The sequence below is a fragment of the Mesocricetus auratus genome, unplaced genomic scaffold, assembly GCF_017639785.1.
Source record: "Mesocricetus auratus isolate SY011 unplaced genomic scaffold, BCM_Maur_2.0 Super-Scaffold_100025, whole genome shotgun sequence".
Lineage (NCBI taxonomy): Eukaryota > Metazoa > Chordata > Mammalia > Rodentia > Cricetidae > Mesocricetus > Mesocricetus auratus.
In genome coordinates this window covers 25,634,536-25,761,073 of record NW_024429206.1, presented here as the reverse complement: position 1 = coordinate 25,761,073, position 126,538 = coordinate 25,634,536, and the positions used below count along the sequence as shown (strand labels likewise).

The window sequence follows — 126,538 nt, the reverse complement described above, 5'->3', positions numbered from 1 at the left end:
CCTGCCTTGGGCTCCTGAGTGCTAGGGCTACAGGTGTGGGGCCCCAGGCCTGGCCAAAGGAGCTTGAGAATGGGCTGGACAGGCCTTTGGTTTTTCTAGGCTGGAAGTCATGGGATCCTGAGTTCAGGTCAGTGTTTAGCTGCTTCGTGTGTGGCTTCCGGCTGCCTGTCTGCACCAGCGACTGTCCCATTTTCATCCTCTCACTGAGCATGCTGAACAGGAGACACTCAGCAACAGCCAGGAAGGGGTTCCAGAAGTCTCCGCAATGCAGGAGTGTTAACTGTTCCTGCGTCAGTCCCAGGAGTGGCTCCCCTTAGGTATCTCCTCAGGCAATGTTAGACAGGCCAGAACTATCTAGAAGGGACAGGACCTGAGTGAGGAGAGTCAGAACGTGAAATTTAAGAAGTTTTTGGAGGTCTGGAGAGATGGGTCAGCAGCAAAGAGCAGTGGACAGAGGTTCTGTGTCCAGGACCTACACGGTGGTCACAACCATCTGTAAACTCCAGTTCCAGAGGACCTGCCGCCCTCTTCTTTATATCTTTCTTTCCTTTCTCTTGTTAGGTGGGTTTTTTGTTTGGGTTTGTTTTTCAAGTGGAGTCAGAGCTCTGACTGGCCTGGAACTCACTATGTAGACTGGGCTGCAACCCACAGAGATCCGCCTGCCTCTGCCTCTTGAGTGCTGGGATTAAAGGTGTGCACTTCTTATACCAAGCCTGACTCCCATACCCTCTTCTAATCTCCATAGGCACCAGGCACACAGGTATACACGTGATGCACATACATACATGCAGGCATGACACACATACATACACACATGAGAGAGAGACAGAGAGAGAGAGACAGACAGACAGAGAGAGAGAGAGAGAGAGAGAGAGAGAGAGAGAGAGAGAGAGAGAGAGATGGAGGGGGAGGGAGGGAGGGAAATCGCTGTGGATTCCTGTGTCTTGTGAGCTTGTGAGTCTGGCATGTAGATCTGTAAGAAGATTCGGCCATCTGTGGCTGCCTGTCTGTGTGAGCCCTGCTCCCCACCCCTCCTCTGCCCCACAGGTTTCTTTGCCTGTGTCTTTGGTGCGTGCGTGCGTGCGTGCATGTGTGTGTGTGTGTGTGTGTGAGTGTGTGTGTGTGTCTAAGATCCTTACAGAACAAAGGTCGGGAGTGGGTAAAAGGGCAGGCTGCAGCTGCTACTGCCAGCTCTGCCACCCCAGAGTCCCAAGGGTGAGTCCTCAGCCTGTCTTCCACCTTCCTGCTGAATTAATATTTCATCCACTGGGGCTTTGGGCTGGCCAAGCACCAGTCAGACTGCTCTCTCCTTCCAGGGAGAGTCTGCCCTTCTGTCTGTCTGGGCTTACTAAGGCAGAGCAAGGGGGCAGCAGGAAATCAATGACTGGGAGAGCGCCCTCAAAGGCCTGCAGTCTCTCCCTGTTTGAGGAGCTGTAGCTGGGGGTGTGGGGAGGACCGGAGGAAGGTGCAGGGACACAGTGTCCTCCCGTCTCAGGGCAAGCATCACCCCTTAAACGAAGTCGGCGTTGTGAAACCTTGGTTTCTGACCAGCCCTGGTTTCTAGCCTTTTTTTGGAGCCTGAGACTGGGAACCCTGCCCTGGCTGAGCATCCACGCTCCTCCCTGTCGTTGTCTTTCTCTGCAGCTACTGCTTCCTTGGTGTTTTTTTTGGGGGGAGGGGGCCCTGCTTCAGGGGAACAGCAAAACTGGACACGCACTCAGTCTTCCCCAGCTACCTCAGAGCCCTTAGCCTGTCAAGGGTCGGGGAAGCCCTCTGAAGGCCATCTCCCCTTCCCTGGCAGTCTCTTTGTGTTGTGGCTTGAATCTGAACCGCCCTCCTCCTACAGCCTCAAACTTTCAAAGCCTGTTTCCCAGCTGATGACGATGTTGTAGAGGTTGTGAGGCTTGGAGAGGAAGCTCAGTAGGTTAAGGCCCTTCAATCCTAAAGACTCACATAGAGGAAGAAAACTAACCCCCAAATTTCTCTCTCTCTCTCTCTCTCTCTCTCTCTCTCTCTCTCTCTCTCTCTCTCTCTCTCTCTCTGTCTCTCTCTCACACACACACACAGTGTGTATACTAATTAATTTCTTTGTTCTAAAATTCTCAGTATTTGAAGCTGGGCGTTGGTGGCGCACACCTTTGATCCCAGCACTCGGGAGTCAGAGGCAGGAAGATCTCTGTGAGTTCAAGACCAGCCTGGTCTACAAGAGCTAGTTTCCAGGACAGCCTCCAAAACCACAGAGAAACCCTGTCTCGAAAAAGAAAATCTCACTATATGTCCCAGAGATGGAAGATTAGGCAACAGAGAGCAAAAAAGAGTCCAAACTGAGCTAGGTGTGGTGGTGCGTGCTTGTTATCTCAGGACTCAGGAGCCTGAGAGGCTGGGGCGGGGTTATGAGTTCAAGACCATCTTGAGCTACAGAGTGAGTTCTGAGGAATTCTGAGTAAGAGATCCTGAGTAAGAGAAAATAAAATAAAATCCGACAGTGGGCCAGTGAGATGATTCTATGGGTAAAGGCACTTGCAACCAAGCCTGAATTTGATCTCCAGAAGGTGGTGAAAAGAGAAAACTGACAAACTGACTTCTACAGGTGGTCCTTTGACCTCCACATGGGTGCAATGACATCACACACACACACACACACACATACACACACACACACACACACACACACACACACTAAAAGTAAAATAAAACAAAGGATCCGGGGAGGTGTCTCAGTGGGTAGAGTACTTGCTGAGCAATCATGAGGACCTGAGTTCAGATCCCCAGTGCCCAGGTACACAACTGGGTGTGGCAGTGCACACCTGTATCACCAGTGCTTAGGAGGGGGAGACAAGAGGCCAGACTAGCCAGTCAGTGAGCTCCGGGTTCATCGAGAGAGCCTGTCTCAGAAACTGTGGTGAAGAGAGATAAACCGATATCCATCTCTGGTCTCCACACTCATGCCCACCCCAACACACACACACACACACACACACACACACACACACACACGCAAAAAATATTAAAAGATAAAGTAGAAAAGAGCAGAGTGGGCAGCAGAGATTGCTGATCTTACTGAGGACCTGAGTTTGGCTTCTAACATGCATGCCAGGCAGCTCACAACTGCCTGTAACATCAGCCCTAGGGGATCTGTCACCCTCTTCTGGCCTTCTTGAGTACTGCACACAAACACACATACCTACACATAACTAACAATAAATATTTGAGAGAGAGAGACTAGAGCAAGATGGAAATGAGAGGGCAATGTGGGGCAAAGAAGAGTAAACACAGGGTGACCAACTGATTCATTCATTGCTGTTCCTGGCCACTTCTCTTCCTCCTCTGAAAGTCCCTATCAACCATCACCCACACTCCACACTCCCTGCACCCCATATCATGAACCTCCCATGTACACACACAGGTGCCTTCGTGGGGATGGCTCCACCGGGGAATATGCAGTGACCTCTCCCTTAAGGTCTGGAGTGCACACCCGGGTCCATGTGTTCCGTTGGGGACAGGGCTGGCAGTGGAGGGGGTTGGGGCTAGCAGCTGGAGCTGCCTGGAAGTGTGTGACCCAGTTTCATCTCCGGCATCTGTCTACTAGCCGAACAGATTTTAGTCACCTGAACTCACCGCACACTCCCACATACACGTGACAGACTCACAAGCATTGACACATGTCCCCCCACATACCACGTATGTGGATCTCATACACATGCCCCACCCAAGCTTCCAGGGTATACTCTTCTGGCATCCCGACTCCCCTTTCCTGTACCATGTCCACAGATACATTTAGATCATCTGCTCATGCCTAAAACTCGGGTCTCAGCCACACACCACATCCTTGCATCCCGCTGCATGCACAATACCCCAGTCCTACACGCCATGGGCACACACGCACACATGCACACACGCACATGTGCACACACGCACACACGCACACACGCACATGTGCACACACGCACACACGCACAGTGCCTGTCTTCACAGCAGGCTGCTGAGACATATCCTAAAGACACTCTGTTGGTTTTCTGTCCTGCAACTCGCTCTGTAGACCAGGCTGGCCTCGAACCCACAGAGATCTGCCTGCCTCTGCCTCCCGAGTGCTGGGATTAAAGGTGTGCACCACTACCGCCCAGCCTGTTTTCTTTTATTGCATTTATTTATTATCACTTATTTATTTGTGTGGAGGCCAGAGAACAACCTGTGGGATGGATTCTCTCCTTCCATCTTGTGGGCACTGGGATCAGATTCAAACCATCATGCTCAGTGGCAAGAAGAGCCTTCCCCTCCCCCCAGCCTAGCTCCTCCTATGAGTTCCTGAAGAACATTGTATACTTTGTTCACCTTGCACGGGTTACACCCATCTTCACGCTGCCAGTGCAGAGTTGAGGCTGGGCGGGGGAAAGGAATGCTATTAAAGCCCCACAGCAATGTAGGCGTGGCTGCTCACACGCTCACACCTGTGAGCACAGCACTCAGGAGACTGAGGCTGGAAGGTCGCCGTGAATCGGAGACCAGACTGGGCTATTTTCTCTCTGTGTGTTTCTCTGTCTGTCTCCATCTCTCACTCTCTCTATGTGTCTGTGTCTGCCTGTGTGTATGTGTGTGTGTGTGTGTGTGTGTGTGTGTGTGTCAGAGAGAGACAGAGACAGAGAGTGCAGATGGCTGAGGACCATTGGGCCCTTGGAGGATGGAGTCACAGGCAGTTGTGAGCTGTCTGGTGTGGGCTCCAGGAACCAAACTCCAGCCTCTGGGAGAGCCCCTGGCTGTGCCATCTTTCTCCCACTTTTTTTGAGGCAGGGTCTCTCGCTGAACTTGAGAGCTCACCCACGTCTAGACTGACTGGCCACAGAGCCCTGGGAATCATTTTGTCTTCAATTCCGCAATGCTAGGATTAGGTGAGTGTCACCCTGCCTTTTATGTGGACACTGAGATCTGAACTCAGGTCACCAAGCTTGGGCAGCAAGCTCTTTGCCAACTGAGCCGTCCCCTCAGCTCCCACCCTCACATTTCTTTCCGAGGGGTGAGTGACACTCCTCAGAGACCTCCCTCGACACTGGGGTAGCGGGTGGAGGAGCCAGACAAGGACTTTGTACAGTGCTGCTTCCAGAGTTTACTCAGGATGGGCGGCAGTCATGATGTGGGGATACTGTGATCCTCTACTTCTCCAGTGCGGGAATTACAGCCGTGGACCACCTTTTTTCTTTGTAAGTTAATTATCTCCGATATTTTGTTATAGTGCTAGAAATCTGCTCCCACACCTTGATACACAGCACAAACACACATGAAGGCTTCACATGCATACTTCATACCACGTACACGCGCACGCACGTGCGTGCACACACACACATACCATACCACATTATCTTACATACAGATACACATATATCACACACGTAGACACACAAGTATCACCCATCACACACAGACTCTCCCCCAAGCCTGTGAAAAGAGCATTGCCAAACCCCCCTGCCTGGCCCCAGCCAGGCGGCCTCCCTCTGGCTGGAGCTGGAGCAGAGTTAACCTAATTACCATCCTGGGTCTGCCTGGTGCACAGCTCAGCTCCCAGCCCGGCTGGGAGCATATTAAAACCAGCAGGAGCCAGGGAGGGAGAAAGCCAGAGGAGAGAGCTATTTTTAGGTAGCAGGTGGGCTTGTTGCGGGACTGGCGGGTGAGAGGGGAGGGGGCTGGCGGGTGAGAGGGGAGGGGGCTGAACAATGTGATGGGGGCTGAGGTCAGGGCACAGGCTAATCTGAAGGAGATCTGTTGGAACTAAATGGGGACCAGGCCAGCCATGGGCTCCCCAGGGAAATGGGGAGGGGCCAAGAGTTGGTCTGGTTCTAAGACAGAGCTGTGCCTGCTGGGGCCAGGGACCAAGGCAAACCACCCACAATAGTCCTAGGGCAGGGAAAAGTGTAAATGACCGCAAAATGGGTGGAAAACCTGAGCATGATCTGATAGCCCACTGTCTAATACACACACACACACACACACACACACACACACACACACACACAATGATCTGATAGCCCACTGTCTAATATCACACACACACACACACACAATGATCTGATAGCCCACTGTCTAATACACACACACACACACACAATGATCTGATAGCCCACTGTCTAATACACACACACACACACACACACACACACACAATGATCTGATAGCCCACTGTCTAATATCACACACACACACACAATGATCTGATAGCCCACTGTCTAATATCACAGACACACAGACACACCTCATCATACCACACACACACACACACACACACAATGATCTGAAGCCCACTGTCTAATATCACAGACACAGACACAGACACACGTCATCATAACACACACACACACACACACACAATGATCTGATAGCCCACTGTCTAATATCACAGACACACAGACACACCTCATCATACCACACACACAATGATCTGAAGCCCACTGTCTAATATCACAGACACACAGACACACACACACACACACAATGATCTGATAGCCCACTGTCTAATACACACACACACACACACACACACACACACACACAATGATCTGATAGCCCACTGTCTAATATCACACACACACACACACAATGATCTGATAGCCCACTGTCTAATATCACAGACACACAGACACACCTCATCATACCACACACACACACACACACACAATGATCTGAAGCCCACTGTCTAATATCACAGACACAGACACAGACACACCTCATCATAACACACACACACACACACACAATGATCTGATAGCCCACTGTCTAATATCACAGACACACAGACACACACACACACACCTCATCATATCACACACACACACACACAATGATCTGAAGCCCACTGTCTAATATCACAGACACACAGACACACACACACACACACAATGATCTGATAGCCCACTGTCTAATATCCACAGACACACAGACACAGACACACCTCATCATACCACACACACAATGATCTGATAGCCCACTGTCTAATATCCACAGACATACAGACACACCTCATCATACCACACACACACACACACACACTACACACACAATGATCTGATAGCCCACTGTCTAATATCCACAGACACACAGACACACCTCATCATACCACACACACACACACACACACACACACACACTACACACAATGATCTGAAGCCCACTGTCTAATATCCAGACACACAGACACACCTCATCATACCACACACACACACACACACTATACACACACACATATTATATACCACACAGACACACCTCATCATACCACACACACACACACACACACTACACACAATGATCTGAAGCCCACTGTCTAATATCCACAGACACACAGACACAGACACACCTCATCATACCATACACACAATGATCTGATAGCCCACTGTCTAATATCCACAGACACACAGACACACCTCATCATACCACACACACACACACACACACACAATGATCTGAAGCCCACTGTCTAATATCACAGACACAGACACAGACACACGTCATCATAACACACACACACACACACACAATGATCTGATAGCCCACTGTCTAATATCACAGACACACAGACACACCTCATCATACCACACACACAATGATCTGAAGCCCACTGTCTAATATCACAGACACACAGACACACACACACACACACAATGATCTGATAGCCCACTGTCTAATACACACACACACACACACACACACACAATGATCTGATAGCCCACTGTCTAATATCACACACACACACACACAATGATCTGATAGCCCACTGTCTAATATCACAGACACACAGACACACCTCATCATACCACACACACACACACACACACAATGATCTGAAGCCCACTGTCTAATATCACAGACACAGACACAGACACACCTCATCATAACACACACACACACACACACAATGATCTGATAGCCCACTGTCTAATATCACAGACACACAGACACACACACACACACCTCATCATATCACACACACACACACACAATGATCTGAAGCCCACTGTCTAATATCACAGACACACAGACACACACACACACACACAATGATCTGATAGCCCACTGTCTAATATCCACAGACACACAGACACAGACACACCTCATCATACCACACACACAATGATCTGATAGCCCACTGTCTAATATCCACAGACATACAGACACACCTCATCATACCACACACACACACACACACACTACACACACAATGATCTGATAGCCCACTGTCTAATATCCACAGACACACAGACACACCTCATCATACCACACACACACACACACACACACACACACACACTACACACAATGATCTGAAGCCCACTGTCTAATATCCAGACACACAGACACACCTCATCATACCACACACACACACACACACTATACACACACACATATTATATACCACACAGACACACCTCATCATACCACACACACACACACACACTACACACAATGATCTGAAGCCCACTGTCTAATATCACAGACACACACACACACCTCATCATATCACACACACACACAATGATCTGAAGCCCACTGTCTAATATCCACAGACACACAGACACAGACACACCTCATCATACCATACACACAATGATCTGATAGCCCACTGTCTAATATCCACAGACACACAGACACACCTCATCATACCACACACACACACACACACACACTACACACAATGATCTGATAGCCCACTGTCTAATATCCACAGACACACAGACACACCTCATCATACCACACACACACACACACACACACACACTACACACAATGATCTGAAGCCCACTGTCTAATATCCAGACACACAGACACACCTCATCATACCACACACATACACACACATACTATATACCATACGCACACTGCATATCACACACACACTACACAAGACACACACACATGCCACACACTATACACCACACACATTCTATACACCATATACATCCTACATATCACAATACCACATATCACACACTACACCACACACAATATATATATATGTATATATATACCACACACTACACACTACACACACACACACTATACACCATACACACACTACAACAGACACACACATACACACACACACACACACACACACACACGCATGCACACACACACCATACCACAAAACACGAGAACATGGTTGAACCAGCAACTTCAGAAATCTGAAGGTTTTGTGTTCAAGACCCCACTGGGCTCAGGGGGTGAGCTGTTGATGTCCTGAACAACTGGGAAGTTCCCAAGTTGCCTAGCACATGACCCTGAACTCCCCAAAGCTTCAGGGCACCTTGTTGAAGGGGGAAACCTCCACAAGCCAACTGCCCTGGGTTCAAATCTCACCTCCTCTCACCCGCTGTGTGACTCTGGACTCTGTGGAGGTGCTAACTGTGTCTACCTCAGACCACTGTGACGGGGGTTAAAGGAGCTCATCGGGGGCTGGAGAGATGGCTCAGCCATTAAGAGCGCTTGCTATTTTTCCAAGGGTCAGAATTTAGTTCCCAGCACCCACGTGGGGTAGCTCACAACTCCTGTAACTCCAGCTCCAAGGGATCTGGTGCCCCCTTCTGGCCTCAGGTGGCACAGCATGCACACAGACGTATACACACAAATTAAAAAAAACAAAACAAAACCTCGTTGCTTTGAAGGACTTTTCATTGAAATGGCAGTGTACATACATGTGTACAGGACACCAAGACTCACAGGCAGGCCTGGGAGCCCCAGCCACCCCTCAGCCCCTCAGCAGATCTGTTTGCAGACTGGGCTGCCTGGGCCGTAGCCTGCCAGCACGGGCAGTGTGACGAGAGGTGGTCTCTGCTGCCCTAAGAGCCGATGTAAAGTTTTTGTATATTTCATATTCCACCCACCAGATTCTTCCTCCATTTAATAAAGTCCTTTTTGTAAAAAAAAAAAAGAAAAGAAAAGAAAAGAAAAAAGAAAAGAAAAAGAAAGCTGAGGCTGTGCTGATGACACGCACCTTTAATCCCAGCACCTGGGAGGCAGAGGCAGGAGGCGCTCTGAGTTTGAGGCCGGCCTGGTCTACAGAGTGAGCTCCAGGACAGCCAGAGCTGTGTGAGTGAGAACCGGTGCCTCCCAACCCCCCACGCAAAAAGAAGCTCAGAGTGGCTCAGCGATTGAGTGCTCGTCTCGCATGTGTGAGGCCCTGGGTTCAGCCCTCAGGGCTAAAACAAACCAAAACCACAAATAAACGACATAACGATTCCAGAGTCACCAACCCAAAACCAAGGACTTAGCAAGGTTGGTTCTTTCTCAGAACTTCTAACCTTACTTTTGTTTTCTTCATGCATGTGCATGTGTCCCCATGTGTGTGCAGGTGTGTGCCTGAGCGGATACTGGGAGTCTCCTCAATACTTCCCACCTTATTTGTTGAGTCAGGGCTTCTCCACTGAACCCTGAGATGGCTCTTCTAACTAGCCGGCTTGCTCCACAGATACTGCCCCTTGGGTGCTGGGACTAGAGGAAGGCCACCATGCCTGCCTGGCATCTACATGGGTCCTGGGACTGGAACTCAAGTCCTCATGTTTGCCTGGCAACTGCTTTCCATTGAGTCGTCTCCCCAGCTTGCTTCTAACCGTTTCCAGCCCAGGGTTGCCTGCATTGCCTGCTTGTGGCCCTGGCCTCCATCTTCAGTGACAGCAGTGTAAGATTTTCACATTTCTCCATGGCCTGTATCACCCTACTAGGCCCAGCACCCACCTCCAGATGGCTCACAACCTTCTCAACTCTAGTTCCTGCAACTCTCCTGGACTCTGAGGGCCCCGGGCACACATATGGGGCACACACATACATGTAGGCATGCAAAATACACATAAAATAATAAGAATCGATAAACCATGTTTTTAGAGAGAGATAGTTTATTCTGAAGTCAAATATGAGCCAGCATGGCCCTAGTAACACAGACACTGGTTACTCCAAATCCCAGGTTCCAATGTGGTACCAGACCGAAGGGATTTCTTAGTGACAAACAAAGAAAGCAATAAATAAATCAAGGCACTTCCCTATACACTGATGGGAACATGTGGTGGGCAGGTCACAGTGCAGGGAAACTGCACTGTGGGTGTCATGAAGGAATTCTTCTTTTTTTCTTTCTTAAAACACTATTCGCCAGGCATTGCTGGCACATGCCTTTAATCCCGGCACTTGGGAGGCAGAGGCAGGCGGAGCTCTGTGAGTTCCAGGACAGCCTGGTCTACAGGCCGAGTGCTAGGATAGGCTCCAAAGCTACTGAGAAACCCTGTTTCGAAAAACCAAAAAGAAAAAAGAAAAAAAAAACCCACTGTTCACAGTGTATAAAATTTTTGAAATACTGTGGACATGAAATGAAATAATTTCAAAAATTACAAGTATTTTTATTTTAACTTTTTAAAAATTTAAATTAGAAACAATCTTATTTTACATATCAATCCCAGTTCCCTCTCCCTCCCATGCCCCCAATAACCCCCATCCCATCCCTCTTCTGCTCCCCAGGGAGGGTGAGGCCTTCTATGGGGGAATCATCAAAGTCTGTCACATCATTTGGGGCAGAGCCTAGGTTCTCCCCTGTGTGTCTAGGCTGAGAGACTATCCCTCCATGTGGAATGGGCTCCCAGAGTCCATTAGTACACTAGGGATAAATACTGGTCCACTACCAGAGGCCCCATAGACTGCATAGGCGTCTTAACTGACACCCACAGCCAGGGGGCCTGGTTCCATCCTATGCTGGTTTCCTAGCTGTCAGTCTGGGGTTCATGAGCTCCCCCTTGTTCATGTCAGCTGTTTCTGTGGATTTTCCCAGCCTGGTCTTGACCCCTTTGCTCATCACTCCTCCCTCTCTGCAGCTGGATTCCAGGAGTTTGGCTCAGTGCTTAGCTGTGGGTGTCTGCCTCTGCTTCATGAAGGCATTCTTAGCCTTTGAGTTGATGGAAACTAAGAGGTCTGTTTGTTCATTCCAAAGTACTTTCCTAATGGCCAAAAAGATGTTAGATCACATACAGATACGTATTGTAGAATTTTGTTGTTGTTGTTGTTTTGTTTTTCAAGACAGGACTTCTCTATATTGTTTTGGAGGCTGTCCTGGAACTCAGTAGACCAGGCTGGCCTCGAACTCACAGAGATCCGCCTGCCTCTGCTTCCTCCCAAATGCTGGGATTAAAGGGGTGAGCCACCAACACCCAGCTTGTGTTACATTTGTTTATGCTGCGGACTATTACTTTAACTGTGTAAAGATTGTGTTACATTTGTTTGTGCTGCATTTGTTTAATGTTGTAAGAATGTATGTTTAATTATGTAAAGATGTGTTGCATCTGTTTCACCTGGCCTGCCTAAGGCACCTGATTGGTCTAATAAATAATTGAACAGCCAGTGCTGGGCAGAAGAGGGATAGGCGGGGCTGGCAAGGAGAGAGAATAAATAGGAGGAGACGTCTAGGTTTGGGAGAGAAGAAGAATGAGGGAGAGAAAGGAGGACATACCCAGGGCCGGAGGTCAGAGAGCTGCCAGCGGGCCAGACACAAGAAGCAATGAAAAGTAAGTTACACAGAAAGAAAGGGAGGGAGAGAGAGAGGGACAGAGGGACAGAGAGACAACAGAGAGACAGAGAGACGAGAGAGAGAAAGAGAGAGAGAGAGAGAGAGAGAGAGAGAGAGAGAGAGAGAGAGAGAGAGAGAGAGAGAGAAGCCTGGAGGCAAAAGGAACAGGTTAACTTAAGTTGGAAGAGCTAGCCAGGAACATGCCTAAGCTAGGCCCAGCATCCATACTAAGAAAAAGTATCCACATCATGATTTGGAAGCTGGTTGGTGACCGAAAAGAAAAATCCTGGCACAGAGGTGGGTAATAAGGGGTTAAAGTTAGCCCAAGATGAGCCGGCTCTAGACTCATCCAAATGCTCTATGTCGCTGAGGTTCTGACCAGTGCAGTCCTTCCCGGGCCTCATTCACAAGTGCAGCTGACTTTGGGAAGGGGAAATTCTTCAGTTGTAAGATTTGGCCTTGGGTGTGGTTTAATTACTTTTCTTGTCACTATGACAAACGCGACTTAAGGGAGGAGGGGCTGATCTTGACGCACAGTGTGAGTGTATCTGGCAGGGAGGCAGGGCAGTGGGACCATGGGCGGCTGGCCTGGTTGCATTGCGCCCAAGGTCAGGAAGCAGAGAGAGATGGACGCTGGCACTCACCTGGTTTCTTCGTCTTACCCTTTCCAGGACTCCGGGCTGTGGAATGAAGCTGCTCCCACTTGGGGTGGGTCTGAAACAGTCATAGACACAGCCAGATACCAAGTTCCATCAAGCTGCAAATGGAGATTAACCACCACGGGGGATGGGAAAACAGGGTTGAATGAACTCACTAAAAGCAACTTCCAAATCCTGGATTTACGCCCCCCGCAGGAACTGAAGTATAGCTCACTGAGGTGAGCAACTGTGGGTGCTCTGGTGTGGGACAGATAACTTGTTCCCTGGACTCCCAAACATCAGTTTGTTCCTAGGAGATTTTTTTTTAAAGATTTATTTATTGATTACTTATACAGCATTCTGCCTACATACCAGAAGAGGGCACCAGATTGAATTGTAGATGGTTGTGTGCCACCATGTGGTTGCTGGGAATTGAACTCAGGACCTCTGGAAGAGCAGTCAGTGCTCTTAACCTCTGAGCCATCTCTCCAGCCCGTCCCTAGGAGATTTTTTTTTTTTTTTTGGTTTTTCGAGACAGGGTTTCTCTGTGGCTTTGGAGGCTGTCCTGGAACTAGCTCTTGTAGACCAGGCTGGCCTCGAACTCACAGAGATCCACCTGCCTCTGCCTCCCAAGTGCTGGGGTTAAAGGCGTGCACCACCAACGCCCGGCTCCTAGGAGATTTTAACAATGGCACTGTTAAAATATTCAACCAAAGGGCTGGAGAGATGGCTTAGCAGTTAAGAGCAGGGGCTGCTCTTACAGAGGACCCAGGTGCGGTTCCCAGCGCCCACGTGGCAGCTCACGATCACCTGTTTCTTCAATCCTAGGGGTTCAGTGCTCTCCCTTGCCTCTGTGGGCACTGCACACTCATGGTGTACACACACACACACACCACACACACACATACATACAGGCAAAGCACACATACACAAAAAATAAAAACAAGATCTTTTTAAGAATTCAATAAAGCTGGGAACAATGGCACACCCCGGAACTCAGGAGACTGAGGCAGAAGGATCATGGTTTTCAGGGTAGCCTGGGCTACAAAGTGACACCCTGCCTCAAAAATAAAGCCAAGGGAGGGAGGCTGGAGAGGTGGCTTAGTGTTTAAGAGCATTTACTAGTGCTTTTGCAGAGGACCTGAGTTCAGCTCCCAGCACTCAAATCAGGAAGCTGACAACCACCTCTAACTCTAGCTCCAGGGGATCTGACACCCTCTTCTGGACTCCATGGGTACCTGTATGCACGTGCACATCCCCATCCCCTGCAACGTACATATAATTAAAAAACAAAGTCGCTAATATTTTTAAATGGCAAAAAAAAATTGGAAAAAGAGTTTGGAGTCAGGGGAAGTGGGGAAGAGTAGCAGGGAAGGGAAATGAGTAAGAACAAAAGATAGTGACATATATGGAAAGTCAATAAAAATAAGCAATAGAAGTCCTATACTTAGAAAAAAATCATTTTAGATGGGTACCAGAAGCACTTGGGTACTGATCAGTAGACTTAGGGACCCTTACTAAGTGGGGTGCTGGGGAGATCTACAGGTAGTGGCCTCAGACAGAGCCACCACAGATGACAAGCAGGCTGTGGTATGACTGTGTCACCTGTGGGCCAGCTGTCCTGCTGTAACCATCTTCAAGAGTTCTCCACTTCTGATGCCTGGTGCTGCCTGCCCCATGATGACCCCTTTAGAAGCCATAGAACAGGATGAAGAGGATGAAGAGAGTGTATTCTAGTCAACTGGCTTTGGTTAGGTGTTTGCCCCCAAGCAAGGGTGTCTCCTGGTGCTAGGACACTGGCAGACAGAAAGGAGACAATAGCTTTAAAAATTCTAATTATTTTTTATGTAGAGGTGTGTGTGTGCCCATGTGAGTTCATGTCCATCACATGAGTGCAGAGGCCACAAGAGGGTGTCGGATCCCTTGGAACTAGAGCTCAGTCAGCGGTAATCTGCCCTACTCGGGTGCTGGAAACTGAACTCAGGTCCACTGGAAGAGCAGTAAATTGGTTGTCTTAACTGGCGAGTCATCCCTCCGGCCCTAACAACAGCCTTTTAAAGTGGGTTATGCCTGCAGAGGCTGCAGGTCAGGCCTGGGCTGTCCCCACCCCTCCCTCCTGTCCACTCCTACCCTGGGTTTGAATCTCAGCGCCGTCTCTCCTTTGGGTGTCAGCAGTGTTTTTGCCCAGTGTTGAGGGCATCAGAGACGGGAGGAACCCAGTTAGTCTGGGCTCCCCCTTCAAGCCTGCAATAAAGGCTCCGAGCTTCGCTTTCCATTTGAGAGCTTCTTCCATGGGCCTCCCTTTATTTGCTCCTACACTGCTGACTGTCCTCCCTCCCGCCTGGGTGAGCCAAGACCAGACAGCACCACGGCTAGCCTGATTTGGTCCTGGCATGCTAATCTCATTCCCGATGACCTAGCCTTGCCTGGAGGCTGTTCGCAGCCCACATCAGCTCTCTCTTCTGGCCACAGTGGGAACTGCGGAATCTTGGCCTAAAAGCCTGGGTTAGGTACTCTCTGCTTCCTCAGAGAACTCACTACCTCGCTTTCCTTTTAAATTTCCCAGCATCGCTGTGGCTCCTTCCCCAATCCATTTGACCTTCTCCGGGCTCCCCACTGCCTTGGAGTTGCTAAGGACTGGCTCTCTGCATGCATGTGCTCATTAACACCCTAATTTGCCACCCTTGTCTTTCTTTGCTGGTTGTAGGGGACAGTTGCTCAGGGAAGGGGGGGCAACTGGATGCTCTATGAGAACAGTATATATTTCTAGCTGTTGAGCCATCCCTCCAGTCCCTCCTGGTCTTCCATTGATCCCAGAGCTCCTCTATTGTTTAGTCTGGCTGACTAGCAAGTGCCAGGAATCCCTATCACCCCAGTCTTACTGTATCTACTGTGGTTTCAGGAGCATATTGCCACACCTGGCTTCTTACATGGTGTATACTTCGAACTCAAGTCTTCTATGTGCCTTTTTCGGGGGGGGGGGGGATTTTGAGACAGGGTTTCTCTGTATTGCTTTGGAACCTGTCCTCGCTCTGTAGACCAGGCTGGCCTGGAACTCACAGAGATCCGCCTGCCCCTGCCTCCCGAGTGCTGGGATTAAAGGCGAGCGCCACCACTGCCTGGCTCTATGTGCCTTCTTTTGTGATAGGCATTTCACCTGCCCAGCCATTTCCCCAGGACAGCTAACAGATTGTTAAGGGAGTGGAAATCGGGGTTGGAAGACGCACTCTCCCTTTCCATGATGGTCAATGCCACTCATGTTGGCCCTCAACCCTTCTTTTGTGTTCAAACTTGTAGCACGGAATGTGAGCCTTTGGCAGGGAGCCAAAGGCTCCCTGAACTTCCCAGGATGCAGCCGAGAGCCTGCCCCAGTCACACCTGGCATGCAAAGATGACCTTCATTGAGCTTGAGGAAGCTTCATTCTGGAAGCCTGTCACTGAACTGTCCAGCCCTGTTGCCATACATCTTCACTCTCTAGGATGAGGGCCCCATCCTTCAGCTGGGTATGCCCATCTCACCAAATGAACCTGCTTCTCTTGTCATGGGCCTGAGGCACCGACATATGTGCCCAGGACAGCTATGAATGTGGCCTAATACAAAATTGTGAAGTTACTTAAAACATGGTTTTTTCTTTACACCTTTTGTTAGGTTTGTATTTGTGTGCATGTGTGTATGCTCCTATGTGCACTTCTGTGTGGAGGACAACTTCAGATGTTCTTCACATCTTACCTGCTACCTTGTTTTGAAGCTTCCTTCACTGGCCACCATTCACTGATTCGGCCAGGCTGGCTAGCCAGGGAGTCCTGGGCTGGCGGGCCTGCAAGCTCTCAGGATCCCAGTCTTCACCCCAGACTAGGGTCTGGGATTGCAGATATGCACAGCCATGTCTGGCTTTCTGTATGGGTTTGCAGGAGGATTCAAACTCAGGTCCCCATGCTTACAGAATAAGCACTGCTACCTACTGAACCATTTCCCTCATTGTGAAACTTCTGAGCATGACCTTTGTAGCTGCTAAGGTCATGTCTCAGGGTCACAATTTTGAACACATTTGCTCCTTTGGCTGCTTGAAATGCCCCCCAGTCTGCAGACTGGCCCACTCTCCTCCGTGAGATGCCAGAGAAGACCCACAGGTTTTTGCTCCAGCCTTTCAGCCCTGGCTCTTCAGCTGCCTTCTTCCTAATTCTCCGACCAGAGTTGTCAGGCAAGTCCTCCAGACAGGAGCCAACATGGGCGCAGTGACATGACCTGTGGTCTCGGGGACTTTTGTCTGGTGGCGGGTAGTACATAGATTTGGTACTGAAGTGGCAGCATTTAACGGGGGTGACGCTTCTCCTCCCCTTCAGGTTGAGACAGGTCTCTCTATGCGCCCCTGGCTGTCATGGAACTCTGTTCCCAAGTGCTGGAATCAAGGCGTGTGTCACCACTGCCTGGCTACAATTTGTTTCTAATGCCAACCCTAACTGTACATAAGTTGTATGGACTTTGGGTCTGGTTAATTTTTGGTGTGATGTTTTTATTTACCTGTAAGATTTAAAAAATATATTTATACAAAAGACTAATGAAGATAGGGCAGATGGCTCAGTAGAGTGCCATGCAGTCATGAGAACCTGTGTGATCCCCAGTATCTCTCTCTCTGTCTCTGTCTCTCTCTCTCTCACACACACACACACACACACACACACACACACACACACACACACACACACACACACACACACACACACGTACGTATTTATGACTCAGTGGATAACAACAGTCTGCTTTTCCAGGGAACCCTCCTAGAATATGATGAGCAATGACTATCCACATCCAAGATGTCAATCACCGGACCGTCTCTTGACCCAGCCCATCAGGTGAATGCAAGGATCCTATCTGATAGCACATGTCCCCCAATAGGTTTGTAATGTCACATGCAGAATCACAAGTCCGAAAGGGCAGGCTGACCATGAATTCAAGGCAATCCTCAGAACTTTTTTTTTTTTACTATTTTTTAAAAAATTTCATTATTAAGTATACAGTGTTCTACCTGAAGGCCAGAAGAGGGCACCAGATATCGTCCCAGATGGTAGTGAGCCACCATGTGGTTGCTGGGAATTGAACTCAGGACCTCTGGAAGAACAGCGAGTGCTCTTAACCTCTGAGCCGTCTCTCTCCAGCCCCCCCTCAGAACTTTGTCATTTTGGTGGCGCTAGGAATTGAGCCTGTTCCGGTCTGCTTTCTGTTGCTGTGGCAAATGCTATGACCAAAACTATCCTAGGGAAGTAAAGGGACGTGGCTCACACTTCCAGGTCACAGCCCATCACCAAGGGAAACTAAGGCAGGAACTTGACAAGGAGCCGGGTCACTACCCCATACAGCATTACACAGCCAAGCAAGGGCAGAATTAGCTCACAGTCAGACATTCCTAAGATCATTGTCTTTCGAGACAGGGTTTCTCTGTATTGTCTTGGAGGCTGTCCTGGAACTAGCTCTTGTAGACCAGACTGGTCTCGAACTCACAGAGATCTGCCTGCCTCTGCTTCGACCCGGCAATTTTGTTGAGACAGGATCTCACTATGTAGCTGTCTGGCTTGGCACTAACCATGTACATGAGGTTGACCTGGAATTCAGAGACCCATCTGCCTCTCCCGAGTGCTGGGATTAAAGGTGTGTGCCACGACATCCAGCTATTGTACCTTTAAAGATGTGACTGTGTGGGTATTTATTTGTACCTGGGCCTTCGTCCACAGAAGCCGCAGGGATCGTAGGACCGCATGTGCTGGGAACCAAACTAGAAGGCTCTCATTAGTATTGGTCCTTACCGAGCCACCGCTCCAGCCCCTTGGTGAGCCTTCCTACACAGCCCAGACTACCTGCCCAGGGAATGCTGCTGCCCACAGTAGGCGGAGTTGCCCTTTACACCAATTTACAATGAAGACAACGGCCCACAGGCATCCTGCAGGTGCATCTAATCAGGGTAACCCAACTGAGCAGATCCCTTTTTAGGTGACTCTAGACTGTCAAACTGATGCCCAGAACCTAACCCGGGGTCATGCCAGCCACACCCCTGACCCTCACAGAGTGCTCAGGCCAGTGGTCCACTGCAGACCTCCACGCCCACTACTCTAGCATTCCGAGGCAGGGGGCCAGGCATTGCTGGTTCACTCTGGTGTGGGCAGGCTTTGAACTTCAGATCCTCTACAGTGGCTGGGACCACAGGCGCGCACTACCAGGCTTGGCTTACTTCCTTGAAGCCCCAGGTTTCTAACACAGATACTATTAAGATTAGTGGTATTATTTCTGGGACAGGGTCTCCCTGTGTAGCCTCAGGTGACTTGTAATTCAGTATGTAGACCAGTCTGGTCTTGAAATCAGAGATCTTCCTGTCCCTTCTTGAGTGCTGAGATTAAAGGTGTGCGTCACCAAGCCCAGCCAGACTGTTTCTGATTCAGTGTAGTGACCAGGCCCTCGAGTGAGCGGATGGAGACTGTGAAAAAGACAGCCTGCTTTATTGTCATAATCAATAGACCAGCCACCATTGGGAAGGGATGTTGATGTCGGTACAACACCCACCATCAAAGCAAATTGAAGACCCCGGTGGCTTCAGAGACATGATACTGAATAAGTTAGGTGATGCTGCCGCCTGGAGCTTCAACCTCTCACTTCATGTTCTTGACGAAGTCCTCGCCTTTCTTGATGGAGGCTTTCAGCTCAGGGATGGCCTCAGCAATCATTTTCTCCTCAAAAGGAGTGATTTTGCCAATGCCCAGGTTCTTCTCCAGGCCTTTTTTCTGGAAGAGAGGGGGAGATGGTGACACGTGAAACCAAGTTTCTAGCTTGGTTTGGTGGCACAGGCCTGAAATCCTAGCACCCAGGAGGCTGAGGAGGCACCAAGCCATGCCTCCAGCCCTCACTGGGGGATGATAAGCAGAGGCTGCTTGACTTAGCTGCATCCCAGCCTAGGAGGGACCAGTTTCTTTCAAAGGTGATCTGGCCTGGACAGCCATTCATAGTTGCCACATTCCCAAACCATAGTAGCACTTCCCTGAGATGGTCCCGGCTCTACACTCAGACACACGCTCTCCCTTCCCCAAAGCCAAGCAAGCACCAACCACAACCATGGCCATGCGGTATACATACCCCCAACAGCAAGGGTGTGGAGAAGTAAGTGCACTCTGTCTCTTTGGACTGAACAAAAGAACACTCAACCACACCTTCCTTCCCATTCATGGCGTCCACAAGGGAGAAGACAAAACGGGCTCCAGCATAAGCCATGGACAGAGTGGCGGAACCTAGGAGAGAATGGTGGGTCAGAACAGCCATCACCAGACCCCAGAAACCAGGGATTGTGCTCCCAGAGAAAGCACCCACACGCCACAGTTGATGGTGGAGAATCTGCTCTGCATGTCACGTCACCCTCACCCCACAGAAATCTGCGTCCCCCCCCAAAAACAGGGTTTCTCTGTATTTTGGAGGCTGTCCTGGAACTCGCTCGGTAGACCAGGCTGGCCTCAAACCTGAGCTAATTTCTAGAACCTTCTCTTCAGACAAAGGCAGATGCACCCTAGAGAGAAATGTCCATTGCCTACCCAGGGACAAGCGATTTCTGTTATGCTAACATTCCTGACCGCCAGTGTTAGTGTCCCCACCCCAGGAACTCCCGGGACTCCACCTGCTCCAGCCTTGGCCTTCACGACTTCGGTGCCAGCCTCCTGGATTCTCCCCGTGAGTGCGGTCAGCTGGTCTTGGGGAAAGTCAACCTTGGGGGTACACTGCAAAGCAAGTCAGGGGCTGTGTGAGCAACTTCCTGGTGCAAGGCCCCCCCCAGGCTTGGCCCAATCCCCCCCTCCATGGACTGCACTAGACACCAGGCCTCAATCGTGCCAGACTGGCCACCACTCAACCATAGAGACCCCAACATCATTTTCTACCGGCAAAACAAAGTCATTTTCTCAGGAGGCTTGGTTGAGTCCGCTCCATGTGCTGGGACTGCCACCATGCCCGGCCCCGTTTGTGTGTGTACATACACTCATTTCCAGGCCGACATTGATGTCGGGGTCTCCACCAATCACCCTCCAGCTTACGTCTATGCTTTGAGATGGTGTCTCTCACCACTCACCCAGGCTGACTGCCTAGCAAGCCTGAGGCCTTTCTATCGGCTCACCAGCACTAGGGTGCCGGCCTTGCAGCTGCTTCACATGGGAGCTGGGACCCCACCTCAGGTCCTGTCTGCATGCCGGCACTTTACTGACGGAGCCTCTCCCACCCTACTTTTCAAGGGTTTTGCATGCTGAGTAGCATGCTGAGTAGCACGCTCCACGGCTCCAACAGACGATCAAGCCCCAACCTGACCCTCACCTCCGTGTCTCCTCTGCTGCCCCACTTAGCAAGTTCTCCCACCTCTTGTGATACTTGCACCCACAAACGAGCCTGGAGAATCACTGCTTTAGATTTGTGTGTGTATGTGAAACCCCATGGAGGCCAGAAGAGACAGCAGGTCCCTGTAGTTGGAGTTGCAGGTGGTTGTAAATTGCCCGATGTGAGTGCTAGAAATGAACTCAGGTCCTCGGCAAGAATAAACATCAAGTGCTCTTAACCACCGAGGAGTCCCTCCATCTGAATCACCAGGGTGGGTGCCATGTCTCCTCTTCTTCACTTACACATTTTATCCTCAAGCTCACTACATAGCTGATAACCCCAACTCCTGACCTTTTTGCCTCCACCTCTCCACTTCCTAAGAGTGGGGTCATAGCTGTGCACCTGTGTGGACTTGGCCTCTATACACTGTCTGCTTTGAGCTCATAGGATGTCTCCCACAGTATGCTGGAGCCAGCTTCTTTGATCTCATTACGGATGGCTGTGAGCCATCAAGTAGTTGCTAGAATTGAACTCAGGACCTCTGGACACCCCTCCTCCCCCTGCCCCAGTCACTCACATACCTGAGAGATCAAAGGAATGATGGTCTTCCCAGCGTGGCCACCAATGACAGGCACGTTGACTCGAGCAGGATCCAAACCCTAGTCACAAGGCAGGAAGTCTGATTGTTAACAAGGTTTTTGAGCACAAAACAAGTGCAGCCACCCAAAGAGCAGACTGGAAAGCCAGGGTCTGACCCCAGCTGCGCTGTGCACCTGGGCCCTGTAATGCGCTCAGTCCCTGTGGGCAGGTGCAGGAAGGGACGGCTCCTCCATCACAAGGCAGACCGTGTTGCCCTCCCTTCTAGCTACCTGACATCACGGAACCAGAGGGCAGCAACGATCCTTCCTAGGGCTAACATCATTCTTGATGGAAATGCCAAACAAGTGCTCCCACACTCTGACCCAGAGAAAGAGATCTTCTCCCTCAACTGAGAAATTCACATCGCTACACACACTGGAGCTGGAGGGCACAACAGGATGACCAGGGCAGCTACAAGGGAAACGACAGCAGGCAGGCTGTGAATGGCATGAGAACAGACATGGCTGAGCAGCTCGGTGGCCATGAGTGCTGCTCTTGCAAGGGACCAGACTGTGGCTGCCAGCACCCACACAGTGGCTCACAACTGCCTGTACCTCCAGCTCCAGGAGGGACCAATGCCTTCTCTGGATACCTAGGGCACCACGCTCACACATGTACAATTCCACACAGACCCACATATATACATGTAATTACAAATAAGAAATCTATATCTACTCATGTCTACACATTAAAGAAATGAGCTGGGCACAGCCCTGGAGGCAATAAGCCAGTGGGATATGAACCTTTCAAGGTAAACTACTACAGGTAATCCAAGAAAAGGAAGCACAACCAGAGGCCCTGGATGACAGTCCAGACTTTAGGGTTTCTGGAACCATCCTAAGTCTTTATCACTATGTGTTAGCACTAGCAGATAAATCTAATTTTTCCAGGGCATGGTGAGTGGACAGGTGGCCACCATTCAGGAGTGGATTAGATAAAGTTGAACTCTGATGTATTAGGAGAGACCAAAGGCAGAGGGCATGCTAAGCCAGGCAGTAGCTGGCCAGTCTGAGCCTGTGGAGTTCACTGGCTGTTCCACAGAAAACACTGAAGCCAGCTGCAAGGATTGAAACCCCCAGGTCTAGATCCCCCAGCCATCTTCCATGCCTGCCCAGGAGCAAGGGTGGCTGAGCAGTTGAGAAACTGAGAGGAGCCCACCGGGCCCCTACCTTCAGCTCTGCCACGAACGTGTTAGCTCGGACGATGTCAAGGGTGGTCACACCGAAGATCTTGTTGGGGTTGTACACTCCATGCTTCTTAAAAACCTCAGCTGTGATGGGGATGGTGGAGTTAACCTGGGAAAACCGTGAGACAGATGTCAGCTCAGGGTGGAGACCAGCAACAGGCCCTGACAATAACTACAAGCCATCTGCAAGGCAAGGACACTTGCTCCTTGATAGCCCTTCAGCCATCAGCCTGGACACAGGAGGCTGCTCCCTCAGGGCTCCCCCTTGGGGGCTGGGCTGGCTACGAGGTGAACAAGCTGCCTGACTCCCTAGAGCGTGTAGTTTAGTGCGTGATGCCGTGGTTTGAGTGGAAGCCCTCCTAAGCTTCCATGCTTGAGTGGCTGGTCCCTGGTTAGTGGACTGCCTGGGAAAGATTAGGAGGCGGGTTACCAATGGTAGATTTACACTGGCCTCAGTCTCCCTGACTCAGCTACTGCAGCAGCACGATGCCTGCTTGCAAGCCACCACACTCCCCCATGGTGAGCACGGACCAGCCCTCTGAAACTCTAAGTCCCCAGTTAAATGCTTCCTTTCATAAGCGGCCTTGGTCATGTTGTTTCATTACAAGAACAGAACACAACTAAGACAAATGGAGACTATGACAACTACCTCATGAGGTGTGCAGGCTGAATGACCTAATACCACAAGGCAAGAGCCTACGAAATCAGATAGAATAAAATGGTAAGATTTGTGTTGTGCACTTAATGTTAAGGAGAGGGAGTCACTGGCTACCAGTCTTGGCTGAAAGAGTTACACAGGTGGAAGTTGGATGGTGGTGGCACACGCCTTTAATCCCAGCACTCAGGAGGCAGAGGCAGGCGGATCTCTGTGAGTTTGAGGACAGCTTGGTCTACAGAGCGAGTTCCAGGACAGCCTCCAAAGCCACAGACAAACCTTGGCTCGAAACACACACACACACACACACACACACACACACACACACACACACACACACACACAAAACAAAACAACAACAACAACAACAACAAAAAAAAAAACAAAAAGTCACACAGGTGGACAATTTGAGCAAAGCATGCTGGTGCACCTGTGACCCCTCCATGCCAGCACCTAGGAGGCAGAAGTGGGACTGAGTTGAGGGACAACTGAACTATATAGTGAGATCCTTCCTACCCCCCCATCAAAAGGAGGAGGAGGAGGAGGAAGAGCAGAGGGGAGGTGAGAGGAGAAAGAGAAAGACGGGTAGCCCAGGTGAGGGAGTAAGATACAGAGAGGGGAGGAGACCCGGCTGAAAGGAGCTGAAAGAACCAGGTTCAAACTCTCCACTGGTGACACAAGGCACTTTTAGGACACATCCAAAGACCTCTCAATACCTCCAAGGTGAGCATCCAGTCCTGCCCCCACTCACCGGGTTTGCAATGATGCAGATCATGGCTTCAGGGCAGTGCTGGGCACAGGCGGCCGTCAAGGTGGCCACAATGGTCGCGTTGGTGTTGAATAGATCATCTCGTGTCATTCCTGGGATGGTCCAGGGTGAGAGAGCCACAAAGAACATGATGAAATCGCAAAAACCATTTCATTAATTTTGTGTGTGCATACACGGCGCGCATGCGTGTGTGGTGTGTGTAAGGACTACGTGCAGCTGTTGGCAATGACCTTCCACTGTTAGGGCACTGAGTTTATTGTGCACCTGGAATTACTGAGTGTTGCCTGGAAACCTCTCCCCAACTGTACTGGGTTTTAAATACACTGACAATGAACAGCCTGGCCATAGACGCCCGTGAAGTCTGATCCAGGGTGACAGTTAATTTGCACTGAGTTTTCATTCTCATCTCTTTGCTTGGTTTGCTCCCGTCTGACACTTTCAGGAACCCTGACTGGAACCCATTGTGACGCACACAACCCTCGGAGAAGGTAGGAAAAGTTTTCTTTAAATAGAAATTAAGGTTTAGGGAAACTCAGTCCTGTCACTGAAAAGGGGTCGTGACTTAAAGCAAGAGTGGAACTAAATTTCCCAGTCCTGTGAGACAAAGCATTTTGTATAATTATCAAAATATTTGTTAAGATCCAAAGAAACAAAATATTCAGAGCTACAGCCATGCCATTTTATATGCATGGGAACTAAAGTAAAGAGAGCCCATGAAAAGGAGAATAATAAAGTCCCTGTCAAAGTGGGTCCCAGGGACTAAGCTTGAGCTGTCAGGCTTGGTGACAAGCACCTCTACCCACTAGCCATCTCTGAGGCCTATGTATAGTTGTGAAATAAATAGTACAGGTGTTAATTACTAAACACAGCAGACAGAACAGGGCTCCCACTTTGAGTAAATCTGTCTTACAAAGAAAGCACTCCGCTATGGCTAATAACAGCACAGGGAGGTCTCGGAGTGTGCAGATGGGTGTCAGTCGCTGAGGGCCATCAGCAGTTAGCAGGAGTCCTGAGGCGGAGGTGGGTGGAGGACAGGGTCCTCTAAGTGACTGACTTTTTAACTTCAAATTTTTTCACCAGAGGCAACAGACACCTGTAGGTTTAATCTGCCATGTGGACAAGTGACCTTTACCCCAGACGAGGAGGAAGTCTTTGGAGATCTTTGCAACGGAAGAGGAAGTAAATACACACACACAGCCCATAGCCCTTCTTGGCTGTGGGGGACACTCCAGGTGAGGCTTTAAAACTTTATTTAAAAAGATTTTATTGTATGTATGTATGTATGTATGTATGTATGTATGTATGTATGTAATGTGTGCCTACTAGGTTGTAAGTGGGTGTTGGGTCCCTTGGAACTGGAGTTACAAGCATTTGAGCTGCTAATGTGGGTGCTGGGATCTGAAACCAGGTTCTCTGAGACTGCCCCTAACAGCTGAGCCTTCTCTCCACACCCCCCCCACCCCAGGATGCTGCCCCACCCCACACACACCTGGCTTCCTGGGCACTCCGGCAGGAATCACCACCACATCACAACCTTTCAGGCAGTCTGGCAGCTGTTCAGGTCCGAGGTAGCCTGTGAAGAACACCCCATTAGAGCAGTGTCACCTTTAGGAGCCCGGGGAAGCCATCGCATCTGAGGGAGGGAACAGAGAGCTGGGGATCCCACGTGTAGACCAGGATGGCCTCGAACCCACAGATCCACCTGCCTCTGCCTCCTGAGTGCTGGGATTGAAGGCGTGCGCCACCACAGCCCGGCCAGATTTGCCTTTTTAAAATTATTTTTTAGTATACAGCCCAGGACACAACTGCCGGTCCTTCTGCCCCCAGCTTCCTGGAGACACAACCAAGAGCTTCTTGCATGCCAACTCAGCACTCTGCCACTATACCCAAGACCTTTCTACAAGGGCTCGATATGCAACCCAGGCTAACCTTGAACCCATGACCCTTCTGCCTTAAGCCTCCCAACGGAGACTCGCCACGCCCTGCTCTATACTCTAAAACCCATTACTTGTTATTATGGGGGTGTGTTCACAGCACCTCTGTGGAAGAAAGGAAGACAACCCTCAGGAGACTTGGTTCTCTCCTTCCACCTTTGTTGGTTCTGAGGAATGAAGGCAGGCCACCAGGCTCACAGCAAGGGCCCACCCACCCAATACCGAATCATCCTGCCAGCCTCCGCTTGCTTCTTCTCTGTGTAGCCCTGGCTGTCCTGGAACTCAGAGGTCTACCTGTTTCTGCCTCCTGCGTACTGGGATTAAAGGCGTGCGCCACCACTGGACACCAGTGCCATTTCAGCCTCAGCTTCCTAAAGGACACCACTGCGTAAGTATTCGCAGACCCAAGTTCAAAACAGTGCAGTCACCTGGTCACTTGTGTAATTGCTCTCTACAATGAGCCTCACTGTGACCATCCAAGTTCATTTATGGTCCTGTTCTGGAACTTGGACCCTGGCTTACTTCACGGAATATGGTGGAGTCTCCAGGGTAGCTACGCCCAGTACCTTTCACATTTGCTCTGGTCTCGATGTGACTCAGATCCGCTGCCACACCAGGCGTATGAGCGATATCATAGAGGGTCAGGCGGCTCACTAGGGGGCTGTTTTTCAGGAGGAGGGAAAGGGGCTGCCCAATTCCCCCAGAAGCTCCCAGCACGGCCACTTTAGCATTGTTCTAGAAAGAAGCAGAGAAACAGACACTTAGGATAGAACAGGGTTTCTTTAGATGACGAGATGCCAAAGAGCTAGCAGCCCTATCGACCAGCTTCACTGAGGTAGAACTCTGGACCTTCATTCCAAAGTCCAAGTCCAAGCAAAGAGAACACAAGCCCAGCGATGGCGGGATACCAGGGTCACACTCCAGATGTCTTTCTGTCATAGAGGCAGCTCCACCCAGGGAGCCAGCTGGACCGACAACAGCAGTCTTATCTTTCATCTGTAGAGGCACAAGCTCCAGAAGAGAAGTATCCACCTGTTGTCAGAGGGGCTTGTTTCCCACAGGGCCAAGGCCTTCCATATACCCGATAGCATGGAACATCAGTGACACACATTTCCTGTCTGTCCTTCCTTTCCCCTCCTGCCCCCTCCTCAATACTGCTTTTGAGGAACTAAGATCACTGTTCCTGTTAGGCAAGTGTTCTGCTACACCCCCATGCCCCTTCACCTGTACTCTAAACCATCTCAAGATTACCCGCGGGCTCGCAAGATGACTCAGCAAATAAAGGTGCTTGCTGGCAAGTCTGAAGACCTGAGTTTGATCCTCAGGACTCACAGAGTGGGAGAAGAGAGTCAATTCCAGAAAGCTGTTCTCTGACCTTCATGCATACCCATGTTAACAATATTTCAAAATAAAAAGATTAATTGTGCTGGGAGCTGGTGGCGCACAGGAGGCAGAGGCAGGAGGATCTCTGTGTGTTCAAGGTCAGCCTGGTATCCAGAGTGAGACCACAAAAGCTATAGAGAAACCCTGTCTCAAAAAACCAAAAACCAACCAAACAAAAAACTGGAAACACTTAATGCAATGTAGAAAGGCACATAATTGTGAAGACTAATGTTTAGGGAATAATGGCAGAAAAAGTTTGCACACGTTCAGTAGATTTTATATTCTTACTTACGCCTGTATGTTATGTAAATGTATCTGCATGAAGACATGCCACATATATCCAAGAAGACCAGAAGAGGGCATCAGATCCTCTGAAACTGTTACAGTTAAGAGTTACCCAGGGTGAGTGCTGGGAACTGAACTCAGTTCCTCTGCAAGAGCAGCAACTGCTCCTAGTCTTTAAGCCGTCTCTCCAGTCGCTTTGTCCCTTTTGAACATTTTCAGTCCAACGCTGGCTGGACCTATGGGTGGAGGCCACATGGACACGCAGCAGGAAATGTACACTGGACAGCAATTAATGCTGTAATAAGTAATAATGGGCTCCAGTTATCAAAAACCAAAGCCCAAGGTTAGGGAGTGGCTCAGTGACAGTGCTTGCCAAGCACATATTCTGAGAGGACCTGGGTTCCACCCCCAGTACTGGAAGCAAAAAGAAAAAAGGTGGGTGGGCGGGACGGGCACACCTGTAATCCCAGCGCTCAGGAAAGTGTTCTTCAGGAGGCAGAGGCGGAGAATCCTGAGATAGAGAGCAGCCTGGGCTACACAGGGAGCAGGAGGGGCTTGGCCTCCCCGTCTGCCCCAACCTGCTCCTGTCTCACTGTCTCCCACCGTCCACGCAGGCACCACCAAATTGCCTTCCCTTAGCACACCTCCATCATTTCACAGGACAGGGTGGAGCAGTTCATCAAGCCAAGTACAAGGCCATCCAAAATGGGGAAGGGAGGAAAAGCATTTGCATGATTTCTGTTTATTCTGTTAATCAACAGTTTAGCCCTCGGCAACTTTTCTGAAGATGGATAGATTGTAATATATTTCATTTACAACTTTTGCTTTCAAAATGTAAATCTGTGATTCTTTGTTTCAAAACCTACATTTGTGTTTCTACTACATGGATGTGCATATACATTAGAAATAGATACACAGGGGACACAATGAGGACCGTGGCTACATTTTATCATTGGGATAGAGTATCCAACTCCTAAGACCAAGCATGCTTGGTTCCAGTTGCCTTTGGACTTACTCCACTGTTGTCTCAAGAGCTAAATGGAGGCCAACAGGCATTTTCCTTTTATTTCTGAAATTTTTTTCTTAATCCAACCAAAGCTGAGCTACTGACCCTTCCTACTACCCTAAACTTTCTCCTAAAAGTCTTTACACTCTTACCACTGAGCCACACCCCAGCCCCTCACTGGGGGATCTAGGCAGGGGCTCTACCACTGAGCCACACCCCAGCCCCTCACTGGGGGATTCTAGGCAGGGGCTCTACCACTGAGCCACACCCCATCCCCTCACTGAGGGATTCTATGCAGGGGCTCTACCACTGAGCCACACCCCATCCCCTCACTAGAGGATTCTAAGCTCTTCCAGAACTCTTACTTATCTCAATAAAAACCAGTACCACAGCCCCAAACCTTGGCATCATCCATGACTCCATTCTCCCCTTTAGATCATCAGCAAATTCAGTTAGCTCCATTGATTTTCACCACAACCACAGCTGTCACCAGATTAGTACAGTGATTTCTGACTTTCTGAGTTGTCTCCTTCTCTCCTTCTGCTTACTAAGGAACTGCTATGTTCAAAAACAGTACTTGACTTTTGAGAAAATGTCCTAGTTGTACAGGGCTTGCTGGGTTTTTCTCTACCCTCCTCTTCTCAATCACTCCAGGCCTCCCTGCTCCACACACTGGACTCAGTTACTGTCCACCTGTCTGGAATCCTTTCTACATGTGATCTATGCTTTCTTCTGGCCTTTACTGAAATGTCACATTCCCCGATGCTGGGCCTGTGCCTGTGAGACTGCTCAGCCAGTAAAAGCACTTGCTTCGAAGGCCTGAGGACATGAGTTCAACCTCTAATCTTCCCCACAGGGTGGAAAGAGAAGACAGAGTCCAGCAATGTGTCCTCTGCCCTCCCCATGTGTGTGCCCCCCCCACACACACACACAGATACCCACACCACCCTCCCCCAATTAAAAATAAAATCTCGACTTCCTTCCTTGTCAACCCCTACTTTTCCATCTGGGGCTCAATACTAAAACCCTTCGTAACAAAGGAGAGACAACAACATATCTACTGTAGGACTCTGGGGCTGATGCGACGGCTCAGTGGGTAACGCAGATTGGCTTCCAAACTTGAGGAACTGAGCTCACTTCACAGGACCTACACGAGGAAGGTGAAAACCAAGTTGTCCTTACCTCCACATGCGCAACAAGGTACACACACACACACACACACACACACACACACACACACACACACACACACAGATTTTAAATCAAAACACAGAATTCTGTGCTTTGCTTGGTGCACAGACACAACCACCAAAATGGAAGCTGGGCATATTAGCCCACACTTTTAATCCCAGTACTCAGGAAGTACAGAGGCAGGTGGATCTCTAGTTTAAGACCAGCCAGGTTTACACAGAGAGGTCCAGGCCAGCCAAGGTTGCACTGTGAGACTCTTTCTACCACCCCCCGCAAATGAGCAATGAGCACAAACAGGCTGAACCTGGGCGTGTGTCTCAGTGGAACAGAAGCTGCTTAACGCGCACAAGGCCCTGAACCCAATCCTCAGGCCGCAACACCAGCACTCAGCCACATTCTTCCCGTCTCTGGTGAGCTAACCCTACTCTCCTCCTCAGCAACCATGGTCATTCCACCCACCAATTAACTTATTTCTCACCCATCCAGGCCACTCATTCACATTGGTTATCTCTGAGCACCCAGGGCCTTGTATATGCCTAGCAAGCGTCTATCACTGAATTATGTCCCTACAACTGTGTTTCATTTTGAGACAGAAGCCGAGCAAGTTACCCACACAGATCTCAAACTTTTAATCTTGCTGCCTCTGACTCTTGAATGGCTGGGATTACAAGCATGCACTGCCATACCCAGAGAGTAACTACTTGTTTTTGGTGTGTGAGTTCATGTGTAGGCACCCAAATAGGTCAGAAGATGACTTTCGCCCCTCTGGTCCTCTGCCAGATGAGGAGCACTTTTAGCTGCTGAGCATCTTTGCAGGCCCCTGTATCTTTATTCTTCAATAAACGGACTGAACAGGAAACAGAAGACAGGACCTAAATTCAAATTTGGAGTTCCCTCCAACTATCAGTTCCCTTTGGGGACATGGTAATTATTTCCTTAAGCCTGGGTTGTATCGATTTTGCTGGAGATCTGTAAATACACAGATCCTACCCTGTAGACCTGATCCTGAGACTCCTCTCTTTATTGATTGTGATATGCAGCACTAGTAAGAGAACCACCGTCCAAGTAGAAGATGACTAAAAATAGCTCAGCTCTAAGTGTTCAGGCCAAGTCTACCCAAAGCAGGGATGATCCTCCCAGAATAATTCCCAAGAGAAAAAGCTCTAGTGGAGGCAGTGGCTCAGTGACTAAGAGCCTACGTAAGGGCCCGGGTTCAAATCCCCCGTCTCCAGCCTGGCAGGGTCTGTCAAAGTCCTTATACAAAGAAAATAAGATCTAGAGCTGTGGTTCTCAACCTTCCCAGTGCTGCAATCCTCAAAAACAGTTCCTCATGTTGCGGTGACCCTGAATCGTATAATTATTTTCGCTTCTACTTCATAATTATAAATTTGCTGTCCTAAATCGTAATGCAAGTATCTGATGTGTGACCTCTGTGAGAGGGTCGTTTGATTCCCAGGTTGAGAACCGCTGGTTTAACGCTGGTGCAGTGTCCTTCTGTAGCCTCTGGGCACCTATGTGCGCCTACACCACACACACACAGAGAAATAATTTTTGAAAAAGGAGGCATGATAGCACACGCCTTTAATCCCAGCACTGGGGCGACAGAGGCGGATCTCTTTGAGTGCGAGGGCAGCCTGATAGAAATAGATGAATAAATAAATAGAGCGATCAGTTAGGCCATGGACAGTGGTCAGGAGCGTTGAATTTCCATCAATTCTGCCAAATTACTGCAACGTTGGCTCAGATCTCCACCCTCAGCGTGCCTGTACTGCACAAGTTAAAATGTTACATGCCATTTCTCCTCCTCGTGCGTGCGTAACTCATGTGGACGCTACAAGGAGAAAACGAGTTACGTGGAAGCGACGCCAGACTGCATACAATGCAGTCTGCCTCCGTCCGGACTGAGAGCCTCGCTCCTGTAACCTACAGGAAGCGCAGACTCCCGGGGGAAGCCTGGCCCGGGAGACCCTGACGTCCAGGATGAGTCCGGCGGATGAAGAGCCCGCGCGTCCCCGGGCTGCACGCGCCGCCCCGGGGCTCCCCGCCAGGCGGGCAGCCTCTCGTACCTGGGCCGAAGTGCTGAAGCTGCGGCGGAGAGCGGCGCCGGCGGGCCGGGCGAGGGCGGACAGCATGACTGGCGCGGGCGGGGGCGCGGAGCTCCGGGAGACCAAGCGGGCAGCGGACGAGTGACTCCAACGACCTCCACTCTGCGCAGCGTCCGCCCCGGCGCAGAGTCCCCTGATCTCGCGAGAGAGGCCCCTCCCCACCCAGCCTCCCGCCGAAGCTGGGTTCCGGCCACCAAACCTCGCGAGACAGACTCAGACATCTCGGAGATATCGCGGGGGGGGGAAAATATGACGTCACGTCGCCCGGTCAGCAAAAAAGACTCCCTCCCTGGGCCCCGCCCACTAACAAGATCTCGCGAGAGGGGCTCGGCTACGCCTTGTCTGGTCGCGGTCACCCTCCTCGCCTCGGGAGCGAGCGTTAGGCTTTGCCCGCTTTGAGGCTCTGCGGAAAGGGCGGTCGCGTGGGTTAGACGGAGCCACCCCGCCCCCGGGGTCGCCCTTGGTAACCCGGCGTTTGCGGGACTGTGGAGTTGGCCCCGGAGGGCCGAGGAGACAGGCGCTAGGCTAGAAGCGCCTCGCAGGAACCGTTTCCCGCCCGCTCGCCCGGAGTCGCGCAGCAGGTCAGGCGGCCGCTGAGCCCAGCCTCCCTGCCCCCGGAGCGAGGTGGAGAGGGTTCTGGGGAGCCGGAGCGGGGTGGGCAGCCTTTCCCCCCGCTGCACCCGGCAGAGCCGTCGTTCCCACAAGTTGCACCGAGTTTCCAGGCTTTGCACGCACCCCTGCTGGTATTAGCGAGAGCTAGCACTGACTTAGCAACAGGCGTTGTGCGGGACCCCGATCCCGTGGTGTGGAGGAGGAGGAGGAGGAGACACATACCCACCGAGACACACAAACATAAACGTAATTAAAGATGATAAAAATGTAGGGTTAAGGGTCAGTAGACAACACCTGAAGAATGACAGCTGAGGTTGACCACTACACATACATGTATATGCACACATGCCGCACTTGTAAAACGCTGCTCAGGATCATAGCCAGCTGTGATGGTTCAGCTCTGTAGTGCTAGCAGTCAGGAGGCTGCAGCAGGATTGACATGAGTTTGAGGCCAATATGAAGCCAAAACAACAACACAAAAAAGTTCAGGATCTGGGAATAGGGAAGGAACTGGATGGGAGGGCGTTGGGGTGGGCTTGATCAAAATGTATGTGAGACTCTCAAATGATAACATCCGAGTTCAGTATCCTAGCTCTGCTTGAGCAGGGCTGTGTTTGAGCCCTCTCCTGGCTCATACTCACACACATTCACACACACACACAGCAGTTCAGGTTTGAGAGAGAGACAGTTGTGCCATAGGCTGCTGCCTCAGTAGAGGACAATAAACCTATATTAGTGACTCAGTCTGGCCAGGGGCAGCGACAGAAAGAGTTGGGTAACAAGCCCCTTGAGAGCTGAAGAACATAGCCACACATAAGTGTTCACAAGGACTGTCTTACTCTCCCTTCCCCGGCCTCCACCTCTTGCTGGGTGATGAGGTGTCCTTCCAGCCCAGTCCTGGAGTTGGGTAGGCCTCCGCTGGTTCTTCTGCCCCTGGGGAGCTGAGTCTAGTGACATCGGGATAACAGTTGGAGAAGTGACGCAGTGCTACGGGAACCTGGGGAAATGGGTTTGAAGTGGAGGTCATGTTAAAGAACCTTCCGGAATCTGAGCCAACTAAAAGCTGAGACCTGCCAGAAGAATGGCGGGTCTTAATGGGACCCCTGGAGGAGGGAGGTGTCTCTTGTCTGGAAACTTGCCGGGAAATTAGTGGGCTGGTGAGGTGACTCAGTGGGCAGAGAAGCTTGCTTGCCCAGCCCGGCAGCCTGAGTTCAAACCAGGACCCACACGGTAGAACGAGAGAACCAGCCTGCTGTCGATTCTTCAGTAGTGGGAAGCGTGTAGGGAAGGGAAGGGAAGGGAGGAGGCAGGAGAATGTAGTCCTGTATTCAGAGACACATTCTTTCTGTCGGGGTGAAGGTGCTCAGACAAGCACTGCCCCGAAGCTCATCTCCCGAGTAGGTATGTGCTCTGGGAAGTCTTTCATTTTTATTTATTCTGGTTTTCAAGACAGGGTTTCTCTGAGTGTAGCCCTGGCTGTCCTGGAGCTAGCTCTGAAGACCAGGCTGGCCTCGAATTCACAGAGATCCCCCTGCCTCTGCCTCCTGAGTACTGGGATTAAAGGGGTGTGCCTCAGGCTGCCTTCAGACTTTCTGAGTAGCCAGGAATGGCCTTGAACTCCTGATGTTCTGCCTCTGACTCCAGAGTGTTGAGATTACAGACTTGCCCCACTATACCCCGTTTATACATACTGGTTGTGGAATCTAGGGCCTTGGGAACGGTAAGCAGACACTGACCCACAGAGCTCGTGTCTCTTTCCGTTTTTCTGACTGGAGACCGTTCTGAGAGTGGGCCTCAATGAATTTTGGCAGAGCCGAGTGAACTTAGAGGAGGTTGGAAACATCAGATGATTCAGGGTGCCTGAAAACTAGCCGAGCTACTTGGATCTTATTCCTTAGGATGTGTCCAGCAAGAGCTTTTGAGACTGTCCCAAGCATGTTGGGAGGAAACAAGGCTTGGTTTAAACGCACAGGATCCCAGGGCTGAGGGTAGGGGATTTGGGGTGAGGTAGTCACACAGTGATTGGTTGAGATGGGAAGGATGGGGGAAGCAGAGAAGTGCAGAGCGGGACCAGAGCAGCACAGGGCAGAGATGGGAGGCGTATGTGGTTAACCTGAGGCGTGAGTGGCCCGGGTGGGGCTGAAGGTGTACATCAGTTGGTAGAGAACTCCTAGCTTGCAAGAAGTCCCGGTTTGGATCCTTGGCACCTCATAAAATGGGTGTGTGTATGGTGGTGTCAGCATCTTTTCCTAGCACTTAGCGGGTATAGGCAGGAGGAGGCGAGGATCGGGAATTCAATCGTTGACTCCATAGAGAGTTTGAAGCCAGCCTGGGCTACATGAGACCCTGCGTCAAAACCAATGATAATAAACAGGGATGTGGGTGGGCTAAAAAGATGGCTCAGTGGCTAAGAGTTTGTACTGCTCTTGCAGAGGACCCGAGTTCAGTTCTCAGCAACCCCTTAACTGCCCATAACTCTAGCTCTTGGGACGACCAGTGCCTTCTCTGGACCTCCATTAACACCTGCATTCACTTACACACACACACACACACACACACACACACACACACACACACACACACAGTGTGTGTGCACGCATGAACACATAAAAACAAAACTAAATCCTTTCTTAAATGGCTGTGAATCAGGCATGCCAGGGCACGCCGTTTATCCCAGAACTCAGGAGGCAGAGGCAGATGGGTCTCTTGGAGTTCTAGGCCAGCCAGAGATGCATAGTGATAGCCAGTCTCAAGAAAACAAACGGATGGGGGGAATGTATATGGGCCGAAAGGGAGGTTGGGTTATGTGGACGGAGGGCTGGCTGGGAAAAGAGATTAAGGCTGAAAGAGTTTGCTGATGAGTTGCCAGAAGAGAGGGCAGGTGGTGTGCTGGGGACCTGCTACATAAAAGGCAGTATCAGAGACAGACGGACACCAGAGCCGAAGTCATTCCTATAGGAAGGAGAGTTGGGGCTAGGAACATGCTCATTTGTTAGAATGCTTGCCCAGCATGTATAACGCCCTGGGTTTCTTTTGTTGTTTTTTTGTTTGTTTGGTTGGTTTTTCAAGATAGGGCTTCTCTGCCTAGCCCTGGGCATCCTGAAACTTGCTCTGCAGACCAGGCTGGCCTCCAACTCAGATATCCACCTCCTTCTGGCTCCCCGAGTGCTGGGATTAAGGGCGTGTGACACCGCTGCCAGGTTGTTTTAGGGTTTCTATTGACGTGATGACTATAACCAAAAGCATATTGGGGAGAGAAGAGTTTATCCCATCATCTTCCCAAGAAGTCAGGGCAGGAACCTGGAGGGGGAGCTGAGACAGAAGCAGTGGGAGAGAGAGAGACAGACAGACACACACACACACACACACATACACACACACACACACACAGAGACAGAGAGAGACAGAAGATGCCACAGACAGGGTTCAAGCCCTTTTAAAAGGGAGCACAGTGAATCTGCTCAGGTGGTGCTCTTAGTGGCTGCATCCGAGGACATATCCTGTTAGAACTCCAACGACAGGCCAATACAGATGCCTGAATGCTAACACCCAGTACCACCATTTCAGAGGTGGCACCACTCACAGTGAGCTTGGACCCCCCCCATCAGTCAATCAACAAAATGCCCTATGGGCTCGCCCACAGACCAGTCTGGTGGGGACATTTTCTCAGTTGGGGTTGCATCTTCCAAAATGACCCTTGCTTGTTTCGAGCTGATATAAAGCCAGCCAGCACAACCACATAAGCAGAGGATGGTAGTATGAGCACCATTGTAGTCCCAGCACTCAGGAGGCCGGAGATGGTGCCAGGAGCAACAAGTTCAAGACTACCCTCTGCCTGCCTGTGTAAAGGGAAGACTCCTAGATTCTTGGGGTTTCTCCCGCACCTAGGCAGGCCCCCACCCCTGTATCCTTGCTGCACTTCTTGTCTAGTGAGGAGGAGGGGCTCACTGCCTCCTGTCTCCTCTACATAGCCCATCTGAAATGACTTGATAGTTGAAAACATTTCTGCAGCCCACCTCACTTCTGTAGGTGATTCCAGTTGTGCGTCAAGCTGTGGCTCCACGGGTGACATGGGGTGGCCTGCCCCAAGCATGACTCATGTTGAGTGAGCAGGGCCACCCCATGTCATCGCAGCACTTAGGAAGTCAAGGCAGGAGGATCTTGAGTTTGAGGAGCCATGGGACTACAGAGTGAGGCACTGCTTAAAAAAAAAAAAAAGAGGAAAATGCAACTGTAAAGTCAACTTGGGTTATTACTTTTTTTCTTTCTTTTTTTTTCTAGACAGGGTTTCTCTGTGTAGCTTTAGAGCCTATCCTGGCACTCGCTCTGTAGACCAGGCTGGTTTTGAACTCACAGAGATCCACCTGTGTCTGCCTCTTAAGTGCTGGGATTAAAGGTGTGGGAAGTTTTACATTTTTATTTATGTTGTGTGCATGAAGTCAGGGCATTAGCGTGTCATGATTCATGTGTGGAAGTCTGGGAATGTGAGAATGTTTCCTTCTGAGAAATATGGTTAAGATTTACCTTTACAAACCAAACTTGTACCCAAGTTAGTAGTGTGGTTTGTGTTGATTTATTTTTTAAGATTTATTTTATTTATCATGTATTAAACAGTCTACCTGCATGTATGCCTGCACACCAGTAGAGAGGATCAGACCTCATTACAGATGATTGTGAGCCACCATGTGGGTGCTGGGAATTGAACTCATGTCCTCTGGAAGAGCAGCCAGTGCTCTTAACCACTGAGCCATCTCTCCAGCCCCTTGAGATCGTTTATAACTACTCATTCCTCCTACACCCTTGTACCCAACCTGGTCAGAGCCAGCTGGCCCCTAAGGAAACATTGCAATCCATCCCACTCTGCTTTGGGCTTGTGATGCATTTCACTCCCACAAGTTGAGCTGAAGGCACAGCCTTGGGTGTACCACACTTCCTGTTTCTCCTCTGTGACTCTTTGATGCCCCTGACTCTGAACAGTATATATGCCTATGAGATGTGATGACCGTGTCCATGGCCATGCTCTAGAAGCCGTGAAAGCAATGTCCGCTCATCCCGCATAGTCATGTGTAGGAACATGCAGGTATAGAGTGATGTCTCTGGCCGTGTGCGTGCGTGTGTGCATGTGCATGTAATTGTGTGTGTGTGTGTGTGTGTGTGTGTGTATGCTCTTCTGTGTCAGCAAGGTCAGAGAAAAGTTCTCTCCCCGCTGTAAAAGAAGCTCCTTCCTTTCTGTTGCCATATCTGCTGTGTTGTTAATTATATAAAGAGGGTGTCTCTGTTCAGGACCAGTCCCTTAGACTTAGATCTGAACAGGAGAGGTTGACACTTCTGAATAGAGCAGGCCACGGCACCCATCTTTCTCCTTTTATGCAACATGACGGGGGGGGGAGTTGTTCTCATTCCACTATGCGAATCCTGGGAATCAAACTCAGATCATCAGGGTTGGCAGCAGGCATCTTTATCCACTGAACCATCTCATCATTCTTTAAATGATGCAGCATTTGGATTGTCCCTGGATACCAGATTTATTGCAACAGCCACCATCTGTTGACTGAGTTAATGAACTCTGGAGTTAACTCAATATTCAGACTCCATCACCATGCCCCTTGGGTCTTGTGTTTTCTATATAAGCACCTGCATTTAGGAACTGCTTCTTCCTCTTCCTCAGTTCTCTTCCCCACCCCCGGTGAACTGTGGCTTCTACCCGTTGTTGGTAGAGTGGGGTTAAACGTAGAGATGGGACAAGAACGTTCCCTCGGGAAATTTGGGCCGACTCGTTTCCCCACACAGTGCCTTTGTGAGTATTTCCTACGTGCAGTTCCCCGCTGAGCACGGCTGCATATCAGTCTGCTGTTTTCAAAGCCACAGCCATGGCTTCCCGACTTCCACCAGAGGCAGTCAGTCCATTGTCCCTTCAGGTAGCTTTTTTAGGGGAAAGGTGTGTGTGTGTGTGTGTGTGTGTGTGTGTGTGTGTGTGTGTGTGTGTGTGCATGTAGAGGTCAGGGGGCATCTCAGTTGTCATTCTCAGATGGTTTCCACTTTGGTTTCTTGAGACAGGGTCTTACTATGTAGCCCTGGAAGGCCTGGAATTCACTATGTAGACTAGAAAGCTCTACTTCCTAAAGGTTCCAAAACTTCCAGAAGCTGGGGACCAGGTATTCAAGTGTGTAGTCACAATAACAAGACAGGGAGAACAGGAAGCAAGAAGCCCTGCCAGGCAGCAATTAAACCAGCAACCCCTGACGATATTTTGTGCTCAGATGATAGCACTAGGGATGGATAGAGCTAGCCAGCTTGGACTCCATTAGGAGGTGGAGTTTATAGTGTGGGAGGAACAGCAGTGAGAATGGTGCTGTTTATGGCACCTGGGATGACTGAAGATGGCCAGGTATTAGAGGTGTGGCATATATGTGTGGCAGGTTGGGGAGATGGCTCCGTTGAGAACATGCTTGCCACCCAATTTTTAACACTCGTATAAGGTGATATATGAACACACACACACACACACACACACACACACACACTCATATCCTTAAAATCTAAGGAGAAAAAAAGCCAGGTGTCCATAATCCCAGTGCTAGAAAAGCAAAGACAGGAGGATTTCGGAGGCTAGTTGACCAGCTAGTCTAACTGAATTGATGAATTCCAGGTTCGGTGAGAGATGCTGTCTCAGAAAATAAGGTATAAAAACAACTGAAGGAGACACCTGCCATCAACTTCTGACCTACACACAACAAAACCACAAACACAAAAAAGGTTTTGGGCTGCTGAGTGTGATGGCTTATATTTGTAATCCCTGTACCTGGGAGGCAGAAGCAGGAGGATTTAGAGTTTGAGGCCAGCCTTGGCTTTGTAGCAAAACCCTGGCTCAAAACAACACTGTTGGGCCATGTTGTATTTGAGATATCCACCAGGCGTGTAAGCAGGCTCCGGAGTCTAACAGAGGTCAAGGCTGACAGCATGTGGGAGATGAGGGAATGTAAGTGACCACACCCACATTCAAGGGCCCAGCTCCATCCCTGAGGCTCCTACACTGGTGAATCCGAAGCTTAACTCAATGCGAGGGGTTTTTTGTTTTGTTTTTGTTGTTTTTTGTTTTGTTTTGTTCTTGAAGCCTCATGCAGCCCAGGTTGGTCTTGAACTTGCTTTGTAGCCGAGAATGACCTTGAACTTCTGGTTCCCCTCACTTTGGGACAGTGTTACTGCCACATTATGGAGGCAGAGACTGAGGCATGGAGAAGTTAATTGTGCCCCCCAGGACAATACAACCAAGGACAAGTGGCAGAGCCCAAGTTGAGACCTAAGAAAGCCCGACGTGGGAGGTGAGGAAGGGGAGGCAGTGAAAAGATGTCATACACAGACGAGGGACAGGGGATGGCCCAGCTGGAAAAGTGCCTACCTTGCAAGTGTCAGGACACGAGCCGGATAGCCTAGAGCCCAAGTGAAACGGCCAGGCACAGTGGCACAGGCCTGAAACCCCAGGGATGGTGACGTGGAGGGTGGAGACAGAAAGTTCCCTGGAGGCTCACTGGGCAAGTAGCCTACTTAGTGACTCTCCAGGTTAGTGAGAGAGCCTGTCTTGAAGGGGGAGGAGCCTGAAGAGTGGTACCTCCAGTTGTCCTCTGTCCTGCATGTGTGAGAAATACATGCATACACAGAGGACAGCAGGGGGTAGGGCAGAACGAGGGATCTCTCTATACATATAGAGAGAGAATAGAGAGAGAAAGGGGGCAGGAGGAGGTATAATGTTGTGACTGTTCACAGGAAGGGGCACGTTGGCAGGTGTGATGCTGGGTCTGGGCACCTGGCTCCCTGAAGTCTTTGATGAAGATACTGGCTTTTAAAACAGCCTTTTAGACATCTTGGATTTGTATGAGTGTTTTGCCTTCATGTATATATGTGTAGCACACATGTGCCTGGTGCCGGTGGGGTTGGAAGACATTGAATCCCCTGGAACTGCAGTCACTGTATGGGTGACTGAGCCACTTTATTGGTGCTGGAACCTGAACATATGTCATCTGTAAGAGCAACCAATGCTCTTAGCTGCTGAGCCACCTCTCCAGCCAAATAGTGGGCTTTCCTTTTCTGTCTGTCTGTTTTTTGAGACAGGGTTTCTCTGTGTAGCCTTGGTTGTCCTGAACTCACTCTGTGGACCAGGCTGGTCTCGAACTCTAGGGATCCGCCTGCCTCTGCCTCCTGAGTGTTGGGATTAAAGGCATGTGCCACCACTGGGCCTTATATTGGCTTTTTGTAGAGCTTTGTATCAGTGACGTAAGTGGAGACTGTTTTGAGCAAGGTTATTCCCCTTGTCTCAATTTCTCTTCTACCTTTCCCTCCTGATCTCCTTGACGAACCCTTCTAGAGGTAGCTTCCAGAAACTGTGTCAGGCAGAACTCTGTGTCCCAAAACAGCCTTCCCCACCCAAGCCAGAGCCAGCTCTGTACCCGCCAGTCGTTCCCCACCCGATGTCACACGCTTGCCACAGCCCTTAATGCTGTTGGGTAGCCTTGTGTTCCTCTCCAGCGGCACCCACATCGGGTCGCTCATGACTTCTCTGGACCTAGCCCACTCCTGCTCTCATGGGAACAGTGTTTTCTTCTCCTTCCCTCTTGCTCCTCCATCTTGTCCAGCCTCCTGCTTCAGCTTAGCAGCCGTATCTGTAGATAGCCTCTGACCAGGTCCCCAGCTAGGGAAGGAGTATTTAAAATCTGAGCCTGTGGCAAACATTTCGTATCCACACCGTAACATTAAAGCATTTAAGAGACTTGTTTCATTTTAAACTGTGTGTGTGCCTGTGCACCTGTGTGTGGGTATGTATGCACGTAAGTGCAGGGCCGGTGGAGACTGTAAGAGGGTGTCGGGTCCCCTGAAACGAGTCACAGGCAGTTGTGAGTCACCTGACTTGGGAATTAGGACATGAACTCAAATCTTCTGCAAGAACACTACACACTCTTGACCACAGATCCATATCTTTAGTCCCTAATTAAAAAAATATATTAGGGCTGAAGAGATGGCTTTAGTGGCTAAGAGCATTTGTTACTCTTGTAGAGGCTCCCAGCACCCACATGGCAGCTCACAACTGTTCCTAACTCCAATTCCAGGCGATCTGACACCCTCTTCAGGCCTCCATGAGCACAGGCATGCACATGGTACACATATAAAAAGCAGGGAGAACACACAAAATCTAAAAGATGAATGGGGAGGCAGGACATGACATGCACATGGAGATCACATGACAACTTCTGGGTGTCCATCCTCTCTTTCTACCATGGGTTCTGTTGTGTCTACGTCACAAGGATCCCCAAAGAGACCAGGGAGACAGACCATCGATGCAAATGTACAAGGTTTATTGATTGTTCTATCCTTCCATAGGAGGGACCCTGTCTAGCAAGCTGACACGGAGGGAGTGACGTTCTCTACTGCTAGGTTTTAAAGACAAAAGTTACAGGAAGGTACGGGTTAGAAACTTGTACATTTTTGTCCAGAGAGCCAGGTATAGATTGGACAGAGGTGCCTTTGGCCTGATGAAAAGCCCTTTAAGTTTATATTTAGATGACAACCAAAATAAATCTAAAACCTTAAGCTTGTGACTGACCAGTCTGTAGTCAGTGCTCTACCAACTTATCAGAACTTTATTAAATGAGCTATTAAGCTGATTATTGTCTGACCATTAATACTATCAGAGATCTGAGAAGGATAAATTTTATACAGTTTCTAAATCTATTAAAAATGATGCCGGGTGGTGGTGGCGCACGCCTTTAATCCCAGCACTCGGGAGGCAGAGGCAGGTGGATCTCTGTGAGTTCGAGGCCAGCCTGGTCTACAGAGCGAGTTCCAGGACAGCCTCCAAAACAATACAGAGAAACCCTGTCTCGAAAAAAACCAAAAAATAAAAAAATAAAAAATAAAATAAAATGACAGGGCCAAGTCCATGTACAGTTAGCCATACCCAAGTTTCAATTAGCAGGGAGAAGCATCAAAAAACAGCATCAATCTTTGCTAGACCTACAAGGTGAGGGTTTTTCTCTCTGCGGAAGAGGGACATGGAAAAGACTGACCTCATTTTGTCTAGGCAAAGGGGGTACAATCAATTCTCCAGTGTCCTGTTGCTTGTCCACGTCTGAGCCAGATCTTGGCAGCAGGTGTGTATGGGGCATCCTGCCCCCGGTCAGCGTTGTGTAGACATGGAGGTGTCTTGTAATCTTCTTTGGAGACTTTGGGTCACTGTCAGGATCTGGAATTCTCTGTCAAACAGACAGGACCTTTAAAGAGACAGAGTAACTTAAAACTGCCAGTGACAAGAATGTAGATCTGCTGCAGATGGAACAGGCAGGGTTTTTGCATGAAATGTGCACCCTACCGGGTCCTGGAAAGGCACGGCATTCTGCAGACAAGCCGTGTGGAACAGAGCCAGGGAAAGAAGAAAACTGTCAGTGGCCAAAATAAAAGGCAGAAAAGTGAATGAATTATGTCTGGCAGTAGCGTTTGTTGGCAGAAGCTGACTAGATTGTCCTGTCTAGGCTGAGGGAAGGGGTAACATAGAGTATAAACATAAAATATTTTTCATGTCTTTAAAACCATTATCACCTGGGTGACTGTTAAATTACAAAGTTTACATAACTTTTCTAGAACAGAAATCCCTGATTAACCGAGTAGATTTTATTGCTCCTTAAAAGAGGGGAAGGCACAAGCAGAAATAGGAGTCTCTTGCTCTACCGACCAGGTGCATTCCAAGTCCCGTACCTCTTTGTCAGTGATTGGCCGTGCATGAAGGGCTGGTGAAATGTACTGATTTTTTCCTGGTACACGTCATGTGAAAAAGCGTAAGCAACCGCACATCTGGTGGAGGACCTACCTAAAACTCAACAGTGGCAGGAGCAAATGATCCAAGTAGAAAATGGGCAAAAGATGAACAGACATTCTAGTAGATGGCAGATGACTAACACACAAAAGGATGGTTAATATCTTATTAGCCCATTAAAACCTGTACCTCAGCCATTCTGCTTGAGTTGGCTGCTAGCCGCCCAAGGGGAGGCACAGTATGGAAAACTGCATCCAGGCACCAGGACCCAGCAGGGGAGTACTGGCTCGCAGCCAGCAGCTGGGGCAATCATCTCTCCTGGGAGTCACTGTGCGCAGCCACCATAAATGACTACAACATACATACATACATACATACATACATACATACATGCATGCATGCATACATTCTGTGAAAGTAAAGATATAATGTATCTTATAGACTAGAAGGAAGGAAGTAGCATTGGTAAGCATAGAGTGTTGTTGGCTGCCAGTGTTACTGAAGGAAAAAAATTTTTCCCAACATTTTTAGTCACAATCCCAGATTCTGTTTCATGTCCTTTCAATGGGTCAGGCAGAGATCTAGAGAGGAGGAGTGTGTCTGTCCCATGCTAGGTTGCGTCCCAGTCAAATCTGTATTGTCCGTACCGTCAAGACAAGACAAACAGACAAACACAGTACTTAGGCAAAAGAAAGGGGCCATCTCAAAGACTTGTAAGTTTCAGATTCATGGTTGGGAGGCAAACTCCCCAGTAGCTACTCAGATTCAGATGGTGGGTTAATTAGCTGGATTTTTTACCCAAATTTAGATCAGATGATGGGCTCCCTGCCTAGACAAGAAACCAAGAAGCTGAGACGTCTCTCAGCTCCTCCAGATTGTGGCATGTCTGCCAAGGTCTTCTTGATCTGTTTCTTACAGTTTCAGATTGTCTGCCAATGAACCAAAAACAGAAACATAAAAATCACAAAAACGTAAAATCACAAACCTGCCACAGAACTCAGGACACAGGACTTGCCAGGCCAGCACAACAAATAACACAGAACTCACTGGACTAGATAGAGCCGAAGCAGGCACAGGACTGTGACAGGTACAGAAACCTGCCCGACTGGTCACCCAACTGGCTGGAGACAAAGCATAAGCCAAAGCTCCTGCAGCCAGAAACAGGAAGCAGAGCTACTTGCCTGGATAGAACAGAAACCCGACAAACACACAGAACATTTACTTGTCTGGCTGAAGACTTAAACCTTCAGGGATCTGGGGTCCTGGAGGGGGTGTCCTGGGGATCCCAGATGAGCCCCCAAATGTTGTGCTCAAGTTGCAAAGATCCTCAGAGACCACCAGGGAGACAGACCCACTGAACTGTAAAAGCAAGGTTTTATTTTTCATCCAACCATGGCAGGGACCCCATCTAGCCAGCAGATGCAGCAGCCTCCAGAAGGAGTAAAGTTCCCTGTCTACTGCTAGGTTTTAAAGACAAAAGTTATAAGATTATATTAGTAGGTACAGGTTGATTTCTGATTGGTTGACAACATTTTGGGGAACAATCAAGAAATTTTTCAAAGTCATGTTTTTGGCGTGTAATACCTGTGTACCCATTTTTCTCATAGGTTGGTGCTGGGAGGGAACATTCTGTGGTTTCTGTGGCTTGCAGGTGGCCTATTGTACCAATATTTTTCAGAACTAAATTTCCTGGAGACTACAGGGGAGTTTCTTTTGTGTTCCAACAGTCCCCAGGATCCAAGTATCTAGGAGGCTGGGGGTTGGAGTTCCTTTGTGTTCAGTTTTGACCCTAGGCTTGTTGCATACAACATAGTCTCCAGGAGCGAAGGCTCGGGGAAGGGTTGATCTGGAGTTTCGGCTCTTCAGGTTCCAGGCACCAAACTTGGGTCATCAGGCTTGCACAACAGTGATTTCACTTGCGAAACAACCCTGCCCACCCCATAGTAGTCTTTAATAGTGCACTTCCTTATAGTTTAGTCTGGCTATATCTGCATTCTCTCTGGACTGAAACCTCTATAAGATTGCCTTGCTTATCTTGGTTATTTCTAATGCTTGGTTTAATAGGTGCTCATTAATTGTTTGTTAGGAAAAAAAAAAAGCTGCTGACGTAGCACAGGGGCAGGGCATTTGTCTAACGTTCGGGGACCCTAAGCGCAATTTCCAGTACATGCAAGTGTGTGCACGTGCATACACACACACACACATACACACACACACACACACACAGAGAGAGAGAGAGAGAGAGAGAGCTCAAATGAACTAGTAACTATTTATAGTCTACTTGGTATTATATAGTTCCATATGTGATAGTATACATTTACATATATATGCATATTCATATATTACAATTTACACATGCTCGGCAAAAGCACTTTGTCAATTGAGCTACATCCCAGTCCCTTGCTTCCTTTTTTTTTTTTTTTCTCAAGACAGGATTTCTCTTTGTAACCTTCTGGCTGTCCTGGAACTCACTTTGTAGACCAGGCTGGCTTCGAACTCACAGAGATCCGCCTGCCTCTGCTTCCCAAGTGCTGGGATTAAAGGCGTGCACTACCACTGTTGCCCTACTCCATCGCTTCCAATTTTTGAAAAGTTTAATTCACCATCTCATTTTCTGGTCACGTGTCTTAAGTAGAAAGATAGGTGTTGAACTTGTGCACTGTTGATGCTTCCCAGTAGGATGGCTGAGCTGCGTTTCTGTGAGCCAACAGAGCTCTACAACATCTTGAACCAGACCTCAAAGGTGTCCAGACTGGCTGAGCCCAACTACCTCTGCTTACTGGGTAAGTAGAAATCAACAACACACCAACCCAAAGACACACACCAGCACCGACACAGAGACACACAGACACACGAGTATCAGCATGCAGTTAACCAGCGGATGTGTTGAGAACAGCGGCCGACAAATCTTCCTTTTGAAGGTTAGCGGAGTTTTGGGAGCAGGAAATGAATGACGTTAGAAAGTTATTTTGTTGTTTGATTCAAAATGCTGCCTGTGATTAGGCAGTGGATAAAATACTTGCCATGTAATCCTGAGCACCAGGATCCTGGTCTCCAGCATCATATAAAAGTCGGGATTTGGCAACTTGCCCGTAATCCCAGAACTCAGGAGGGGAAGATGGGATACGCTGGGCCAGCTGACTAAGTAGACTGGATGGAAATGTGGACTGTGAATTCAGTGTGACACCCAGCCTGAGGAATTAAGGTGGAGAGCAACTGAGGAAGACACAGGTGTGTGCACACACATGCACATGTGCCCTCACACACTCTTGTGTACATGCTTACACATGTACAGTACACACATACAAACAAAGGGAAACAAGCTGCTGTTGAATGCTACACTAACCCTTGAAAGATAATTCAAGGTGGGATCAAGGGAAGTTCCACACAGCATGGTGGCGCAGCACCAAGGCAGCACAATCAAGACTTCAGGCTCCCTGAGTTGCATGGTGAGACTCTGTCTCAAAGAAATACAGAGGTCACCTGGGTGGTAGTGGTGGCATAAGCCTTTTTGGGGGTGGTTCAAGACAGGGTTGCCTCTATGGCTTTGGAGCCTGTCCTGGCACTTACTCTGTAGACCAGGCTGGCCTCAAACTCATGGAGATCCACCTGCCTCTGTCTCCCGAGTAATGCAGTTAAAGGCGTGCATCACCACCGCTTGACAACATGCCTGGCACGCCTTTAAACCCAGCACTTGAGAGGCAGAGCCAGGCAGATCTCTGTGACTGAGAGACCAGCCTGGTCTACAGAGCGAGTTCCAGGACAGCCAGAGTTACACAGAGAAACAACTCTGTCTCACAAAACAAAACACCAAAGTGGGGGAAGGAGAAAGAAAGGAAAGGAAAAACGAGAGGAAGGGGTAGAGGCGGTGGAGTTTAACTTTTAAGACAGAGTCTAGGGGCTGGAGAGATTATTCTGTAGGTAAAGGTGTTTGCTGCCAAGGCTGATGGCACTGTCCCGTCCCTGGACCCCACATGGTGGAAACAGAGGCAGAAATTATTTATTTGAAGACAAGAGTCTTACTATGAAGTCCTGGCTGGCTTCAAACTCACAATCCTCCTGCCTCCATTGTGCCCCCTCCCCCCTGCACACACACTAAATGTTGAGATCACACCTGTGTCTTTAGTGGACAATTATTCACCTACCCACCAGTGTTCTTGTGTTCCTTTACAATTCCTGTTCAACTCTTTTCTTTCCCAGATGTTCGATGCAAAAGGCAATATGATGAGAGCCACGTGATCACTGCCCGAAGGGTGAAGAAGGTATGGGGCTGAGGCAGAGGCCAGCAGCCTGGGGACTTTGCAGGAGGGCAGGGGGGAGAGGAAGTTCTGTCCTGGGTCCAGAGAGGGGCATCAGCTGTGAGGACAGGTTGGCAGGGATGGTGCACGTCCCATGGACCCCTCCCACACCCCCAGGTCTTCCTGGCAGACACTTGCTGCTCCTGCCTTTAGTAAGTGGGCAGCATGTTTTGCAGTCGTGCTGGCTGTAATCTGGGAACAGGGGCCCATAGAGCCTGTGTACACACTAAAGTCCCCAAGGCTTAGCGAGCTTGGTGAATGGGTCTGCTTTGTCTAGTTGCTGGCATCTGGTAGGCCAGTCAGTACATATGTACCAGTGGCTAGAGAGAGGCCTTCCCTCTGCCCAGAAGACTTCCCAATCTTTGTTTACCGTTTTTTGTTTATGTCTGTGTTATGTGATTGTGCAAGTATATTATGTAATCGTGTATGTGTATTATGTGATCATATGATTGTATGTCTATGTGTGCCTGTGTATATATGTGTTTGATGTATGTGTGTGTATGTGTAGTGTGTGTCTGTACCTGTGCCTGTGTGCCTGTGTATTATGTAATTGGATGAGTGTGTTATATGTATATTATATGATCATGTGTGTATTATGTGATCATGTGATCATGCATGTTTATGTGTGGTGTGTGGTGTATGTGTATTATATGTGTGTGATGTGTGTGTATTATGGTTGTACAGATCTATTATATAATTGTGTGTTTATTGTGTGATCGTGTGTATATTATTATTATTTTTGTTTTTGTTTTTTCAAGACAGGGTTTCAGTGTGTAGCCCTAGCTGTCCTGGAACTCACTCTGTAGACCAGGCTGGCCTTGAACTCATAGAGATCTGCCTGCCTCTGCCTCCTGAGTGCAGGGATTAAAGGTGTGCGCCACCACAGCCTGTCGTGCGTATATTATGTGATCATGTGATAGTGTGTGTTTCTGTAAGCCAAAGGATGGTAGCCATCTTCTTCTATTACTTTCCACTTATTTTCTTAAAAATGTTACTACATTGTTAGTTTTTAAAAAGTGTGTGTGTGTGTGTCCCACCCTGTCTCTCTCTGGGGGGTGGGTATGTATATGGGCATGGCCAGTCCATGTCACATGTGTGGAGATCAGAAGATAACCTCTACATGTGGGTTCCAGTAATTGAACTCAAGTCCTCAGCTTGTTGGCAAGCACCTTTACCTGCTGAGTCATCTCTCTGGTCCTTATTCTTATTTGTTATTAGCCAGAGTCTTGGTATGTGGCCGAGGCTGCCCTAGATCTCAAGATCCTCCTACATCAGCTTCTTCATGCTGGGATGTCATGTGTGGACTCCACCATGCAACAGGCATCTTCCCGAACGTTCTCTTGAGCTTCTAGACCAATGAGATTTCTCCCCTTTGAGTTCCAGAGATCCTTGTTGGTCTGGACTTCTGTGGCCCTTAACTTCCTGCCTTGACAGGGTGTGTTTTAGCTCACAGAGGTAAGGGGGGTGTTTTAGCTCACAGAGGTAAGGGGGGTGTGTTTTAGCTTACAGAGGTAAGGGGGGTGTGTTTTAGCTCACAGAGGTAAGGGGGTGTGTTTTAGCTCACAGAGGTAAGGGGGTGTGTTTTAGCTCACAGAGGTAAGGGGGTGTGTTTTAGCTCACAGAGGTAAGGGGGTGTGTTTTAGCTTACAGAGGTAAGGGGGGTGTGTTTTAGCTCACAGAGGTAAGGGGGTGTGTTTTAGCTCACAGAGGTAAGGGGGTGTGTTTTAGCTCACAGAGGTAAGGGGGTGTGTTTTAGCTCACAGAGGTAAGGGGGTGTGTTTTAGCTCACAGAGGTAAGGGGGTGTGTTTTAGCTCACAGAGGTAAGGGGGTGTGTTTTAGCTCACAGAGGTAAGGGGGTGTGTTTTAGCTCACAGAGGTAAGGGGGTGTGTTTTAGCTCACAGAGGTAAGGGGGTGTGTTTTAGCTCACAGAGGTAAGGGGGTGTGTTTTAGCTCACAGAGGTAAGGGGGTGTTTTAGCTCACAGAGGTAAGGGGGTGTTTTAGCTCACAGAGGTAAGGGGTGTGTTTTAGCTCACAGAGGTAAGGGGGGTGTTTTAGCTCACAGAAGTAAGGGGGTGTGTTTTAGCTCACAGAGGTAAGGGGGGTGTTTTAGCTCACAGTTTGAGGGATGTGATGCCGTCTAGTGTGGAAGGCATGATGGCAGGCATGTAGGCCAGCAGGTCACATTTTATCCATAACCAGCAGGCAGTGAATGGACCAGAAATGAGACTGAATTATAAAACCTCAGCCCTATGGTGGTGGTGCACACCTTTAATCCCTGCACTCAGGAGGCAGAGGCAGGCGGATCTCTGTGTGTTCAAGGCCAGCCTGGTCTACAGAGACAGTCAAGGCTACACAGAAAAGCCCTGTCTCAGACCACCCCCTATGTGAAATTAAGAGAGAAAGCGAGCGCTGAGCACCAGCATCCATCTCTCTGTCTGCGTCTTGTGGCCCTGTGACCAGCTGCCTCACACCTCGCCCCCACAACTGACTGGACCCTCCTCCTGTTGCTGCTCTTGTGACGGATTCTGTCACAGCAGTGGGGACGCCAGTAAAACAATTAGAGACTGAACAGAAGACCCAAGTCCCTGACATCCATCAGCTGCATTTGATCTCATGCTTCTCCTGGTGACACTTGCTCACTTGGAACTTCTGCTCTGGGACCCAGGCCTCCTTATCATCTTCATGGGTGGCTTCGGGTTTGGGTCTACTGCCACCATCTCTTGTCCATTTGGTCACAGTGACTCTGAAGGCCTGTGAGTTTAGTATGGGCCATCTCCAGTCTATTCCCCCTCTGCTGACTTCAGTGGTGGGTAGGGGAGACCCCTCTGGAATTCAAGAGACTCTTCCATTAGGGTGTTTCTGGCTTGTGAGTCAGCAAGGGAAGAAGGACAGGAACCCCCAATCCCTGCCTCAAGCTCCTCCTCAAGGTGTTATTCATTAAGAGTGTGCCCAGATGAGCACCCCAGCAACACGTCTGTGTGGTTTCCTCAGAAGGAGAAACAATACCTCATCCCAGAGTCTGTGGATCTGGAGTGTGTGCGATACTGCATCGTGTATGACAGCAACACCAGTTCCCTGGAACTTCGAGTACGGAGGGATGATGATGAGGAGGAGGAGGAGGAAGAAAGAGGGGTCAAAGATGATGAAGAGAACAACGGTAATGACACCCCAAGAAAGTTCTTATCGTTTCGTTTTTTTTTTTTTTATGTTACTTGGTCTACAAGTTCCAGGCTGTCCTGGAACTTGTAGACCAGGCTGACCTCAAACCCACAGGATCTGCCTGCCTCTTCCTTCTTAGCGCTGGTCTTATAGACATGTGTAGTCATGCCTGGATCATGCAGTGCTGGGAATGCTAACCTCAAGCTTGCTAGGCAGGCATTTTACCAAGGGAGCCAATCCCCAGCCTTCCCGGTGTGTGTGTGTGTGTGTGTGTGTGTGTGTGTGTGTGTGTGTGTGTTTTACAACCACAAGAACAATAGTAGACAGTGACTATATTCCTTATTTTTATGTGGCTCTGACCACATTTCCTGAGGGAAACAATGGAGGAAGGAATGATTTCTGTGTTACTTCTTTGTGTGCATGACTGTGTGTGTGTGCACAAGCCTGTAGAGACCAGGGGTCAGCCTCAAGGATCAATCTGTCAAGTGCCATCCACCTTGTTTTTCGAAACTGTCTCTGCCAGCCTGTGGATTGCCAAGAAGGTTAGGCTGCTGGTCAGTGAGTCCCAGGGATCCGCCTGTCCCTGCCCTCCTGGTGCTGGGATTGCAAAAGCACCGCTGTGCCTGGCTTTTTACACAGGCTCTGGGGGGTTGAACTCAGGCCCTCAATTTGCAAGGCTACCACTTTACCAACTAAGCCATCTACTGCACACACACATGTGCACCTCCACACATGCGCAGACATGCACACACACGTGCACATCACATACATACACAGGAAAGGCTGTGGAGGCAGGAGGAACAGCAGCTCAACCCTGTTACCAGCCTCGTAGCAAGTTCAAGGTCAGGCTGGGGTCCACGTGTAAGGCCCAAGTCCAATCCTCACTACTATGCAAAAAGGAGCCAGGAGGTTGGCTCAGCAGACCCCACATCGTGGAAGGAGAGAATTCCTCCTACAGGTTGTCCTCTGACCTCCTCCTGTGCTTGTGATACACCCGCACATGCACACACAGAGATGAGTACATGAAGCCATAGAAAAGCACATGCAGTCAGTTCCAAGATACTTAATTACCAATTTGAAGCCCTGTGCTGATGGATTGAGAATGGTCATTGACACTCCCTGCCACTGGGTGGCACCAAGGCTCTGCCTTTAACAACACCTGCCATTGAGCCTTCCCAAGTGGCCTTTGGCTTGGAAATTTCTTCTTCCATGTGTGAGTTCCTTTGGGTTACAGTTTGTAGGTATTTGCTAGTTTTGAATCAGAGTCTCTTGTAGCCCAGGTTAGACTCAACCTCATTATATAGCTGAGGAGGGTCTTGAACTTCTGAACTGAGTGCTGGGATTGCAGGCATATGCCATCATGTCCTGTGCAGTGCTGGGGATGGACCCGAGCCTTGGACATGGCAGCTGGGCAAGCTCTCTACCAACTGAGCTATGCCCCAAATCCTTTTGTTTGCACATTTTGGACTGGAGAGATGGCTCTGCAGTTTAATAGCAGGCAGTGCTCTTGCCGAGGCCCTTCCCAGAGTTTACATAGGTGACTCACAACTACCTGTAACTACAGCTTCAGGGCGTCTGACCCCTCTGTGTAAGAGGGCACATGATTCATGGGTACATCCCTATCCCAGACACACATAGTGAAAACTCTCTGAAAATCATGTTTTATATATGTAGTGTGTGTGTGTGTGTGTGTGTTCTGGAATTGCTGGCGTGTACTAACATGCCCAGCTTCTATTCTTGATGAAACAGTAAGCCTGATAGCTCCTGAAGCTGCTTGGTGAGGTAGTCGGGACTTACGGGAGTCCCAGTTGTCGCTAATGCTGACCTTGTAGCTGTGGACTACCATTCTCTAGCAGAGGAGAGGTGGGTATCTAGGCTAAAGGTAACAGTCTCAGTGTGGTCTGGGACTTCTATTCCAACTCCCCTGTGGCCTCTGACCCACTAGTCTCTTGCTCAAGACAGACATGGCTAGTGCCCTGTAACCTGCTGCCTAGACTCAGGGACCCCCATGGGGAAGGGGGTGACTTCCTCCTGGACACCTGCAAGTTCTGTCCCGCCGTGGTTTACACACACAGGTTCATCCTCCAGACAGGTCCCTGTTACTTTATGTCCCGAGCAGTCACTTCTGGAAATGTCCTTGCCTTCAAGAACAGAGTTCAGTTTATTTCATCAGATCAATTTTTTTTTTTGGTTTTTTGAGACAGGGTTTCTCTGTAGCTTTGGAGGCTGTCCTGGAACTCACTTTGGAGACCAGGCTGGCCTCGAACTCACAGAGATCTGCCTGCCTCTGCCTCCCGAGTGCTGGGATTAAAGGCGTGCGCCACTAACGCCCGGCCTATTTTTCTTTCCCTAATTGATTTTACTTTGTACCCATGGAGGCTGGAGGATAGCCTTAGGGGTTGATCCTCAGGTGCTATTCTCTCTCTAAAAAGTTTTGTAAATTATGTTTTTTTTGGGTGTGGGTATCAGAAAGCTTCTGTGGGAGTCAGTGGGATTCAGTTCCCCCTTCCACCATACAGGTCCTGGGATGGAACTCTAGTCATTTGAGTTGGTGACAGGTACCTCTACACACTGAACCATCTTCTGGGTCCCACCTTATTTTCTGAGACTCTCATTACCTATAATTCACTGGATCTGCTGGGTCCCAGGCATCTGTCCATCTTCATAGATGAGATCATTGATGAGATTACAAACACACACCACCAAGCCTGGTGTTTTTATGTGGGCTCTGGGATGGAACGCATGTCCTCAGGCTTCCATGACACTACTGACTGAGAAAGTCATCTCCCAGCCCCAGAAAGTCTGTTTGGAGAACAGAGTCCATGGCCTTCTCCTGCTGGTGGGTTTGCCATACCCTGGACCAGGGGGGTCTCTGCTGAGGCAGGATAGTGCGGACGCTCTGTGGCAGCCTCATGAGTCTGCATTAGAGACTTCCATGCTGCTGTGACAGGACAGAACCAGCTTAAGAGAGCAAAGATTGATTCTGGCTCATGGTTCTGGAGGGTGCAGTCTGCACCACGGGCCTGAGCATGATCCCGTGCTGTCAGAGTGGAGTGGAGGAGGCAGTTCCAGTCATGGCTAACCAGAAAGCCGAGAGCAGGGAAGAGCACAGGTACTCTGCCGGTTAACCCAGCCCCCATCTCTTTGTGCCTGGCCCGTGGGGCGGAGTGCGCTGTCATGACGTGCCCGTAAAGCCAGAGGGCAGAGGCAGGAGCTGGTCCTCGCCTCCCCTGAGCCTTCCAGAGGTCAGGTTCTCCTGCTTGCCAGCAAACACCTGGACCCACTGAGCCACCTGACTGTCCCAGTTCCCAGCCCATGGAATTTAGGGTAGATCTTCTGTCCTCGGTGAATTCTCCCTGAGAACATCCTCACATTTGCGTCCATAGATTTGTCTCTGCACTGTCCTAGGTGATTTAAGTCCAGATTAGTAGACAATGATTGTTAACTATTATATAGCATAATTATTCATGAAAGAGTTTAAGGTTTAAATTTATATCAAACCATAAAAAGAGTGTCAGTGAGATGACCCTGGGACCCACGTGGTGGAAAAAGAGAACAGACTCCTGCAACATGACTAATTTCCACATACGACACATCTACAGTCTCTCTCTCTCTCTCTCTCTCTCTCTCTCTCTCTCTCTCTCTCACACACACACACACACACACACACACACACACACACACTGCAGCCAGGCACAATGATCCTCTAATCTCCACACTCAGGAGGGTAATGAGTTGAGTTGAGTCCAGGTCAGACTGAGCTACATCGATCTCATCTCAGAAACAAGACCAAACTGCAGGGAGACAGTACTTCACACGCACTAGGGTGAGTGTAATAAAAAGATGGATAATAACAAGTGTTGATGGGAATATGGAGACACGGGACCTTTGTACACTATTGAACACAGCGGTTCACAACTAACCCAGCATTGGAGAGACCGAGGCTGGAGAATTGCCATAATTTCAAAGGCAAGTCTGGACTGTGTAGTGAGTTCTAGGCATGATTCTGTTGCTGAGTAAGACCCTGACTCTAAAAAATAAAACAAAATCAGAGCCAGGAAAATGGTAGAAAACACCTACAAACAGACCCACAAGCTGACCATCTCCGGATCCCAAAAGGGCGGAGGAGGGAACCAACTCCCAAGTCTTGGCCTCTCGGTTCCCGTGTGTACACCCACCCCCACACACCATTAAAAAGAAAATAAATCTTATAAAAACTAAACACTAACCCAAAGCTGGACATTGGTGACATACACCTTTAGTCCCAGCACTTGAAAGGCAGAGGCAGACGGATCTCTGAGTTCAAGACCAGACTGGTCTACAGACTGAGTTCCAAGCCAGCCTGGGCTACACAGAGAAACCCTGTCTTGAAAAACAAAAAAGCAAAACAACAACAGCAATGAAAAACTAACCTGAACAAGACACAACTATAAGAACAGGAAGTAAAATGGTCCGGTGTAAGGAAAGCGATGGTGACTCTCAGAGGGTTAGGTACACACTCCAAGGACATGAAAACGCGTCACACGAAAGCTTGTTCACAGTAGCCCACAGTGGGAACAGCACAGGTGTCTTAATAAGCCAGTGAATGGTGGAACAGAGGCAGTGCATCCCCAGAATGGAGTATTGTTCAGCTGTAACGAGGTATCATCGCTTACGCCCACATACTGCTCTTAAAGAGGACCTGAGTTCAGTTCCCAGAACTTATGTCAGATGGCTCACAACCATCTGTAACTCCAGATCTTGAGGATCAGATGCCCTATACTGGCCTCCATGGGCACCTACACTCGTGTACGAACTCACAAACACACACATATACATATAATTTAAATTAATAATTTTGGGGGGCTGGAGAGATGGCCCAGTGATTAACAGCACTGGTTGCTCTACCAGAGGATCTGGGTTTGATTCCCAGAACCCAAATGGTTACTCATGGCTGTCTGTAACTCCAGCTCCAGGGGATCCCTTGCTCTCTTCGGGCTTCTGCAGGCACTGTGCATGTGTGGCACACAGACATACATGCAGATGAGATGCCCATCTCATCTTTTTAAGTTCTTTTTAAGTCTTAAGTCTTCAGTTGTAACATTCCTCTCTGTACCTGACTCAGATTTTGCTTCCTAATTTATTTCTTATGTGCCCCTTGGCTTGGGTTTCAGATGGAAGTGCCCATCCATTCTAACACTAGGCAAATGCTAAGCACACCTTGTGCCTCTTTGGCCCCCACCCACAGAGCTCTTACCCGGGCCTGCTGTGGAGTTTGGGCAGATCCTCATCCATCTTACCCGCCAGCCTGTCTATATCCTCAGAGGGGGCTACGAGTGCTTCTCTGGCCTGTACCACTTCTTCCGGACGCAGAAGATCATCTGGATGCCCCAGGTGAGGCAGGGGGTGTACATACACTGTTAGAAGTGAGACTGGAAACTGACAGGTAAGTGGGGTGGAGAGAGGATATAGACATGGAGGACACAGGAAACGGGGTGGAGAAATGAGCCCCGAGCAGCTAGTAAGTTAACACATTGTGCAAACGTGGGACCTAGAGGGGGCGTGGTTTCAGGGGCAGCATGCTAAGTCAGACAGTGCCAGAGTTGACTCTGAAATGTTTCCTATAGGCGTATGCCTTGAACACTTGTTCCCCAGCCAGAGCCCCTCCTTAAGTGGTCACAGAGCCTTTAGGAGGCAGAGCCTGGCTGGTGCAAGTAGGCCCTAGAGATGGGCAGCTTTTCTCACCGCCACCGACAGGACCCCACCGCCATGCCTTCACCACCAGAGTGGGTAGTCTCTCTGGAACTGAGAGCCACAGCAAACCTTTCCTTTTCCAGTATTTTGAATCAAGAATGCTGCTAGATTTCTTTTTTTTCTGGTTACATTGCTTTGTTTTGTGCTGTGTGTGCATGTGTGTATGTATGCACCCACACATAGGAGTGCCATGATGCATATATGGAAATCAGATTCCCTTCTTCAAACATATGGGGCACAGGGGTTGGATTCAAGTTGCTTGGCAGCAAGCAGCAACCGCAACTGGACAACTGAGCCACAGACTGTCCGTTCCAGTCTTTGTGTGTGACCAGGTGCAAACCGGTGCCGTGAGGGAGGGGCGTCAGTATGGAGACCTGTTCAGTACTGTGATGCTGTGGCTCATCCCTTGTTTACAGCCGGGCCTCTGACCTCTCAGTGAGGTACTTGCTGCCACCTCCAGCCCCAGCTGTCTCCTTCACTGTCTCGGGGTTGCTCTTCTGAGCTCCCCTTTAGAGCCACACCTCCCGAGATGGGCCTCCCCCTTCTCTTATGTGCAGCAGCCTTCCTCCTTCCCCATCCAGGAACTGGATGCCTTCCAGCCATATCCAGTTGAGATAATTCCAGGCAAGATCTTCCTGGGCAAATTCAGCCAAGCCTGCAATGCTAGGATTCACAAGGATTTGAAAATTAAGGCGCATGTCAATATTTCCATGGAGGCAACCCCCTAGTAAGTAAAGGTGATTTTAGTGTGTGTGTGTGTGTGTGTGTGTGTGTGTGTGTGTGAGAATGAGTGTGGACACACGTGCAGGTACCTGCGCATATGAAGGCCATACATATGTTGATGTTGGGCGCCTTCCTTTGTCATGCTCCACCTTATTTATTTTTGGAATGTCGAGACAGGGTTTCTCTGTGTAGCCCTGGCTGTCCTGGAACTCACTCTGTAAGCCAGCCTGGCCTTGAACTCACAGAGATCCGCCTGCCTCTACCTCCTAAGTGCTGGGATTAAAGGTGTGAGCTACCACCGCCTGGATCTCCACTTTGGTTTTTGAGACAGAGCCCAGTGTTCGTGGACTGGCTAGTCAGCAAGCTTGGGTGATCTGCCTCAGTTCCCCTAGCCCTAGCTTTCCAGATGTGTGCCCCTATTAGCCCAACTTTTTATGCAGATGCTGGGGATTGTAGCACGGGTCCTTATGCTTGTGCAGGCATTTTACTGACGGCCATCTCCCTGGCTCATGGTTTTTATCTTAGGTTAAGAGTCACTTATTTGCACATGTTTCCTACTGCCATAGTTTGTTGTAGCTATTTTTTTCCTTAAGTACTAAGGATTAAACGCAGGTCTCTTACATACTGGCCAAATGATCTTCTGCTGAGTCAGCCCCATTCCTTCACTGGAGGATTCTAGGCAGGTGTTTGACCACCGAGCCACACCCCAGCCCCTCACTGGGGGATTCTATGCAAGGGCTCTACCACTGAACCATACCCCAGCCTCTCCCTGGGGGATTCTAGGTAGATGCCTTCTGTCAGGCATTCTCTGTGTGTATGTGTGTATGTGTGTGTGTGTGTGACTGTACGTGCAGGCCAAATGACAATCTCCAGTGTCATTCTGCAGGAACTGTCCATGTGTTTTAAAAGACAGGACCTCTCAGGGCTAGAGTTCAACAAGTGGGCTAGCCTGGCTGGTCAGTGAAGCCAGGGATCCCCTTGCTCCCTCTTCTCCAGTGCTGAAATTACAAGTGCAGGCCACCAAGCCTGGCTTTTTCTGTGAGGGCTGGAGATCAGAGTCATGTCCCAATGGCTGCCTAATGAGCCCTGTATCAATTGAGTCATCTCCCCATCCCCCAGATAATATTTCTACTAGTTTCTATCATCCTGATGTCAGCTCCTAATCACTCCCTTGTGGTTTCTGTGCTATGGACAAGAGATGCCACAGTGGGGCTGGCTTGTCACCCAGGTGTTGTGTGACTTTTCCTGGGGTGATGTGAATAAAACATCTCTTCACCCCAGATAGCACGCTGACGACAGACTAAAAGTAAGAATACCACCAGCCAAGTCCAACATGGAGAGCCAGTAAGCTTCCTGTGGTTTCTTAACAGGTGCATGTGTGTGGGGAGATTATTTACAGGAACATGGATGACTCACAGGTAGCTAAGTCAGCATTCATGGTAACTGTGATCCTGGAACTCACTGCATGACTCACAGACCGCTCCTCAGGCCAGAGAGTCTCCTCTCAACTGCAGTTGTTACTGCCCATATGGCCTGGGGAGGGGCCTTGTGAATCCTGTACGTTTCAGGAAGTTTCTGGGGCTTGCAGGTTTCTCAGTTCCTGAGCTTTGGAAATTTTCTTTACTTCCCCGAGTCTTAAGAAACCTCCCTCCTGGAAGGAACAGATGCTCAACACCACCCGCTGCCTTCTTTCAGTTTTGTAGGCGATGGAGACAAGCTCTTGCATGTCAAGATAGAGGATTCTTCAGATTCCAACCTTTTCAGCTCCTTCCGCCACATCTGCCACTTCATGGGTAAGGAGAATTTCCAGACCAGGGAGCACCCTTCTTGTGCTGATGAGTCTCTCCCTGCCAGTGACCCCCAGGACTTGGGGGAGGATGGAATCTAGCACATCCAGCTGCACCAAAGCCTCAGCTCCATGTATGTGAGCAGCTTAGGAGTGGCGTCCAGTGACGGCACCACACAGTATCTGATCACCTTGTTCTTACCTTGGCTACATGGCCACGCCCTTCCGAGCCAGGGCTACAGTGAAGATACTGACTGAACGTGGGTACACCATGTTTTGGATGCCCGCTCGTCTGTGGGGCCTGGGGCCTCAGAAGAGCTTCTGTTTCTATGTCTGTGTTCAGGGCTAGTCAGTAGAGTGGGGTAAGGGCGAGTCTTAGTTAGGGTTACCGTTTCTGTGAAGAGACACCACGACCACAGCAACTCATAAAGAAAACATTAAGTTGGGGTGGCTCGTTACCATTTGGGAGGTTCAGTCCATTATCGTCACGGCAGGGAGCATTGGTGGCCTGCAGGCAGATGCGGTGCTGGAGCTGAGAGTCCTGCATCTTGATAGGCAGGCAACAGGAAGTCACCTGACACACTGGGCAGTGTCCCTCAAAGTCTGCCTCCTCAGTGGTACACTTCCTTCACCAGGCCATCCCACTCCAGCAAAGACTCGCCTTCTAATAGTGCCACTCCCTGAGATTATGGGGGCCATTACATTCAAACACCACAGGGAAGGAAGGTAACTCCAAACCATCCAGCTCTGATTCCCATCATGCTCCATGTGTCTACTTGGCTCTGCTATGGCTTTCCACTTGGCATAGCAATGTTCATCACTGTTTAGCACAACAAGATCGGGTCTTTCTGTCAGCCCCAGGGCTCAGAGTTGACCAGGAAGAGCAAGATTCCTAACAGCTCTGTTGAGTTGGGTCAGGAGTCTTGGCTTCCAGCATGGCACCAATTCAGCCCCCAGCCCAAGCTTGAATGACTGGGAGTGGGATGGCAGCCTTCACCACCCTTATTTGCCCAGAAATTTACCACTTTCACTCTTTAACTTTTTTTTCAACTTGAGGGATACAACCAGAGTGGAACATGTGCTAGGTAAGTGCTGTACCTGTAAGCCCTGCCAGCCCCTCACTGGGGGATTCTAGGCAGGTGCTCTACCACTGAGCCACACCCCAGCCCCTCACTGGGGGATTCTAGGCAGGGGCTCTACCACTGAGCCACACCCCAGCCCCTCACTGGGGGATTCTAGGCAGGTGATCTACCACTGAGCCACACTCCCAGACATTCCCCCACCCCCAGTCTTGTTTTTATCTTTTATTTTGACAGCATTTCCCTAGGTTACCTAGGCTGACCTTAAACTTTCAATCTTTCTTTCTCTTAGCCTCTGAACACCTAGGATTCCAGGCCTTCCCTGCACTGCTAGGCCTGGCAAGGCTGGTCTCCTGCTGGTCACTGAGGTCCTCAGGGAAGAGTACCATATGCAACCCTCTTGCTTCCTTCCTTTGCAGAACTTCACCTCCAGCTCCGCTCTGTCATCCTGGTCTTCTCCAGCCGGGGCATCAGCCGTAGCAGTGCTGCTGTGGTGGCCTTCCTCATGCACTACAACGAGGAGACCTTGAAGGTGTGTGCATGGGGCTGGGGCTCGGTTGATAGAGTGCTCGCCTGGCTCGCAGAAGACTCCAGGACCAAGTCAGGCATGGTGGTTTTTTTTTTTTTTTTTTTTTTTTTCCTCCCTCTCTGTTACTGGCTTTCTTTTTTTTTTTTTTTTAATTTTATTTTCCAGTTTAAATTTAGATAAGAATCAAGGTTGCTTCACAAGTCAGTTCCAGGTCCCTCTCCCATTCCCTCCCTTCCTCCCGTGCCCTCCCCTCCCCCCCCCCAGGCATGGTGGTTTATATCTTTAATCCCAGCACTCGGGAGGCAGAGGCTCTGTGAGTTCAAGAGCAACCTGGTCTACAGAGTGAGTTCTGGAAAAGCGAGGGCTACACAGAGTGACCCTGTCTCAAAAACAAAAACAAAACAACAAAAAGTATTGTTCCCTAGGCCACAGACGCCCTAGGAGGGGCCTGAGCTGGATGTGAGCCTACTTAGCAGCACTACCATAGGGTCTTAGTTTGGATGCCACCCAGCCCACAGCATTCAAGAGTAAGTGGCTGGCAGGGGCCCAACTAGTCCAGGCTCTGTATGGCAGTGCTGGGAACTCAGTTACCGTCTTCTGAAAGAGCAGCATAGGTTGTTCTTAGCTGCTGAGCGATTTCTCCAGCCCCTAGTTTCTTTTTCTGTTGTTGTGACAAAATACTGTACAAAAGCAGCTGAAGGGAGAAAGGGCTCATGCTATCCCACAGTCCCAGGTTATATTCCACAGTGGGTTAGGAGCAGGAGCTTGAAGCAGCTGGGCACATTGTATCACTATCAGGAAGCACCGAGTGGTGCATGCATACTGCAGCTCAGCTCGGTGATGCATGCATACTGCAGCTCAGCTCGGTGGTGCATGCGTACTGCAGCTCTGGCTAGTGATGCATGCATACTGCAGCTCAGCTCGGTGATGCATGCATACTGCAGCTCAGCTCGGTGATGCATGCATACTGCAGCTCTGGCTAGTGATGCATGCATACTGCAGCTCAGCTCGGTGGTGCATGCATACTGCAGTTCAGCTCGGTGGTGCATGCATACTGCAGTTCAGCTCGGTGGTGCATGCATACTGCAGCTCAGCTCACTTTCTCCATTTCCACAGTCCAGGATCCCAACCAATGAATGGCCCTGCCCACCATAAAGATGGGTCTTCCTGCACCCACTGGCACACTCAAGGCGCTCTTCCACAGCGACTCCCTTCTGGGTGATTCCAGACCCTTCCAATCTCACAACTGAAATTAGCTTCCAAGGTTTCCCAGTTAGTTTGGGTTGTTCCAAGAAGAATTTTATGGAGCTACAAAATGGCTGGACTGGCTGGACCTCAGCCTGTTAATCCTCCTTTACCTTGAAAGGAGAGGGACAGAAAAGTAGGATCTTGTGTAACACCACTGGGGACTCATGGCTGACATTAGGCTGTGGTAGGTTAGTGTTAGTGTTCAGTGTTGGTGTTAGTGTTAGTGTTTAGTGTTAGAGTTAGGGTTAGTGTTAGTTTTAGCTAGTCACAGGGTTAGGGCTAAGGTTAGCTAGTCACAGGGTTAGGGCTAAGGTTAGCTAGTCACAGGGTTAGGGCTAAGGTTAGCTAGTCACAGGGTTAGAGTTAGGGTTAGCTAGTCACAGGGTTAGGGCTAGGGTTAGCTAGTCACAGGGTTAGGGCTAAGGTTAGCTAGTCACAGGGTTAGAGTTAGGGTTAGCTAGTCACAGGGTTAGGGTTAGGGTTAGCTAGTCACAGGGTTAAGGCTAAAGTTAGCTAGTCACAGCCTGCTTGCAGGCTCAGAGGCCGTGCACACAATCTAAACAACCTCCAGATATTTTTTTGGTTTTTCAAGACAGGGTTTCTCTGTATTGTTTTGGAGGCTGTCCTGGAACTCACAGAGAGCCGCCTGCCTCTGCCTCCCGAGTGCTGGGATTAAAGGCGTACGCCACCACCACAACCTCCAGATTTTAACTTGGAGTATGTGTGGTTCAGTGGTGGAGCACTTGCCTAGAAACCCCCAGTGGGGGTGTGACTCTGTAGAAGAGAGAGAGGTTGCCTAGAATTCCAGGATGAGGACCTGCAGGAGTAGCTGAGTATGCTTTGCTAGAATCCTCCAGTGAACAGCTGCAGGTTGAGCAATAGTGGCCTTGCCTGGGATCCACAAGGACCTGTGTTTGGTTCCCACCTAGCACTCAGAAAACAGAACAAAACCCAATAGCGTTTGAGCCAGCCAACCTGAGATTGTCCTCCTTTCTGATCACCTCAAAGTGGAGCTGAGATGAGGGTGATGCGAGCCCTCCTCTGGCTTGACTCCTTTCCTAGACAAGCCAGGACCTGTGCTGCCTGGTCTGCCTGTCCCTCCAAGTGGCTGATGCTGGGTCTCCTCAGGCTCAGGTTAGTCTGAACTTAGGAGGAACCCTGGCACTTGTTCCTGGAACAGCCATCTTTGTCCTCTCTGTAGGAAGTCCCAACACGAGGCACTCTTCCCAGAGATGACATCTAGATAACTCTTGGCCAAAGAGAGCTGTTCAGCTCACATTGCAGGGCTCAGGAGTGCCCACCTCTCGTTTGCTTTGGCAGTTGGCTCATTACATAGCTTGACCTGGGCTTGACCCCAGGAGGCTGATACAGAACTGCCATGCTGGGCAGGATCCCCGTCAGAACCCTCTGGTACTTGTGTCCTTTAAAGACCCTTAAGAAAGGGGCTGACAAGGTGACTAAGCAGGGAAAGCCTCTGCCTTGCAATCCCGGCCCCTGGGATTCAATACCTGGTAAGCCAGAAGGAGAGAGCTAGTCCATAACTGACCTCCACAAGTGTGCGGTGGCATGCGTACCCCCTACATAGCATGCACACACATGACAATAATAAGTAAGTTTATTGTTATTAGCTTGAATTTGCTTATTTTTATTTTATGTGCACTGGTGTTTCTTCTTGTGTCAGTGCGCAACATGCATGCAGTGCCCACAGAGGCCAGGAGAGGGAGTCAGACCTCTGAGACCGGAGTTCCACCCACTTGGGAGCCACCGGATGAGTCCCAGGGATTGAGCCTGAATCCTCTGGAGGAGCAGCAATTGCTCTTAACCTTGGAACCATCTCTGTAGTTCCCATTTAGTGGTTTGTTTTTGTTTTAGATATGCTCCACTATGTTGCATGGATTTTGATACATAGTTCCCCGAGGCCTGACACTCATTACTAACCCAGGCCCAGCTGTAACTGGCTGCCGACTTCTAGCTTACCTAGAACTCACAATCCTTCCCACCCTGGCCTCCTGCGTGCTGGGGTTATAGCTGTGTCCCCCTGACCCTGACCTTTCAATTCCTTATAGGTAATGGAATGTTCACAGTGACCCTGTAGCTTAGATACCATTATGCCCCCAACTTTTTTGGGGTGTGGTAAGTCTGGGTGCATTCTTCAAGGCTACATATAGTATAGCAGGGATCCAAAGCCCATTGACTCAGGCAAGCACCCACACTTTTCACAGAGCCCCAAAATGACAGGATAAGGCCTTTCTGCCTATGAGAATCCCAGCAGACATGCTATGAGCTGGGGTGTGCAGTGGGCTTAGGGGACCAGCACCTACCTATGAAGTGGGCTTAGGGGACCAGCACCCTACCTATTAAGCCCTCCTTCTTAATGACTTCTAAGCATGTGCTTTTGTGGTAAGCACATTCAGACTGTAAACCAGCTTGTAAGCTTTCATGTCTTGCAAAACTGAGGTTCTGTGCCTAGTGATTGATAATCTCTGTTCTTTCCTGACCCCAGCCTCCGGCAACCTCTGCTGCACTTCCTGTCTAATTTGTTTATATTCACTCCCGAACACAACTTGTGTACGTGCATATGAGTGTGTGTGTGTGTGTGTGTGTATGAGGGTGTCTGTGCAGCTGCATATGAATGTGTGCATGTGTGTGTATGGATGTGTGTGAGGGTGTGTGTATAGGAGGGTGTATATGTATAGGAGGGTGTGTGTGTGTATAGGAGGGTGTGTGTGTGTATAGGAGGGTGTGTGTGTATAGGAGGGTGTATGTGTGTGTATAGGAGGGTGTATGTGTGTATAGGAGGGTGTGTGTGTATATAGGAGGGTGTGTGTGTGTATAGGAGGGTGTGTGTGTGTATAGGAGGGTGTGTGTGTGTATAGGAGGGTGTGTGTGTATAGGAGGGTGTGTGTGTGTATAGGAGGGTGTGTGTGTATAGGAGGGTGTGTGTGTGTATAGGAGGGTGTGTGTGTATAGAAGGGTGTGTGTGTATAGGAGGGTGTGTGTGTATAGGAGGGTGTGTGTGTATGTGTGTGTATAGGAGGGTGTGTGTGTATAGGAGGGTGTGTGTGTATAGGAGGGTGTGTGTGTATGTGTGTATAGGAGGGTGTGTGTATGTGTGTATAGGAGGGTGTGTGTGTATGTGTGTATAGGAGGGTGTTTGTGTATGTGTGTATAGGAGGGTATATATTTGTATGTGTATGTAGGAAGGTGTGGGGGGGTTGGAAGAAAGTTTTAGGTGTCACTCCTCAGGAGACAAGTTCTTTCATTGGCCTGGTGCTTGCCAAGTAGAGTAGGCTGGCTGACCAGCAAGCCCCCAGGATCCACCTGTCTCCAGCTACCTAGTGCTAGGATTAACATGGCTTCTGCGGATCAAATGCAGGTCCTCAGTGCTTATATGGCAATCACTTTATTGGCTGAGCCATCTCCCCAGGGCTAAAATTCCTTCCTTCCTCCCTCCCTTCCTTCCTCCTTCTCTCCGTCTTTTCCTCCTTCCTTCCTTTCTTCTGTAATGTGTTTGTGTCTGTGCCGGAGGGTGTCTATGTGGATCTTGTCTGCAGGTGCTTGTGGAGGACAAAGGGACTGTTGTTACAGGTGGTTGGAAGTTGCTGTCATTACAAGTGGCCATCTGTGTAGATGCTGGGAACTAACCCTGAGCCCTCAGCAAGATTAGCAAGTGCTATAAATCACAGAGCCATCCCTCCAGGCCCTTCCCTTGATTTCTTAATTGTTTCCTCCTCCTCCTGTTCCATCTCTTCCTCTTCATTTTGGACTGTTCATCATCAATTGGCACATAGAAACAACTGAGTCATGTTTTGAATTTATTATTCTGCAGTTTTCCTGTGTTTACTATCTCGTGTGTGTGTGTGTGTGTGTGTGTGTGTGTGTGTGTGTGTGTGTTGGGGAGGGTGCACATGAGTGCAGTTGCCCTCAGAAGCCAGAAGATGTCATTAGATCCCCAGGAGCTGGAGTTAAAGGAGATTGTGAGTTGCCTGATGTGGGTGCTGGGAACCAAACCTAGGTGCTCTGTGAGAGCAGTACATGTTCTTAACCCCGAGGCATCTCTCCAGCCCCTAAGGTACCATTTTGCCTTTCCACTCTGTCTCTAATCCGGATGAAGACCAGCACATGCGCGCCTCTTTTCGTAGACGCCCTCTGCTCTCCATGTGGATGCAGTGCCCGGAGGAAGGCAGCTTTGCCTTTCCTTCTCCCGAGAACGCTCCACGGCTCTTGTCATCTCTCCAGTGATTCGGCCGGTCCCAGTGCAAACCTTGTTGAGGCTGCTGAGTGTCCCGGGCTCTGGCGTTACCTGGCCCACGGGAGGTTACATGCATGTTGTCTCAGTCTTCACGGGAGCCATGTGAAACAGAATTGACACCCATGCCGAGTCAGAAGTAGAGGAGCTTGCCTGTGGCCTAGGCTGTGCCCAGGGCTCCTTGCCTTGATAGGTTCAGCCCAGGCTTACATTCTTTCTTTCCTCTGTGCCTTTAAGTGTGTGCCCGTGTGCACTTGTGTGTGTGTTCACATGGCTCCTGGGCAGAGGACAGTTCTCTTCTTGTACCATATGGGTCACTAGGGTTGGACGCAGATCATCAGGCTTGGGAGCCCGTCTTCCCCTTGCCTCTCCTCTTCCCTCCCTCTCCTTTCTTCCCTCTCATCCCCCTCTTTCTTTCCCTCCCTCCTCCCTCCCTCCCTGCCTCCCTCCCCCCCTCCTCCCCTTCCCCCCTCCCTCCCTCCTTCCCTCCGTCCCTCCCTCCGTCCCTGCACTCCATGATTAAGCCAGGCTAACTGGCCAGTGAGCCTCAGGAATGCCGTCTCCACTCCCCAGCACTAGGACTGATTACACGTGTGCCACCACAAACTGTTTTCACATGGGACCTGGGGACCGGACTCAGCTCCTCATGATTGCCCTGAGCTGGCTGTGATCTAGTCTGGAAGGACCACACTGCCTGCCCTGAAATCTTCCTTCTCTCTACATTCACAGAGGGCCTGGGCCCACGTGAAGAAATGCAAAGACAACATGCGTCCAAATCGGGGCTTGGTGGCTCAGCTGCTGGAGTGGGAGAAAATTATCCATGGGGAATATATCACAGACATCACTGACCCTATCTACTGACCTGCGTCTGTGGCCCATCTGGGCCTGAGGAACCTTGCTTGGGACTTTTGGGGCGTGGGGGTTAGGTATACACTTGGATTTGTCCAGAAGACCTCTGTGGCCTGAAGTTTCATGTCTACATCTTAAGGCTGGTTCTGTGTGGGAACTGAACCTAGAGCAGTGGCTCTCAACCTTTTTCTTTTGTTGTTGTTGTTTGAGACAGGGTTTCTCTGTATTGCTTTGGAGGCTGTCCTGGAACTCCCTCTGTAGACCAGGCTGGCTTCGAACTCACAGAGATCCGCCTGCCTCTGCCTCCAGAGTGCTGGGATTAAAGGCGTGCGCCACCACCGCCCTGCAGCCCTCAACCTTTCTAATGCTGCGACCCTTTAGTATAGTTCCTCATGCTGTGGTGACCCTAACCATAAAATTATTTTCATTGCTACTTTGTAACTGTCATTTGCTACCATTAGGAATCACAATGTAAACATCTGTTTTCCAGTGGTCTTAGGCGACCCCTGTGAAATGGTCATTCACCCCACAGTTTGAGAACCACTGACCCAGAGCCTCACACATGTTAGGCAAGCCTTCTATCAGTGAGCTCTATCCTCAGCCTTTTATGTTTTGTGACTGGGATGGTCTCAAACTCCATGTAGCTGAAGAGGATTCTAACTCATGCTCTCCCTGCCTCCATCTCCCCACTGCTGAGATTACAGTGTGCACCACTGTTCTAGGTTATGTGTTGCTGAAGGTGGACCAGGGCTTCCTGCATGCTAGCCAGGAACTTTACCAACTAAGCCACACCCTCAGTTCTGCACTGACTTTTTAATCCATTCCACAAATACATGCATAGCACACACCGTTCATGCTTGTTTTATTTTATGTATGTAGATGCTTTGCCTGCATGCGTGTCTGTGCCCCATGTATATGCCTGCCTCCTATAGAAGTCAGAAGAGGGCATTGTACCCCTTAGAACTGGAGTTACAGATGCTTGTGAGCCACCATGTGGCTGCTGGACATTGAATCCAGGTCCTCTAGAAGAGCAGCCAGTGCTCCTAACCACCGAGCCATCCCACACTTTTTTATGTGTGTATATGTGGGCACGCTTTGGCACTTGTGTGGAAGTTGCTGAAACTGGTTCTTTCCACAGTGTGGGTCCTGGGATTGTACTTGGGTCATTTGTCTTGACAGCTGAGGCATCTCACAAGTTCAGGTTACACAAGTCCTAAAGGGAATTGTGTAAAGGTACTTCCCTGGACTCACAGACTACAAGGGGACTGCTGGGTAATGTAGGGTGTCAGCCATTTAAGAAAACATCTCCAGCCAGGCGTGGTGACCCACACCTTTGGTCGCACGCCACTCGGGAGGCAGAGGCAGGAGGATCTCTGAGTTCAAGACCAACCTGGTCTACAGAGCGATTTCCAGGATACCTAGGACTACACACAGAGAAACCCTGTCTCGAAACAAGCAAAAGAAAGAAAATATCCCTAGCTACCACCTGCCTCCTAGAGCTTTCTACAGAGGGCCATGGGGCGCGGGCAGGGTGTACCCTGATGAGGATGACCCGGAACTTCTGATCCTTTTATCTGCATCTCCCAAGTGCGGGAATCACAGGCGTGTGCCTCCACATCCGCTGGGGATTGAACTCAGTGTCCCTGTGTGCTAGACAAGCACTCAACCGACTCAGCTCTAGACCCACGGGTAAGTCTTAAGCAGGGTCACGTGCGGATTTAAGTTTTATATCTTAGAGAGGCAGCCTACATGCTGTATGAAGGACAGGAGAGGTGAGTACGGAGGACTCTGGGCCAGGAAAGCATGTGAGACAAGGGCTGTCCCTAGCTAGAGAGGCGCAGCTTCCAACAAGGACAAAAGTGTATGAAGTGCAGGGCGGGGTGGATGGTGCACGCTTCTAATCTCGGCATGGGGGAGAGAGGTAGGGGGATCTCTCGGTTCCAGACCAGCCAGGACGCCGTAGTGAGACGCTATGTTTAAAAAATAAAAGGTTGGAAGCACGTGTCACCTTGGTGTTTGAGTGGTCTGAGGATGCCGATCACCGAGTCAGGAGACGCCCTGCGGGCACGTGGCCACGCCCATTTCCCGTCCCGGGCTCCGATTGGCTGCTTCTAGGGGCGGGGCGCGCGCGGATTACGCCGGGCCTTTTCCCGTTGGCAGCCGGGGCAGCGCAAGCCCGGAAGCGGACGGGGGCGGTGGCGGAGGCGCCTCCGGCCGGCCGGGGTTGCAGCTCCGTCCTCCCCACTCGTGGCTCCCCGGGTCCTGTGGCGTGGACAGAGACATGCAATCCCCGCCCCCAGACCCGCTGGGCGACTGCCTGCGTAACTGGGAGGACCTGCAGCAGGACTTCCAAGGTATCCAGGTGAGCGTCCCTGCGGCCATCCGTGCCCCGAGCCACGTCTCTCTGTCTCGGGGACATGGGTCGGCAGCCCTAGGTCAGACATAGGGTAGCTGGGAGGGGTCAGGGGTTGAGGCCCTCCGCCACTCTTCATTTTAAATAGCTGATGGTAGCCCTGATTGCCCGCGCGTCCCTGGCGTGCTTGGGCGGGATCCCACTGTACCGGGCCATCTCGACTTTGTGCAAAGGCCTTGAAAGCAGGCCAGGACTCCTCTGGTGGCCCTCCCTCTGCACCGCTAACCGATCTGGGACCTCGTCCCCTTCCTGGAGGGCAGTCACTCGTGGCAGAGCCCAAGCCTGGCCCGGCCGGCCTTTTGGTTCAGTCACCCAGCAAATGTGCAGTCGGACAACGCCTTCCCCGCCCTTGGCCAACTCTTTGCTGAACGCTGCAGGGAAGCAAGTTTTGATAAAATCCGGGCCTGGGTGGACATCTCAGCTTTCTGAGACAGAGGGACAGCGACCACCTAGAGAAGGGCAGGCTCGCCTTGGCGCTTCTTTCTTGTAGGGAGAGGTGGGCGGGGCAGGCTGTACCTCTTGGCTTGCCAGAGTCTGTCTGAGACTTTTGGAAAACCTCCCAGTTCCAAGTTGGGGTTGTTTGTGTCCTCTCTGTCCCCATGCTAGAGAGAGGAAGCTGCCGCTTCCAGGAAGGCTATCACTGGGCAGAGGTGCCATAGGCTAGAGCCTCAGGAGGATGTGGCCGCCCGGGTTAGCATGAGAAACAGACCCAAATAGTGGAGCCTGGCCAACTGGAGACTAGGTTAGACCTTTGCCTCTGCTGGACTGTGCCCAGCTTTGTGTCAATCCTTCCCAGCCTGCTGGTGTTAGAAATCTCTAGAGGCCTAGAGAGCCCTAAATCTCCCTGTTTGGCCATCACTATGATGGCCTCTGCCTTGATTTCCCCACACTGCCCCTTGTCCTGTCTTTAGGTTGCAACTTACAAGGTTCACCCACCAGGGCAAAGTGCCTGGGCCAAAGGTGCTTGCAGGAGGGGAGTGGATGGGAGGGACTGGCCTTAGGGTTGGGAGTCTTGTGACCTTTGACCCTAGAGGAAACATCAGGAATTCGTGGGTGGAAGGCTTTATGGATAACCCTGTATTCCGTTCCTTCAGGCTAGACAGGTAGGAGGAACTGAGGTTGGGGTGAATTCAGGTCAAGGCCCATTTTACGGGGGCGAATGACCCTTTCATGGGGGTGGCCTAAGACCATTGGAAAACACAGATATTTACATTACAATTTATAACAGTAGCAATGAAAATAAGTTTATGGTTGAGGTCACCACAACATGAGGGACTACATTAAAGGGTTGCAGCATTAGGAAGGTTGTGAAGATAGTGCCAGACACAGAAGACCCTCTGTGATGGCGGTCCTCAAGGACAGGCCACTTGTCCTCAGCCCTGCCTGCCTTCTCCCTCCCCTAGGAAACACACCGCCTGTACCGCCTGAAGTTAGAGGAGCTGACCAAACTCCAGGACAACTGTACGAACTCCATCACTCGCCAGAAGAAAAGGCTCCAGGAGCTGGCCTTGGTGCTGAAAAAGTGAGGGGGTGACTTCCCGCTGGGGGTGGGCGCTGCTGAATGGGGTGGGGGCGCTGGCTTACCCTGCATGGCTCTTCTACTCTTCCACTCCCTGGGCTCTGTTCCTTTCTCTGTCCCAAAGGGTCCCCACTGGGGCTCCTGCAGGACTCGGGCTCCCCCACCTGCACTGACTGACTCCCGCCATACTCCCAGATGCAGACCCTCTCTCCCATCCGAGTCTGCGGAGGCCGCACAGGACCTGGAAAACCAGATGAAGGAGCGCCAAGGCCTCTTCTTTGACATGGAAGCCTATTTGCCTAAGAAGAACGGGTGAGCCCTTCCTCCTTCCAGCTCCGGGGACGCGAAAGCCCTAGCCACTCTATCTGTCATTCAGTCAGCAAAGGGGTCCATGTTGACGGCCCGGCTGTCCGACAGCTCACCATCATGGGAGCCCCAAGGGGAGGGTTAGGGAATTGGTGTCTCAGTGATGGACATCTACCCGACACATGGCCAGACACAGTGTCCGGTGCAGGGATGCCTGAGTCATCTTCAGAGGCAATGAGCTAGCGCAGGAGGCTGGAGGCTGGAGAGTCCAAGGTCCTCTTTGACTACATAGTGAATTCAAAGTCAGCCTGATCAACATGGTGTGCTTCAGCCCAGCCACGGCTGTGGAGTGAGACCCTCCCTCAAAACTAGACCAAAGGGGCTGGAGAGATGGCCTAATGGTTAAGAGCACTGGTGACCAGGGTTTGATTCCCAGAACTTACATGGTAGCTTACAACTGTCTGCAACTTCAGTTCCAGGGGATCCAACACCACCTTCTGGCCTCTGTGGGCACCAGGCACACACATGGTGCACATACAAACATGCAGGCAAACACCCGTACACGTAAAAATAAAATCAAAGCCAAGCCAAGGGCTGGGGATGTAGCTGACTTGGTAGAGTACTTGCAAAACATGATTGATGCCCTGGGCAGTGAGGCTGGGTCAGCGTTGGGCAATGAGTCTGTGTCCTGGCTAGTTCTTAATGTCAACTTGATACAGCCAGAGTCATCTGAGAGGACGGAGTCTTAACTGAGAAGACGCCTCCACAAGATCAGGCTGTAAGCAAGCCTGGAGGGCATTTCCTTCCTTCCTTCCTTCCTTCCTTCCTTCCTTCCTTCCTTCCTTCCTCCCTCCCTCCCTCCCTCCCTCCCTTCCTCCCTCCCTTCTTTCCTTCCTCCCTCCCTCCTTCCTTCCTCCCTCCCTCCCTCCTTCCTTCCTCCCTTCCTCCCCTCTTTCCCTCCCTCCCTCCCTTCCTCCCTCCCTCCTTCCTCCCTCCCTCCCCTCCCTCCTTCCTTCCTTCCTTCCTTCCTTCCTTCCTCCCTCCCTCCCTCCCTCCCTCCCTTCCTCCCTCCCTTCTTTCCTTCCTCCCTCCCTCCTTCCTTCCTCCCTTCCTCCTTCCTTCCTCCCTTCCTCCCCTCTTTCCCTCCCTCCCTCCCTTCCTCCCTCCCTCCTTCCTCCCTCCCTCCCCTCCCTCCTTCCTTCCTTCCTTCCTTCCTCCCTCCCTCCCTCCTTCCTTCCTCCCTTCCTCCCCTCCTTTCCTCCCTCCCTTCCTTCCTCCCTCCCTCCTTCCTTCCTTCCTCCCTCCCCTCCCTCCTTCCTTCCTTCCTTCCTCCCTCCCTCCCTCCCTCCTTCCTTCCTCCCTTCCTCCCCTCCTTCCCTCCCTCCCTTCCTTCCTTCCTCCCTCCCTCCCCTCTTTCCTTCCTTCCTTTTTGTTTTTTGAATCAGGGTTTCTCTGTGTAGTCTTGGCTGTCCTGGAACTCACTTTGTAGACAAGGCTGGCCTTTAACTCCAAGATCTACCTGCCTCTGCCTCCCTAATGCCGGGATCAAAGGTGGGCACCACCACGCCCAACTCTAAAGTAGGGCATTTCTTAATTAATGATTGATGGTGAAGGGCCCAGCCCATTGTGGGTGGCGCCATCCCTGCGCTGGTGGTCCCGAGTTCTATAAGAAAGCAGCTGAGGAAGCCATGGGGAACAAGCCAGTGAGCAGCTCCCTCCATGGCCTCTGCATCGGCTCCTGCCCCCAGGCTCCATATGGTTTGCGTTCCTGCCTTGACTTCCCTCCGTGGACTGTGAGTCAGGGTTTGTAAGCCAAGTAAACCCTTTCCTCCTCAAGCTGTGTTTGCTCATGGTGCTTCACCCCAGCAATAGTCACGCCCACTTAAGATGAGGATGTGGGGTGCTGCTGTGGCAGACCTGAGCATGCTGCTTGGGGGAGACTGTGGAACTTTGGGCTGGAAAGCTGTCGAGTGTGGAGAGCTCAGCGGGCTGTTCTGTCGGAGCTGGGAAGACACCGCTGAGCAGTAGGACGATGGAGGCCTGGCTTGTGAAGGTCAGGTGAGGGTCAAAGACTGTTGTGGGGGCAGGCGGGATGGCTCAGTGGTCAAAGGCCCTGGCTACTCTTTCAGAGGGCCTGGGTTCAATTCCCAGCAACCACATGGCAGTGGTGTCCATATCTCACTCTGTAGACCAGGCTGGCCTTGAACTCACAGAGATCCTCCTGCCTCTGCCTTCTGAGTGCTGAGATTAAAGTCGTGCGCCACCACTTTCCGGCCAGACTTTGTAAGTTTTAAAGAGACTGCACTTTTGAAGTGTTAATTTGTAAATTCTGTACTAATTTTAAGTTGGTAATTTTGTTTTATATTGTGATGTTTATTAATATGAGATCCTGGGGATGAGCAAGAAAGGAAAGGTTAGTTTTAAGTTGATAAGGAGTCGGTTGTCCAGCTAGTTTTTATGTCAACTTGACACAGCTAGAGTCATCTGAGGGGAGGGAACCTTAACTGAGAAAAAACGCCTCCTTAAGATCCGGGCGTTGGTGGCGCACACCTTTAATCCCAGCACTCAGAGGCAGATGCAGGCGGATCTGTGTGAGTTCGAGGCCAGCCTGGTCTACAAGAGCTAGTTCCAGGACAGGCTCCAAAGCTACAGAGAAGCCCTGTCTCGAAAAACAAAAAACAAAACAAAAAAAAGATCAAGCTGTAAGCAAGCCTGTAGGGCCGTTTTCTTGACTAGTAGTTGCTGTGGGTAGGCCCAGCCCATTGTGGGTGGTCCTGAAGTCTGTAAGCAGTTGAGCAAGCTGTAGTCCTTGTGTATCAGTCCCTCCTCCAGGGTCCTGCCCTGTGTGAGTTCCCGCCTTTGCTTCCTTCCGGGGATGGCAGTCCAGGACTTGTGAGCCAAAGAAACTCTTTCCTCCCCAAGTCGCTTTTGACCACGCAGTTTGGTCACAGCAGTAGTAATCCTAACAGCTGGGAAGCCGCTCCCTTGTAGCCTCAGGCGTCTCTGCCATGCTGAGGCCGGAGCGGGCCGGCTGCCAGTCTGCTGGGTGCGCCTGCTTAGTGCGTGACACAGCGCTGCTGTCACACCTGGAGTTCTCCAGGAACACGCGGGCTTCATTAGTGGGAGGGGCAGAGCTACAAGGAGCCTGGTTTTGTTTGTTGGTTTTGGTGGTATATTTTCGAGACAGGGTCTCTTGAAGCCCAGGCTAGCCTTAACTTCTGGTCTTCTGCCCCCACCTCCAAAGAACTGGGGTTACAGGTGTGAGCTTTTATGTGGTGCCGGTGATTGAACCCAGGACCTCGTGGGTGTTAGGCAAGCACTCTGCTAGCTGAGCCATCTCCTCCACGGAGTTTTGAAGGGAGGCGCTTGAGATGGGAGTGAAGTCGGGGTGTGGCTGTGTATGGGAAGCTATGGAGGGGGTGCAGTGAGCTTCTTGGATGACCATCTGCTCTCAAGGTACCCACACAGGGAGGTCCTAGACAAAACGCCACAGACTGGAGACACTGTTACCCTAAGGACGGGATTCTGGAGCAGGCGGGGGCGAGGTGGGTGGTTGGTTAGTGGATTCTGGAGCAGGCAGGGGGAGAGGTGGGTACCATGTGTGGTTGGTTAGTGGTGCCTCTTAAACTTGGAGTATACCAAGTCCACGGGGAAGGCGACAGGCTCTAGGCTGTAGTGTTTGTCTCTGTCACTCAGGTCATCTTCTGTCCCTTAGGTTGTACCTGAGTCTGGTTCTGGGGAATGTCAACGTGACACTTCTGAGCAAGCAGGCCAAGTATGTGGCGGTGGTAGTCGGGGTTGGGTCTCCATTCTTCCCCATCCACCTTTGACTTGGTTGGTGTGGCCTTGGGGTTCTGGGTCAACTTCTCCAGGCTGGCCTGGGACCTCTGGGCATGGTGGGGAAGGCAGGCCCCCACCCAGCCTGCCCACCCGTGAGTGGGAATGGCTGCTGTTGCCCCGCCCAGGTTTGCTTACAAAGACGAGTATGAGAAGTTCAAGCTCTACCTCACCATCATCCTCATTGTCATCTCCTTCTCTTGCCGCTTCCTGTTCAACTCCAGGTGAGCGTCTTGGTCTGGGGGGACAGGGTCAGGGATAAGACTCTAGCCTCATTTCTTTGTACCCCACTCCCCAGGGTGACGGACGCTGCCTTCAACTTCCTGCTGGTCTGGTATTACTGCACACTGACCATCCGAGAGAGCATCCTCATCAATAATGGTTCCAGGTGTGCGTGTGCAGTGGGGTGGCAGCGTGAGTCCTGAGGGCAAGTGTGGAGATACCTTGTTTGCATTCCAACAGATAAAGCTTGCCTGAAGAGCAGAGCAGCCACTGGAGCTGACCTCTACAACATCTCAGACTGAAAAGAGACTGAGTTCCTGTCTCTTCCCACCCCTGTTCCCCTGCCCAGCCATCTCACTTCCTGTCTGTCTGTACAGACCTCCAGGCCTCTATGGTTAGCTAGTGGCTAGCTCCGCCCACCTGATCTTCAGGCAAGCTTTATTTATGTAAACAGGTTATCACCACAGGGTGGGTCATGCACAGGGCCCTTGGGTCTGTGGGAGCTGCCCTGATTCACAGGGATGACCAGCACCCTCTCTACAGGATCAAAGGCTGGTGGGTTTTCCATCATTACGTGTCCACGTTCCTGTCAGGAGTCATGCTGACCTGGTGAGTGACGGAGACAGACCTCAGTTGGCAGGGGAGCGGGGCGTGGCCCAAGACCCGGCTCTCACACCTCCCTCCTTTCTCCTGCTTCCCCCTAAATTTAGGCCAGATGGTCTCATGTACCAGAAGTTCCGGAACCAGTTTCTGTCTTTCTCCATGTACCAGAGTGAGTTTCCTTGCTTGGGAGGGGACGGGGGAAGAAGGCCTGTGGCCCAAAGCGGGCTCTGACATGCCCACCTGCCCGGCCACCCAGGCTTTGTGCAGTTTCTGCAGTATTACTATCAGAGCGGGTGCCTGTACCGCCTGCGCGCCCTGGGCGAACGACACACTATGGACCTCACCGTGGGTGAGTCGGGTGGCCGAGGCCCCAGGCGGGCAGGGGTGGGGGCTTCCTTAGTGAAGGTTTCCTGTCCCTTCCGGCCTGCTCACCACCTCAGGTTTTCCCACCCCACAGAGGGCTTCCAGTCTTGGATGTGGAGAGGGCTCACCTTCCTGCTTCCTTTCCTCTTCTTTGGACATGTAAGTCACCCCTGGGTGTCCCCGTGACTGAGCGCCAGGGAGCACTCACTGAGCAGACCCCTCCGTTACAGTTCTGGCAGCTCTTTAATGCACTGACCTTGTTCAACTTGGCCCGGGACCCTGAGTGCAAGGAGTGGCAGGTGAGCCAGGGTCTGGGAGGGCAGGGGACCCCTCTAGGCCTCGCCTGTCCTGACCCCGCTTTCCCGACCCCTCAGGTGCTCATGTGCGGCTTCCCCTTCCTTCTCCTCTTCCTCGGCAACTTTTTCACGACGCTCCGAGTGGTACACCAGAAGTTCCACAGCCAGCAGCATGGGAGCAAGAAGGATTAAGCTAGACGTGATGGCCAGCCCCAAAGGGGCTTTGACCTGTGTGCCAGCTGGGGTGGCAGGGTGGGGCACCCCTGTGTGTATGGGGGTTCCCTTCTGTGCCCCCTGGGCTTTGTGGGCTCTGTGGGCCCTGAGGAAGGCCTGGGCCTGGAGCCCAGCTTGCAGGATTTGGGCTCTGGGCCTCAATAAAGGAAGAGAGGCATGGAGGTGTCTGATGGATTGTGGGTGTATCCTCCCAGGGGAGGCAGGGCTTGTGGGTCCCCAACACAGCACTGATTCTTGGCTCCTGGTCTGGGAAAGAGGGTCCCCAAGCAGGTCCCAAGATAGATCCCATATCGGCTCCAACAACACCAGGCAAATACAGAAAACAACTTTATTCCAAGGGCCCGGTTATTTAAAATTATTTACACTCATTCAAAAATCACTGGTGGGGCTGCACCTCAGCTCTGGAGAGAAAAGCCCCTCTGTACAGCTGCCGAGGGCCTAAGGCACCCATCACCAGAGGTGGCTGGCTCCTCTCGCCATGTGCCCTGGGACTGGGCCGCCTGCCTGGTACAGTGGGTTGGGCTCAGCCGAGCGGCCCAGAAGGGTGTCAGTCAGGCCAGGAGTCGGTCCCTTGGCCTCCCTGTGTCGAGGCCACGCAAGGGACCACCAGAGGTGGAGGTCGGCAGAAGGGAGTTAGGGAAGTGATTACGGGGAGCAAGGTGGGCGGGTGGCAGCTCCTAGCTCCACACGTCCAGGGAGTAGCGACCCTTGGTCATCAGCTTCTTAACATAGTCCACAGCCTGGGCGTGCTCCATGGGCCCAAACTCGGCCACGATGTCGTAGAAGGTGTTCTGCACGTCTTTGGCCATGTTTCGAGCATCCCTGGGTGGAGACAAGATGTGAGGGACTCTGGAGCCACCTGTGGGTGGGTGGTCAGCACCCCATGCCTCCCGGCCCTCTACTCACCCGCAGACGTAGATGTGGGCCCCGCCCTCGTGGATGAGCTTCCACAGGTGCTCTCTGTCTCTCTTCAGCAGGTGCTGGACATAGACCTAGGGGAGGGGTGAGGTGGGCTGTAAGCCGCGTCCAGACCCCGCAGCACCGCCCCTTCATGGGGCAGCCGGGCCGCCCGCCTCACCTTGTGGGCCTGCTCCCTGGAAAAGGCCACATTAAGCTGGGTGAGGGCCCCGTCCTTGTGAAAGCGGGCCAGCTCTTCGCGGTATAGGTAGTCCTCATCCGAGCGCCGGCAGCCATAGTATAGCAGTGTCTCTCCAACCTCCTTGCCTGGGCAGGGACGACGCTATGGTGAAGGGGAGCTCTCTGGCCAGGCTCTGACCATCACAAAACCTCAGCCCCATGGCTTACCTTGCTCCCGAAGCCAGGCTCGCTCCTGGATGAAGCCCATGAAGGGGGCGATCCCTGTGCCAGGACCCACCATGATGACAGGTGTGACGGACTTGAAAGGGAGGCGGAACTGAGATTTGCGCACGAACATGGGCACCAGGGCCCGGCGGCCGTTCTCTCCTGCTGGCTCCTTGGCCCGAAGCCAGCTGGTGGCCACGCCCTTGTTCACTCGTCCAGACTTGGCCTCATACTCCACAGCCACAGCGCAGATGTGCACCGAGTTGGGGTGGACCTGAAGGAAGGACTGGTGTGAGCGTGGGAGCCCCTCTCCAGCCGCTCTCCTGGCTGGGTGTCCAGAGTCCACTGCCCCAGGCGGCGCCTCCCGGCCGAGCTGGTGCCCTCCCTTCACCTTAGAGGAGGAGGCGATGGAGTAGTAGCGGGCCTGCAGCCGAGGTAGCAGCTCACACAGGTGGTCGATGGGTGGCCGCAGTGAGGGGTAGTCTTGGAGAATGGCTAAGATGTGCCTCCGGGCCTCCACCACCCAGCTCAGGTACAGCTCCTGGGGGGACGGAAGAAGGGATGGGCAGCCTGGGCGTGTGCGTTGGGGAGGATGTGGAGGCAGAGGTGTGCAGGCTCACCTTGCCCTCGCCTGAGGATGACGCCATCTTGTGCAGCTGCTCCTGCTCAGAGGGCTCTGAGGCATACTGCGCCAGCTCGTAGAGCACGTTGGTACGCGGCGGGTTGGTGATGTCCAGGTAGTAGGTGAGGGCCGTGCGGTAGGTGGTGGGGCAGGGGAACGGGTGCTTCTTGTTGGACTCCTCTGCAGCAGAGAAGGACTGCGTGAACGGTCACCCTGGGGCAGAGCGGGGCCTCACAGAGGACAGAAGCCCTGCAGGCCTTTGTAGCAGACAGCTGACACTCCAGCCTGCTCTCTATTGTGTCCTCGACTCTGGCAAGGCTCATGCTTTCTGCTTGAACTTCAGGCCCCGCAGAGGGATCTAGCCGTGGTAGGCAGCCAGGCCTTCGAGGAAGGGGTATGTGTGTGTGTGTGTGTGTGTGTGTCCGTGTGCTCTACTGCAAGTCACTAAGGGCAGAACCAGGACACGGGTGAAGGAACCTAGCAGGCACTGAGGGCTGCTAACCCAGTCCTCACATTTACCAGTGAGGATGGAGGCCCAGGAGTAGGGAGGCAGCAGCCCATAGCCACAGAGGTAGTTGTGGAGCCCAGGCCTAAGACATAGGCCTGCTTTAGCAGCCCCGGTCCAGGAGGCTGTGTGGCTGGGTGCAGCGGGGCTGGTTCTGCCTCCTGCCTCAGGTGCCCTTTATAACTCTGACAGGGATGGAGGGCCAGACCTCATTACATAGTCTTAGGACTTTAGCACCCGGGCCACAGGCCAGAGCCAGAAGCTCAACCTTCAGACCTAGACAAGCTTGGCCCCTGGTTCCAGAACTCACCATCGAGATTGTTTAGAGACATGACGACATCCAAGTCAGCCCCTAGGATCTCCCCGATCTGGTTGACCAGGGTGGAGTCATTGGCCGGGTACACAGCCACATGATCCCCAGATTCATACCTGGAGTGGAAACGCAAGGCTCAGGAGGGAGCGAGCGAGCGGTGCCTCAGGGCCAGGTCAGCCCCAGGGAGGCGGAGGCCGCAGGTACCTGATCTTCGAGTCTGAGATGTCCAATTCCAAGTGCATCAGGTGCCGCTCAGTGCCCTGGTTCAGTTTCCGGTTAGTGGTGACAGCAGCCAGGAATGGGTTCTTGGCATCAAAGGGGCTGGCAGGAAGAAAGGTCATGATTGGCTTGGGACCTGCTTCCACTAAACACTGGGAGCAAGAGCTGGTGGGGGCAGGGGGCTTCGAGCCTTCAAGGGCCATGAGGGAGCCCATTTAGTATGGCAAGGGCTGTCCCAGCCCCGTAAGTAAATCAAGTGGGCAGAGCAAAGGGACACAGACAGGAAAACAAGCTGGCCCCTAAGACCCTCTGCATTCTGCCCGTGGGGGGCCTGAGCCAGGGGGTGGAGCCACTGTGGAAGCTACCTAGTCCTGAGATACTTGCACAGACTTGGCTTTCACACTCACATTCAGAGACTGTAGTGTGTCTAGGAGGCAGATGAAAGAGTCTGCCCCAGCAGGATGGCGACTGGGGAGGTTCCAGCGGGAATAACCTGGGTGGTACCCAGGGGTATGCAGGGTCAAAGTGAGAACAGGATTTGGACTTTTTGTGGACAGGTTTTCATGTATCCCGGCCTTGGAACCCACTATGCAGTTGAGGACAACTGGACTCTTGACCCTCCCTCCTCCACCTTGTGCTGAGCTTGAGAGAGTGCTGCGGATGGGCCCCGGGGCCTCACACCTGCTAGGTAAGCACTCCACCAGTTAAGCTGCATGCCAATGGCCGTGGAGTCCAAGGAAAGGAAAGGGGCTTCTTGCCCAGGTTTGCCCTGCCAGGGCTGGGCTCCTGAGGCCTCAGTGGGGAGTACTCCTGTCCTCCTGTCCTCTGGGCAGCCTGTGCCCTTCCAGTTAGTGGAAAGAGGGGTGTGGGTGTCCCCAGTGTGCTCGCTCAGATGACTCTGGAGGGACATACGAGGGCCCAGGCTTCCAGCCCCGTTCCCTTCCTGCTTACGGTTTCTGGTTCTCATAGCTCTTCAGGCGGCCCATCTCGCCGGTGTAAACCTTGGCAGCATCAATGTCTTCGTGGACCAAGAGCTCATACTGACGAATGCTGGAGGGGAAAACCAAGACTGGGGTCAGGGCCAGGAGGGAGGCTGCAGGGCCAGCCACAGCAAGAAAGGGCTTCAACTACACAGCGGACATGAGTGGAAGACACAGGACAGAGGGCCACGGGGCTACAGACACAATAGAGACGACGGAGAGGTAAAGGCGAGAGGGGGGCTGCAGCTGCCCCGCGAGCCCGAGGGACCAGCAGAAGCCAGATGGAAGGACAGCCAGTGCCATGTGATGCCACAGGACCACACCCCTCCCCTTCAGGGAGCCCCTTCATCTAGAACGAGGACCCCCAGATCCTGTGCCTGAGCTCTTGACCTCCTTCCTCACTCTGTCCCCAGGGCCACCCAGCCCAGGCCCCGGCCTCGGCCTTCCACTTACCTGGACTCCTCCCCAGTGGCTTCCACCCCGAAGAACTCGCACACGGCTGGCCAGAACTGCTCCCTCCATGTGATGAAATCCTCTTCCAAGCTGGGGAGAGGAGAGGCTCAGTCAGCTAGACATCAGCCCGCCGTCACCCTGTGGCTCCCAGCTCTGCTAGGGGAAGGAGGGTGGCCAACACTCCAGGCTGGACCTGTGACACTAGGGTGACACTTACTTCCCATCGTCATCACCAAGGCCCAACTCAAAGATGCGCTGGGCGCCGAGCTGCTCCAGTCGCTGGTCCACATACTTGCCCATGGCATTGAAATGCTCATAGGTCTTGTTCCCAAGGCCGAACACCTGTGGGGACGGCAGGGGAGGCTCTGAGGCTCTGCCCAGTGGGATCTGGTGTCCTTGGGGTGGGCTGAAGTCTGCACTGGGAGCCTCTGGCACCATGCGCACTGAGAAGAATGCCTGAAGGCCTTATTTAGGTGACCTGCGGTCCACAGGTAGCTCCTTTTATGACCAGCCTTTTTACACCTCCAATCCAAGTGACCAGCTTAGCTGGAGGCTCCAGTCCTCCTTGCTTGGCCAAATTATATTGTTTTAGCCTTTTGTCCAATACCATATGTCCTGAGGGGTCAGCGGGCAATGTGGGAGGAGGCGCTCTAGAAGGGCAAACCCTCACTGAAGTAAGGATGAGGTCCTTGCTGGAGGCCCCGCCCGGCAGACGGTGAAGGGACAGGAGCATCCTAGGATTCTGGGGAGCTGCCAGAGGCCAGCGTACACCCAGAGGATTCTGGGAAACTCACAGCAAACTTGACCCCAGTGAGGTCCACATCAGTCTCCTGCAGCCAGTCATAGAAGTCCTGGGCGTTGTCGGTGGGGTCACCCTCGCCATACGTGGCCATGCAGAAGACTACCAGGGACTTGTCGATCTCAGGCAAGCTGCTCAGGTCGGCCTAGAGAGACAGGGGTGTCACCACTGTGGCCTGGGCCCACAGCTGATGAACAGAGTGGCAGGTGGGAAGGCCTTGGTCCAGGCAGTCCCTCGTGCATTTCTAATAAATTTAAAAGGCAGTCTGGAGATGGAGGACCCCACAGCAGCAGGGGCCAGTGGGGGGATGGGAGGGAGTGGCCGTGGGAAGGTCTGAGAGAAGACCTCACAGGGTGCCTCTTCAGTTGTGGGGGAGTGTCAGTGACTAATGTGGCAACTTCTGGGCCACCTGCTCCCTCCCTTCTACCGGTGGCTGACAGAGTTTTGTGCACTATGTAAAGCCACCCCATGTAAGCGAATGGAGGCAGGCAGTACCAGGAGAAGAAGTCTGGGGAGCTGGCAGATAGTGAGGGGCAATAGTGCTCCTGTCCCTAGCTGCTAAGAACATGGTTGAGATGTGTCATATCCTATACAGGCTTAAGAGGAACAGTGTAGGCAGGATGGCTTACGGATATAAGGAGGGCCTCCACTGCCCCTAACTATGGCCTCTCTCTCGACCCCTCCCTGGTTCTATCCCAACTCTTCGTCAGCTTTAATGCACAAGTTACTAAGAGGCTCAACATAAGGTGGCTTAGAGCTCTCTGAGATGACCCCACCCAACACCTTCCATAGAGAGGAGAGGCACCCTGGGGCCCCTCACACTTGAGCAGCAGGGTGGGGTACACAGGGCAGCATATGGTGGGGCTCACTCACCAAGTCATACTCTTCGGGGTCTGCAGACATGCCCCGCATCCCATAGCGGTGGGCATCCTTGGACAGGCGGTTGGCAAACTCCTCAGCAGTCCCCGTCTGGGAGCCATAGAATACGATAATGTTCCTTCCCTAAGGGAAGAGGCAGACACCCGGTGAGTAAGGGCCCAGGACACACGGGGCAGGCCTGGCAAGTGGAGCCCTCTCTCTCCTGGCCTCAGGTCTTGAGTCACTTGAGCTGACACCGGCTGTCATACATGCTATGACGGAAGAGGACGGACATCACCCAAGGGAGTCCAGCTGCCGTCATCAGAGCAATCTCACACATCACTCAAGACCATACTCTGACACTGGAAAAACCAAACCCAATACTGAGTATGAAAAGGGAAGGTGACTGGGAAATATGGAGAGCAGACCTCCATTTTGCCTTACGTAGGTATCAATAAATATACCAGACAGTGGATGTGATCCTTTGGCATCTGTGGGGGCCACAATCTCCAACCACACACAGGACACCAAAATCTGCAGTCACTAAAGTCCCTTGTATAACACAGTGAGGCAGAAGCTGGGGAGACGGCTCGTTAGGTAAGAGCATGCTGCTCCTGTAGAGGACCAAGTGCAGCGCCCTGCACACACACGCACACAGTGGCCACCGTGACCTGTAATTCCAGCTCCAGGGACTGAAAGGCCTCTGGCCTCAGTGCACCCGCACTCCTTCCTGAGCACAACCCTCCCCACATGCATAACTAAAAAATAAGGCAGGCAGTGGTGGCCTGTCTTTAATCCTAGCACTGGGGTGGCAGAGGCAGGTGGATTTGAGTTCTGGGCTACAGGGTAAGTTCCAGGACAGTCAGGGCTACACAGAGAAACCCTGTCTCAAGAAACAAAGATGTGTGTGTGTGTGTGTGTGTGTGTGTGTGTATACATGTATGTCTACACAATATATAAAGTAGATCTTAAAATAGGCATTTGCACAGGAGCTACATCTATCTTCATACTTCCTAATTTTAAAAAATGTATTTTTATCTTAAGTGTATGGATGTGTGCATCATGTGTATTTATTCTGGAGCCACTGGAAGCCAGAGGTATCTGATCTGGAACTGGGGTTACAGACAGTTGCAAGCCACCATGAGGGTGCTGGGAATTGAACCAGGTCCTGTGCAAGAGCAGCACGTATTCTTATCATTGAGCCATCTCTGGCCCTCTCTTTAAAAATTTTAGACAGGGTGTTACTATGGTAGCCCAGGCTGGCCTTAACTTTTGATTTTCCTGCTTCACCTTTCTTATTGCTAGGATTACAGGTGTGTATCACCATACCTGGCTTCCAGTGTACCTCGTGTGTGTGTGTGTGTGTGTGTGTGTGTGTGTGTGTGTGTGTGTGTGTGTGTGTGTGTGTGTGTGTGTGTGTGTCAGCAGGAACCTATGGAGACCCAAGGACTACACTGGGTGTCGTTCCTCCGTCACTGGTTTTGAATGAGGCTTCTCACTGGTGTGGAGCTCACCAATCAGGCTATGCTTGTTGACAAGGGAGCTTTGGGAATTAGAAGCGTATGCTACCCTGTCTGGCTTTTTATGTGGGCTCTGGGGAATGGACTCAAATTGTAAACTTTGATAATAAGGGGGGGTGTCTGTTTTTACATTTTACTTTATCCAAGAAAGTCAAAGTCAAAGCAGAGCCCCTTGTGCTGTGTAAGATGAGGACATCCTTAGCACTCGGGCCGCTCATTTCCAACAGCCCTCAGCCCTCCTATCAAGCCCCCTCGGTGCCCACCAGGACCAAGCTCAGTCTCCTAAGAACAGAAACAGGAGTCTCACCGTTTTCTTCATCTTCTCCACGAAGCTGCTCTCTTTGACTGATGGGGTCCTAAAAAACAAGACAGTCTGATTTGACGGGGTAGAGGCAGCTGTTATAGGATGGGTGTGACGGGCTGTGGTACCTGGACTATCCCCTAGTGATGAAGCCAACAGTGGGACTAGTCCAATCACTCCTCCAACCCATCAATGAGTTTATAGAGATCAGTCAGTTTTAGGGCTGCTCTGAGTCCGACCTGGTCCTCTGCCCATGCTCCCTTCCCAGTGTCTGACCCCTCTCCAGTTCTGTCTTTGCCATCACCTCAGGCAAACAGGACACAAACTCCCGCCCTGGTGTAGACAGTGAGCCAGTGGGAAACTCTATGTCGGTAAGTGTGTGTGGGGGGGGCATGCAGAAACAGCTCAGCCATTAAGAGGGCTTGACCCGCAGTCACGAGGACAAGAGCTTAGACCCAGCACCGAACCACACAACAAGCTGGGCAGCCTCTGCCGTGCACACAGCTGCACACACTACACAAAATAAATGCACAAGGTTAAAAGGCAACACTTATGGGGCTCGGGGGGACCTCTGCACCCGTGTATCTGTGTCTCATGTGCATGTGTGACCTCCCTCCCTGACACACGCACAATGCACAAGAAATGAGGACAGCCAGGGTTGCACAGAGAAACCATCTTGAAACCAAACGAGACTGGTGTGAGAGAAGGTGTTCTAGAAAGAAATCCTAGCTCTTGCTTCTTTGGTCAAGCCAGTGACTCACCACACCCTGGTGAGTAGACACAAGTTCTTGATTCCCCTGGGCTTAGCTTGGCCTTCCCTGACCCCTTCCCACAAACCCCTACTGTCCCTCAACACAGAATCCGAGCTTCCTCAGAACAAGTTTTCCTGCATCAAGGACACCACCTTTAACAGGGCACATACATCCATGGAGCACTTCCCACCACGGAGTCAAATGGCTTCCCCGAAGGACTGCCTTTAATAACCAGGAGGGTCTGTGCGTCTGCCTGGCGCTCGGCACACAATTCATGGCTTCCCTGCATGGCTGGTCCAGCATCTGTCACACAGAGGTAGACAGAGGCCTCTGGGGATACTGCCTACTCCCTACCCCTTGGTTGAGAAACCAGCTCCTGGCTTTTCTCAAAAGACAGATGTTTCCATAGAAGTTTCATCTCCAGCTGGGGCAGGCAGGGTGGAAGTGGGCCCCACGCCAGGAGTTGAGGGTGGGGCCCAGAACGTGCCATCTCTGTCTTCCAAGGGCCTGCCTGGGGGTCACAGCAGAAGAGAAGCCATGGCAGGGGCAGAGCTGGTTGCAAGTCTAGTCCTGTCACCACAAGGGCATGTGACATCCCGGCCCCACTGCCTGAAGGGCTCAGCTACTAACCAAACTTGACTTCCAAAAGTGTTCCTGAGACCTGCCAGGCACCTTTAATGACACAAAGGGGACAAAGGTCTTCTTGGAAAGTGAACAGCTGTTTGGGCCAGTCTGTGATTTTAGACACCCAGCAGCCTAAGGTGGCATGGGCCACAAAGCCTGGTACCTGGCGCCAGCCAGACAGGAGAGGCTGGTTCCATTCTCTGACAGCAAGTGACTGCTGAGGCGCAGAGCAGCAGGCTCCCAAGGGCGCAAACAAGGAACCGCTGGCTGCGGTGAGCGGACAGGACCTGAGGCTAGCCTCCTGCTGCAGGCGAGAGGAACCGCTGGCTGGGGTGAGCGGACAGGACCTGAGGCTAGCCTCCTGCTGCAGGCGAGAGGAACCGCTGGCTGGGGTGAGCGGACAGGACCTGAGGCTAGCCTCCTGCTGCAGGCGAGAGGAACCGCTGGCTGCGGTGAGCGGACAGGACCTGAGGCTAGCCTCCTGCTGCAGGCGAGAGGAACCGCTGGCTGCGGTAAGCGGACAGGACCTGAGGCTAGCCTCCTGCTGCAGGCGAGAGGGGCCGAACTTCAGCCGGCTGGCTCTGGCCATGGTGAGGTGAGGGCCCTGCGCAGGTTTGCCTGGAGACACTCTGCTTGACCTTGGGGGCAAAGACCAGGCACCACAGAGCACTTCTTGGGTGGGGATGGGGCAAGAGGTCAACCTCAGGTGCAGTTCCTCAGCTGCTTTGTTCAGACAAGCCCTCTCACTTACCTGGAACTCACTGGGCACCAAGCCCCCGGATCTGCCTGCCCGGCACTAGGATTACAAGCCTGCCTCCATGCCCAGCTTTTTTTACACAGGTTCTGGGGATCAAACTCACATTTTCATGGTTGTGTAGCAGACAGTTTTGCAAACCATCTCCTGACCCACACCTCAACACCTTTGAGGCCCAACGCCTGCCCTGTGAGTGGCTTCACTTTGGCCCTGGGGGACAGGAAGAACTGTCTGGATCCAGCGGGGGCAGTGGCCTCTGGGAAAAGAAGGAGTCAGAGAAGCCTCTGCTGAACAATTGCACTGCCCCTCCTGAGCAGCCCTTCGTGCCTGGGAGCAGCCCCCAGCCAGCCTATGGAAGCAGACCTGGCAGCGCCCACCTGGGGGTCGACGCATAGCGGCTACTGGACCCCAGCCCAGGCAGCTGCCTCTCCCTCTGGCAAAGGATGGCAGCACGGGCCCCCTGCCCATGGGCTCCCCGCACGTCTGCACTGGGGCTGAACTGACCTCAGGGTGGGTTCGTCCGGCGGAGATGAGTATGCACATCCCATGGTGCCCCTGCTCTCAGCGGGGACTGGGGAAAAGGAGGGTCCCACACTGAGCTCTGCTGCAGCTGCCTGGGAGCCGACAGAAAGGACGCTCAGCTCTGACCATTCTCAGAGTGGTGGGGTAGGCTGCTTGGCCCAGAGACTGTGAAAGTGCCACCAGACACCCCAGAAGTCCTCTCAGGCCTTCGCTTCGGCACCTCTGTCCGCCTCTGTCCCATCAGCCTGTGAACTCTGCAACATCTGGCAGCTCCAGCGGGACTGAGACTGCAACCTCCCATGATCCCCTGCGGCTGGGGTAACAACTCCCCCCCTTCTGTATGGACTGAGGGAAGGAGAGAACATTTCCACCCCCCCTCAGTCTCCTTGGTAACTGTTTATATCAGAGCCCTGCTCCCCACACCCTCCCCTTTTCCCATTAGGAGGAGAAAAAGAGGATGGAGGACAAAGCTGCCCTGACACAGACGTGTGCAGGTTGCAACAATAAGAACCAAGCCAGCTGTCGCTGCTGCCAGGGACCCTGAAGACAACTGGGGCCCTGTCACCTGGGGACATCCTGGGCACTACAGGGAGATATACTTTCCCGTCCTGCCCCATGCAGCGGGAACAGCCAGCCTAAGATCTTAAGGAATCCCTTTCTTGGTACCCAAGCACAGACCCCAGAGCCCTGTGCAGGTGGCAGCTGGCCCAAATTGTGGGAACACAGATACCACATGGTTCCACAGCACCGCCTGAAAGGTTCCAATTAGTGCCCCGCCCCCCCCAGCCCTCCACTGGGAGCAGGAAGTCAGCTGCAGGCCACCAGAGTGGGGGGGGGGAGCAGGAAAAGTACTGAGTCACTGGGTGAACCCAGATGCCTCAAGGGGGTGCATTTTTTGTTGCTATCCCAGGCAATGAGGAGAAGCACTTCTGAAAGCTGAAGCAACTCAAATTTAATTTTCTGTCTGATTCCTCCTGGGATGTCCTGCTGACGGGGAGGGACCTGGGAAGCTGCTTTTGAGCTTGCAGGGTCTGGCCGTTCAGTGACTAAAGTCTCCAGGCCACGGGGTTAACAGGCAGAGAGGGGGATGAGAATGGGGCTTAGATATGGTGGCAGCAGGAGAGGAGCAGGAGTCCGAGCAGGACGGGATGGTCAGCCTCCGCCATCACCAGGAGGCCTGTGCAGAGCTCAGAGGACAGTGGGTGGCTCTCTACAGGGCCCCACCCCTAGGAGGGCTGCTTCAAAGGGAGTTGAAAACCAGCGGGCAGTGGAGGGCCCACAGAGGCCTCGGACCAAGAGCACAGGAAAAGGGCTGAGCCTGGTGGTGGTCTCTGCAAATCTCTGGTAGCAGCACTTTGGAGGCTGAGGCACGAGGACAGAGTTCAAGGCTAGCCTGGACTACAGAGTAAATTTGTCTCAAAAGAATAAAGCTAGGGATTAGCTCAGCAGACAGAGTAGCTGTCGACCAGGCTCGCAGGCTCCCACAAAGCCCAGGGCTCCACCCCCAGCACCAGATAAACTGCGAAAGGGAGGAACGGAATGTGTACATTTGTAATTCCAGGACTCAAAGGTGGAGACAGGAAAAATGGGGTCAGTATTATCCTCTACGCAGGGACATAGCAAAGGACAGGTCAGCTTGAGTCAAGGAGACAACATAAAAAGGAAAACCAAAAAGCCAAGGCCAATGTGCTGGCTAATTTTACCAATTAACACAAGCCAGTGTCATCTGAGAGGCGGGAGCCCTGATTGAGAAAACACCTCCAGAAGATCTGGCTGTAGGAGGCCTCAGTTCACTGTGGGTGGGGCCATTCCTAGCCTGGTGGTCCTGGGCTCTGTAAGAGCGAAGGCTGAGCAAGCCATGAGCAGAAAGCAATAGGGAGTGTCCCTCTGTAGGACTCACATGCAGAACCTGCTATCCACCCGGAAGGCCGGTGAACAGTCCAGTGATGTTTTGTGCTATCTGTGTGACAGAGGCCATACTGTCCCCCACACCCTTTTTGTGAACTTGTCAATCTGTAGAAGGTATCATATGTAGTCAAATCTATAGAACCCATCCTTATGGAAAATGTCACATGCACTTTACAAAGAGTTTCCATGAAGTCATGTCTTAAGCTTTATTGTGCATATAGAATTAAGTTATCACCAGGAGACTTTTCACCAAATTGTGCTGTGCTTAAATATATGCCTAAAATAAACTATTCAGGGTGGCTACTTCAGGATTCAGGATATGAGCTGAATAAGTGAAATAAATCCTTTTCCCACCAAGTTCCTTTTGGTCATAGTGTTTCATCATATGACACTAAGACAGCCAGTGAAATGACTTAGTGGATCAAAGTGCTTTTGTTGCATAGCTTTCCTGCAACAGGCTACCTTTGGAGGGTCAACGGGAAGGACAGAATCCACCTGACCAGACATCAAGTCCCCTGGAACTGTGAGTCCCCATGTGGGTGCTAGGAATCGAACCCAAGTCCTCTGCAAGAGCAGACAGTACTCTAACTGCTGAGCCATCCCTGAAGCCAAGGCTTTCTCTTTGAGAAACACATCTGTGTTTCTAGTTTTGAGATCACTGGCACAAGGACATCTGTATAAAAAGAGTGGCCCTGAACCCCCTTATGCTTCTCCATCGCTGACGTACCAAGATAAAGATAGACGTTAAGAACTGCCTGCAGCCTTGGCTCTGGGCAATGCTGCGATTTCAAAGGCAAGCCATCCCCAGACAAAGTTCGCTTGAGGAAATGAGAGTCTTTGTGGCTTTCCTAAACATGCCCCACGAGGGCACAATGGGCCAAACCCAGATCGTAGAAGACTGTGAAACAACAGGCTGGAGCTTCCTTCACACGAGTATTCCCAGGGAGAGACGGGAGTGGGCAGACCAAGAACTCATGGAAGGCTGCTGTGTTTAGGAAAAGTTGCCATTCTCAGACGAATGGCATGAGAGTTCTACTACAACTGCAGGGCTGGGAATGAGGCATTTTGGGGTGACCGCACATGGATGACCGTGACGCTGACTGCGTAACTGTACATGTGTCAATATTCAACCATGAGGCTGGAGAGATGACTCAGTGGGTATAGGCACTTGCTGCCAAGCCTGATGACCTGAGTTCAATCCCTGGGACCCATATGTATAGTTAAAAAGAGAGGGTTTTAGGCTGGGGTGTGACTCAGTAGTAGAGCATTTGCTGAACATGCACAAGAATCTGGGTACTATCCCCAGCACCGAAAGAAAAACTAGAAAAAGGATTTTATTATATGCAAATTATAACTGAATATACCCGATTCCTCTCTACAAAGAGAAAGGCATATGGTATTAATCGAGTGCAATACATGGGTCTTTAGATACTGAATTAAAAAAAAATCCAACCTAAAAATCTAAAGACAAAGCTCTGATCAGCCAACCAAGGATAAAAACAGATGTGAGGGGAGAATTAATTGTGTGACGTCTAAAAGCAGAGTCCAGGGAGACAACTCAGTGGGTAAAGGCGCTTGTCACCAAGCCTGATGACGGGAGTTCAATCCCTGGAATGCACATGGTGAAGGGAGAGGGCTGGCCGCTGGGAGCTGTCCTCTGAGCTCTAGGCAATCAGTGTTGGGTTAGAGCAATTCGAAGCTTTGTTACACCAGTGCCGGGACCCTGTCTTGGGGTCCCATGACTGCACGTCAGATGCTTTAGCCCTCTGAACCATCTCCTCAAACTCTTAGGCCTCAGTCTGGGATTACAAGTATACTCCGCCACAGTTGGCTTAACTTTTCTTTTAATTGGCTTTATTTAACCTTTCCCTTAGAAAACCCCATTCTCTTCTCTCCAGCCATGCCTCCCCCCTTGCTTCTGAAGGCATCAGAGTCTCTGAACTCTAGCTTTCCCTCAATCCATAGCCCTAACAAGCCCTACCCAATGTTCTACGGGATCCCCAAACCCTAACTCTCAGACTCTCCTCAAACCCATTCCAGTCAAGCAAACAAACAAACAAAGCAAACCACCCCAAACCAAACAACCAAACAAACAACACTGCTCCAGCCTGCAGGTCACAGGCAACACCCTTCTACCTATCCTAGGTTCCCAAAGCCCAACCATCAACTTTAATTATGCTCCCCTCGGGCCCTCTCTTGGGGCGGTATCACTTCCCAGGGGACCACGTCCTGAAATGGCTTCTCCAGACTCCTCCCTGCCCTTGCCCTGCCTCCACCTTCCCTCTTACCTGGATGCACCCATTGTGAAATCAGGGTTGGTCATTTTGCCGCTCCCACAGCCCTCTGGTATCCAGCCCCAACCTGCCCTTCTAACCACACTTCCCATTCCCTTGCCACTCCCCAAACCACCCCAGCACCTCCACCTACGGACACCGCCACTGCTGCCCAAATCCTGTTCTGTATCTGGCGCTGGAGTCATGATCAACCCTTTCTAGAACCCTTTCCCCATCCCAAATCGGAATCAATCTCCACCTAATTTTAGGTTCCCTAACTTTGTACACCTCTGACCCCAGGATAGTGTCCCCCAGGGGACCTATGCACAGGGCTGGGACTGTTTTCATCTGAGGCTTTGGCACAGATGCTTGTGACTGTGAGGCAAGAGTTTCAAAAGCATCCACCACCTCCATCCTCTGTGTACCAGTGAGGCCTGGGACAGGCTACAAGCTCCATTCTGTTGTAGGATGCTGCTCTCAGCAGGGACTCTGCCCCAAAGGGGCATTCAAGGAAAATTTGGGGCAGTGTACCCTCTCTCAGCCCCAGGAGGGGTAAACTGGCCAAGTGACTTCACGCCACAGTGATGCTGACCTGGCCCAGGAAAGTAGGTGTTCCTGGGCTCTGGTGTCTATTGGCCACACGTGGTCAGTGGCAGCAGGGACAGCGTTCAGAAAGCTACATTTAGATGTGTGTGGGGGCCACACAGGTTTGCACTGGAGGGGCACCTCTTGACTTGTTTTGCATACCTCTCAGTGCTCGGAGTGCTTGCTGGCCCTCCGCAGCTGGCTTGTCACTTTGGCTTGTATAAACATCCATACCCTTGGGGTGAGGGATGTACTATAGTTCGAGAGAACATTGGCCTAGTTTGCACAAAGCCGCCCCTCCCCCGCTGGCTTTTTGGTGCTGAGTGCCACATAAACCAGGTGAGGTGGAGAACAACTGTAATGCCAGCACCAGGTGGGTGGGTGGAGGCAGGAGGGTCAGAGGTTGGCCTGGCTCTGAGACTTGACCTACAATGATATATGGGAACAGAGAACTTAACGAGCACAGGTGTCTGCCAATGGGCCTATCGGCCTGAGCTGGATCCCTGGGACCACATGGTGGAAGTCGAGAGCTGACTCCTGCACACTGTCCTCTGACCTCAACGCATGCACACATGCACCACGGCACACATCTGTGAACACACATGCACATAAAAATGCTTCATGACCTCATGACATCATTTCTAGAAGTCATCAGAAGCCATAAGAACATATGAGGCAGAGGCAGGTGGATCTCTACAAAGTTCAAGGCCAGCCTGGTCTATGGAGTTCATCAGGACAGCCAAATCCTGTATCAAAAAAACAAAAATAAGCCAGGCATTGGTGGCACACACCTTTGATCCCAGCACTAACAGTGCTCTCACCCCAGGAACGTTCCCATTCACAGCCCAGGTTGGAGAGACTGCATTCTAGCTCACCAGTTCCTCCCCTAGTCCCAGTAGGCTAGGTGTGGCTCTGCCTCCAGGACAGGGTCCTGGACTTATGCTGAGGGAAACCCTTTCTCGTCCTCCAGCAATATGTCTCCCAGTCTCACCCAGAAGACGCCCAGCCTCAGGGAGGAGAGCTAAGGGTGCCACCTAGTCCAGATCCGGACTGCAGTGCAGGCTTAGCCGACAAGGCACACTGGAACATTTTATAACCTGTTTCTACAAAGTGCCTCTCATCACCCTCGCTTCTCAGCTGATCTCATGTAGCCCAGGCTAGCCTCAATTTTGCTATATAGCTGAGTGACCCAACTCCTGATCCTTCTGTGCCCACCTCCTGAGGGCTGGGATTACAGATGTGCTTCAGGCTTTTGACTTTATATTTTAAAATTGCATTTATTTAGTGTGTGTGTGTGACGAGGGAGGGGCATGGGGATACCCTGCTGCAGCTGGTTCTATCCTTTGGCCTTGTGGGTCCTAGGAATGGAACTCAGGTTGCCAGCCTTGGTTGCAAGTGGTTTACCCAGCAAGCTATTCTCCTGATCCTATTTTTTGTTTTTGAGACAAGCTTTCTGTTAAGTTGTGCAGGCAAGCGTTCAGCCTGCTCTGTAGATGAGGTGACTGACTTCCCCAGTCTCCTGAGAGGCTGGTGGAGGCCTGGGTTCTGAGGCTTGGCCGTCATGTTCAGGAACTTTCGAGGCCAGGGTCAGCAGTGGTGAGAATGGGGGGTGAAGATGAAGCGGGGAGGCAGCCCCTGGCCCAGTCTTGCTCAGAGCAGACAGAGGGACGTGGGTCGGCTCGGAGCCTGGGGCAGGTCACCCTTCACCTTCTCCTCAGCAGGACGCATTTTCACCACAAGCACTGCTCTCCCGTCCTCACCCACAATGCACTCTGACCAGCTGAACTCCAACTCACTCGCCCTTCCTAAGTCCCCAGCCTCCAGTGTGACCCAACCTGCAGGACAGGGTCCAAGCTCCTGTGCAGTCCTGGAATGTGTCCCTTAGTCTAGCGCTGCTACGTTTTGGCCATCAGGCCCTGGCCCATCACCGCCTAGGGTGAGGAGAGAAGAGGCAGAGGTGAGCACCCAGCCAGACAATGCATAGTAAAGTCAACTCCTTTCCACAGAGCACTTGACTTCCCGTACTCTCCCGCCTACACTTTTTTTTAAGGTAGAGACTCAGACAGCTCAGGCTGGCACATAGCTTAGCATGACCTTGGGCCCCCAACCCTCCTGCCTCCACTTAATTGCTTGGATTGCAGGCCTCAGCTTCTCTTACGTAATGGCATCTTAGTGGTGCCTCCTTAGGATGCTTGGTTCATTGTATACAATGACACAGCAGCAGCAAGGACAACTCAGGCCCCATGGGCAAGTTCATGCTATGACCTCATCAAGTGTTCATGGAGTCCAGGAGAGTGGCCTGAGTAGACCAAGAAACAGAGAGTATAAGGTTCAACATCTCGCCACGTTGGCTCAGCAACAGATTATAAATCAACGAAGCCAGGAGTCCACTTCAGTCACAACCACAAATCCTGGAAGGGTTTGGGAAACAGTGGGCAAAGACCTCAGGAGACACTGGCTCAGAAAAGTCCCTGATGGAGAAGGTAGGACCAAATCCAGTTCTGTTCCGCCCTTCCCTGAGTATGTGGATGTGTCTTGTTATTAAGGGGGACTTAACACATCAAACTCAAGCCTCAAATGACAGGAATCTCGCTTCTTACAGCCTACAGCCCCAACACAGGGAACAGCAGGGAAGGACTCTGAGGGACTCTGAGGGACGCCACTCACGCTGTTTGGATCTTGCTGAACTCTGGCACCTCTTCTTTCTTCTTCCTAAAGATGAACCAGTAGGTCAGGACCCCCACAATCAGAGAAAACAGAACCACGTCCGTTGTGCTGAAAAGAGACACTTCTTCTGCTACAGCCTCAGTCATGGTGGCACTGGAGTCTGCGTGAGAGTCCCCCGTTGTCAGTGACAGAGCTGTCAGGAAAGAGGAGCGGCAGGGTTAGCGAGGAGGGGCACGATGCCCCGGGGCTGGCAGATGCGCCCGTCTGAACACTTCAGCACAGGGGCTGCAGGGACGGAGTAGGGAAGCTGACTTAGCAAGGCTTCAGTCCGGGCAGCTACAGCCTAGGAAAGAGCCAACATGGTAAACTACCTCCATGGTGTTGGCTCTGCCAAGGGTAGGATGAGCCCCTTAACCAACAATGAGAAGAGAAGCCATGGGGTCCCAGTGTCCCTGAGCATCTCCAACCCTGTAGGAAACATGGAGGTCCTTGTGCTCGCAGTTAAGTACCAGGAAAACCAGGAAGGTTAAACATATATGTTTGTCTCTTCGAAGGGAAAGATATACAACCTGTGTGCTGCCCAGAAGGCTGTGAATGGATGGAGAGGCCTCGTGACCTCTGTGCTATGTGCCCCCCCCCCCCCGCGTTATCTCAGTCAATCTTTAGTGCTATCCTTATGGAGACCCCTATCACGAGCACTGTTTACCTTGAGCCCCTTAGTTACTCTAGAGAACCTATCTTGATGGAAGAAGTCACTTGCACTTACAAAAGTTTTCAATGTAATCATGTAAGCTTTGTTGTGCACACCGGATTGAGTTCATTATCACCAGGACAGTTTTTCCAAATTGTACTCTGCTTAAATATGCCTAAAATAAACTACCTCAAGTCTGAACCAACACCGGTGACTAAGTGGTGTTGAACCGAATTTTCCTCTTGCCTCCCCTGATCAACACTCTGTGCCCATGGTGTTTGCAGAGACCCCTACACAACTCCACAAAGACATGGGCTAAGACCCCAGTATAGAGATAGCGACTTTATCCCAAAGGCTGAGCTGTTGAGTTGTCCTAAGTTTTTGGAACTGGTTATTGAAGGACTCCTGGAGATTCTGGCTGATTACAGGGCACCCATAAGAGACCCTGGGTCTCAAGAGTGAGTGAAACTAATAACAAGACTTACGGTAAACACATAGCTTGGCACCCTGGCACTTAGAAACCCTGGGTTACTTTGATAGGTCCTAAGGACACCGTCCAGGCTTTAATATCTGCAAGACTCATTCCCATAATACCCTGAGAACATCTATGGTCCTCAATTGATGCTGGGGTCAGGTCCTGAGAACTACATAATGAATTGAAAATATCACTGATTCAAAAGTATATTGGGGGTGCTAAGTGTTTGCCTGTCGAGTCTGAGGAACTGAGCTCAACCCCCAGGGCCCATATTTAAAACAAAACAAAACAAAAAACCCCTGGATATAGTGAGATGGCTGGGCAGGTAAGAGCACTTGTTGTGCAGGCCTGATGACCTGAGGGAGTTCATCCCTGAGATGTCTGTAGAACAAAATCACCTCCCCAGAAGCCTATGAGATACTAACATGTTGACTTTTCATACCATTGTAAAGTAGAACCATCTCTGCTCCACACAGGAAGTTGTCCATCATTGTCAAGAGAAGGAAATGCTGTTCGTGTGACCCCAGAAGGCAAGGCCAACTGGAAAGGCAGCCCTAGCTGCCTGCACCCCACCCGCCATGCTTCAGTCTCCATCCTCACTCGGCAACAAGCCAAAACCCTAAGGAAAAGCTTTCCTCAGTTCTCAGTCCTGGGGAGACACTGAACCTGAATTGGACTTGGGGTGCTCAGCTGGTCTTTCCAGCATGGACACCTGTCTGAGGCACAGAGGAGCAGCATGAGGTCTGGGACCCGGAGCAGGCCACCCCACTCTTTCCCCATAGCCCTGTGACTCAGCGTGCTGCTCTAGTCACCGCTTAACCAGAAACGCTTGAGTCACAACTCAGGCCCATCAGCTTCCTGCCAGCTTCCGTCTGCTGTCACAGCCTCAAGAAAAAACACTGCGCCAGCCTCAATCTGAAGTTATCCAGTCTCTGTTACACAGCCCACCGGAATAGTCCTCCTGCTGGGATTTTAGACGTGCTTGTCCAGCAGTGGGACTCCCATCCTTACTCGTCCTTATTGGGTGACGCCGTGGTAGACAGGTAGACTGAGCCACTCCCGCAGTCCTGCACTGGGAGCTCCAGGCAGGCTCTCTGAGGGTGAGCACAGCTCCAGCCTCAGTCAGGGGTTCTACTGCACTGCTGCAGGGCTGTGCTTCTGAGCCACACCCCCGGCCTTTACCCTCTTTGTATGTGACAGTAAAGGACGGATTTAACTGTGCTGTCCTCAAGAACACTGTATTAAATATTTCAACCACACTACGTATTCAGGGCTGGTTGTGTTTGACCAGCCTTATCTTTGTCTTTGACAAGCCTACGCACTTTCTGTCAATGCTCGCAAAATCAGACCAAGAGGTGTTCAGGGTCTGCTTTGACTAGGATTCTAGGAAAGTCTGTCTCACAGAACTGGGATGAAACAGACATTCAGAGCTAGTTGCAGCCAATGGGGTCTACTCAGGGCTGAGATGCTAACATGGAGAAACCTGCTTGTGTATCCCTCTGAGAGGCAGCAGGCAGTATTGACTTCTTTTCTCATCAGGTAAGCCAGACCCCTGCTTTCCAGAAAGGCAGACACTCACAGAGACAACTCAAAAGACATGCCTTCCTTGTGGGAAGTTCCTAAGATGGCAGAGTGTTGGGGCAGAGGGCACTGGTATACCCGTTACTCCCCAAATCACATTCAGGCCACAGAAAGGGGCTTTCGATGGTCAGACTACTCCTTACACAGGAGTCCTTTTACTTTTTTCCATCTTTGCTTTTTAGCAACGTAGCTCAGGCTGGCTCCAAAGGTGAGATCCTCCCACCTCAGGCTCCTGAGTACTGGGGTTACAGATGTGTACCACCACACCTGGAGGGACTGAATACCCACAGCCAACTTGACAGTACTCAGAATCACCATGAAAACAAGCCTCCGGGCATGTCAGTGAGGAAGCTTCTAGATAAGGAGAGATGAGGTGGGAAAACACTCCAATGGGCTGGAGTCCCAGCATGCATCTTGCTCCCTTCCTTCCCATGCCTGTGGATGCACTGTGACCAGATGCTTCCGGCTCCCGTCATGCCCTCCTGACATGATGGACGGTACCCTTGAACCGTGAACTAAAATAAACGTCCTTTTCCAGTGCTCTGTCAGGTATTTGTCACAGCAATGAATAATGTACCTGACGCATCTTGCCAGCCAAGGCTAGATGGGCCAGCCAACCCCGGTGGAGAGGAGAAACAATAAAAAAGTAGTCATGCACACAGGCACACCCGTTATCCCAGCAGGTGGCCACTGAATGATTAGGATTTCAAAGTCTTCCTCAGCTACATAATGATTTCAAGGCCAACCTGGCTTACATGGGACCCTGATTCAGAAAACTCATCTTCTTGTTTAACTATCTTTGTCTTCATTTCCTCAGCTGGGCAGGAGTCTGTAGTGTTTCGTTCCTTTTTTTTTTTTTTTTTTTTTAAGTGGTGGTAGTAGGCAGGGGTTTGAGACAGAGTTTCTCTGTGTAACAGCTCAGGCTCTCCTAGAACTTGCTCTGTAGACCAGAGTATCCTCAAACTCACTGAGATCCACCTGCCTCTGCCTCCCATGGGCTGGGATTAGAGGCGTGAGCCACCAGCTGGTGGAATATGTGGTCCTGACTCTGAACTCAAGAGAAGTAGTTAGGCTTGGTGGCGCAGCCCTAGAGAGTTGCTGAGCTGTTTCAACCAGCATCCACTAGCATGAAGAGCCAATAATTAGGCTGTCTAACTTGCTCTACCCTTTCCTGGAGCAGACTTGTCACCTTTGCCTTTCTAGGTTTGTGGAAAGAGTAATGATCAAGCCATAGTGTGTGGTTAACCCTCTAAAGCTGTAGGTTCCATGTTTGTGATTCAGCCAACCTCAGAAAATATTTACAGATCCAGGTGCAGAGGCAAGAGATCTCTGAATGCAAGGTAGACAGCCCAATTTACTGGCTATTCATGCTAGTGAATGCTGATGAAAGCTTCATCAGTTTCCAGAAGATCATAAGAGAGAGGCAAGAACACACGTGTTCAGGCCATTGAAACGGCTCAGTGGGTAAAGGTGCTTACTGCCCATCTTAGAGACCCGAGTTCAATCCTCAGGACCCACATGATAGAAGAGACTTGGTTCATGCAGGTTGTCCTCTGATCTCCAGATCCGCACCACTACACAAACACACTGACACACCAAAAATGAATTTGAAACTTTGTTGTTGTTGTTGTTTTGAGACAGCGTCTTCTTCTATGCTCCTGGAGCTCACTCTGTAGACCAGGCTGGCCTCAAACTCAGAGATCCACCAGCCTCTGCCTCCAGAGGGCTGGGATTAAAAGATGAGGTTTTTTGTTTGTTTGACTTTCAAGTGGCAGAAAGGTTCTCTCTCTCTAGAACACTGGAGTACAACGTCATCCTCCACTGAGCATTTTTGCAACTTCTGGTCAGCACACAAGTCTGAGGCAACCCAGCACTCAAAGTAGATGAGTCAGTCATTTGTATAAAAACAGCAAGAAGAGAAGCAACGTGGTGCAGAGTAGTAGTCACTATTAAATAGCCTGGCAGCAGTCATTATCAACTCACATATACCTAGACAAGGGACCCAGTGTCCATCCTGCAGCTTCAGGGAGGAAAGAGGGTCCTCTCAGGCTCACAAAACCCTGCCAAGGTCTGGAGGCTTCTAGAGGACTGAAAACTTTAAGGAAACAAATTACACTATTGTCTAGTAAACAGCTCCCCCGCCAAAGATTCTCAGGAAACTCCCAAGGCAACTGCCCGAAAGGGTGACTAGGAGCTGCGGCCAGGCTGTCGAGAAAGTCTGGTACCTGAACCCATGTGCTGTTGGCGTGCTATTGGGTTTTCCTTTTGCAGGGGCTCTCTGCTGTGCTGTTGGTGTGGATTTCTCTGGGTTGGGCCTTTTTGAATCAGTCCTAGTAGCTTTTTGAATCTGTCAGCTTATGCCTTTTGCCTCTCTGGAGATCTTTTAAACCATGAACATTTTTTCCCCCAGCCCTGACCTCTCTCTTCTGCTTGAACGCCAAGCCTCCTGCCTCCACATCTCAAGTGCTGGGATGGCAGTCATGAGCCACCATGGGTGGATCCTGGATTTTTTTGATTCTTCTCCTGCAGGGGGACTCCTCTGTCACCTGGGGGGGTTAGGGGAAGGAGGGTGCCAACTTGTTGCTCTGGGAGAGCATTCAGTCTCCCTTCCAGGTGACAAAACCTAGCTTGACGGATTATGGTTCCTCAGCTGGCTTCCTCTGACAGGGGAAGTGATATCTCTCTTTTTTTGGTTTTTTTTTTTTTTTTTTTTTTGGTTTTTCGAGACAGGGTTTCTCTGTGGCTTTGGAGGTTGTCCTGGAACTCGCTCTGTAGACCAGGCTGGCCTCGAACTCACAGAGATCCGCCTGCCTCTGCCTCCCGAGTGCTGGGATTAAAGGCGTGCGCCACCAACGCCCGGCTAGTGATATCTCTCTTAAACAGAGTAGGTTTCATGGCTTCCTTGGGGAACTGAGATTTCTTTGGCATTTGAGGAACCCAAAGATTACTAATACTGCTTGGCTGTGTATGGCTTCACTTAGCAGCCCTGAAGCGACTGAAGAATTAGCACGAGACAGTCTTAAAGGGCGTTGAGAAAGCACTGGCTTAGTACAAGAGAGACATCTCAGTCAGTAAAGCGTTTGCCTCTCGAGTGTCACAACCTGAGTTCTCTTCCCAGAACCCATGTAAAAAGCCAGGCATGGGCCCAGGAGATGGGTTAAGGAGCTTGCAACCAAGCCTGACAAGTAAATTAGAACCCAGGGCTCCACTCCATAGTAGGAGAGAACTGACCCCTGAAAGCTGTCCTCTGGTCTCCACAAACATGCCATGGGAGTACACACACAGACACACAATAAGCAAGTGCCAAGGGAAAAAAGAGCCGATGCGGTAGTACACTCTTATAATCCCAACAAGGGCAAGACCAAACCCGGAGACTAGAGGATCACTGCAGCTCACACATCAGCGAGCCTGCTTCTGGATAGGGAAGAGTAACTGTGAAATGAGATCTCCATTCCACTTAAAACAACAAAAAAAAAACGGGACTGGAGAGATAGCTCAGTGGTTGGGGGCACCAGCTGCTCTTCCAGGGACCTAGGTTCAATTCCCAGCACCCACATGGTAGCTCACAACTGTCTGTAACTCCCGTTCCAAGGGATCTGGCACACACAGACATACATGCAGGCAAAATCCTAATGCACATAAAATAAGAATAAATGATTTAAAAATTGTAAAAAAAAACAAAACAACAAAAACCCCATATTTTTCTGAGCTCAAACAACAGTTCCAACAGGGTTCTTCTGACCTGGACTGGAACACAAAGGAAATTCCTCTCTTTTGTTAGGACTGGGACCCAGGGCCCTGTGACAGGCACTGCACCACTCAGCCTCTCCTCCAGTGGCTCACTGGGGAATTCTAGAGCCACTACACTAAAAATCCACTTGACTATACAGTTGACTTCTTTACAATGTCTCATTGGAAGTGAGATCACCTGAAATCCATAATAGACAAATACCAGGATGGCAATCTGGGTCAGTTCTGGTGGGGCACAGCATGAGAGCAGGCAGAGGCCAACCTGGACTACATAGTAAGTTCCAGGCTAGCCAGGGCTATCTGGACTTTTTACTGACAGAACAGGAAGCACACACTCATCAATCAGACTGGCTGAAATGTGGTGAGTTCATCAGTGGAGAAGCAGGAATCAGCATTTGTGAGTGGGAAGGAAGGTGGTGCATGAAGACCTGAGCTCTGACAATGGCCCAAGACCCAAGGTCTTAGAGCCCCAGGAAGCAGACCTGGGGTGAGCAGTGGAGAAGTACACTCCAGCAAGGTCAGTGTCCACGTTGACTTCAGCATCCTAGAGAAGCTTTCCAGCCAAGTGACCAATGCCCTCTGGGTGGTGGCCTTTCCCCCACATAACAGGGCTTAATTTGGAAACATATGACTGACACGTGGATGAAGCAATGCTGCTAACCAGGAAGGAGGCGGCCGCCAGGGGCACCAGTGAAAGCATGACTTAGCAGGAAGCAGTCTTTGTGCATAGATGCAAATAACCAAGTTCCAGGGACCTGGTGGACTTGGGCTAGGGCTGGTGGTGTGGCTTTGTAACACAGGAAGCCCCTGGCTCCATCCCCAGCACTGCACAGGCCCAGCATGTGGTACACACCTGTAATAATAAAACTCAGGAGGTGGAGGCAGGAGGATATCTGGGAGTTTGAGGACAGCCTGTTCTACAGCGTGAATCCCAGACCAGCCAGAGCTACAAAGAGAGACCCTGTCTTAAAAAAACAACTCCCCCAACCCAAAAACTAAAACAAAGCCAGGCAGCGGTGACACATACCTTTAGTCCCAGCACTTGGGAGGTAGAGGTAGGCAGATCTCTGAGTTCAAGGCTAGTCTGGTCTACAGAGTGAGTTCTACATCAACTAGAGAAACCCTGTCTCAAAAAAAAAAAAAAAAAAAAAAAAAGAAAGGAAAGGAAAAATGAAAAGTGCCAAGCATGTTTGTATGTACTTTATAATCTCAGCACTGGGGTACTCTGGCCATCCAGCCTACTCAGCAAGTTCCAGGCCTGTGAAAGATCCTGTATTAAAAAGCAAAGTGCAGGGGCTGGAGAGATGACTTGGTGGTTAGGAATACTTCCTGCTCTTCCAGAGGGCCAGGCAGGGTTCACAGCACCCATGTACAAGCAGTTCTCAAATGCCTGTAACCCTAGCTCCAGGAAATCTGACATTCTCTTTTGGCCTCCTTGGGCATTTGTGTGTGTGTGTGTGTGTGTGTGTGTGTGTGTGTGTACAGGCACGCACATACACAAATACATCTCAAGAAAACAACACCAAGGTGGATGGCAACTGAGAAATGCCATCTAGCACACATACACACAAACAAGAGGAACACAGCAGTCAGAACCTCCCTGCCTTTACATAGTCGTCCCTAATCTCCCTATGTGCAGTCAAACAAGAGTCAACTAGACATAACGATGTACGCCTGTAATCAGTACTTGGGAGGCTGAGGGGCGAGGTCGCTGTAAGTTAAGGACCATCTGGGCTCAGAGTGAGTTCTAGGTCAGCAGAACAACAGTAAGACCTTGGGCCAGGAACAAACAAACTAAAAGAGACACAGCAAGCAATGGGCACAGTGACACATGGCAGCCCTAAGGATTCAGGAAAGGAGAGTTAAGGCGGTTGAGAGATGGCTCAGTGGTTAGGCACATGCACACTGCTCCTGTAGAGGATGCTTGTTTCCCAGGCCAGCACTGGGCAGCTCACAACTACCTGTAACTCCAGCCTCTACAGGAACACACACACACACCAGAACAACAACAAAATAACCAAAACAAAAATAAAACAGTCCCTAGGACAGCCCGTGCAGTGCTCAGAGCCAAGCTTCCTGCTCTAATAACACCATGGAGGGAGGGGTAAATAAACAGCACACCCTGCCTCCTGCGTCCAGTGTGCGAAAGCATTAGGACTTCTCAAGGCCGGCTGAGTCTCCTTCTGCCAGAGAGGAAGGAATCCCAGGTTGCAGTCCTTCCAGCTCCATCACCCAGCCTCTCTGCTGAATGACATCAGGAGTACAGAGTCCAGCCTGCAGGACTCAAAAAACAACCAAAAAAAAAAAAAAAAAAAAAGGTACACGCTGCCAAGTCCTACGATCCTGGGGACACAAAACCCACTCCCACAAGCTGTCCTCTGGCCTCATGTAAAACACATTCTTATAGACACACTGATACACATAGATATGCATCCATATACAGAGGCACATTTACAAACATGTACATTAACAGAGACACATATCCATACACACATACTCAAATACACAAATACACACAAACCGTACCACACAGACACACACATACATATGCAGAGACACTTATACATACACATATATTTGTACACACATACACATACACAGAAACAGACAGTGCGACACATACACACACTTACTCACACAAACTCCCAAATCTGAACCAAAGGGAGTATTTTTAAGGCTTCTGACTTGTCAAATTAGCTTTGAAAAAGAGATTGCTTCCCAACAGCCCTTCATGGTCAAGGTACACTGCTGTGGTGAGACAGATGCCTGGGAGGGCCAGTAAATTAGCTCTGAACTGCAGAGAGCAGCCCAAGGAGTCCAGGAACCTGAGCCCGGAAGGAAGGACAAATCAAACCGGAGTGTGACTTTTGTCTTTCTTGGGGATCTAGAATCAGCCCCAAAATCTATGGTGGGTTTTCTTTTTTTCTTTTTTGGTTTTTCGAGACAAGGTTTCTCAGTATTGTTTTGGAGGCTGTCCTGGAACTCGCTCTGTAGATCAGGCTGGCCTCAAAGTCACAGAGATCCACCTGCCTCTGCCTCCCAAGTGCTGGGATTAAAGGCGTGTGCCACCAATGCCCAGCTTATGGTGGGTTTCTTGATCAAAGAGACACAAGATGGCAGGTGACAAACAGGTAGGATGGTGAACACAAAAGCCAGGTAGAAAACTGGGTAAACTAGTTCAGTGGGTGACTCAGGCATCTAATCTACTCAGGAGGTTGAGGCAGGAGGATCAGCATGGGTTCAAGGTCAGCCTGGGCTACACAGTGAACAGCTGGTCACAAATATGTCCATAATCAGAAGACAGCAACAAATGCAGGTGTTCAGCTTTTTCTCCATTTTAAAGTAGCATTTAAAAAACATATGTTTATTGTAACGCCATGGGGTAGGAAGCTTCTCTTAACATAATGATGTCAGAGCGGGATGAATTTCCACGTAGAATGACAAAAGCTTTAAAGGAATTTTAGAAACAAACAAGAAAAAAAAACCAGAGAGAAGCACAAAATTTTGGTAGCAACATTTTCTCAGGTGGGCTCTGTTTTGTTAGCAGCAAGCAGAGACTCGCAGCTGGCTTAAGTTAGTATTCCTGACTCGACATAAAAAGAAAAAAAAAACCCAACAAGGTTGCTTTAAGAGACTCTGCTAACGATTAAAAGGTGTGTATGTACAGCTGGAAGTGGCAGCTTTTGCTGGATGTCAGACTGAGACAGTAAGCTGGAATCACGCTTACGCCCGCCATCTTGGAAACGGCAGTTTAAACTGCCTCGGTTTTAACAGATAAGACACGTGGCCAGAAAAACGTAAAGATTTACAGTAAAGTCAGACTTGGATGAACAAAACCTGTAAAGGTTTACAGTGTGTTTAAAAATACACATAGGATTGAGAGAGAAAAAGAAAAACGAAAATAAAATAGAGAAGCTGGCTTTGGTGGTGCACGCCGGTAGAATTTACTGCAGAGGCAGAGGCAGGCAGATTTCCAAAGAGAAACCCTGTCTCAGAGAAAAATAAATAAAAGTAAAATAAATAAAGTAATAATATATAAATAAATAAGCCACGTAAAGATGGAAAATACACAGAGAGTCTGGATACTGTACGCTATTGTGTTTTTCAGTTTTTTCATTGCTCAGGAAGGAACAGCTGCTAAAGTACACTTGATTATAAATGCTGCTAAATTAATCCAACTTCTATCTTTTGAAAATGCCTTGACTTCAAAATTTAAGTATAAGGATATGTTACTTGGGAAAGGAGATTTTATTTATGTTTCTACAGAAAATGAAAAGCTGAGGATTCCTTCCAGTCTTCTGTGGTTTGACGAACCAAGACCCCTGGAAGCAGTGGACCAGGTATTCCAACAACTGAAACAGCTAAGATGATGTAGCTTTACAGACCCTGAAAATAAGGGCTTATACAGGTTTCTGAGTTTTGTCATGATCCCCATGCTATGAACAGCGCCCCCCTTCCAGCATGAAGCAGTTTGGAATGAGCAATGTCCTAATTCCCATCTTGTTTATAAATCTTTGTTTTCATTTAAATGGGTTGTTTATAATTGGTTAATGATCACAGCCAATCTCTTTTTTTTTTTTTTTTTTTTTTTTTTTTGGGGTTTTTCGAGACAGGGTTTCTCTGTATTGTTTTGGAGGCTGTCGGTCCAGCCCGGCCTCAAACTCACAGAGATCCGCCTGCCTCTGCCTCCCAAGTGCTGGGATTAAAGGCGTGCACCACCAACACCCGGCTTGGTCTCTGGTGATCTTAACTCCCTTGATTGGAATCAGATTAGAGTAGACCTACAAAGAACTTTGCATAAAGAAGGGCCAAATGCCATACCAATTGTTGCCTTTTCTCTGTGGTGTCTTGTTAAAGGTGCGCTTGTTAGTGATAATATGGTAATAAAGGACCAGGTCAGGAAGACTAAGGATGCCTTCACAGAGGTTCAAGACCTTGAGTCTGTCAGAACAATTCAAACTTCCAATGTTTCCCCTTATGAGTCCTCTCCCTCTTCTTCAGGGGATGAAACTGAGGAACTTAGATCAATTCAAACTTCTAATGTTTCTTCCTCTACTTCAGGGGATGAGATGGAGGAAGGCGAAAAGCCTCGCCCTGGGAAAGGCGTCCTCAAATTAAAAAACAAGTTTAAAAAATGCTCCCTTGAGGGACTGGAGAGATGGTTCAGAGGTTAAGAGCACTGGCTGTTCTTCCAAAGGACCTGGGTTCAACTCCCAGCACCCACATGGCAGCTCACAACTGTCTGTGACTCTAGCTCCAGGGGATCTGACACAGATATACATGAAGGTAAAACACCAATGCACATAAAATAAGAATAAATGAATCATTAAAAAAACAATTAAAAAAAAGTTCCCTTGAGCGGCACCCCCCTGCCTGCAATCCTGAACATTCCAGTTCTCTCTGTCTTCCTTCAGCCCCTCCTGAAATGCAGAAGGGCGGAGTGATGTTTCCAGTCATAGAGACAGTTAATCCTCAAGGCCAGAATCAGAGAGAACACTTCCCTCTTAACTTTAAAGATATAAAACAGTTAAAGGAGGCAGTTATGGCATATGGGCCTCATGCCCCTTTCACTCTGGCCGTTTTTTAATCCTTTTCAGCCTTGAATTGTACCCCCAGTGATTAGCAACAATTATGTCGCACTTCGCTGTTGGGGAGAGATTATTTGATCTGGAGGGGTAAATACCAAGAACTGTGTAACCAGACAGCGCAGAGCAACGCAGGTGCTGGTTTTCCTGATAGGAATTTAGAAATGCTTACCGGCACGAGAGCCTATGCAAGTCTAGGCCAGCAAATTTTTTACGACCCAGCTGTTTAGGCACAGATCTCAGCAGCCGCTGGCCTTGCTTAATGAGGCTGCAGGAGACCAACTTTCTAAGATCCTACAGGGACCGTCTGAACCCTATTCCGAGTTTGTGAGCTGGCTCCTACAACTTGCAGGTCATATATTTGGGGATACTGACAATGTTATGCCTTTAGTAAGACAATTAGCTTTTTAAAACGCTAACAAATACCGTAAGGAGGCTTTACAGCCTCACAAAACCAAGAGCCTCAATGATTATATTCGCATTTGTAGTGGTATAGATGGACATCACATTATGGGACAAGTTATTGCTGCTGCTATGCAGGGAAATAGAAAGTTCAGGGAGGGGGCCAGACCTAAGACGTGCTTTGGATGCAAGCAAACAGGCCACTTTCAGAAAAATTGTCCTGCTAAGGACTCCGTTGCACCCCCTCGTTCAGAGCCAGGTCTTTGCCCTCTCTGTAAAAGAGGATATCATTGGGCCAGAAGTTGTCAGTCTATGACTGTTGTACAGGGCTATCCTCAGCCACCTTTGGGAAACAGGAGTCGGGTTCCTTACTCCTAAGTGTATGGAGCCCTGGATACACCTGTTTCCTGCCCTATTCAGGTCCTACCTCAGAGGAACCCCTTTATATCCAGGACCTTGTCAGAGGTACCCCAGGTAGCGCAGGACTGGACCTCTGTTCCTCCACCAGAGCAGTTTTGACTCTTCAGATGGGACTCCAAGCTTTGCGTATGGGAATCAAGGGCCCTTTACCACCAGGCTCAATTGGGTTGATTTTAAGAAGGAGTAGCACTCTACTTAAAGGAGTTAGAGTCATTCCGGGAGTTATTGATGAAGACACAGAAGGAGAGATCAAAATTATGGTAGAAGCTGGCAAGGGAGTCGCTGTTATACCCCAAGGAGCTTGAATTGCTCAATTACTTTTGTCCCCTAAGTTTACAACTAATAATCCCTTCCTTAAGTCCGTAAGAGGAGAAGGAGGGTTTGGATCTACAGGACCTATGGCTTGTTGGATGTCTACTATGGAATCTAGACCAATGATAACTCTATTGAGGGACAGACCTTTCAGGGACTCGTAGATTCTGGAATGGACACATCCATCATTTCTCTTAACCATTAGCCCCAGGCTTGGCCCCTACAAGAATCAGATAGCAGTTTACAGGGCATAGGGATAGCAAAGTCACCTAGTAAAAGTTCCTGTCTATTAACCTGGAAAGATGACGAGGGACATTCTAGTATATTTCAGCCCTTTATCTCACATTCCAATCAATCTCTGGGGCAGAGATATCCTAAAGGCCATGGGGTCCATGCTGACCACACCCCCTGTACAACAGATGCTTAGGGAGCAAGGCTATTGCCCAGGCAAAGGTCTACAGGGTGATCCCCTGCCTGTGTCTGATAAACCTCCAGTACAGAGATCTCCTGGAGACTGGAGAGGATTGGGACATTTTTAATGGGGGCCATTGTTCCACAGCCTCTAATACCTACAATTCCTATCACTTGGAGAAATGATGAACCCGTATGGGTGGAACAATGGCCCCTATCCAAAGTAAAGTTGGAGGCTTCTCTTGCTTTGGTTCAGGAACAACTTGATGCTGGTCATATTGTCCCCTTGACCTCTCTCTGGAATACCACCATATTTGTTATTAAGAAAAAAATCAGGTAAGTGGAGGCTGTTACAAGACCTGAGCCGGGTTAATAAGACCATGATGCTCATGGGTGCCACTCAGCCAGGGCTGCCAACCCCTGTGGCCATCCCTAAAGACTGGCACTTGCTTGCAATAGATTTAAAGGATTGTTTTTTTATATTCCTTTACATCCTGCTGATTTTTTGCTTTCAGTATTCCATCTTTGAACTTAAGAGAGCCTTATAAGAGATATCAGTGGGTAGTTCTGTCCCATCACATGGCTAGCAGCCTACCATGTGTCAAATTTATGTTTCTCAGGCTATAGAACCAGTCAGACAAAAATATCCTCAATTATATATAATTCATTATATGGATGATTTACTATTGGTTGTGTCAAAAGAAAAAGCTATTATTATCTCCCTTTGGGGATCTTCAGGCCACCTTAGGGTTGGCTGACTTAAAATTAGCACCAGAGAAGGTACAGAAGGGGTTTCCATATCATTATCTAGGACACCACTTGCTTCATAACAGGGTGTGCCCTCAAAAAAGGTCAGTCTTCACCTGGATACTCTTAAAACGTTAAATTATTTTCAAAAGCTTCTGGGAGATATCAATTGAATCAGACCTAGCTTAAAAATTACCACTGGGCAACTTAAACCTCTTTTTATATATTACAAGGTGATTCGGATCCCAACTCTCCCAGAGTCCTCACTACAGCAGGACGGGAGTGTATTCATTTGATTGAAAAGGCCTTAGAAGGGGCTCATTTGGATTTTATAGACTATGCCCAGCCTCTAAAATTTTAGTGTTTTGTTCTGCTCATGCTCCTACGGGAGTTTTTTGGCAAGAGAGTCCAATTCTTTGGGTTCATTCTTGAGCCTCCCCTTCTAAATCTGTGGTGTCCTACCCTCAAGCTATAGTTGTGCTCCTGTTAAAGTGCAAAAAATTGCCTTACAAATCTTTGGTAAGGAGCCAGATCAGGTTGTTACACCTTTGTCCTGTCAACAAATAGAATGGCTACAAAATAATAATTGTGACTGGGCCATTTTTCTCTCTGCTACTCAGAGTTGTTTTGATAATCATTACCCACCCAACAATTTGGTTTCCTTTTTTAAAATGCATCCTTTAATTTTCCCGAAAATTGTGGTTCCTCGGCCTATTTCTAAGGGGTGAGTGGTTTTCACAGATGGTTCTTCTTATCCGATCATTAAGACAGCCAGAATTCCTGCAACTTCTGCCCAAATGGCCGAACTTTCAGCCCTGGCCTTGGCTCTACAACTCTTCCCCACGGAAGCATTAAACATTTATACTGATAGTCAATATGTTGCTCATATTATCCAACCCTTAGAGACTGCTGCCTATGTCATTCCCATCTCTAGGATACAAGAAAATTTTTACAGGTACAAGGTCTGTTATGGCAACGGACCGAACCTGTATTTGTGGGACATCTTAGGGCCCACACCCCTTTTCCAGGACCCCTCAGCATGGCTGACAGGTATGCTCAAATCAGTGTGGTTTTACAAGGACTCACTAAAGCACAATCCCTACACAAGCGCTTTCATCTTAGTGCAGGGTCCTTACGCTTTCATACTGGGATTACCAAAGAACAGGTTGTTCAAATAGTTAATGATTGCCCTCTTTGTGTAGGATTTTTTCCTGTGCCTCACTTGGGGGTCATTCCTCGAGGACTTTTGCCTAACCACATTTGGCAAATAGATGTAACACATGTGCCATCCTTTGGTAAATTACAGTTTGTCCATGTTTCTGTAGATACTTTTTCCCACCTGATACTCGACTCTGCCCACTCTGGTGAAAAAGTAAAAGATGTTAAGAGCCACTGTGTACAGGCTTTTGCTTACATGGGGGTCCCAAAACAAATTAAGACTGATAATGGCCTGCCTATGTCAGCAGAAGTTTCAATCACTTTTGTCTAGATTTTGATATCTCCCCCAAAACTGGAATTTCTTACAACCCCCAAGGCTATTGTGGAACACGCTTTTTGAAAAGCCTATTTACCTAAAGTTAAGAAGGGGGACCATGGGGGTCACCTTGGCTCCCCTCACTCTACTCTATCACTTATCCTCTATATCTTAAATTTTTTTAATTGTGGATGCTTCTGGCAACTCCGCAGCAGATCGTCATTGACAGTCTGCTGTACAGCAAAAACCTCTAGTTAAATGGAAAGCCCTGACCTCAGGTCTTTGGAGAGGACCAGATCCAGTTTTGGTTTGGGCCCAAGGGTCTGTTTGTGTTTTCTCACAAGATGGTGAGTACCCAATTTGGGTTCCAGAGCGTTGTGTGCGCTCTGTTCCTGCTGATACTCATAGCAGCCTATAGACTCATTAGGCTTTAATGAGGAACCTGCCTATCCTGATGCTGGCAGGTCTTCAGTGTCAGATGTATCCAGCTATAACCAGCCTCAACCATAGCCTAGGAAAGAAAACCCTCAGGATGGATTTGCCTGCTTGGACTTTGCTATATTTAATAACACTCCCTAGGGAGAAATGTTTAATTATTTCCTCCAGGAATGCCGCTTGAGAAGCTGTTAATCAGCCTTGGAGGTCTGTGTTCTAGGTGTCACGCCTATTCCAATGGAACACTCAGGAGAGAACCAACTCATCCTCACACGACATGGGAGAGACTTGACATCACAGCTGCTGCAGTTTTTGGCTTCCCTATCTCTTAGCCAGTTGTCACCACAGGCATGCTAGATAAACCCCCAGGGGAGGATGCCTCTACCTTAAGTTCCCAAATTTATACTAATTACAATTGGGTACTTTAAATCTTAATTAACAAATGGACTTAATTGGCTATTCTAACTGAGACCAGGGTGCCTCCCTTTTGGGAGATCCCCTCTTAATGGGACTGCAATGGACAGGTCTATTACTTAAGAAATGGAGTGGATCACTAGCCCTAGGGATTTTGACCCTGGGAAATACAGTCTTCAGCCCTAGTTTGCCTTTTGGAAAGGCCACAAGCCCAGCGCCATTTTCAGACAAAGCAGATCATGCTTTCCTTGACAACCCCTCAGTGCAGGCCTGGTTGAGCCAGCAAGACAAATGAGTTATCAATGACGGGTATGTCCTGGGGGACATCTATCAACCTAAGACAGAGGGTTTGTGAAGCCTGGACAGACTTCTCAATGACAGGTAAAATAGATGTTAATGTCCTGGGCAACCTAAGCCAGATGCTCTTTTTTTTTTTTTCTTTTTTCTTTTTTTCTTTTTTTTTTTTTTTTTTTGGTTTTTTAAGCCATATGCTCATTTTTTTTTCTTTTTTTTTTCTTTTTTGGTTTTTACGAGACAGGGTTTCTCTGTATTGTTTCAGAGGCTATCGGTCCAGCCCAGCCTCGAACTCATAGAGATCCGCCTGCCTCTGCCTCTGCTGGGATTAAAGGCGTGCGCCACCACCGCCCCGCCCAGATGCTCATTTTTAAATTATATATAAAAAGGGGATTTGTTGCACCCTTCCCCCATGGGGGTTCTGCTGACAGCTTGTTACTAGGGGCTTTTAGCTAAACACTTCTTGTCCCCTCCTCCCAGTAACGCCTGCATGCAAGTTCCTGTTTTCCATCCTTTGTCTAAATGCTAATTCCTGTTTTGGGCCCACCTTTTGCTGAAGGGCCCTAGGAATGGAGGCATCTGACCTTGGTGATTTTTCCACCATACCTGACTCTGGTATATAAGGCTCCACCCTTGTAATAATAAATGCCATTCCCCTTGTAAGAATGAGCTGCTTTGTCTTCATTTTCATCCTTAGCCCTTAGCCTCGGATCGTTGTGAAGTATGGTAGTGCTGTAGCCACGAACACACTGGCGGCTCGCTACATGTAACATATATGCAGACAAAATAACCATATTCATAAAATAAACAAAACACAGGTGGACAATTCCTGAGCAACTAAGGTTCCCTCCAACCTCCTCTCTCTCTCTCTCTCTCTCTCTCTCTCTCTCTCTCTCTCTCTCTCTCTCTCTCTCTCTCTCTCTCTCTCACACACACACACACACACACACACACACACACACACAGAAATAAGAGGCAGGTATGGTGATACGCATATGCGAGTACACTGTCCACAGGCCAGTAGAGAACATCGGATCCACTGGAACTAAAGTTACAGGCAGTTGTAATTCAAAAGGATGTGGGCGCTGAGAACTGAACCCAGGTGCTCTTAACTGCTGGGCCATCTCTCCAGCTCCCTACCCCTCTGGTTCTGTGGAATGCTCTATCCACTACTCTGGCCTCCACTATTATCACCTTTCATCTCACGGAAGCACAATCCCGGCATCTCAGAGTCAGCCTGGCAGGCACGAAGAGCTCCATGAATACTGAGCTTGGGCTGCTGCTAGCTGCTTGGGCGATGACCCTTACACAGGAAGGCCTAGGAAAGGCACACCTGGTGACCCTGGTGATGGACCCGGTTGCCTTGTGCCTCCAGAACTGTCAGCTGTGCGTCCCATGTTCCTTCGCCTTGACTCCTAGAAAGTTCTGCGCTGAGTTCCGTGCTCAATCACAATAGCTTCTCTCTCTTTTTAAAACATTTGTTTTTATTTTATTAATGTTTTGCCTGCATGTGTCTACGTGAGGATGCTGCCTCCCCTGGAACCGGTGTGAGTTGCCATGTGGGTGCTAGAAAATTGAGCCATCTCTCCAGCGCCAAGAGTTTCTCTTGATTCTCATCTGGTTCAACTACTTGCCTCCCAGGTCTTGGTTTGCTGGAAAGAGCACGTGGGATTCGATTATCTTACAAACCAGTAGAGCCACAGAAGAACATGGCTTTGTGTGAATTTGTTATTTTCTTTTTGTTGTTGTTGTTGTTTTTGAAATAGGGTTTCTCTGGGTAGCTTTGGTGCCTGTCCTGACACTTACTCTGTAGACAAGGCTGGCCTGGAACTCACAGAGATCCTCCTGCCTCTACCTGCCGAGTGCTGGGATTAAAGGTGTGTGCCACCACCAACTGCCCAGCATATTTGTTACTTTCTAATTGCTGTGATAAAATGCTCTGACTAAAGGAACTAAGAGGCTGGAGAGATGGCTCAGTGGTTAAGGGAACTTGCTGCCTTTCCAGAAGACTTGAGTTCAGTTCCCAGCACTCACATTCAGTCGCTCACAACCACCTGTAACTTTGGCTGCAGGGGATCTGATGCCCTCACATGTACATACACATACATATACACAATTTTAATATAAAAATTAAAAATAGCTGGACAGTGGTGGCAGTCTTTAATCCCAACACTCTCTCTGGAGGCAGAGGCAGGCCGATCTCTGAGTTCAAAGCCAGCCTGGTCTACACAGTGAGTTCTAGGACAGCTAGGGCTACTCAGAGAAACCCTGTCTCAAAAAAGCAAAAATAAGTAAATAAAAATAATAAAAACAAACTTGTACCTTACAATAACAATCTTCAAAAAAATATAGATAAGACTTAATTGGCCATCTAGGTCCAGTCAACACACAGGACAGAGATCAACAGTATTTCTTGGGAGAATGAAGTCATATTCATTCATTCATTTAGTCATCTATTCATCTAGTTACTACCAACTGAGCACTGTCCATCTTATGCCTGGCACTGCTTCAGGCACTAGCTTATCTTCACAAAAATAACTAGAAGTTCACTGCTCTCACTGAACTCACCTACCATTCCAACTATATCACCACTGGGTATAAGTTTTCATTTCATTTTATGAAACACTGTCTCATTATGTAGTGCAGGCTAGCTAGCCTCAGACTTGGAGTTCTCCTACCTCAGCCAAGGGCAGGATTACAGAAATGAGAAGCTAGCCTGGCTAGACTCCTTTTGTTAGTGGCTACTTTATAAAAGGTAAACACGGAAGAAAAACACATACTCAACAGATGAGAATGGTTTTAAACTCTTGAGCAAGGCTGGAGTACAGCTTAAAGGTAGAGAATGTACTGACACACATGGATCCCTGATTTCATGCCCCACCCCCAGTACCTTCCTGAAAACACAATACACAAAAATTCTTTGTTTTTGTTTTTGGAGACAGGGTTTCTCTGTGTAGCTCTGGCTGTCCTGGAACTCACTTTATAGACCAGGCTGGCCTTGAACTCACAGAGTTCCTCTGCCTACACAAAAACTATATATATATATTTTTTAATTTAACTTTATTTTATGTGCATTGGTGTAAAGGTATCAAATCCTTTAGAACTAGAGTTACAGACAGTTGTGAGCTGCCATGTGGTTGCTGGAAATTGAACCTGGGTCCTCTAGAAGAACAACCAGTGCTCTTAACCACTGAGCCATGTCTCCAGCCCTCTACACAAAAATTCTTAAGTAATGTGGGCAAGGGGTGGGAAAGAGCAGTATTCAAATGAGGCATGGCAGTAAGTGCCTGTAATCTTAGCACACAAGAGGTGAAGGCAGGAAGATCAGGAGTTCAAAGACAGCCTTGGGTACAGAGCAAGTTTAAGACAAGCCTGGGCTACAGGAAACCCTATCTCAATAAATAAATTATAAAGAAACAAAGAAAAAATAGAAAAGAAAACACAAAAACAGTCTTCAAGATCAATCTAGCAGGGACTGAAGAGATGAGTCAGTGGTTAAGAGCATGTACTGTTCTTGCAGAGGACCCAGGTTCAATTCCCAGCACCCATGCGGTGGCTCACAACTACCTACAACTCCAGTTCCAGGGGGTCTGACACACTCTTCTGGCTCCACCAGAACCAGACACACATATACACAAGCAGGCAAAACACCAATGCACATAAAAATAGTCTTTAAAACGACTAGGATGAAAAAAAATCAGTCTAGCAATGGTACCATGGACAGATTGGAAAATGGGTGGGGAGAAGCAGAGAATTATGAATTCCAGGTCAGCCTGGACATGGCAAAATCCTGTCTCAAAGAAAGAAAAGTGGGCAGCAGAATGACTCAAGTGAGTAAAGGCACTTGCTTGCAAGTCTGGCAATCTGAGGTTGACCCCTGGGATCCATGTAAAGATGGAAGGAGAGATCTGACTCTACAAAGTTGTCCTTGCACCTCCAGACCCGTGCTATAACACACACACACACACACACACACACACACACACACACCATAAACACACACATACATCCACATTAATAGTAACAAAAATACTCTAGAGAGAGAGGTCAGTTTGAGGACTAGCACAACAGCAACTGTAAGACCATGCAATTACAGAAAAAGATTTGAAGACCAAAACCCAGATGTGATGGCAGCTGCAGACCCAGAATAAAAGGGAAAAGGGAAGGTAGCATTTGTCCTTGAGAGCTCTGGGAGCCAGGGACAGAAAGATGGCAGGACCACTGTCAGGAACAGAGACCGCATTGGTGGCAGTTATGGCTGTTGAGGTACTTATGTGACCTCCAGATCATACTGCAAGAACCTGATTATCTTTATGGTACTGAGAATGGAACCCCAGGACCTTCTGCATAGTAGGCCAGTGCTCCAATGCTGAGGGACAACCCAGTCCCCAAGAATACTGTTTTAGGGGCCAGTGAGATGGGTCAGTGGGGAAAGGCACTTTCTGCGAAGTCTGAAGACCTGAGTTCAATCCTCAGGATCTACATAATGGAGAACTAACTTCACAAAGTTGTCCTTTGGCTTACACACACACACACACACACACACACACACACACACTCTCTCTCTCTCTCTCTCTCTCTCTCTCTCTCTCTCTCTCTCTCTCTCTCTCTCTCTCTAAATGAAATACCAGTGAGCAAACCCATGACAGGCACACTCCCAGTCCTCAAATAGCATTATATAAGGAACCCCAACTGACCTGTCCAAGTGATATTGTGGTTTTATAAACAACCAGAAAGGCACTGAACCTTTAAGCAAAGCCAACACACAGCTTTCTTCACCAGACTACAAACCCAGGTCAGGAAACTGGGATGCCTGGAATGTGCACTCCCCTCAGCCCCACCCGAGAGGAGCCTGGCACAATTGGCTGACACAATCTGTGTATCTGAGGGCCTTCATCTCTGTTTGCTGTCCTGAAAACTGACCCTGGGTGACCCTCAATCATTGCATTTGTGTACTGGGAAGGTTATTGAGAGTTTGTGTGTATCTACCCAGTCCTGTGAACCTTTATACTGATGCAGTACGCAATACAATACACACTGTGAAGATCAAAGTCTTACAAGTTCATGGTGGGGTGAACATGAACCATCCCAGGAAGAGATGATGTGGAGGCTGAACTCTGGGAAGGTCAGACAGGGAAGGGTCATGATACTGACTATGACCAGGGTACATAAAGTCAAATGACTCAATACCACCTGTAAGCTTCACTTATAAGCAAAATGACGTGAGTTCCACCTTAGAAGGCACACCTTGTCTATTATTCTTCCTGTTACACAATCAGGCAGAAAAAGCCAAACTCAAATTAATTGCCCTACCACAGGCTATCTATCTCCTGTCCACTATCAGAACAAATCACTGCCAAGGTACCACAGATTGCAGTGCCATCCAATTATCCTTTATCCTTCAAATGCCTTCCTTCCTTCTTTCTCTCCCTTTGTGAGACAGGGTCTTATGTAGTACAGGCTAGTCTCCAATTTATGATGTTGCTGAGAATAATCTTGAACTGATCTGTCTACCTCCACCTCCTGGATTACAGACATGCTGGGAATGGAACCCAGGGCTAAGTGAGCACTCTACCTACCGGGCCACATCCCCAATCAGAAACTGTTAAGTTTCTGGAAATCACATGTAGAATTCTCTTAGCTGTGTTATACAAAGAAGATCAGATCTCAGGACCCCAGCATGCCAATCAAAAGATAATGCTGAGACTGGCCTCCATCTAAGTAATATCTTAAAACTGAAATAGGAGCTGGGGAAGTGGCTGTGCATGCCACTAATCCTAGGACTCGGGATCTCTGTGAGTTCAAGGCCAGCCTGGTCTAAAGAGCAAGTTCCTGGACAGCCAGGGAAACACAGAGAATCCCTGTCCTTAAAAACCAAAAAAAACAAAAAACTGAAATAGTGGGCAAGCAAGATGACTTATTGGAAAATAAAGCATCCGTTTATCTATTAGTAAGTATAATTTTTGTGTTTTCGTGCTCAAAGAATGAATTAAATTTACATTTTAAAAGGGTGGGGGATGAGGGGGTTGGAGATGGCTCAACAATTAAAGGTACTTGTAGAACCCATGCCAAACAGTCCACAACCTGAATCTAGTTCCAGGAGACCTGGTGTCCCCTTCTGGCCACCTATCATTTGATAGTTCAAGTTCAGCCTCGGATATATAGTGAACTCCAGGCCAAACTGGGCTATAACGTAAGACTCCATGACAAAAAAATCAAAGAGGGAAGTGAGAAGGCTCCGTGGGTAAAGGCACGTGCCACCACAACTCATGACCTGAGTTTGATCCCTGTGGGACCCAAGCTGTGCTCTGACATGGTACACAGGCCATGTGGCATATGCCCTCACCCCATAAATAAACGTAATTTTAAAAAATTGAACCAAAGAAACAAGGGACACAAGGGATGGGGAGACAGATCAATTGGTAAAGTGCTTCAATTTCTAAAACCTAGTGTAAAAAAAAAAAAGCCAGCATATTGCAATGCACTTGTAAATCCCAGTGCTGGGGAGGCGGAGACTGGTGGATCCCTGGGACTTGTAGCCCAGCGATTCCAGCCAAAGCAGCCTTCCAGCCAAAGCAGCCGGCTTCAGGTCAGTGAGAAACTGACTCTGAAAGACTCAATGGTACTGGCTGCCTAGCGCATGGCACAATTCCCTGCCTCTCAAGGCGGCTCTTCTGGCATGCTCCATTGCGAACACTCAGCACTACAAAGCACCTCGAAACCTGTCACCCCAGGGATAAACTTGGCTTATTCTGTAATATGTATTTAGTTTTCTGTTTGCTTCTGTCCCCAGCAAGGTTCTCAAGGAGCTGAACCAGAGTCTACATAGACACACCCTGAGGGCCTCTCAAGTATCATTCCATGGGGACCTAAGTCTGCCAAGAACAGCAAGAATCAACAAGCCACCTTCTACCTGGGCATGGTCAGGCACACCTGGAAGCCCATCACTTCTAAGACTGAGGCAGGAGGACTGGTACTTAGACGCAAGGCCTTATTTAAAAAACAAAACACCCCGAATCCGGGGGAGATTAAGGCCATTCACTGCACGAGAACAAATGACAAAAATGAAACTCATTAAAAATAAAAATTAAGCAAGCTTCTGCACTAATCTGGGAGACTGATGGGACAGGGATTCTTCCCCTAACTCTACTGATGAAGAAACCAAAGCTTGTACCAGCAGACTTGCTGCCTCTGACCCAGTGAGTCTAGATTTCTGACAAATGCCAAACAGCAGAGCTGTGCGGGAAGATGAGTTTTGCTCTGAAGTCCATGTCAAATAAATAATAATGAGGATTTGGCGCTAGGGAGCTAATACATACCCTGTAAACACCACACTTGGAAAGATGAGGCAGGAGGATTGCTACAAGTTTAAGGCTAGCCTGGGTTATACAAGTAGTTCTGGGCCAGCCAGGACTACTTAGCAAGACCTTGTCACAAAACATCGAGAAAAGGGGAGGGGAGAAATGAACTATGAACTGGTATTTTCTATCTCTAGAAGATACACATTGTTTCTTTTACTATAATAAAATATGTAGTAAGACATAGAAGAGGGTGTATACTCAGTCCTGCTTTGTGATATTGGTTCTATTATTTATTTTTTTTGAGATGAGATCTTACCATGCCCTCAAGCCTTGAGTGGGTTGATAGAGTGCCTGTCTAGTACATGGTAAATGGAAAAAGAAAGAGAAAAAATGTATGGGTATGTGTGAAGGAATATGCTCAATATACAATAGATACCTGTATGAAAATCTAATAAAGAAAAAAATACACTAGGATAGTTACGTCTCACTCAGCTGAGGCCCAGAGGCCTGGCTTGGTGTGTGAAATGGTTATACACCAGCTAAGGATGCTGCTGGAGCCTCTTGGGATGACAAAAGATACCACAACTGTGTAAGCTTTCAAAAAGGTGGGAAAATCCCTAAGAACTAGATGCTAGAGTCAGGAGTGGTGGTACATGTCTATAATCCCAGCACTTAGGAGGCAGAGGTAGGAGGATCAGGGATTCAAGGTCAGTGTGGGCTACCTAAGACCCTGTCTCAAAACAACTAGATTCAAAATTGCAATGTTGAAATGTCCTATGGGTTTAGTAAGTAAATGTTTTCCTCTTGGCAGGCAGTTCTCAGCTAAGTACACAGAGACTTACCTAATGGATGCAGATCCTGATTTTCAAGGAGTTAAGAAAACCTCAACCCAGAATGGAATGGTCCTGAAATTTCAGGTTTATCAGGACACAGACATCATCTCCTGTGAGTGCTTATAAACTCCCTCTGACAGGATGTCTTCATCTGAGGTATCCAAGCTGCCATCAAGCCTGTGATCTCCAGGTACCAAAGTCCAACTCTGGAGTCTTCCAAAGCCTAAATCCTACCCCTTATTTTCTCAAGTGCCAAGTGTGATGGTAATATTATAATATTCCATTTTCTCCAGTGCAGGCCTGTTTTCTGACCACTTTTTGACAATGACTGAGCAATGTGCTCAATGAAACTAATTTCCCTATCAAAGGGTAAATAAGAGTTAAGATCCACTCACTCTCAAAAGAAAGTGAAAACTTTTTGGGGGGGCGAGCAGGGGAGTCAGACAGGGTTTCTCTGTGTAGCCTTGGCTGTCCTGGAACTAGATCTGTAGACCAGGCTGGCCTTGAACTTACAGATCCATCTGCCTCTGCCTCCTGAGTGCTGGGATTAAAAGCTTGTGCCACCATCACCTGGCAATGAAAACTCTTTAAAGGGGTCACTGTAAGAACAAAACTAAGGTGAACCATTCTGGTTTCCTGGTTTTACTATCCAGGATTTCTGAGCCATTTTTCCCACTAGTAGCTAATTCAGAGATCACCATTCAAGGGGGGTCTATGAGGTTAGAGTTTGTGTGTGGTTAATGAACCAAAGCCACCAACAGCTCCAGGAATTACTGTCTTGTACAGTAAGAACAAGTCTCCAGTTAGATAACCACCTGGCTTACAAAGAACAGCCCAGTTCTCCCTACCACCAGTCAGGACCCCAGCCTCCTCTTTTCAGTTTTACTCAGACAGGGTCTCAGTTTGAAGCCCTGGCTGACTTGGAACTTGCTGACCTTGAATTCAAAGAACTCTCCTGCTTCAACCTCCTGAGTATTGGAACAACTCCAGGACTATCTCTTGCTCCAAAAATGTCACAACCCTGGTCAGGTTAAGTGGCACACACCTATACTTTCTGCCTTCAAGAGGCTGAGACAGGAGAATCAATCAGTTCATGGGAAGGTGCAGGCCAGCCTAAGCTACATAATGAAACCTTGTCTCTCTCTCACACACACACACACACACACACCAAAACCAAACCATAAAACCCAAAACAAGAAGTCAACCCTGGGGGAGGGCAGCTGGATCACTAAGGACAAAAACTGAAGCTCAAAAAAGTTACGTATCCTGTCAAGGTGACAAGACTCAAAGCCAGGACCAGCCCTACCAGTTAAGGCTCCCTTTGTGCTCCCCTTATTCTCCTGCACGGCTAGGCTGGGAGCTAACCGCTCAAGTTTTATGGGTCTATTTCCAACACACAGCCGCTTTCACTGAATTGTCCCTGAAATCTCGGTGCTGGTCGCTGGCTTACACAATGCTGAATCGTCTCAGGAAAGAAAACGAGAGTGGGAAAAAACCCCAAAACCAATCCAGGTCAAGCACTGTGGGAAGAAGCCCCGTTCCTGCCGTCCGCCCGGCAGATCTCGACCTCTCACCCGGTTACTCCCAAGAGCTCAGGGTGTCGCTGCTGCTCAAGACAGTCCGACAAAGGTGTGTCGCAGTCACTGTCCCGAGAGGGGGCCTGCCCCAGGGATGCCCGCTGGGGGACTGATCCCCAGGCTACCCTAGCTGAGCCTACCTGATTGTTGCCGGGTCCTATTCGCCCTCATAGCGCTCATTCTAACGTGAGTGGTTTCATAATCTGCTGCTCCAAAAGTCCCGTCGCACAGGTGGGGAAACTGAGGCTTGGAGAGGGAACGCTGCCTTGCCTGAGAGCGGAGTCGCGAAGACCGGACCGCAGATGCAAAGACCCGACCCTCAGGTGAAGGCAGCTCTAGGGAGGCGTCTGGAAACGACCACCCTCAATACGGCCCGCGACGGGTTAGGTGGTGGTGGGAAGCACCTCCCCGGGTTCGGGCCGAGGTGGGAAGGCTCGCCTTCCTACACCGGGTGAGACCTGCGGAGATCCGGCCTAGAAGCCCTCCCCGGAGTCACAAGCCGGATGGCCGCAACGACAGGAGGTGGCCCGGAATCGCGGAGCCTCCCCCAAGGTGCCCCAGTCCCCACTCACCCTGCGCCCCTCGGTAGCGACCCGCTCACACTGCGCGCTCGGCCGGGTAGACCTCTGAGGCACCGGGGCCGGACGCAAGCCCGCACCACTGAGGCGCTACCACCACCCCGCAGGCGGCGGGGGTGGGGCGTGGTCAGCGCAGCCGAGACTCCGCCCACGAGAGCCGCACGCGCGCGCGCTAGAGGCAGGCCGCCTTTCCTTTGCCCCCCTCCCAAACCTGTGCACTTGGTACGGTCCCCGTGGGCCACGCCCCTCGGCTCTCCTCGGAAAGCTCCGCCCCTGAGCCGAGCTCTCGGTCCCTCGCTGCTCAGCTCTCCCCGGAAAAGGCACGCCCCGGAGCCCGGAGGCGCCCAGTTCGGTTGCTCAGTTTCTAGGCCACGCCCCTCTCCTCTCCTCGGAGAAGCCCCGCCCCCCAGGCCATGCGCCGACGTCTGGGCCACGCCCCCCTAGGAAGGCCCCGCCCAGCCCTGGGCTTAGTTCCGAGGTTTGGCTGCTCTGCTGGGGCTGCTTGTGCTTGCGTGTGACCCTGCCTCTCCCCAGGGCAGCCGAACTCGATCTCTGGGGTCAGCCGGGTCGTGGCTGTGCGCCACCTCGTGTGGCCTCCTGCTGCCGGCCTCCGCTCACCTGTGATCTCATGTCTTTGTCAGCTGAAAATGACGAGGCTGGTGGTGGCAACCGCTGGCCTGGGGGTCCCCACTGAGATTTGAAAGCTAGCCTGCTTGAGGGAGGGAAGTGACTAGGAAAGGAAGAGGATAAGACAACTAGGTTTGGAAATCTGGCTACCCGCAAAGTGGTTGTCATCCCAACGCTCAGGAGGCTGCGGCAGGAGGATTGCGAGCCTGACACCAGCCTCGGGTCCGGGAAGCATAGGCTACAAAGTGAGACCTGCCTCAAAAATAAAAAAGAGGGACAGGAGATGTAGCTCAGCTGGAAGAGCCTTGAGTTCCATCCCCAGCGCGGCATAAATGGAGCAAAGTGGAACAAGCCCCAGCACTCGGGGAGAAGGCAACAGGAGACTCAGCCTTAGCTACATGAGTTTGGGGCCAGCCTGAGCTACTTGTAACTGTCTCAAAAAAATCAAAAGAACAGAAAAGACAGCTGTATCGGAATTAAGAATTCCACCTCTGCCCCCTACAGGTTTGGGTAACAGGAACCCCCTGTAAGGATTGGGTGACTGAACAACCTTTGTTCCTAAGGGCAAGAGCGGGTGCTCTAGGAAGGAAAGACTTTATCTTTACGACTGCTAATATTATTAGTAAAGGTTCTTGAGCCACCACGATGGCTCTCTGGGTGGAGGCGCTTGTTCATTCTGAATCACTCAATGCCCAGGACAATCGGTGGGAGAAGACAACTGAGTCCCTCTGTCCTCTAGTACATCGATGCCACACACAAATAAATAAGCAAATACATTTAAAATGTTTAAGGTTCTACTGTGATCCAGCACTGGGGAAGCAGAGGCAGATGGAGCTTCATGTGTTCAAGACCAGCCTGGTCTACATAGAGAGCCTTAGGCCAACCAAGGCTACATAGTGAGATTCCATCTCCTAATAATAATAATAATAATAAGGAGGAGATGATGATGATAAAGGTCCTACTACAAATTCCTCTTGGACCAGTGAGCAACTTCTCTCAGAGAACTTTCTCCATCTCTATTAACTAATGCATAATCATTCATATATGTGTATATATAATATATATATATATATAGAGAGAGAGATTTTATTGGTTTTTTTGAGGGGTGGGTGTTATATTTTGTTTTCAAGACAGGGTTTCTCTGTGTAGCCCTGGCTGTCCTGGAACTCGCTCTCTAGACCAGGCTGACCTCAAACACAGAGATCCGCCTGCCTCTGCCTCCTGAGTGCCAGGACTAAAGGCATGTACCAGCGTTATTGCTTTTTAAGCCAGAGCCTTAAGTAGCTCAAGCCGGACTCCAACTGGCCAGATGGCCAAGACTGGCCTTGAGCTCCTTTCAGACATGCTCCATCACATGTGGCCTTTCCCCACCTTTAACAACAGGGATGAGCTTGTGGGGGGCCAGCAGGTAAAGGCGCTTGCTGCCAAGCCAGACAGCTGGAGTTGGAACCTGTCTGATTGAGATGAGGGGTTTTGTGGCTGGCCTTCCTTCCTTCTTTCCGTGCTGGCCACTGAACCCAGGGCTTCTGAATGCTAGGCAAGTACTCTGTCTCCAAGCCATGCCCCAGCCTCTCACTGGGAAATTCCAGGCAAGTGATCTACCACTGAGTCACTGCTGGCTGCTTTTCATGTGGTTCTGGTGCACCTACATTCACACTTCACCTGGGTGATTCCAGAAGCTTCCTGACTATATGCTATCTCCAGTTTCTCCTGTGATCCCCAGCAAATGTCCTGGTCACTGCCTTGCCACTATCACTAGGTGGCTGGGGGCGGGGCGGTGGGGGTGACCTATGGGTTGGGTACATACCTCAGGCTAAGACACACTCAGATTCTATAAATAATATTTTAAAGGTGTGTGTCACCGCCACCCAGACAAATACTTTTAAAGATGACATAAAAGCAAGGCATGGTGGTGAATATTGATAGTGCCAGCACTCCTGAGACAGAGGCAGGAGGATTATCCGTTCAAGTCCAGCCTAGTCTATATAGTGAGTTCCAAGCTAGCCAAGGCTATATAACAAGACCTTGTCTCGGAAAAAGGAAGAGGAAGAAGAAGAGAAGAGAAATCCCATGAAAATCAAATGAGAACTGAGTGTGATGGTGAAAACCTATAATCTCCGTACTTGGGAGTTAGAGGCAGGGGGATCAGGAGTTCCTGAACAGTATGAGCTACATGAGGAGTTGGAGGCCACTGCGGGCTATCAGAACTTGAGAGAGAGAGAGAGAGAGAGAGAGAGAGAGAGAGAGAGAGAGAGAGAGAGAGAGAGAGAGAGAGAGAGAGAGAAAGGAATGGAGGGAGGGAGGGAGGCAGGGAGGAAGGAAGGAAAGGAGGAAGGAAGGAAGGAAGGAAGGAAGGAAGGAAGGAAGGAAGGAAGGAAGGAAAGAGCAGGACATGGTGGTTTGGGGCCAGCCTAGACTACATAGTGAGATCTTTCCTATAAATAAGTAAGTAGGGCTGGGGGATGGCTTGGCAACAAAGGCACTTGTTGCTAACCCTGACGACCTGAGTTTGATCCCCAGGACTCACATAGTGGAAGGAGAGAGCCACCTGCCAAAAGTTGTTCTCTGACCTCCAAACGCCTGCTGCTGCACCAAGCTCCCATCCACACCCAAAACAAGTAAAATAAACGTAAAGGAAGCAAACAAACACTTGATTCGTGTCAAAAATTAGCAAGCACATTTCCAAAGACAACTAATTAGGAGAAAAGGTTTGCAACTACAAGCAAAGAGTACGTCCATAATAAAGAGCCCCTACTAATTAATTAAATAAGATTAATTAACGCGAGTGGGCAAAAGACAGAGCCTGGGAGTTCCCAGCAAACGAGGTACAAACTGCTCTGACTCCGTGAAGTCCCCAGCATCACACAGAGAGGACGAGAGGAGAGAACTTGCCTAGGAGTTTGTGCTTCCACTGCGTGATAACCAAATGCAGAAGTTTAATGTCCCACGGTTGGGGGAGGTCTTCGGAAACAGGGAAGGACACTCATTAGCATTGCTCGTTGAAGGCTGGTGCGCAGCAGTCTTCCATAACTGCCCCTCTCTGACAGGGCGGGAGGCCGGTGAGGTGGCCAGCCAGTAAAGGCACTTACAGCCAAACCCACTGACCTGAGTTCCACGCCCAGGACCCATCAGGGAGAGGGACCAATCTGACTCCTAT

General features: G+C 50.1%; 4 protein-coding genes across 9 annotated transcripts; 2 read left to right on the top strand and 2 right to left on the bottom strand.

The window, feature by feature from the left end:
* Positions 1-19,636: 19,636 nt before the first annotated feature.
* Positions 19,637-32,791, bottom strand: Mdh2 (malate dehydrogenase 2). The gene is made up of 9 exons (XM_005080370.4): positions 32,617-32,791; positions 27,252-27,420; positions 26,241-26,324; positions 24,734-24,843; positions 23,311-23,436; positions 22,084-22,161; positions 20,817-20,916; positions 20,285-20,436; positions 19,637-19,935 (listed from the first exon to the last, which is right to left on the bottom strand). The coding sequence occupies exons 1-9, from the start codon at positions 32,680-32,682 to the stop codon at positions 19,804-19,806; spliced, it is 1,017 nt and encodes a 338-aa protein (XP_005080427.1). The 5' UTR covers positions 32,683-32,791; the 3' UTR covers positions 19,637-19,803.
* Positions 32,792-32,985: 194 nt separating this feature from the next.
* Positions 32,986-67,978, top strand: Styxl1 (serine/threonine/tyrosine interacting like 1). 3 transcript variants are annotated; one of them, XM_040731687.1, is made up of 9 exons: positions 32,986-33,236; positions 46,748-46,851; positions 48,269-48,330; positions 51,361-51,526; positions 56,756-56,901; positions 57,843-57,988; positions 59,680-59,777; positions 61,269-61,454; positions 67,605-67,978. In XM_040731687.1, exons 2-9 carry the CDS (start codon positions 46,749-46,751, stop codon positions 67,721-67,723), a joined length of 1,026 nt encoding a protein of 341 aa, XP_040587621.1. In that variant the 5' UTR covers positions 32,986-33,236; position 46,748; the 3' UTR covers positions 67,724-67,978. The 3 variants fall into 3 exon arrangements, with proteins under 3 accessions (XP_040587621.1, XP_040587620.1, XP_005080426.1); XM_040731686.1 differs by having other exon boundaries at positions 46,745-46,851; XM_005080369.4 differs by having other exon boundaries at positions 32,991-33,236; positions 46,745-46,851; positions 61,269-61,381; positions 67,605-67,977.
* Positions 67,979-69,878: 1,900 nt separating this feature from the next.
* Tmem120a (transmembrane protein 120A) lies at positions 69,879-77,674 on the top strand. 2 transcript variants are annotated; one of them, XM_021233164.2, is made up of 12 exons: positions 69,879-70,086; positions 71,541-71,659; positions 71,852-71,968; positions 75,678-75,737; positions 75,928-76,023; positions 76,098-76,187; positions 76,565-76,630; positions 76,732-76,793; positions 76,881-76,973; positions 77,065-77,146; positions 77,218-77,286; positions 77,362-77,674. In XM_021233164.2, exons 1-11 carry the CDS (start codon positions 70,006-70,008, stop codon positions 77,240-77,242), a joined length of 891 nt encoding a protein of 296 aa, XP_021088823.1. In that variant the 5' UTR covers positions 69,879-70,005; the 3' UTR covers positions 77,243-77,286; positions 77,362-77,674. The 2 variants fall into 2 exon arrangements, with proteins under 2 accessions (XP_021088823.1, XP_005080425.1); XM_005080368.4 differs by having other exon boundaries at positions 69,881-70,086; positions 77,082-77,146.
* A 157-nt stretch (positions 77,675-77,831) lies between these two features.
* Positions 77,832-122,895, bottom strand: LOC101843888 (NADPH--cytochrome P450 reductase). Of its 3 annotated transcripts, none has more exons than XM_005080367.4 (16): positions 122,749-122,895; positions 95,475-95,667; positions 85,396-85,444; positions 83,584-83,712; positions 82,706-82,855; positions 82,129-82,253; positions 81,912-82,001; positions 81,430-81,528; positions 80,464-80,580; positions 80,257-80,375; positions 79,440-79,621; positions 79,211-79,360; positions 78,823-79,093; positions 78,596-78,741; positions 78,424-78,509; positions 77,832-78,339 (listed from the first exon to the last, which is right to left on the bottom strand). In XM_005080367.4, the coding sequence occupies exons 2-16, from the start codon at positions 95,618-95,620 to the stop codon at positions 78,195-78,197; spliced, it is 2,004 nt and encodes a 667-aa protein (XP_005080424.1). In that variant the 5' UTR covers positions 95,621-95,667; positions 122,749-122,895; the 3' UTR covers positions 77,832-78,194. The 3 variants fall into 3 exon arrangements, with proteins under 3 accessions (XP_005080424.1, XP_012976241.1, XP_040587618.1); XM_013120787.3 differs by lacking the exon at positions 122,749-122,895 and adding an exon at positions 122,317-122,684; XM_040731684.1 differs by lacking the exons at positions 95,475-95,667; positions 122,749-122,895 and adding an exon at positions 88,024-88,268.
* Between the last annotated feature and the right edge of the window lie 3,643 nt (positions 122,896-126,538).

Bases quoted from the DNA above. Each gene is read 5' to 3' on its own strand.
- Mdh2 (XM_005080370.4), bottom strand. From the start codon at position 32,682: ATGCTGTCCGCCCTCGCCCGGCCCGCCGGCGCCGCTCTCCGCCGCAGC. The intron at 24,844-26,240 runs GTGTGTGTGGGG...GGACCATCCCAG, and splicing joins CGGAGTGCCCAGGAAGCCAG to GAATGACACGAGATGATCTA. The intron at 20,437-20,816 runs GTGGAGTCCCGG...ATTCTCTCCTAG, and splicing joins GAAGGCCAAGGCTGGAGCAG to GTTCCGCCACTCTGTCCATG.
- Styxl1 (XM_040731687.1), top strand. From the start codon at position 46,749: ATGGCTGAGCTGCGTTTCTGTGAGCCAACAGAGCTCTACAACATCTTG. The intron at 56,902-57,842 runs GTGAGGCAGGGG...TTCCCCATCCAG, and splicing joins AGATCATCTGGATGCCCCAG to GAACTGGATGCCTTCCAGCC. The intron at 61,455-67,604 runs GCATGGTGGTTT...CTACATTCACAG, and splicing joins AGACTCCAGGACCAAGTCAG to AGGGCCTGGGCCCACGTGAA.
- Tmem120a (XM_005080368.4), top strand. From the start codon at position 70,006: ATGCAATCCCCGCCCCCAGACCCGCTGGGCGACTGCCTGCGTAACTGG. The intron at 76,631-76,731 runs GTGAGTGACGGA...CCCTAAATTTAG, and splicing joins TCAGGAGTCATGCTGACCTG to GCCAGATGGTCTCATGTACC. The intron at 77,147-77,217 runs GTAAGTCACCCC...CCTCCGTTACAG, and splicing joins CTTTCCTCTTCTTTGGACAT to TTCTGGCAGCTCTTTAATGC.
- LOC101843888 (XM_013120787.3), bottom strand. From the start codon at position 122,356: ATGAGCGCTATGAGGGCGAATAGGACCCGGCAACAATCAG. The intron at 82,856-83,583 runs GTGAGTGAGCCC...CTGTCTCTCTAG, and splicing joins ACCCCGAAGAGTATGACTTG to GCCGACCTGAGCAGCTTGCC. The intron at 79,361-79,439 runs GTGAGCCTGCAC...CCGTCCCCCCAG, and splicing joins CATCCTCAGGCGAGGGCAAG to GAGCTGTACCTGAGCTGGGT.